This window comes from Piliocolobus tephrosceles, chromosome 1 (assembly GCF_002776525.5).
Source record: "Piliocolobus tephrosceles isolate RC106 chromosome 1, ASM277652v3, whole genome shotgun sequence".
NCBI classification, from domain to species: domain Eukaryota; kingdom Metazoa; phylum Chordata; class Mammalia; order Primates; family Cercopithecidae; genus Piliocolobus; species Piliocolobus tephrosceles.
Window position 1 is genome coordinate 176583942 of NC_045434.1, and position 142071 is coordinate 176726012.

The 142071-nt window shown below is 43.7% G+C and overlaps 5 protein-coding genes and 1 pseudogene across 10 annotated transcripts in view; 3 read left to right on the forward strand and 3 right to left on the reverse strand.

The window, feature by feature from the left end:
• Positions 1-2483: 2483 nt before the first annotated feature.
• TMEM69 (transmembrane protein 69) lies at positions 2484-9947 on the reverse strand. 3 transcript variants are annotated; one of them, XM_023221480.3, is made up of 3 exons: positions 9671-9947; positions 5852-5989; positions 2484-3476 (listed from the first exon to the last, which is right to left on the reverse strand). In XM_023221480.3, exons 2-3 carry the CDS (start codon positions 5891-5893, stop codon positions 2778-2780), a joined length of 741 nt encoding a protein of 246 aa, XP_023077248.1. In that variant the 5' UTR covers positions 5894-5989; positions 9671-9947; the 3' UTR covers positions 2484-2777. The 3 variants fall into 3 exon arrangements, with proteins under 3 accessions (XP_023077248.1, XP_023077247.1, XP_023077246.1); XM_023221479.3 differs by lacking the exon at positions 9671-9947 and adding an exon at positions 8955-9181; XM_023221478.3 differs by lacking the exon at positions 9671-9947 and adding an exon at positions 8841-9178.
• A 125-nt stretch (positions 9948-10072) lies between these two features.
• GPBP1L1 (GC-rich promoter binding protein 1 like 1) lies at positions 10073-74682 on the forward strand. 2 transcript variants are annotated; one of them, XM_023221474.1, is made up of 12 exons: positions 10073-10232; positions 35894-36939; positions 37975-38089; positions 42734-42863; positions 43224-43510; positions 57269-57341; positions 59331-59524; positions 67417-67557; positions 68003-68161; positions 71057-71181; positions 71993-72095; positions 73578-74682. In XM_023221474.1, the coding sequence occupies exons 3-12, from the start codon at positions 38030-38032 to the stop codon at positions 73728-73730; spliced, it is 1425 nt and encodes a 474-aa protein (XP_023077242.1). In that variant the 5' UTR covers positions 10073-10232; positions 35894-36939; positions 37975-38029; the 3' UTR covers positions 73731-74682. The 2 variants fall into 2 exon arrangements, with proteins under 2 accessions (XP_023077242.1, XP_023077241.1); XM_023221473.1 differs by lacking the exon at positions 10073-10232 and adding an exon at positions 10602-10814.
• LOC111548768 lies at positions 44679-47019 on the forward strand (annotated as a pseudogene).
• Positions 74683-76299: 1617 nt separating the features above from the next.
• On the forward strand, positions 76300-80997 carry CCDC17 (coiled-coil domain containing 17). The gene is made up of 13 exons (XM_023221472.1): positions 76300-77374; positions 77457-77531; positions 77649-77871; positions 77971-78133; positions 78258-78341; positions 78426-78544; positions 78745-78852; positions 79075-79193; positions 79334-79431; positions 79585-79788; positions 79956-80166; positions 80236-80344; positions 80610-80997. Exons 1-13 carry the CDS (start codon positions 77201-77203, stop codon positions 80759-80761), a joined length of 1839 nt encoding a protein of 612 aa, XP_023077240.1. The 5' UTR covers positions 76300-77200; the 3' UTR covers positions 80762-80997.
• A 1148-nt stretch (positions 80998-82145) lies between these two features.
• NASP (nuclear autoantigenic sperm protein) lies at positions 82146-120682 on the reverse strand. 3 transcript variants are annotated; one of them, XM_026455741.1, is made up of 16 exons: positions 120465-120681; positions 112262-112309; positions 101894-101966; positions 100302-100412; positions 97327-97407; positions 95733-95842; positions 93996-95009; positions 88835-88914; positions 87315-87400; positions 87130-87203; positions 86306-86494; positions 86038-86204; positions 85128-85184; positions 84804-84881; positions 83443-83571; positions 82146-82976 (listed from the first exon to the last, which is right to left on the reverse strand). In XM_026455741.1, the coding sequence occupies exons 2-16, from the start codon at positions 112299-112301 to the stop codon at positions 82896-82898; spliced, it is 2370 nt and encodes a 789-aa protein (XP_026311526.1). In that variant the 5' UTR covers positions 112302-112309; positions 120465-120681; the 3' UTR covers positions 82146-82895. The 3 variants fall into 3 exon arrangements, with proteins under 3 accessions (XP_026311526.1, XP_026311524.1, XP_026311525.1); XM_026455739.1 differs by lacking the exon at positions 93996-95009; XM_026455740.1 differs by lacking the exons at positions 93996-95009; positions 101894-101966 and having other exon boundaries at positions 120465-120682.
• Positions 120683-134359: 13677 nt separating this feature from the next.
• The window catches only part of AKR1A1 (aldo-keto reductase family 1 member A1), an 18838-nt gene continuing 11126 nt past the window's right edge, over positions 134360-142071 (reverse strand). Inside the window, exons 4-10 of the mRNA XM_023221469.2 lie at positions 138007-138126; positions 137682-137833; positions 136219-136414; positions 135711-135910; positions 135395-135467; positions 135165-135251; positions 134360-134518 (exon numbers count right to left, since the gene is read on the reverse strand). Of these exons, the coding sequence (XP_023077237.1) occupies positions 134453-134518; positions 135165-135251; positions 135395-135467; positions 135711-135910; positions 136219-136414; positions 137682-137833; positions 138007-138126 (894 nt within the window). The 3' untranslated portion in view covers positions 134360-134452. The remainder of the gene's footprint in view (positions 134519-135164; positions 135252-135394; positions 135468-135710; positions 135911-136218; positions 136415-137681; positions 137834-138006; positions 138127-142071) is intronic.

The window sequence follows — 142071 nt, forward strand, 5'->3', positions numbered from 1 at the left end:
GGGGGTGCTTTGCACAGCTTGGCAGAAATGTAATGTCAAAGCAGTCAGTGTTTAACAGGTCCTGAAGATCCCTGAAAATAGGTAACTGTGGTAACTGTAAATATGCTTATTATTCCTAGGTAATGACAAGATTGGTTTTGTTTTGTTTTGTTTTTTTGCGATGGAGTTTTGCTCTTTTTGCCCAGACTGGAGTGCAATAGCCCGATTTTGGCTCACTGCAACCTTTGCCTCCGATTCTCCCGCCTCACTCTCCTGCGTAGCTGGGATTGCAGGCATGCACCACCACGCCCGGCTAATTTTGTATTTTTTGTAGAGACAGGTTTTCTCCATGTTGGTCAGGCTGGTCTCGAACTCCCAACCTCAGGTGATCTGCCTGCCTTGGCCTCCCAAAGTGCTGGGATTATAGGCGTGAGCCACCACACCAGGCCAACCAGATTGTTTTTAAAAGAAAGTACTAAGAAAGTATCTAGTTTTTTTGTTTCTTTGTATTACTTTATCAGTGGCATTCTGGGTTACCAAACTGTAGTAGGATTGCACAAGTTTTTTAGTGGGTTTTGTTTTTACTTTAAGGACTTGCATATTTAGTTTTACATTTAATTCTGCTTTTTGAGAAATGATTAAAGTGATCTACCTCCAAAATGTTTAACAATCCGACATGCTTCTAAGTATCCTGCCAATGTACTTAATCAAATGTACTTAAAAATCAGTTTTCTTAAAGAAGCATACACTGTAATTCACCTGGAAACTAGCATTTTTTAAGTAAAATTAGGCAATTAGCCTAAAAATATGATTTGCCTCTATTCTGGAAAATAATTCATTTAATTCAGATTATGGAAAAGTCTTAAGTTTGTATAGCATTCATGCAATTTAGTAACAAAGAAGTGAGTTTCCTTATCAAAACAATCTGAGTAGAATCAGATTGAGACTGAGTGGAAACATCATCTCTAAAAAATATACAGGCCGGGCATGGTGGCTTACATCTGTAATCCCAGCATTTTGGGAGGCCAAGGCGGGCGGATCACCTGAAGTTGGGAGTTTGAGACCAGCCTGACCAACATGGAGAAACCCTGTCTCTATAAAAATACAAAATTAGCTGGGCATGGTGGTGCATGCCTGTAATCCCAGGTATTTGGGAGGCTGAGGCAGGAGAATCACTTCAACCCAGGAGGCAGAGGTTGTGGTGAGCCAAGATAGCGTGATTGCACTCCAGCCTGGGCAACAAGAGTGAAACTCCCATCTAAAAAATAAAAAAATGAAAAATAAAAAAAAATTCCAGGTTATACTATATCCTGATCTATATTCTTATACCATTTTAAATGTTTTTCCTTTTTGGTGAGACTAGGAATTTCAGAAAACTAGGTTTTCTTTTTTGTTCTTTTTTTCTCCACCTTAAGTAGGGTGATTAGAGATTAGGTTTTCAAGTGAAAATCTAAGGAGTTGCTTTTGCTGTTTTAAGGAAGCTTCTGCACTGGGTGCAATGGCTCACGCCTGTAATTCTAACACTTTGGGAGCCTAGGCAGGAAGATCATTTGAGCTCAGTTCAAGACAAGCCTGGGCAACATAGGAAGACCCTGTCTCTACAAAAAATTTAACAATTAGCTTGGCGTAGTGGTGCACAACTGTAGTCCCAGCTACTCAGGAGGCTGAGGTGGGAGAATTGCTTGAGCCCAGGAGGTCGAGGCTGCAGTAAGCCATGACCACACCACTATACTCCGGCCTGAGCAACAGCGTGAGACCCTGTGTTTAAACAAAACAAAACAAAAACAAAAACACACCAAAGTTAAAAGCTTCTCTCTGATTTAAAAGATGTAGAACTAGACCAGCCTGTCTAACATGGTGACACGCCACCTCTACTAAAAATACACACAAAAAAATTAGTTGGGCATGGTGGCACTTGCCTATAATCCCAGCTACTCTAGAGAGGCTGAGGCAGAAGAATTGCTTGAATCCGGGAGGCGGAGGTTGCGGTGAGCCAAGATCATTCCAACCTGGGCAACAGAATGAAACTCCGTCTCAAAAAAAAAAGATGTAGAACTAAATAGGCCTGCTCATTAGAATATCAAGATGGCTCCAGCTTGACTTTTCTTTCCTAACTTATATGTACTAGTGGCTTTATTTTAAATAGTTTCCTTTGAAAATAATCATTTTGACCAGCTATTATGTGTTTGGTGGTAAGGGATAAGTTGTATCAATACCATGCCAAATATCTTAATAAAAACTGGAAAACATGCCCGACTTACCTTTGAATGTGGCTTTCCCTCATGACACTGCTCCCTACTGACTTTAGAGCCATAGATCCTTTTGGCTTATATAATTGGGTTACACCATGTGAAATAAGCTTGGACATGCATTTCCCAGTGGTAACTCCTGTGAAAACTCCTCAATGGAACTACCTTTTCTTTCCAGACACTCACAGATAGGATGTTTTCTGCTTGAAGTGGGAGAATATGTGTATTCTTTTCAATGATCACAGGACTCTAACAAAGGGGATTTTTAATCTTTTAATTTTCAAGACAGTTAAAATATTGAAATGTTTAAGTGGATAACTATTATTCATAAAATGACTGAGTGAAAACTAATATACCATGAGATGAAAAGTACTTGTCAGGGATTTTCAAGCTTTTGCTCAAGTAATTACTATGAAATAACAACTTCTAGAAATGAAGAACAATCTGTGAAGAATAAATTACCATTGGTGTGGGAAAAAAGAGCCAAACAGAAGTAGAAGAAGGTGTAGCCGGCATACTAATGTTATCTACAGTGTATTTTTATATTTTTTATACTTGACCAGGTCTCTTATGTCCTTTTTCTAGAAAAATACTTTTAACTACAAAAGTGGTTATAAATGAAAAAGTAGCCAATAAAGTGACTACTACCCTCAGGGCTTTGAACCAGTTGGGATAATGTGGTAAGAGAAAAAATTCTTGGTGTAATGCTATCCCCATACCCATTATTACTGTGACTATGGCTTCACTAAGTCTTTCAGAAATAAGGAAGGCAAACCATGAAAAGAAAAGAGGAGCTATACTGCTGGCTAAATTAAGGTAGTCTGGTTTGGCTGGACTACCTTCTGGTAGAGCAAAACCCCATCTGATCCCACCCAAGAAAGATAGGAAACTGGCTCCATAAGCCATCTGAGTAAAAGCTAATATGGGAATATAAGTTTTTGTCATCAGCATGACCAGTGGTGGAGCAACGAAGGGGATTAGTCCTGCCAGAGTTATATATAATGCTGGCTTTGGGCTGTCAGTTATGTATCTGATGGTGCTTGGTGACCTGGCTGGAAGTGCTTGCTTCTCCTTTTTAAAGCTGCAGGGGGATGTATGATAGCACTGTGTCTTGCTCATATACACCGGAAATGATAAGGAAAGCCAAGGCCTTGGAAATGGGGGAAAGTTCTGCTGGAGAGACACCTTGAGAGAAAGTATATCTGTTCTGCTGGCTCTTAGTCCCACTGGGAAAGAGTACTTCAGCATCTACAAAGAAAACAGAACCAAAAGACAAAATTAAAAATCTATATGTATCATCAGATTTTAGTCAATCCCAGTATGAAACAATTGGAATTGTTTGAAAGGAGCAAACAAAAAAGATCTGCTTTCCATTACCACATCAAACTATACAGCAAGGATGAACTAACTCTGAAGTGATGTTATTGCTGGTAAAAGTATTAAATGACTATAAAATGTACAAAAGAAACCACTGAACATGAATCAGTGATATATTTCAACCTACCACTTAATCTTATTCCATAAGAAAAATATCTGAAAAAGGATCAGGTAAAGACTAGACCTTCAGAATTTGGCCTTCTAAACTGCCTCTTCTATTTAGAAATAGCAAAAGAAGCGGCACTAATTACTGTGGGAATGCTGTTTTTATATGGAGAAAATAAATCTACCTTCCAACTTAGCTTTATAAACACCACATACTTTTCACGGTTCCATGCTTTTGCGTAGGCTCTGCCTAGAATTCTAGCTCTTACTACTTTTCTATCTAGGACTTACCTCAACATTCAAGTTAAAGTTTTCCTTTGCCCTTCTACGGTCTGATTTAATGCTCCTATAGTAAGTATCCTGTGCACACTTCCATCATAATTTTTCTCACAGGAATTAAAATTGTGTGTTTACTTGTCTTTGTCTCAGTAGACTTGAGAGCCAGGGCCGTATTTTTTTCCTTGCCTTAAAATCCCCAGTGCCTTTCATTGTACACGGGCAAAGTAATAACCTTTCCTGCTGTTTCTGTGTTTTAGTTACCAGACTTCAACTAAAAAGTGTTGCATTAAAGAAAAAATTGAAGTTTTTTTTTTTTTTTTGAGACAAGAGTCTCTCTGTTGCTCAGGCTGGAGTGCAGTGGCTTGATCTCAGCTCACTGCAAGCTCCGCCTCCCAGGTTCACTCTATTCTCCGCCTCAGCCTCCAGAGTAGCTGGGATTACAGGTGCCTGCCACCATGCCTGGCAGCTAATTTTTTGTATTTTTAGTAGAGACGGAGTTTAACCATGTTAGCCAGGATGGTCTTGATCTCTGACCTTGTGATCCGCCCACCTCAGCCTCCCAAAGTGCTGGGATTACAGGCGTGAGCCACCGTGCCCAGCAAACATTGAAGTTATTGAAGAATCTCAGTGATCACTCAAACATGCTAGGAATGGTTCCATCTTGGAACCATTTCCCATTTCCATATTTACTGCTCTTCCCTCAGTTACTTATTTCTGATCTCCTGCCATTTATAAGTGCAATCCTACATCTTGACACTACCTATTCCCCTTCCCTGCTTTATAGTTCTCCCCAGCACTTACCATTTGATGTATTAATTTTTATTTTTTTGAGACTGAGTCTTGCTCTATCACCCAGGCTGGAGTGCAGTGGTGCAATCTCTGCTCACTGTAACCTCTGCCTCCCAAGTTCAAGCCATTCTCTGCCTCAGCCTCCTGAGTAGCTGGGATTACACGCATCCACCACCACGCCCAGCTAATTTTTATATTTTTAGTAGAAACAGGGTTTTACCATGTGTCCAGGCTGGTCTCAAACTCCTGACCTCAAGTGATCCGCCCGCCTTGGCCTCCCAAAGTGTTGGGATTACAGGCATGAGTGACTGTGCCTGGCCTTATTTTTTTTAATTTTTATTTTTTGAGATGAAGTCTTCCTCTGTCACCCAGGCCAGAGTGCAATGGCGTGATCTCGGCTCACTGCAACCTTGGCTTCCTGGGTTCAAGTGATTCTTACGCCTCAGCCTCCCAAGCAGCTGGGACTACAGGCGCCCACCACGCTGAGCTAATTTTTGTATTTTTCAGTAGAGACAAGGGTTTTACCATGTTGGCCAGGCAGGTATTGAACTCTTGACCTCAAGTGACCCACCTGCCTCAACCTCCCAAAGTGCTGGGATTTCAGCCATGAGCCATGGCACCTGGCCAATTTTTTTTTTTTTTTTTGCAAACATCGTCTTGCTGTGTCACCCAGGCTGGAGTGCAGTGGCATGATCTCAGCTCACTGCAGCCTCAACCTCCTGGGCTCAAGTGATCCTCCTTCCTCAGCCTCCCAGGTAGCTGGGACTATAGGCGTGTGACTCCATGCCCAGCTAAATTTTTGTATAGATAGGGTTTTGCCATGTGCCCAGACTGGTCTTGAACTCCTTGAGTTCAAGTGATCCACCCACTTTGGCCTGCCAAATTGCTGGGACTACAGGCGTGAGCCACTGCACCCAGCCTGATATAATAAAGATTTTACTTGTATTTTACTTAACTCTTCCCTCTATCACCTGAATACACAAGGGTAAGAATTTTTGTCTTTTTCACTGCTACTGCCTTAGCCCAAGCAATATTTGACAAATAGTGCTCAAATATTTGCTGAACAAACCAACCTTTGAAGATGCTTGAGAAAACTTCTGGATGAAGCGAAGCATCCTGGCCCCTATTGAAATTCTTGTTCAGGAAGATGCCAGGCAGTTCTGATTAACGTGTTGTTGCAGCTAAGTGGAGGCACTGAATCAGGGACATTTCTGTGTATAACACAAGATGTCACTTCATTTTCCTCATTTTATACATTAATTTTTAAATAGTAGTAATTCATGAATGTATCAGTTTCCCTTGAAAAGAATCATTAATGTTTTCAAGCTATTGGTACACAGTAACGAAACAGATCCTTTTAATACCTGAACTGTTCTTTTAGCTTTGGCTGTCTGGTGTAATAGAAAGAGTAATGCACATAGAGATTTTATAGATACTTTCACCATTTCCTATCTGTGTGACACTGGGCAAATTGCTTGAGTAACAGTTTTCTCATCTTTAAAATGAAGGGTCTTCTAAATGGCATTTTTGTGGGAAAAAAAAAAAAACTGGAAGGTCATAGCTTCTCTGTTTCCTTTTTTTCTCCTTAGTTATTTACTTTGGGGCTTAAGAGTTCACAACTCAAAATAACGATAGTACCAAACCAATATAATTTAGGTTTTTTTGTTTGTTTTGAGACAGAGTCTTGCTGTGTCACCCAGGCTGGAGTACAGTGGCATGATCTTGGCTCACTGCATTATCCGCCTCCTGGGTTCAAGCGATTCTTGTGCCTCAGCCTCCTAAGTAGCTGGGGTTACAGGCTCCCGCCACCATACCCGGCCAATTTTTGTATTTTTAGTAGAGATGGGGTTTTGCCATGTTGGCTAAGCTGGTCCTAAACTCCTGACCTCAGGTGATCCACCTGCCAAGGCCTCCCAAAGTGTTGAGATTACAGGCGTGAGCCACCGCACCCGGCTAGCATTAACTCATTTAATGCTCAAAATAACCTCATTAACTTAGTACTGAGAGAGAGAATAGCCTGTTGGAGTACAGACTTTGGTGTCAAACTTGGTTGGAATCCTGGCTCCACTACTTATTAGCTGTGTGTCTTTGAACAAATTATTTAACCTTGTTATGGTGTAGTTCATTCACCTTTGAAATAAGGGTACTCGGCTGGGCGCGGTGGCTCAAGCCTGTAATCCCAGCACTTTGGGAGGCCGAGACAGGCGGATCACGAAGTCAGGAGATCGAGACCATCCTGGCTAACCCGGTGAAACCCCGTCTCTACTAAAACATACAAAAAAACTAGCTGGGCGAGGTGGTGGGCGCCTGTAGTCCCAGCTACTCAGGAGGCTGAGGCAGGAGAATGGCGTAAACCCGGAAGGCGGAGCTTGCAGTGAGCTGAGATCCGACCACTGCACTCCAGCCTGGGCGACAGAGCAAGACTCCGTCTCAAAAAAAAAAAGAAAGAAATAAGGGTACTAACTAATTCATAGGGTTGATGTAACTTTTTTTTTGGGGATACAGGGTCTCGCTCTGTCACACAATCTGGAGTACAGTGGTGTGATCTCCGCTTTCTGCAGCCTTGACCTTCCAGGGTCAAGGGATCTTACCACCTCAGCCCTTTAAGGAGCTGGGACTACAGGCCACACCACCATGCCCAGCTAATTTTTTTTTTTTTTTTTTTGAGACAGAGTCTTGCTCTGTCGCCCAGGGTGGAGAGCAGTGGTGCCATCTCAGCTCACTGCAAGCTTCACCTCCCAGGTTCACGCCATTCTCCTGCCTCAGTCTCCTGAGGAGCTGGACTACAGGCCCCCATCCACCATGCCCAGTTCATTTTTTTGTATTTTTAGTAGAGATGGAGTTTCACCGTGTTAGGATGGTCTCGATCTCCTGACCTCGTGATCCACCTGCCTCCCAAAGTGCTGGGATTATAGGCGTGAGGCATCGTGTCTGGCCCCAATTTTTGTATTTTTTGTATAGAAGGGGTTTTGCCATATTGCTCAGGCTGGTCTCGAACTCCTGAGCTCAAGCGATCCACCTGCCTTGGCCTCCCAAAGTGCTGGGATTACAGGTGTGTGCCACTTAGCCTGATGTAACACTTAATAAGTTACTACATGTAAATAGCTGAGAACTGTCCCTGACACAAAGCACTTTACACAGGAGGGACTGATTGAAAACTCTAATGTAAGCAGCCAGTAAAAATAGGTGAATGATAATACGGATCTAGATCTGACAACTTCATTCTTAACCAGGAGAATGGGATGTCTAAAAAAACCTACAGTTGCTGCTTAATTTAAAAAAATCAATTGGGCAGGGCGCAGTGGCTCGCTCCTGTAGGCCCGGCAGTTTGGGAGGCCGAAGCGAGTGGATCACTAGGTCAGGAGTTCGAGACCAGCCTGCCCAACACAGTGAAACCCCGTCTGTACTAAAAATACAAAAAAATTAGCTGGGCGTGGTGGCGGACGGCTGTAATCCCAGCTACTCCAGAGGCTGAGGCAGGAGAATTGCTTGAACCTGGGAGGCGAAGGTTGCAGTGAGCCAAGATCGTGCCATTGCACTCCAGCCCACGCGACAGTGCGAGACTCCGTATCAAAAAAAAAAAAAAAAAAAAACCAAAACCGATTGAACTAATTTATTGATCACAGATCTTAGGGCTGGGTCAAGAAATCCTGTATACCAGTTAATGTCTTCATGCTATACTTAAGGAAGTAAGGAGGTAAGTTATCCTGGGCCTCCGAGTAGAAGGCCCACACACCCACACCCACCCACCTGAGCCCCAGACCAAAATGTCCGCAGAGCGTACCCATCACTTTTGTGCAAAATCACTTTCTTCGTAAGGACTTTCCAGATCACTCCGTTTAAAATCTCAACCATCCCCCCCACCTTTGGACACTCCCTTTCCTCTGTGGCACGTGCTTTCCAACTAGTGGATATTAAAAAGTGATAACCTAAAGTCCAGGGACGGCAGGTGATACGGGATTAAGGACTGAGACTCAAAGCTTAATCCTCTTAATATATGAAAAAGCTCAATATTCCCATTGCCCTAGTGGGAAGACTGAAAACCGCAAACTTCAAACTGACCTCTGAGAAAGGAAGGCGGGGTTTAGACGCCAGTGTCTTCGGGAAACCCTGCCCGATAGTGCCCGCGTCTCCAATTTACTACCAATCCTTGGTGCCTCCCATCCCAACCTGCACCTGTGGCGACTTTGAGACTTGCCAGCGTTGCACGGAGAGGCGGCGAACAACCGCAACAATAGCCCAGGTCTAGTGGAAAGGCACTTCCGGCAAGTGGATTCAGAGAGCCCCCTACTTCCTGAGGACTGAAAAAAAATGAGTCCGGGTAGGACTTGACCTGCGCTAACTGGTTCCTATGCCCGGCTTTCTGTTTGGGGGCCATTCTTAATTTCTAGTTGAATCCAGATGTCGAACGGTCCTTGACTTTTTATTCCAGGGCTCCCAGGCAGCAGTATCTGCCCACAGAGCTCGGGAAGGTAGAGTGCAAGTACTGAAACAATCTCAGAATGATGGTGGTGAAGGAAGGAAGGTAAGAGACTTGGGATTTTAGGCCCAGTGTGACCTGGAATTGCTTGCCATCTGTGGAACTTACGTTTTACTTTGTAAAACAGGGTTTGTAACACCTATGGGGACACATCTCACTCTGCATTACGGCCCTTTACTATCATTTAAAGGAGGAATAAAGCCCAGTTCTTACATTCATTTTCTTTGCTAGGACCTAGAAACTTCATTAAGGATTAAAGAGCAAAAGAGCAGGATTTTCACTTCCACGAAAGGTGTGGTGATAAGGGCCCTAGGCTTGGGGGTGGTTTGGAAAGTCAGATCATTTCTCCTGCTGCCCTCGGCTTTCTCGGCTATGTGACCTTGGGCAAGTCCCTTCTCTTATCTGGACTTACTTCACAGGAAATGGCACCAGGCAATCTTAGTGTCCTTCCGTGTCTATGGATAAAGCTGAAGACATGTAATAGGAGATCTCAGGGGCCCACGCCTGCCAGTCCCTCCAGTCCTCCGGATTCTAGGTAGTCTAGCTTCCTGGTTGCCAGCCATTACAAAGTTTAGCTTTCCGTGCTAGATGGAGCGACAGCGAAGTCCGTTAAAGCGCTTTTGGTCGAGCTAGGCCTTCAGTTTCATTGCCGCCTCTGTCATGGCAGCGCCGCCCCTTCCAGTAGCGCGATACCCAATGAGACTTCAGGTAGGAGAAACGGCACTGTTACAAGCGCAGGCTCTCGCCGGAATCCCGCCCTTCGCTGGGGCGGGGCAGTGACGCCTGCGCTCCCGGGGAACTACTACTCCCAGCAGGTAGCGCGGCCGACGCAGCCGCGCAGTCTCCGGGACCCGGCCGTGTGGCCCGCTGGGGGCTGGAGTCTCAACGACGCGCACACGTGAAGTAAGGAGCAGAAGGTGGGAAAGGGACGGAAAACACGTTCCTCCGAAACCGGTTTGCAAGTCCTTGTAGAGGTAGTTTCGGGACGCGCACTGGCCCAGGGGCGGGCTGTGGGAGGGTGAAGAAAAAAGGGATACACATATGCATACCCACCCACTCATTCATACGGGCCCAGGCCCTGGAAGTGGGCAGGGGGGTTAGAAGGGGCGTACTAAACTAGGCTTGTCCCTGCCTCAGGCGGCACGAGGAAAGGCAGAGGATTCAATTCTGTAGGAGGTAGAGGCGACCACGCGCCGCCTCAAGCGGCGAGGAAGGGAGCCGAGGGCGGGTCAGGGCATAACTGCCGTTCTGGAGGCCAAACGTTGGCAGCGTGGTGTACTGGCGTCCCGCTGGGCCGCCGGAGCCGGTCCCGTGCGCATGCGCTCTTTCAGGTGGGCGTGTGTAAGGCGGGGTCGGACGGGGGAGGGGAGGGCCGTGCTGCTCGTCGCTCCTCCTCCTCCACCCGCTCTGCCCCTCCTGGACCTTGTGGGCCGGGCAGCCATTTTGGGAAGAGCTTTGTTATGGTTGTAGACTAAACGCCTCTGCCGGGTCGACAAGCTGGGGACGCGTCCTCAGACGCCGCATCTAGTCCCTGGCCGTGGCTCCGCCGCTGCCCGGTGAGTGGGAGTTTGGGACAACGGGGCAGTAGGAGATCTTGGAGTCGTTGCGGCGCGAGGCTCCGCCCGGTGCCTAACCAACCGGCTGTTAAAACTAGTTGAAAGAAGCTCTCACACAGGTGGTTGGGTGTAGGTCCGACCCAAGAGGGGCGAGCGGAGCCCACGGGTCAAGTGGTTCGGACGCAGCACCCCTGCGACCCCCGTGTATGGAGCTTTGCACGCGAGCGTCGCCGGGGCTCGGCGAAAGCGCTCCTACTTTAACTTTGGTCTTGGAGTCGGAACGCTCACCTGCGGCTCTTTGGCTCCTCTCCAGGCGATCCGGCTTGGTGCTGGTTGAGTGACTTGGCTTAAGGGTTTTTATCTTTCCTTCTTGAAATGAAAGCTAAGGGCTTTTGTTTTCCTTCAAAGAAAAACCTGAGGACGAAAAAGTATAAGTCAAATGTTGGATATCTGAGGGGAAAAAAGTTTTAACCCCCAGCTTTCCGGTTCTCTGTGGTAGCGAGGTGTTTTCGTTTCGATTGAGTCTATCCAATGTCTACCAACCTCCTTTCCTTGGAAGGGCGGGGAAAGCTGGTCGATCCTGAAATGTTTTAAGTGTTTTTTTTTTTTTTTCTGTTGTTTTAAATTTAGTTCTCCCCAACCCGTGAAATTCGAAAGAAACTCTGAATCTAAAATGGCTGTAGCTTGGGGAAGTGCCCTGCCCTTCGATTACTTAAATACATTAACGTTTAAAGGTTTTAGTCGTTTCCCCTGTGGGGACATTAACTGAATCTTTTGATCTTTTAGTTTTTTGCAATTGGTGTCTCACCTTTAACTCTCCTTATGCTAGGTGAAAACAAAGGTGAGGCTCACAAAGTTGAGTACTCCAAAAGTTTACATAAGAATGGGTGTGGTGCGGTGTGGTGTGCGTGTTTAATAGTCGCTTATAGTTTTGAAATTGTGCTGTGGTGTCAATTTTATCTGCCAACTTTGTGCTCTGAAGTTGGCTTGTCATATTTGTTGAAATATTTTTGACATTGATAATTATTGCTTACCAGAAAAATACGAAGTTAATAATAGTGGTTCATGTTTTAGTTTAGTAGTAAGTCATGTTCTTGTGTAAACCTTATCCAAAAGTAAAGTGATTGGTAGTCACTCCTCAGTAGAATTATATTTGTACTTTGGTAGACTGCTGATCTTTTCTAAGGTCTTTTATATTCAATATTTGAAAGGAAATTAGGGTGCTATTAAGTTTGAGATATTTACTAGAATAGTGTTAAGACATTTTAACAAGTGAAAGCATAAGTATGGAGTGCCTGATTGTCGTGCCCTTTTAAACAAGAGGCTTTTATTTCCTGTTTTTTTTTTTTTTTTTTTAAACCGATAGATCCAGAAGTTTAAACAAAAAGTCATAGATTGGAAACTAAAACCAGTGAATTTCAGTATTTGGAAAGGTGCTGGAGCCTGTATCTATTTAAAAGATAAAAGAGTGAAATGATAATTGTGAATGAAAACTTTGAAATTAATAGTAAAATAAACTGTCATCTTTCCCAGGGACTCAGTTTTCAATGTACTTTTGACGTTTCTTCACATACAAAAGTTGATTTTTGTTAACTCCCCTAGGATTTTTGTTGTTGTTAAATTATTTTGGTGGTTTTACAGGAAAAACATTTAAAGTTTTTAATAGAAATTACAAGTTGCTTTGTGTTTTGTCACTGTTAACTACTAAACTGGAGTAAGATCTTACTCTTTTTTTTAGGGTACTCAATGGTTTGTACATGTTAATATAAACATTTAATTGATTCTGGTTGGTGTCTTATCAGAGCTCTTAATTTGTGGCGTGGGGGGAACTCTTGGGAAGCCTCTTTATTTTGAGCGAATTCAATTTACTAGATTGCTCATCAGTGGCTGTTAACATGCTTAGTTGAGGAGGACACATTCAACCATTTAAATTTAGAATGATAAGAAATCTGGTGCACATTTCTGCTTATAATTCATTTTTAATGCTGAGTTAAAGATAAGACACAATCGTGACTCATACTTCAGAAGATTGCATATCTTTTTTTTTTTTTTTTTTTTTGAGACGGAGTCTCGCTCTGTCGCCCAGGCTGGACTGCAGTGGCCGGATGTCGGCTCACTGCAAGCTCCGCCCCCCGGGTTTACGCCATTCTCCTGCCTCAGCCTCCCGAGTAGCTGGGACTACAGGCGCCTGCCACCTCGCCTGGCTAGTTTTTTTGTATTTTTTTTTTTTTTTTAGTAGAGACGGGATTTCACTGTGTTAGCCACGATGGTCTCGATCTCCTGACCTCGTGATCCGCCCGTCTCGGCCTCCCAAAGTGCTGGGATTACAGGCTTGAGCCACCGCGCCCGGCCATAAGATTGCATATCTTTATTTTATGGTTATAACTCTGATGTGCCAGGGACTGACTGCTGTTTAAAGTGCTTTATATTTGTTATTTATTTTCTTTTTCTTTCTTTCTTTTTTTTTTTTTTTTTTTGAGGTGGAGTTTCACTCTTGTTGCCCTGGCTGGAGTGTAGTGGCTCGATTTCGGTTCACCTCCACCTCCTGGGTTCAAGCGATTCATCTGTCTCAGCCTCCCGAGTAGCTGGGATTACAGGGGCTGGCCACCATGCCCGGCTAATTTTTTGTATTTTTTAGTAGAGGTGGGTTTTCACCATGTTGACCAGGCTAGTCTTGAACTCCTGACCTCAGGTGAACTACCTGCTTTGGCCTCCCAAAGTGCTGGGATTACAGTCGTGAGCCACTGCACTCGGCTTGTTGTTTAGTTTTGTAAGTATACTGGTTCATTTGTTTTGTTTTGTTTTTGATACGGGGTCTCACTGTGTCACCCAAATTGGAGTGCAGTGGCGCGATTTCTGCTCACTGCAGCCTCCGCCTCCCAGGCTCAAGCGATCCTCCCACCTCAACCTCCCTAGTAACTGGGACGGCAGGTGCGTGCCACCGCGCCGGGCTAATTTTTTGTTTGTATTTTGTTAGGAGGGGGAGGGTTTATCATGTTCCCCAAGCTGGTCTCAAACTCAGGGGCTCAATCAGTCTGCCCACTTTGGCCTCCCAAAGTGTTGGGATTACAGGCATGAGCCACAGCGCCAGGTCTAAGTAGATGCTGTTTTATACCCATTTTATAGTTGAGGAAGAGAAGTCCAGAGACTCATCCAGCTAGTAGGTAACAGCCTATATTCAAATTTAGGCGATCTAAGTCGTTGTGTTTAACTTAACGGTTATGGTCACTGCCTTTAAACATGAAAGTAAGACTGTTGGTCTAAAAGATGAAAGGCACACAAAATTTTAAAGGATTCCAACTAAAAAAAACTAATGGGAAAGGCAAATTTTGGTGTATTTATGGTGGTTCAGGTAGATGAGTGGAAAAATCTAGGTGACGGAGAAATAACATACCACCTCATAATTGACTGTTGTCTGGAATTTAATATGTGGTTGTGCTGTTAGAGACCTGATTGCCAAAGTTACTTCTAAATCAGACTCAGTGTTTCTTATTTCCCACTGAAATCTGCCTCAAACAGCTTATAATCAAACTTGAAAAGTAGTTCAGTAAGAGGAACTGAACTTTTGTCCACAGGTGTAACTTAACTGAGGTGGATATATTTCTGATGTTACGTAAATTGAATTTTTATAGGTGATTTCAAACATGCTAGGCAAACGTTTAAAAGAGCCTATTGTTTTTCTTTACTAAGGCAAATAATTAGCCTTTAATTGATCTATTAGCTGAATCATTTTTCAGCTAAAACAACTCAGTAAAAGAAACTAGGGACTGGTAATATCTAGATGACCATAAAACAAAGAACTGTATGGTTTAACAGATAATACTTAATAGTTGGAGGATAACATAAAAAACAATTATTCTTAAAGGAGGTGATTTTAACAAACTCTTTAAGTTCACCTTCCTTTTCTAAGATAAAAACCACTTTGCCTTTAAAGCCACTTTGCCTTTTGTTAACCATACGTCAGGCTAGAGAATCACCAGAATGAACAAAGTTTTAGTACCCTTTTCTGAGCAGTAGGTCTATTTGTGTGGAGTAAGTTTTTTCCCCCAGAAAAATCTCATTTGGTTAACTTTAGCTATACTTTAAATTGAGCTTGCAGACTCTCTTTCTGCTCAAGTTTAAAAGTTTGGCATATAAAAAAGTTCTTGTCTGAATCATTGCTATCCTTAAAGTATATAAGTATATAGAAAAGTTGGTTTTGGGACTGTTTAATTAATTTGAAAGAACTTTTCCGGTTTTTGTGCTGTTTGTAAATTTTTCTACTTTTTAATTCATCTTACCATGTATGGCAGAAAGAGCAATAGGAACCATTTATTGTGGGCTTCATAAACTTAGATGCTGTAATGAAGTCAATTATGTAATCTTATTATTCCTTACTATTTAAAGAAGTAGATGTTAACTCTTCTACGAGAGAGTATACAGAGGTTCCAAGAAGTTAAGTAATTTGGGTAACATAGAGATGGAGATTTGGGCAGCTTTCTGTGATTCCAAAGCATAGTTTCCACCATAGCACACAGAGAAATGGCATAGTATGGTAATCAGTGGTTGGCTTTGTAGCCAGACCATTTGGGTTCGAATCTCAGCTTTGCTGCTTACAGCTTGGTGACTTTGAGTGAATTACTTAAATGAGACTCTTTGTTTCTTCATCTGTTAATTGGGGATAATAATAGTACCTTCTCCTAGGGTTGTTGTAGTAAATAAATGATATTTGTAGAATTCTTAAAATAATGTCTGACTGTAAGAGCTTCATGATTATTAGAGAAGTTGTCTTTAATGAACATCCTTTTACACACCAGTCCAGTGAAATTCAGTGAAATCTGCATATATGAGTTGCATATGCAGTGGTGTTTTTCTTTATTAGATACTACTTTTCTGTTGACTTTTGTAATTTATTTGAATCAGGATCTAGGTCCCACAAACTGCAATTGGCTGCCATTTTAAATGCCTTTATTTGCATATTTCTCCTCAGTTTTTTTCCTTGTACTTTGTTAAAGAAACCAGGTCATTTGTCCTGCAGTTTCCCACATTCTAGATTTTCTTGATTCCTTGTAAATTGGTAGTTGGCTATAGAGGCTTAGATTGAGATTTGATTTGGAAATAGAGAAGACTGAGAAGACTAAATTTGTTAGGTGATTCTGTGTATTTGGGAATTTTTATTTTCTGGTTTGTTCAGTGATTCTCATTGTATCATTTTCTTGCAATTTCTCTGTTGGGCAACACAGGGTTACTTTATGGGTTATTTACTCTCGTTTGAGATGCTATGTAAAGTGGAGTGTTTGGTTTGTTTTGGTGCCCAATTCAGTGTTAACTTTTCCAGGTGGTTTCTTTCCTCCCTTTTTTTCCCTTACTTGTATATTTATTTTGTTATAAAATTGAAAAGTGTTTTTATTTCCTGGTTTGGTTACTAATGAATAGTTGTCTCAGCATATTCAATCTGAAAATTTCTCAAAACTGAATTTTTTTTCCTATTATCTACCCTCCAACTATTAGGCATTTTATTGTTTGCACTTATGGTATACTCACTATAGGCTAGGCACTATTCTTTTTTCTTTTTGCAGGGAACAACATCCAGGCATTACTCTTAACATTTTATATACATTCACTCATTTAATCAACAACAATTCAAGAGTCTCCAAATTAGGTAGGTATTTGAGACACAAAGAGGTGAAATGCCTTGTTCAAGGTCACACAGCTAGTGTGTGACAGAGCCATCTAGGTCCCAAATTTGCTATTCTACCTTAAAAATTAATATTTGCTTTGGAAGTGAAGCTTATCTTGAGAAGAGATTTTTAGAGATGCTTGTAAAGTGATTCTTTTTAGAAAAAAAAAGAAAAAGTATGTCTTGGCCGGTCATGGTGGCACACACCTGTAATCCCAGCACTTTGGTAGGCCGAGGCAGGCGGATCACATGAGGCCAGGAGTTTAAGACCAGGCTGGTCAACATGGCGAAACCCCGTCTCTACTAAAAATACAAAAATTAGCTGGGCATGGTGGTGAATGTCCGTAATCCCAGCCACTCTGGAGGCTGAGGCACTAGAATCACTTGAACCCGGGAGGTGGTGGTTACAGTGAGCCAAGATTGTGCCATTGAACTCCAGCCTAGGTGACAGAGCGAGACTCTTTCTCCAAAAAAAAAAAGCGTGTCTCAATCTGTTTGTCACTACTATTAAATCACTCAATTATTTAAAAAAATACATAGTTTTGAAAATGTTACAAATAGCCTGTTGTAATCATAGGGAATTAGAGCCTTTTGGTGCTGCTGAAACTGATAAAAGTTTATTTATTTTGCAGAGACAGTCTTGTTCTGTTGCTCAGATTGGAGTGCAGTAGCATGATCATAGCTCACTGCAGCTTTGACCTCCTAGGCTCAAGTGATCCTCCCACCTCAGCTCCATCCTGGGCCCCCACCCCCAGCCCTGCTGGGAAATACAAGTGTGTGCCGTCATGCCTGGCTAATTTTTTTTTTTTTTTTTTTTTTTTTTTTTTGTATAGCTAGAGTCTCACTATGTTGTCCAGGCTAGTGTTGAACTCCTGGACTCAAGCAATTCCTCCCACCTTTGCCTCCCCATATGATGAGATTACAGGCATGAGCCACTGTGCCTGGCCTGAAATTACTTTTTAGGAAATGTTTTTGGAACAGTGAAGCAAAAGAAGGCACAGTAATTCAAGTTGATTCCTAATGGCAAGGCTGGCAGGATTCCTGTGTTGGACATTCTACTAATTGGGGTTTAAAATGATCCTTTGTTGTTTTTTTTGTCTGTTTACCATTTTAACCCCTTTCCAGTATTGCTTTTTTGTGAATCTTAGTGGGAGAGGATGCTGGAAAGGTTGGGTGCACACACACACATACCATATAGATAAACTTTCTGTGCTGGACCCCTGGCAGCTAGAGCTGGGTCATGTTACCCAAACTGTGCCGGTCAGATGCCCTTCACTTTGGGGACTTGCACCGGAGTGAGAGATGCGAAGATGCAAGGACGGTTTGGAATTCATTCCAGTGGCTGTTGGTGGTGGCATTGCTAGCTGGAGCAGTTTCCTCAGCAGGCTCTTCCTGTGGCATGACCTTGGCAGGGGTTTTGACTGCTTAGCTTCCTTTGGTTTTTGGTGTTTGCCAAGTCGAGAGAGCCTCTCCTTCGTTCTCTGAATTCCCAGGGTTCTTCTGATAAATTTCTTTTTAAGCTTTGTCAGACAGTTTTCCCTTTTATCTGCCCCAATTCTCAAAAGTGATAGTTCTCAACCTTTTAAAATTTATCTGGAGTAAGGTCTGGACATCAGTGGTTTATTAAAGCTCTCCATGTGATTCTTTCTTTTAGTAATCTTTTTATTATTACAGAAGCAGTATAAGGATAATGTAGAATATTAGACTATATAGATACGCAAAAATAAAGCCTTGGCATTCTTATCACACAGGAGTTACTACTGTTAACAACTCGGTGCATTTTTTTCCAGATTGTCGTCTAAGCGCGTATATTTAGGTTTCTATTTTTATTTTACTAAATGAGATCAACTTGCTTTTTTTAGTTCGTGATACCCACTTTCCATGTGAGTAAATGTTCATTTCTTCTAATACCCAGGTGCTATTCAAATTTCTCCAGCTGATCCAAAAAAAAAAAAAAATGTTTATTACAGCTAGCTATCCAAGCCATTATCTGATTTAGGACCTTGTTGCAGATGTTTAATTTATCTATATCTTTTTAGTGTAGTATAGTCTTTATTTCAGTGACACTGATTTTGAGACTGTGTCACTTGCCCTAGAATTAAGTTTAGTATGATCACATACTTATGGTATTATTTAGCTTGTTCTTTTTTTAATTCCTATATTTTTCTCTAAAGTTTATAGCTGACAGATTGATGGATTCAGCTTTAAACATTATTGACTAAAATACAGCATAGCAATTTCTCATTTTGCATTGTATCACAAAAGACATTGTAATGCTGAGATAGGTAGTCCTATCTATATATTAAACAATCTTTCCACTTAGAACAAGAAACTAATTTGCATGGTGTTATGTTGGTGGCGAAGGATTTCCCAGTCCCTTATCAATCGTTGGTCTTAATTTTTGGGGGGAACAGTTTCATTGAGCTCTAATTTATATAACAAAATACACTTATTTAAAGTATACAATTTAGTGGTTTTTAGTATATTCAGAGTTGTACAACCATTGTAGAACTACGTGATCTTTTGTGTCTGGCTTCTTTCATGTAGCATAATGGATGAAGGTTCATCCATGTTATAGGATGTTATCAGTATTTCTTGTGGTTATGCGTGATTAGGATTAATGGATCATAGAGGTTTTACAACTTGTTGTTTGCCAGTTTCCAAAGTGGTTGTGTGCCAGTTTACACTCTAATCAGCAGTGTATGAGAATTCTTTGTTTGTGCCTCATCTTCGTTAACACTTTATAGTGTCAGAATTTTTTTTTTTTTTTTTTTTTGCCAGTTTCATAGGTGTAAAATAGTCTCATGATTTGATTCAGGTTTTAAGAGTATGAATTAGTGAGTAATGCAAGATAATGTTCTATACTGTGCCTTATATTATGTCATAGCACTTCACATGATTTCTCTCATGCACCTCCTATGGGTACAGAAATCCCATTGTTGTCATTGAATTTGTGATAGAAATACAATTTTGTTCATTTATATTTTTTTCTTTTCCTAGCCACTACAGGGATTTTGTTTATTAGACTCCATAATAGACTTACATATCCATGTTAATCACCATAGTATTAGGTACTTTCTCTTTGTTTTTGCTTTTGTGAAACAGGGTCTCACACTGTAGCACAGGCTGGAGTGTAGTGGCATGATCATCACGGCTCACTGTAGCCTTGACTTCCCAGGGTCAAGCAATCCTCCCAGCCTTCCAAGTAGTTGGGACTACACCACCACTATTTCTGGCTAAAAATTTTTTTTTTCCTCAGAGGAGTCTTCCTCTGTCACCCAGGCTGGAGTGCAGTGGCGCAATCTCAGCTCACCGCAACTTCCGCCTCCTAGGTTCAAGCAATTCTTCTGCCTCAGCCTCCCAAGTAGCTGAGACTAAAGGCATGCGCCACCATTCCTGGCTAATTTTAGTATTTTTAGTAGAGATGGGGTTTCACCACATTGACCAAGCTGATCTCGAACTCCTGATCTCAAGTGATCCGCCTGCCGCAGCCTCCCAAAGTGCTGGGATTATAGGCATGAGCCACCGCACCTGGGCCTTTTTTTTTTTTTTGGTAGAGATCTTGCCATGTGGCCCAGGTTGATGGCAAACTCTTGGACGCAAGTGATCTTCCCCTTTTGACCTCCCAAAGTATTGGGATTACAGGCATGAGCCACCATTCCTGGCCAAGTACTTTGTTGTTGTTGTTGCTGTTTTAAGACAGGGTCTTGCTCTGTCACCCAGGCTGGAGTGCAGTGGCACAATCATGGCTCACTGCAGCTTAGACCTCCCAGATTCAAGTGATCCTCCCACTTCAGCCTTCCAAGTAGCTGGGAGTACAGGCATGTGCCACCATGCCTGACTTTTTTTTTTTGAGTCAGAGTTTCTCTCTTGTCACCCAGGCTGGAGTGCAGTGGTGCAGTCTCAGCTCACTGCAGCCTCTGCCACCCAGATTCAAGTGATTCTCCTGCGTCAGCCTCTCGAGTAGCTGGGATTACAGGCACCTGCTGCCACGCCTGGCTAATTTTTTGTATTTTTAGTAGAGGCGGGGTTTCGCCCTATTGGGCAGGCTGGTCTCAAACTCCGGACCTCAGGTGATCCTTCCACCTCGGCCTCCCAAAACAGGCTAATTTTTTTGTGTTTTTTTGTAGAGATGGGGTTTTGCCCTGTTTCCCAAGTTTGTCTTAAACTCCTGGGCTCAAGTAGTCTGCTCACCCTGGCCTTCCAAAGTACTGGAATTACAGGCATGAGCCACTGCGCTCGGCCCCAAGTCTTTTCTTAATAGACAGAAATGCTGTACGGGAAAAAAATCTTGTGTCCCCTTTTGGTTCATTGAAAGACTTGCTCAAATTTCATATTCTTCAGAAAATCTTAAATAGGAATTTCTCTCTTCTGGAGTTAAAATAAGCAGTGCTAAAGTAGAAAATGGCTTTAGGCTCTTTTCTGTTGAGAATTAGAAATAAAAGAAGCAAGGCAGTAATAACCCTTGAGTTCTGCTTATTGAGGAATTGGGAGGGAAACTATGTACAGATAGAAAATGAGTATATAGACTACTGTAAGGTTATACAGTCCTTTGAAGGAAGTCCTTTAAACCTGTGTGGTTTTCAAATCATGAGATTTTGAAAAGAAATATTAGGGTTAGTGAATATTTAAAGATAAACGTACCATCGTCTTAGGATCTGCAGTTTAAGGAATAAGGAATGCTCAAGGAGAGCTCTTATGAACAGTTAAGAAGTCTGGGTACAGTGGCTCATGCCTGTAATCCTAGCACTTTGGAAGGCCGAGGCTGGTGGATTGCTTGATTTCAGGAACTTGATACCAGCCTGGACAACATGGCCAAGACCCTGTCTCTACAAAAAATACAAAATTTAGCCGGGTGTGGTGATAGGTGCCTGTAGTCCCTGCTACTTGGGAAGCTGAGCTGGGAAGATCGCTCAAGCCTGGGAGGTCAGCTGTAATGAGCCGTGATCGTGCCACTGCACTCCAGCCTAGGCAACAGAGTGAGACCCTATCTCAAAAAAGAACAGTTAAGATGAAGGGGATACTAATTGATAGAATTGTCAACACCTTTAAAAAAATTACCATTTATTGGGCACCCACTAAATAGACCCTGTCTATAAAAAGATAGAGATAATCACCTTTGCTATTAATCCTTACCAAGTGGGTCCCATTTGTTTTTTCTTTTCTTTTTTCTTTTTTTTTTTGAGACAGAGTCTCGCTCTGTTGCCCAGGCTGGAGTGCAGTGGCGCAGTCTCGGCTCACTGCAAGCTCTGCCTCCAGGTTCACGCCATTCTCCTGCCTCAGCCTCCCGAGTATCTGGGACTACAGGTGTCCACCACCACGCCCGGCTAATTGTTTTGTATTTTTAGTAGAGACGGCATTTCACCGTGTTAGCCAGGCTGGTCTTGATTTCTTGACCTTGTGATACGCCCACCTCAGCCTCCCAAAGTGATGAAGCAAGAATTTAAGTCACTCACTTGGAGACCTGAAGTCTTGAAAATTGATGAGATAATGAAGAGCACAGAAAAACAAGGAAAGGACTACATGGAAGCATTTAAAGAACCATTACATTGACAAGAGAAAGGAAGAGTCCGAAAAAAGTACAGATGCTCCTTGACTTGCATTTGGATAAACCCATTGTAATTTGAAAATAACATTAAGTTGAAAATGTACTTAATACGCCTAACCTGCCAAGCATCATAGCTTAGCCTAGCCTACCTTATGCGTTTTCAGAACACTTACACGAGCTTGCTGTTGGGTAAAATCATCTGGCAACACATACGCTTGTACAGTATCAGTTGTTTACTTTTGTGTGACCCTTGTGACTGACTGGGAGCTATGGCTTGCTGGCACTGCCCAGCATCACACGAAAGTATTGTACTGCATATTGCTAGCCTGGGCAAAGATCACGATTCAAAGTATGGTTTCTGTTGAGTTTCTTTCTCACCTCACACCATTGTAAAGTTGAACAATCTTAAATTGAACTATTGTAAGTTAGGGACCATCTGTAATCACACGGTAGGGAGAAGATCAGCATATATTAATGCAGTGGTTGTCACTCAGTGCTGCTCTCTGACAAAGACTTCAGCCCTTTGTGAATATTATCAATGTAAGATTGTTAACTTTTTTTTAAGGTGAGTTGTTCCTTTTTCCAAGAATTGTCTTTTATGACCTACTGCCTTTAATGAAATTGTGATATTAACATTTTTAATCTTCTACTTATCCAAATAAAACAGGCAATCCTATGTCAGTCCTTAAAACATCTTTTGAATTTTTTTTTTTTTTTTGAGACGGAGTCTCGCTCTGTCACCCAGGCTGGAGTGCAGTGGCGCGATCTCGGCTCACTGCAAGCTCCACCTCCCGGGTTCATGCTATTCTCCTGCCTCAGCCTCCCGAGTAGCTGGGACTACAGGCGCCCGCCACCGCGCCCGGCTAATTTTTTTTTTTTTTTTTGTATTTTTAGTAGAGACGGGGTTTCGCCGTGTTAGCCAGGATGGTCTCGATCTCCTGACCTCGTGATCTGCCCACCTCGGCCTCCCAAAGTGCTGGGATTACAGGCGTAGGCCACCGCGCCTGGCCATCTTTTGAATTTTTTTAGCTTGATGTAATCCGGGTTTGAGAACTGCTGGTCTTCTAATGATGTGATGTCATGGAAATCAGGGGATTTAAGATGGGTTTTGCTAAAGAACATGTAAACAGGTAAGCCATTGAAGTTGGTGACTCACAAGTCATTGACTTTTTCTTTTTTTGACAATTTCGCTCTGTCACGCAGGCTGTAGTGCAGTGGCACAATCTCGGCTCACTGCAACCTCCCTGTCCCATGTTTAAGAGATTTTCGTGATTTAGCTTCTCAAGTAGCTGGGATGACAAGCTTGGGCCACCATGCCCAGCTTTCATTGACTTTTGAGAGTGTATTGATTAGGGTTCTTTGTAGTAGGAAACAATTTTTTTTTTTTTTTTTGGAGACAGAGTCTTGCTCTGTTGCCCGGGCTGGTTCTTTGCTCACTGCAACCTCCGTCTCCTGGATTACAGGCATGTGCCACTACTCCCAGCTAATTTTTTTGTATTTTTAGTAGAGATGGCATTTCACCATATTGGGCAAGCTGGTCTTGAACTCCTGACCTTGTGATCCACCCGCTTCGGCCTCCCAAAGTGCTGGGATTACAGGCGTGAGCCACCGCGCCCAGCCGAAAACAAATATTTAAAAGCATGGTTGTGTCTCTTTCAACCACAGTCAGCTTCATGGGTGACAAGCAAAGTAAGCAAGAACTGGGATCTTAACTTAGATTGGCGTTTGGAAATTGGATATGGATCAGTGAGAAGAACAAGAGAATTCAGGGAGTCAAAGTCATGGTAGCTTACAGATGTGGGCTCTTGCTCTGCTGGGAAGCTCTACTGTATCTCTGTAGTTCATTCTTCAGTTTCACGCTTTAATTGTTCTCACACCCCTCAACTCCTCTGCACCTACTCATACTTTTAGCTGAAGGTCTTGCTTTCTACTTAGTTATGAAGATAGAAGCAATCAGGATAGACCTTCCGAACTCTCATTGCATTAGTACCCACACGTTCTGCTTTCCCACCTGTTCCTTTAAGTGAAGTATTCATGAGCCTGTTGAAGGCCAGTCTTTACTGATACATCACATCTCACGCCTCTGAATTGCTGAAGGATATTTCAGCAGTTTTCTGTATCAGCTGCATCAAGTTTTCTTTCTCTGCTGGGTTATTCCTATCAGTGCAGTAAAAAACTTCTTTTGGCCACACCATCCCCTTCTAGCCTACATGCTCCTTTTCTCTGTTCTGCAGCAACACTTCTCAAAACAGTTGTCTTTCCTTTTAGTCTCCAATTCCTTCCCTCTTGAACTCACTGAAATCAGGCTTTCACCACCTCCCCTGTCCAACATCATCACTGACACTTCCAAGTGAATCCAGTGGTGAGTTATCAGCTTTTTATCCTATTTAATAACATTTGAAAAGGGTCCCTCTACCTTCTTGAAACATGTTTCTGCTTAGCTTCTGGGTCCCCACACTTTGATGGTTTTTTTCCTCAGTCTTCCCAATCTTTAAAGTTATATATCAAGGTTCCATCTCTTTTTACATTCACTTTGTTGATGATCTCATCTAGGTCCATGGATTTAAATAAAATTTGTCTATAGTCTGTATTTGTCATGAACTGCAGACTGTTATCCAACTATCTACTTAACATCCCCACCTTGATGTCTGATAAACACCTAAAAGTTAACATGTGTATAAAAAGAGTTCTTCTATCTCTCATTATTTGTGGAATCTATAGACAAATTATTAAAATTAATGAGAGTTTAGCAAGGTTGCTGGATATAATTTATGCCAGCAGTAAACAGCCATTTAAAGGAAATAATGCATTAGCATCAAAAATACATTTATAAGGTATCTAAGAATAATTTTTTTTTTTTTTTTTGAGACAGAGTCTCGCACTGTCGCCTGGGCTGGAGTGCTGTGGCACAATGTCGACTCACTGCAACCTCCACCTCCCCGGTTCAAGCGATTCTCCTGCCTCAGCCTCCTGAGTAGTTGGGACTACAAGTGCCTGCACCATGCCCACCTAATTTTTTGTATTTTTAGTAGAGACAGGGTTCATAGTGTTGGCCAGACTGGTCTCGAACTCCTGGCCTCGTGATTTGCCTGCCTTAGCCTCCCAGGCAGGAGCCACCGCACCCGGCCTGAATAAATCTTTTTAAAAAGATATACAGCATCTTTATGGAAAAAAGTTTAGAACTTTACTTGATGATGTTAAAGAAGACTTAAGTAAGAAATTGACCATGCTCATGATTTGGAAGATTTATTATGAAGATGTCAGTTCTCCCATTTTAATCTAGATTTATTGCCATTCCAAGCAATGTCATAACAAGATTTTCCCCCTTAAATTTGATGTAGTTGTTTTAAAAATTATTTATTTATTTATTAATTTATTATGAGAGACAGGGTCTTGCTCTGTCACCTAGGCCTGGAGTGCAGTGACACCATCTCTGCTCAGTGCGGCCTCAGCTTCCCAGGTTCAAGCAATCTTCCCACCTCAACCTCTTGAGTAGTTGGGACTACAGGTGTGAGCCACCACACACAGCTGATTTTTGTATTTTCTTTGTTGTGGAGATGGGGTTTCACCATGATGCTGAGGTTGGTTTTGAACTCCTGAGCTCAAGCGATTCTCCCGCCTCAGCCTCCCAAAGTTCTGGAATTACAGGCATGTACCACCGTTCCTGGCCTGTTTTAAAATTAATATTAAAGAGCCAGAGAGGCTGGGCATGGTGGCATATGCCTGTAATCCCAGCATTTTGGGAGGGTCAGGCAGGTGGATCAGTTGAGGCCAGGAGTTCAAGACCAGCCTGGCCAACATGGTGTAACCCCGTGTCTACTAAAAAAAAATGGGCATGGTGGCACACGCCTGTAATCCCAGCTACTTTGAGAAGTTGAGGCACGAGAATCGCTTGAACCTGGGAGGCAGAGGTTGCAATGAGCTGAGATCACACCACTGTACTCCAGCCTAGGTGATGGAGTGAGACTCTGTGTCTCAAAAAAAAAAAAAAAGGCCCGAGAGCCAAGAATAGCCAAGGCATTCTATAGGTATATTATGGGGGGAGATGGCCTTGCTCCCATACATATCAGAATATTATTGTAAAGGTATAATAGTTAAGACATATGGTGGTAGTGTCAAAATATGTAAATAAGCCAGTGGAACAGAAATTTGGAAGCAGATCCATACATACATAGAAACAATTTATGATAGAGCTGGCTGTATAAATCAGTGAAAAAAGAATACTTCTGGAACAATTTTTTTTTTCATATGGAAAAGAGTGAAATTGGACCTGGGTCTCATACCATATACAAATCATTTCCAACTGATTGAAGTCCTAAATGTGAAAGACAAAACTTAAAACTAAGAAGTCAATATAGGTAAATTGTTTGGACCTTGGAGAAAAACTGTTATAAATAAGACACAGAAATGTGAATCATAGAGGAAATGACCAGCAGCTTTGATTGCATCTAAATTAAGAACGTGTGCTCATCAAAAGACATGGGAAAGAAAATCAAAAGATAACCTTTGAAGTGGAAAAAGGTATTTGCAACTCATAATCAAAGGATTTGTATCTGATTTATTCTCTTGCATTAAATAAATAAGATCAACAACCAAAAGAAGAATGGTAAAAAGAATAGGTATCTTATGAAATGAGAAATACAAAGACCTGATAAATAGATTAAAATACTACAGTAGGTGATCATGTTATACCCACCAGTAAAGAATAACCTCCAGTCTGGCCATATGTCGTTTGATTGAAGATGTAAAGCAAATGGAATGCTTAAAATGCTGCTGATGATGGTGAAAACTGGTTACATCTTGTTCAAAAGTATTATGACATTACCTTGTGAAGTTGAAGATGTACCGCCCTACTAGTCACCAAAGCATTTATTCAGGAAATATTTGTCTACTATGTTCCAGATAGTGTTCTATGTGCTTGGGATCAGTGGGAGACAAATAAAGATAGGTTGATGACCAGTGGTATGGGGAAATACTAAAAAGGAGTTCAGATTTGGGCCAACTTATGTTTTTCACTTTTATGGACATAAGATCTAAGAATGTTACATACTGTTTGTTATAAATCAGTGCCACTCCGTTCTTTGAATCCTTTTATTTACTAAAAATCACTTCACAATCCATCAAAAATATTTTTAATGATCCCTTAGCTGAGAACTACATTATGTTCTTTTTCTATTTTGTGCAATACACAGATTATAAACTATCCAGTTAATTTATGAAGTCATGTTACTTAGTCATTTTATCAATTTTGGCAGAGGGTGGGGGGATCATACCCAAAAGCCTTTACCCTGAAGAAGACTTTCAAATGACTAAACTACGTCTGTTATTGTTTTACTTAAAGTTACTTTATGGAGCCAAAATTAAACAAGGCTGGTCAAAAGTACAGATGCTGCATACTTTTTAGATTTTCGCGTAGAGCTATTAAATCCCTGGGCTGGCCTCAGTGGCTCACACCTGTAATCCTAACACTTTGGGAAGCTGAGGCAGAAGGGTCCCTTGAGGCCAGGAGTTTGACACCAACCTGAGCAACATAGTGAGACCTCCGTCTCTACCACTACTGTTGCTGGTATGCACCTGTTGTCTCAGCTACTTGGGAGGCTAAAGCAGGAAGATTGCTTAAACTCAGGAGCTTGAAGCTATGGTGAACTATGATTGTGCCAGTGCACTCTAGGGCAGCAGAGTGAGACCCTGTCTCCAAAAAAAGAAAGAATAATCTCTGTATTTGAGCCAAACTTAAATGGTGTTACAGAGAAGACAGTGCTTTTTAATTATTTTATGTAGTATAGATAGAATGGAAACTATTTCATGGTTGAAGATGTGCTCAAAATTATGCCTTTGACAGAATTAAAATGCTATATCAATGACATGGAGAATGTATTGAAATTAAGTGAAGTTTTTAATTTTTATTTTTTAAGACAGGGTCTCACTGTCACCCAGACTGGAGTGCAGTGGTACAGTCATAGCCTACTGCAACCTTGAATTCCTGGGCTCAAGTGATTCTCTCACCTCACCCTCCCAAGTAGCTGAAACTATAGGCACCTACCACCATGCCTGGCTAAGTTTTAAATTTTTTGAAGATACAGGGTCTCCCTATTTTGCCTAGGCTGGTGAAGTTTTTCAAGTTAAGGGCATTAAATCGGCCATTAACTTCCTCAAGAACATTTGTTCAGCCTAATATATACATGCAGGTGTTCTGTTTTGTTTTGTTTTTGTTTTTGAGACAGTCTTACTCTGTTGCCCAGGCTGGAGTGCAGTGGTGTGATATTGGCTTACTGCAACCTCTGCCACTCCCCAGGTTCAAGCAATTCTTGTGCCTCAACTGCCCAAGTAGCCAGGATTACAGGTGTGTGCCGTCATGCCTGGCTAATTCTTGTATTTTTAGTAGAGATGAGATTTCACCATGTTGGCCAGGATGGCCTTGAACCCCTGAATTCAAGTTATCCACCTGCCTCAGCCTCCCAGAGTGCTGAGATTACAGGCTTGAGCCACTGTGCCTGGCTAGGTGTTCTGTTTCTAAGTGTGCAATTTAATTTGTTAGGTACTTAAAAATTCATAAATATTCCTACAGTATTTTAAATACTATAAATATATTCATTCTTATTTCAGTGCAAATCTTTTGTTCACTGTCATTCATCAGCTATTTCTCTGCAAACTTATTTATGCCTATCATATACTAGTTAGATTAACTTAATGGGAATATTTTGAAAATAGAAGGGCACCAGTCAGAGCTGTGGGGAAAGGTAATTTTCTGTGGGTTGAGGAATAAATGGGGGAGTGAGGAAATAAAGACAATAAGGGTACACTGTTATGTATAGATTTTTGTTAAGACTAGAGGGCAGGCGGGGTGGCGTGGCTCACACCTGTAAGCCCAGCACTCTTGGAGGCTGAGGCAGGTGGATCACTTGAGGCCAGGAGTTGGAGACCAGCCTGGCCAACATGGTGAAACTCCGTCTCTACTAAAAATACAAAAATACAGGTTACACATGCCTATAATCTCAGCTATTCGGGAGGCTGAGGCACAACAGTTATTTGAACCCAGGAGGCGAAGGTTGCGGTGAGCCAAGTGGCGCCATTGTACTCCAGCCTGGGCAACAGAATGAGACTCTGTCAAAAAAAAAAAAAAAATCCAAAAAAAACAAAAGACTGGAGGGTAAAGCACATCAAGGATATACCTAGAGCAAGATACAGGCTCTAATAAGGGGGTTTGTTTTAATTTGGAGAATTGAGTACAGTTTTTTGTAAATTGAGTGGACCCAGTATAAACAGAAGTTGAAGTTACAAGAAGGAATAATTGGTGATGCTTCTGGACTCTGGAGAAAATGAGTGGTTGAAGCCAACAGCACTGGTAGTGTTGTATCTAGGTAAAAGGAGTCTGAAGTAGAGGTAATTGAGATAAGGCCCTTGGCCAGGGAGATGCTCCCCTAGCAGTATAAACTTAATTATAAAATATAAAATTAGGTCATGTTGTGAAGTACTGAATAATGCGCCTGACATATGAGGTGCCTGATAAGTTGGAGGTTTTGTTTTGAAGAGGTAAAATATTTGACAAATGTTTATGAATGAATGGTTGTATCAAGTATTCAGATACAGGGAGTTTGTAGAGAGGGAGCAAAAGTACTTTCGTAATCTGAAAAGGAATGGGTGATATAGGGCAATGTTTGTATTTAATATTAACATTGACTACTTTATTATAATTTTTTTAATTATGGGAAAATACAAAATTTACCATCAGAACCAGTTGAAAAAGTGTGCAATTGCCATGGCATGAAGTACATTCTCAGTGTTGTGCAACCGTCACCGCTATGTAGTTCCAGAACCTTTTCTTACCCCAAACTAAATTTTCATCTATATTAAGCAGTCACACCCCATTCCCTCCTCTTCACAAGCCTTGGTAATCACTGTCTGTTTTCTAGCTCTGTGGGACTGGATGTTTCATATAAGTGAAATAATACAATTTACAGTTTTTGTGTGTGCCTTCTTTCATTTAACATAATATTTTCATGGTTCATCTGTGTTGTAGCTTATATCAGTACTCATTTCCTTTTTTATAGCTGAATAATAGCCTGTTGTGTGAATATACAGTATATTTTCCTTCATCTATTGATAGACAATTCGGTTGTTTCTGCTTTGTAGCTATTGTGAATAAGGCTACCATGAACGTTCAGTTACAAGTATTTGTGTAGACATGTTTTTATTTCTCTTGGATATATACCTAGAAGTAGAATTATTAGGTCATATGGTATACCTCAGTGTTTAACCAGTTATTCACAGTAGCTGCACCATTTTACATTTCTACCAGCGATACATGAGGTTTCTAATTTCTCTGCATCCTTGCTTTATTATACTTTGTAAAAATTTATTAAACTTTTGAATCCTTACCATATGCACGGTACCATGCTAGATACATGCTATATGTGTTTCAAAGAATAGCAAATCAGGATTCTTAGAAGTGACAAGCTTTTGGCCTACTTTTGGAGCTAAGATAAACATTTATAACTATCCTGGAAGAAGTGAGTGTTAGTGGCCTAGTAGGCACAATTAAAGTACTTTGAGGCCGGGCACGGTAGCTCACACCTATAATCCCAGCACTTTGGGAGGCCAAGGCGGGTGTATTACCTGAGGTCAGGAGTTCGAGATTAACCTAACCAATATGGTGAAACCCCGTCTCTACTAAAAATACAAAAATTAACCGGGCGTGGTGGTTGGCACCTGTAGTCCCACCTTGGGACTTCTTGGGAGGCTGAGACAGGAGAATTGCTTGAACCTAGGAGGCAGAGGTTACAGTGAGTGCCACTGCACCCCAGCCTGGGTGACAGAAGACTCTGTCTTTAAAAAAAAAAAAAAAAAGTACTTTGAAGACTTCATTTTCAGAGGCAGGAATTACTTCCAGATAGAGAATTAAAGGAGACTCTTTGGGCTGGTTTTTGAGGGCTGGGGGAAAGGCTTATTTCTTGCCTCTTAGACTGAGGAATATAAATCCTGTTGTATTGTTGGTGGGAAACCAGAAATTTTTGAGCAGACTAGTAATATAATTACAATCTAAGTCTAGGAACAGAGTGTGGCAACCAGTAGGAGAGGCTGAGGCAGATGGTAGAAAGAGACTAGTAGTGCCTAAAAAATTAGTTTTTTAAGTTGGAGAGTAATTAGACCTTGAAGAGTCACAAGTAACAGATGGAAAAGAAGTAATGAAATAAACAAGACTTGTAAACTTCTCTCTTTTTTTTTTTTTTTTTTGAGACAGAGTGTCACTCTGTTGCCCAGGCTGGAGTGCAGTGGTGGCGTGATCTCAGCTCACTGCAACCTCCGCCTCCCGATTTCAAGCGATTCTCCTGGCTCAGCCTTCTGAGTAGCTGGGATTACAGGTTGTGCACCACTACACCCGGCTAATTTTGTATTTTTAGTAGAGACGGGGTTTCACCATGTTGGTCAGGCTGGTCTCAAACTCATGATCTGCCCGCCTCAGCCTCTCAAGAGTGCTAGGATTACAGGCATGAGCCACCGCACTTGGCCAACTTTTTCATCTTTATACTCTCCTTAGATTTTACCTATTCCCCAACTTTAAATGTTGTCCACCAAATACTGACAATTACCAAAATTCTACCAGTAGAACACACCTCTCCTTTGAGCTCCAGAGCACATGCTTGACATCTCATATTAGAAAGAATCTTGATTTCCCCTCCAGTCTAGTCTTTCATGTTATGTTTTTCTTTGTGAGAGTCTCCCTCTGTCACCTAGGCTGAAGTGCAATGACGGGATCTCAGCTCACTTCAACCTCCCGAGTTCAAGTGATTCTCCTGCCTCAGCCTCCCAAGTAGCTGGTATTACAGGTGCCAGCCACCACGCCCAGTGAATTTTTGTATTTATAGTAGACACAGGGTTTCACCATATTGGCCAGGCTGGTCTCGAATGCCTGACCTCAGGTGATCCAATCGCCTCGGCCTCCCAAAGTGCTAGGATTATAGGTGTGAGCCACCACGCCCGGCCATCTTTCATGTTTTTTAAAAGTTCTATGAGGCCAGGTGCAGTGACTCACACCTGTAATCCCAGCACTTTGGGAGGCCCAGGCAGTGGATCACTTGAAGTCAGGAGTTCAAGACCAGCCTGGCTAACATGGCAAACCCTATCTCTGCCAAAAATACAAAAATTAACCAGGTGTGGTGGTGGGCACCTGTAATCCCAGCTACTCAAGAGGCTGAGGCTTGAAAATTGCTTTAAGCCGGGAGGAGGCGGAGGTTGCAGTGATCCGAGGTCAGGCCACTGCACTCCAGCCAGGGTCAGAAAGTAAGACTTCATCTCCAAAAAAAACAAAAATTCTGTGAGACGCTTGAGCTCAGGTATTTGAGACCAGCCCAGGCAACATAGTGAGACCCCATCTCTACAGAAGATTTTTTTTTTTTTTTTTTTTTGAGTCGGAGTCACGCTCTGTCGCCCAGGGGGAGTGCAGTGGCGTGATCTTGGTTCACTGCAAGCTGCATCTGCCGGGTTCCCACCCTTCTCCTGCCTTAGCCTCCCGAGTAGCTGGGATTACAGGCACCTGCCACCACGCCTGGCTAATTTTTTGTATTTTTGGTAGAGATGCAGTTTCACTGTGGTGTCGATTTCCTGACTTCGTGATCCACCCACCTCAGCCTCCCAAAGTGCTGAGATTACAGGTGTGAGCCACCACACCAGCCCAAGAATTTTTTTTTTAATTAGCTCAGCATGGTGACATTCACCTGCAGTCCCAGCTACTCAGAACCCTGCTCTATTTTCTCAGACCAAAAAAAAAAAATAGTTCTAAGAGAATTTTAAGTGATGTGTTTTTTCTTCTCAGAATTTTTTAGTAGTAAGCAGAAGTCTCCCAGTTAACCATTCTGTAAAACTACCCACAGCCCTAAAAGGCATCACTAAAGATCTTTAATTTAAAATTTGCAGAGCAAAGTAAGTTCATTACAAAAACTTCTGACTAATAGAGAAGATAAAACAAAATGCCTGTAATTCCACCATCCTAATAAAACCATTATTCACATTTTGGAATTTTTCCTTTTAGTCTGTTACTTCCAGAACAGAAATTTCTGTTATCTATCTTCTTCATTTTTTATTTGTTCTATTTGATCAAACGTCCCCACTTATAGTGCATCTCCTCTCAACCACATACTCTGCACATACATGTGTAGGTAACACTCTTTACACTTCAGGTATCCCAGCTTGTTAAGGGTGATGGGTAATTGTTACGGGATATACAACAGCCATAGGACCTGTATCAAAGTATTGCTAGTTAGTATGTCTTCTAGTCCTGCCTAAGTTGGGACTCTGGTACAGAAACTTTGGATTCGGTGTGTAAAACACTGAAAAGGTGATGGTATGTGTCAATTGGAAAACTGGAAAGTACCTAGTGGTTATTGAAAAGAGGGAATTGTTTATGTTGCAAATTGGGGTATTTTCCTTTGTGTCCAACAGTTTTATACCCTAATAGATGATTTATCTCTGTCTTGAACTTCAGGTTTTCTGTGGTTTAAACTAGAATTCTTTTTTTTTTTTTTTTTTTTTTTTTTTTTTTTGAGACGGAGTCTGGCTCTGTCACCCAGGCTGGAGTGCAGTGGCCGGATCTCAGCTCACTGCAAGCTCCTCCTCTCGGGTTTACGCCATTCTCCTGCCTCAGCCTCTGGAGTAGCTGGGACTACAGGCGCCCACCACCTCGCCCGGCTAGTTTTTTGTATTTTTTAGTAGAGACGGGGTTTCACTGTGTTAGCCAGGATGGTCTCAATCTCCTGACCTTGTGATCCGCCCGTCTCGGCCTCCCAAAGTGCTGGGATTACAGGCTTGAGCCACCGCGCCCGGCTAAACTAGAATTCTTAAGATAAAAAGTGTGCACCAGACAGTTAATTATATCTTTTCCATAAGGATGCTTGACTTGATTATTTCTCTAGAATAACTTCACTACAGGGACAGTTTCATGTATCTGTTACTGGGAGTTACAGGTATAGGCCTGTATAAAAACAATTCTGGGTTTTTTTGCTTTTTTTTTTTTTTTTTTTTTTTGAGACAGCGTCTGGCTCTGTCACCCAGGCTGGAGTGCAGTGGTGGGATCTCGGCTCACTGCAACCTCTGTCTCCTGGATTCAAGTGATTCTCTTGCCTCAGCCTCCTGAGTAGCTGGAACTACGGGCATGCACCACCACGCCTGGCTAATTTTTGTATTTTTAGTAGTGACGGGGTATCACCATGTTGGCCAGGCCAGTCTTGAACTCCTGACCTCCAGTAATCCACCTGTGTCGGCCTCCCAAAGTGCTAGGATTAGAGGCATGAGCCACCACACCCGGCCTAATACTCTTCAGTTTTACAAGTTTATAAAAAGAGCAATAAGTGAATAGTCATCTTGTACCCATCACTCAACTTGAGAAATAATGCATTACAGATACAGTTGAAATTCTTTGGGACCTCTTTTTTATTTCCCTTCCTTTTTCCCACAGAGATACTTACTATCCTGAATTTGGTATTTCTTATTCCCATGAACTTATTCCCGTGAACAATATAGTGCAAGGCTGCTGAATTGGATATATGAGAAGTATCTTCCAAACTGAAATTTACCAGTATAGACCAGAATTGCCCATAGATGCAAATTTTCTTTTCTATCAAATAAATCTTTCTGTAGCCAGGCACAGTGGTTCACACCTGTAATCTCAGCCCTGTGAGAGGCCAAAGCAGGAGGATTGCTTGAGCCTAGGAGTTCAAGACCAGCCTGGGCAACAAAGTGAGAGACCCTGTGTCTACAAAAAAAAAATTTTTTAATTAGATGGGCATGATGGTGCACATCTCTAGTCCCGTGGTTTTTTGCTACTCGGGAAGCTGAGGTCTCTGAGAAGATTGCTTAAACCTGGGAGTTAAGGATGCAGTGAGCTATGATCAAGTCACTGCACTCCAGCCTAGGCAATAGGGTGAGACCCTGTTTCTAATTTGAATCCCCTGAAAGAATGTTGAGAACTTACCAAAGAAATTTGTTTCACTCAGTGCCTAACAAGTTAGATTATAAAAGTTTTAAATCTCTGAATTGAGAGCCAGGTATCTAAATATATATATATATATATATAAATACATAAAAAATACTATGACAGATATCTTAAGGATCCTAGCTGTGGCTAGTACTAAACAAATAGGTAGTTGGTGACTTTGGTAATATACCAGCAAGCTGTGTGGTTCTTTGACCACTCATGGCAACCTGTTCTATTTATGAGAGAAAAATCTAGATCTGAAAGACCCATTATTTTGCATTTCTGAATACCTTAGACAGCTGTTTGGAAAATTTGGCCTCTCGAAGTGTTGAGATTACAGGTGCTTTTATATAAAAAAGCAAACTCCAGGCCAGGCACGGTGGCTCACTCATTTAATCCCAGCACTCTGGGAGGCCAGGGCGGGCAGGTCACAAAGTCAGGAGTTTCGAGACCAGCCTGGACAACATAGTGAAACCCTGTCTCTACTAAAGATACAAAAAATTAGCTGGGTGTGTTAGTGCACACCTGTAATCCCAGATACTTGGGAGGCTGAGGCAGGAGAATCAACTTGAACCCAGGAGGTGGAGGTTACAGTGAGCTGGGATAGCGCCATTGCACTCCAGCTTGGGCAACAAGAGCGAAACTCCATCTCCACAAAAAAAAAAACCAAAGCAAACTCTGTTTAGGTGACTTTTCTCAAATCCTTAAAAAAGATTTATATCCAAGTTATCTTGTTGGTATAGGTGGTGACATACATCCATAGTGTCTAAATTGGACTTAAGGGTTTTACTCTCAGGGCCTTGATTTGATTATTTAACTGTGTCTCATTTTAGCAGCTATATATATATATGAGATAGTGATTTTGCCTCCTGTGATTTTATGTTTTGTTTTTTCATTTACAGAGTGATAGATTCGTGTGGCCTTTCAAATGATTGTGAAATGGTGGAAATGGATCCAAAATAATAAGTGACTTCTCTACCAAAGCAGTAGAAGATTCTCCATATCTCCTTCCAGTGGCTCAATTCAGATTTTGGGAAGGAGCAGAACAAGTGAAACACAGAAAACCGAAGAAGAAATCCTCATTTTGGAACTATATCTCTCCTTGACTATTTCTTAATACCCATCCCACCCATCTTTCTAATGTTTTAACTTTGCTCTGAATTTATAAATAGTAAAGGCCAAAGACATAGAATATACATTTAGAAGCTTTATACCAAGAAATTTGCCTTGAAAGCTGCTGTTTGTGGAGGGAAAAGTGTATAGCAAATTCCTGTCTGATATATTTTTATTTTTATTTTTTTTAACAAAGACAAGATTTATGTCCCTAGATTTTGAAGGTTAAGGCAAATATAAATACATATCTGCACACTATTTTTTAGCAGTTGCGTGAGTAAGAATAATGAGATTTGTATTTTAAGGACTTTGTCATGTGGATGTTTTGGAGTTGACTGCTCAGATCTTTTATAGGGCCTTAGTATTTTTGATCTATCACCTTGATGACATTACTTGTCCACACTTGAGCCCATCTGTCTTTCTAGCTATGACCTTGTTATGAACAGTGTTTGCACTTGGTGCAAATATCCATGTCTTACCTAATTAAGCAACATCATAGTGCCATAACTCAAGGAAGTTGAATGAGGTGAACATAGATACAGCTCTTTCCCCTTTCCCCCTTTTTTAAATGTAACAAATACTTTTTATGTTCCCCTTCCCCCCTTCCCCTTTTCCCCTTTCCCCTTTTGGAAACGTGTCGGGAACCAAATAGTTTAAGATGAGCAGTTGAGGGGACTGAGAGAGTGATCCACACAGAACCTGGCTTCTTTGTGCTTCATCGTAAGTCGTGCTGCCGGCCAGGTTACTTAAGCACCCTTTTAACAGGAAAACCTCGTGGGAGATCCAGTTGGCCAACTCGAGTGCAGAAACAGGACCACAGAGGTTACACTCTGGGGTAAATATCCATGTGTCTAACTTGGAAAGAAGACTCTATGTATATGCATCATAAAAAATACCTACTGCTTTCTGATGTATTTAATTTTGGAGAATATCAGTGGGGTGATTTGAAGACACCAACAGATCTCAGGAAAACTGATGCTAGTTGGTATTTGAATAAATTAATGTGAACTAAATAGAAAAGCTCTTGAGAGGTTGTATCGTCCTTCTCTAGGAAGATCCCCCCACCCCCCTGCCCACCGCTTGAGGCAGGGTCTCACTCTGTCCCGAAGGTTGGAGTGCAGTGGTACAATCTCAGCTCACTGCAACCTCAACCTTCCCAGCTCAGGTGATTCTCCCTCCTTAGCCTCCAGAGTAGCTGGGACCACAAACGTGTGCCACCACACCTGGCTCCTTTATTATTTTTTTGTACAGATGGGGTTTTGCCATGTTGCCCAGACTGGTCTCAAACTCCTGGGCTCTAGCGATCCACCTCGGCCTCCCCAGGTACTGGGATTACAGGTGTGAGCCACCGTGCCCAGCCAAGAATATTTTCTACTGCTTTTGCTAGAATTTACCTGAGTACTTGAAGCAGATTAATCTCTTTTCATAAGTGTCTGTGGTTTTAAATAGATGTTTAATTCTTCAAGTTCTTTGATGTAACAATCAAGAATTCATTAGCTTCCTTCATAAAACCTTCCAGATTCACTGGGTGCAGTCACTTACACCTGTAATCCCAACACTTTGCGAGGCTGAAGCAGCAGGATCTCTTGAGGCCAGAAGTTCAAGATCAGCCTGGGCAACATAGCAAGACCTTCCTCTACAAAAAATAAAAGTCAATCTTCCAGGCACATGTTACTGTTTTTCTTTTGTTTTAACAAAAATTACTTTTATTTAGAACTTCTCTGAGTTATAAGGCTTGGTAAGTAATCTATAAAGAGGCTCAGAGGGCAGGTCTTTCTGTAAAGAGGAATCTTAGAATAATTACAGATTCCTTTACACATTGGTATCACATTCTTATAAACATTAGTGATTTGAGTTGTTTTGTTTTCAGATCCTGGCCATGAGGTTGGATGCCTCACCTTGCTGAAAGGAGACACTGGACCTAAATGGCGCAGCATGATTTTGTTCCTGCTTGGCTAAATTTCTCAACACCACAGTCAGCTAAGGTACTGTTCTCCATTCCTGTAGTAACTTCTCAAATACTAGAGGGTTTGGGGGTGGTTTTTGGTTGTTTTTTGGTTTGGTTCTGTTTTGAGACAGGGTCTCCCTCTGTCACCCAGGATGAAGTGTGGTAGTGTGATCACAGCTCACTGCAACTTCGGCTTCCTGGGCTCAGGCAATCCTCCTGACTCAGCTCCCAGGGTAGCTGGGCCTACAGGCTGCATACCACCACGCCCTGCTAATTTTTGTTTTTGTTGTTGTCGTTTTATAGAGATAGAATTTCACCATGTTGCCCAGGCTGGTTTTCAGCTCCTAAGCTCAAGTGATCTGCCTTCCTGGACTTCCCAAAGTGCTGGGATTACAGGCGTGAGCCACTGCACTCAGCCCAGTCCTGATGTTTTTTAATATATTCAATCTCGTCTGAGGATTTCAAAAACATTTTCATAGACAATAGCTTTCTGTTAGAAGGATGTAAGTAATTAGGCAGTCCACATGAGTGTGTACCTTAGTACCTTATTACTGCCAAGTATCTCACTTTTTTATGTTTCTTTTTTTCTTTTTTTAAGTATCTCACTTTTTTCATTACATCCTAAGGCTTTTCTCATTACATGACACAGTTAAGTCTTGTATTAGCTGCAGCACACTTTGGAGATTAAACATACTTGCTAACCTGTTGTCGAGGTCAAAGGGGCAGAAGTAAAAGGGGAATGGCACTTGGGTATACAGACCTTTGGAGTGAACACACATTTGTTTATGGCAATAGATGAAGAGGAGGGAAAGGTAGAGACAGTGATTGTTCAACTACTACATGGATCTCAGATTAAATTCTAAAAACTGTTTTAGAGGCATTAACCTACTTAATAGTTTCAGGGGAGGTGTGTGTTGTATTGGGGTAAACACAAATGGAATTACCAGTTTATATAGATTAAAGCAGACCTAGTCACAGTACACAAAAGAATCAGCCTGAGTTACTGATGAAACGTTTGGGAAGCTAGTAAACTTAAAAGCGCTTCCCATTTTGCCAACAAATAGAGGAAGAATGAAATTGGTAGGCATTCTCAAAAAAAAAAGCCTACCTTTCCTATTTTAAAATGTGGACTTCGGGAAGGTGCTTCTGGTCTCATCTAGACCCATGGTCTTTTCTCTAAACTTCATTTTGTTTCAACTTTATTTTACTTATTTTTGAAACAGGGTCTCTGTCATCCAGGCTGGAGTACAGTGGCGTGGTCATAGCTCATTGCAGCCTTGAACTCCTGGCTCAAGCAATCCTCTCGCCTTAGCCTCTAGAGTGGCTGGTATTACAGGCGAGCACCACCATGCCTGGCTAACTTTTTTGTTTTTTTTTGTGGAGATAGAGTCTCACCATGTTGCCCAAGGTGTTCTAGAACTGGCCTCAAACGATCCTGTCACCTCGACCTCTGGAAGTGCTGAGATTACAGGCATGAGCCACTGTACCAGCCTAAACTTCATTTTGGGATTTTTGTTTGTTTTTTTATACAGATAGGGTCTTACTCTGTTGCGCAGGCTGGAGTGCAGTGGTGCGATCATGGCTCACTGCAGCCTTGACTTCCCTGGCTCAAGCAATTCTCCTACCTCATCCTCCAAGGTAGCTGGGACTATAGGTGCACACTACCACTCCCAGCTAATTTTTTGCATTTTTTTGTAGAGACGGGGTTTTGCCTTGTTGCCCAGCTGGTCTTGAAATCCTGGGCTCAAGTGATGTACCTGCCTCAGTCTCCCAAAGTGCTGGTATTACAGCAGTGAACCACCACACCCAGTTCTAAACTTAATTTCAAATTGTCTTAATGAAATCTTCAGGATCTCATAATTGGCCTAATCTGACCCAAGGCTTGGAGCTAGTGGGCTACATGAAAAGTATACAGATCTATCAGAGAAGAATAATTGTTTTAGCACAGTGAACTAAGTAAAAAGAATTAGAAGACATTCTTTCATTTTCAAAACTATAGTAAGCAAAGTCCTGTGGTTTTGGCATAAGGATAGACATAAAAGGAATATAATAGAATAGTGAATTCAAAAATAGGCCTACAGAGGCTGGGCTCCGTGGCTCATGCCTGTAATCCCAGCACTTGGAGAGGCTGAGGCAGAAGGGTTGCTCGAAAGCCAGGAGTTTGAGACCAGCTTGGGCAGCAAAGTAAGACCTTGTCTGTACAAGAAAAATTTGCAAACTAGGCAGGTGTGGTGGCGAATACCTGTCATCCCAGCTACTTGGGAAGCTAAGGCAGGAGGATCACTTGAGCCAAGGAGTTTGAGGCTACAGTGAGCTATGATCGGGCTACTGTACTCCAGTCTGGATGACCAAATGAGACCTTGGCTTTTAAAAAAACAAAGAAAAGGCTTATGTATGTATTTTGTTGATTTTTGACTAAAGTACAAAGGTAATTCAATGAGGAAGTGATAGTGTTGTGTGATAGAAGAACTAGCATCTATCTGTATGGGGGCGGGGTAAAGAACCTCAGCCTTTGCTTCATACACAGAAAAATTAACTTGAAATGGAACATAAGTTAAAAACTTTAAACCATAAGACTTTTTTTTTTTTTTTTTTTTTTTTTTGAGATGGCGTCTCGCTCTGTTGCCTAGGCTGGACTGCAGTGGCTGGATCTTGGCTCACTGTAAGCTCCGCCTCCCGGGTTCACGCCATTCTATTGCCTCAGCCTCCCGAGTAGCTGGGACTACAGGCGCCCAACACCTCGCCCGGCTAGTTTTTTGTATTTTTTTTTTTTTTTTTTTTTAGTAGAGACGGAGTTTCACCGTGTTAGCCAGGATGGTCTCGATCTCCTGACCTCATGATCCACCCGTCTCGGCCTCCCAAAGTGCTGGGATTACAGGCTTGAGCCACTGTGCCCGGCCAAAACCGTAAGACTTTTAAGAGAAAACAGGAGAAAATCTTTTTACCCACTCGAATGGATAAAATATTGGCAAGGATATTGATAGTAAGAAAAATAAATGTAAACATGCCCTGACTTAGGTTTTCCTTGTCAAACATACCCATATTTTCATGGCTTTATGGACTTTGGTCTCTATAATTTAAGAATGTCATAGAATAGGCCAGGCACGGTGGCTCACGCCTATGGTCCCAGCACATTGGGAGGCCGAGGTGGGCAGATCACGAGGTCAGGAGATCAAGACCATCCTGGCTAACATGGTGAAACCCCGTCTCTACTAGAAATACAAAAAATTAGCTGGGTGTGGTGGTGGGTGCCTGTAGTCCCAGCTACTCAGGAGGCTGAGGCCGGAGAATGGCATGAACCCAAGAGGCAGAGCTGGCAATGAGCCGAGATAGCGCCACTGCACTCCAGCCAATGTGACAGAGCGAGACTCCGTCTCAAAAAAAACAAAAAACGAATGTCATAGAATAAAATTCTTTGAAATAGGAAGGAATATTAGAGTTAATCTATAAAGTTTCTCAGACTGCTTCCTTTCAGTTTTATTACCTCAGAGACTTATTTTTTTCTCTCTTGACCTCTTTCATTGTGTGTAAATGGGTAAAATGGGTATGATGCCAAAAGTTTAGTATTGTTACAAATTATATCTGGAAATAAATGTTTTATAAAACTATAAGAACTCTAGTAGCTTGGTGCTGTTTCTTACACCTGTAATCCCAGAACTTTGAGAGGCCAAGGCAGGAGGATTGCTTGAGGCCAGGAGTGAGAGATCAGCCTGGGCAAAATAGTGAGACCTCCATCTCTACAAAAAATTTAAAAGATTAGTCAGACTTAGTGGCATGGGTCAATAGTTCTAGCTGCTCCATAGGCCGAAGCAGGAGGATCCTTTAAGCTCAAGTTTAAGCAGCTGCAGTGAGCTTTGATTGTGCCACTGTACTCCAGCCTGGGCAACCATGAGACTTCATCACTTTAAAAAAAAAAAGTCTGTAATTACTACCGACCTCCTAGGGTGATATTTCAACCATTGCCTTCACCCTTATTCCAGAAATACTAAAACTTTAGGATTATTTTTGAGGCAATCATCTTGATTTTCCTCTCCTACAAGATAATTTTTTTTTTTTTTTTTTTTTGAGACTGAGTCTTGCTCTGCCGCCCAGGCTGGAGTACAGTGGCCGGATCTCAGCTCACTGCAAGCTCCACCTCCCGGGTTTCCGCCATTCTCCTGCCTCAGCCTCCGGAGTAGCTGGGACTACAGGCGCCCGCCATCTCGCCCGGCTAGTTTTTTTATATTTTTAGTAGAGACGGGGTTTCACCGTGTTAGCCAGGATGGTCTCGATCTCCTGACCTCGTGATCCGCCCGTCTCGGCCTCCCAAAGTGCTGGGATTACAGGCTTGAGCCACCGTGCCCCGCCAAGATAAATATTTTCAAGTGTAAAGTTTTGGAGCTTATACTTACAGATATTTGCAAGGTTTTTTTTCCCCTCCCCCTCCTTTCATGCAAACAATTGAAATGGCTAGCTTTTCTCCTCTCCTGGAATAAAGGAAGTGAATTAATGATTGAATATATAACCTAGGACTTCTCTAAATTAGGCACCTGGGGGTACCCTTAGGGTCTATATGTTTATAATATGGGTTTCTATCACCATTATTACTTGTTTTTTGAAGGCCTGATGCAAAACCTATTAAGATATTGAAAGGGACTAATAGCTGTTTATCCATTTGCCTCTCCATACTTCATCATCTTAGTCACCTACTGCCACCTTCGAAAAACACGGAGAGCACCTACCCAGAGGAGAAGGTAGATTTGGAGTAAGCCGCCGTCGACATAATTCCTCTGATGGTTTTTTTAACAATGGTCTCCTACGAACTGCAGGAGGTGAGCTGTGTCCAACTTTCATGACTATATTTAAGCTACTCATTTAGGACAAGCCCAGGCTGTGGGTACGTGTCTGTAATCTTGAAATAGGGTCTTTTCTGAACATAGTTTTCATTTAGATTCTCTGGTAGTCATTATGCAACTACATTTCTTTCTAGGTCTAACTATGATTATGATTCTCGTGAATCATCTATTCACTTGGACTGATTTCAGAAATTACCTCACAAAGAAAAGATACATTTTGTGATTTTTTGTGTGTGGACTTTTTATTAACAAGTTCCCCTGAAGGCCTTTTGCCAATACCTTAAACCAAATCAGGAAGCAAACAATCTAATTAGTTCCTTTTCTTTACTATTCTAGATTCTTGGCACCAGCCCTCCCTATTCCGCCATGATTCTGTGGACTCTGGTGTCTCTAAGGGAGCATATGCTGGAATCACAGGGAACCCATCTGGTTGGCATAGCTCCTCCCGAGGTCATGATGGCATGAGCCAGCGTAGCGGAGGTGGCACAGGGAACCATCGCCACTGGAATGGCAGCTTCCACGCCCGAAAAGGGTGTGCTTTTCCGGAAAAGCCACCTATGGAGATTAGGGAAGAAAAGAAAGAAGACAAGGTGGAAAAGTTGCAGTTTGAAGAGGAGGACTTTGTAAGTATGGATCTTTAGATATATGGTTAGAAGCCGACAAATAATGTCTGAAATATGAGACGCTGTTAGTAATGAGAAACATTTCAGAAATTACAGAAAAAGGAATTTGTAAGTTGAGGGTTTTATTGTATTTAGAGGAAAGGAGTTAAGTTGATAACATTTGAAAATGGTGACCAAAACTCCTATGTAACTTGTAGCAAATTTTTCATCTTTGTGTCTTTGGAATTTAGAAAAATCTTTAATTTCTCTTTAAGTCTTACAAAGTTTACTCAAATATAATTTATGTTAAAATGTACTCTTGCATGTTAAATTGTCTTTTTTCCAACTATGATAAAACATTTTTTCTCTTGATTTTGTTCTCTATCATATAAAATTACTGTGATACGAACATGTAATTGGGAGTATTTTCGCTGTTGCCAATATGTTCAGTAACACTTGGTGTTATTGTGTGTTAAATTACATGCCTTTTGGCCTCTTGAAGGTAGCATTTTTAGAGTATCTATAAAATTTTTAAAATATATTTTATTTAAGAAAAAATTATCAGGCTGGGCTCGGTGGCTCATGCCTGTAATCTGAGCCCTTTGGGAAGCCGAGGCGGTTGGATCACCTGAGGGCAGGAGTTCAAGATCAGCCTGACCAACGTGGTGAAACCCCATCTCTACTAAAAATACAAAAATTAGCTGGGCTTGGTGGTAAGCGCCTGTAATCCCAGCTACTTGGGGGGCTGAAGCAGGAGAATCACATGAACCCAGGAGGCAGAGGTTGCAGTGGGCTGAGACTGGGCCATTGCACTCCAACCTGGGCGAGATAGAGCGAGATTCTTTCTCAAAAAAAGAAAAAAGATTATCATTTTAACAAATCAATATCTACGTTGGCCAGGCATGGTGGCTCATGCCAGTAATCCCAGCACTTTCAGAGACCAAGCCAGGAGGATTGCTTGATGCCAGGTGTTTGAGACCAGCCTGGGCAGCACAGCAAGACCCTTGTCTCTATAAAAATTTTTTTAAAAATTAGCTGGGCATGATGGCACATGCCTGCAGTCCCAGCCACTAGGGAGACTGAGGCAGGAGGATTACTTGAATGCTGGAGTTTGAGGCTGCAGTGAGCTATGATTGCACCACTGCATTCATGCCACCATGCCCAGCTAATTTTTTTATTTCTTATAGGGACTAGGTATCACTATGTTGCCCAGGCCAGTCTCGAATGCCTGACCTCAAGTGATCTTCCCATCTTGGCCTCCAAAAGTGCTAGGATTACAGACACCAACCACCGCACCTAGCCTCTAGCTGTTTTTAAGTAGCACATCAGTCAGTCACTTCTATTATAGCCATTTCATCAGTTAATAGAGTCACCTAAAGAGGAGTGAAATTTAGGCATTAGCTCCTCTACCCTCAAGTCTAGGAAGTGACCTGGGGTCTTGATTTAAATTATATATTAATGTGAATTCCTATTCCCAGGTGACTGTTCTTCAAAACTTTATCCTCAGGAAGGTCTGTACTGCCCTTACACATTGAATATTTGTCCAGAATGTTCTAGATAACAAATAGTCCAAAAATTACTATAATTTCAAACGTAATTTTTATTATTTATACAACAAACTTATAAACAAATCCAAGAAAGATCAGTGGGAATGATTTGAAAATATAACCTATGTTGCTCATTACACTTAAGGAACTTAATGAAATTCTTATCAAACTAGCAACAAAAGCATTAGCAACAGAACTGGTGGTGTGCACCTATGGCCCCAGCTACTTGGGAGGTAGAAGCGAGACTCCGTCTCTTAAAAAAAAAAATGCAACAATTATAGTATATTCTTATTAAAAAACTACTTTCCTTTAATACTTTTATTCTATGATTAAATAAACCCATAATGATTTTAACATAATTTGTATCTGAAATGAAAGAGTATATGTAATATAACCATAACCAACTGTGCATATAGAAAAATTTATTTGAATCCCCAACAGTTTTGATTTCTTATGAACTTGAATAAGAAAAAGAGAAGACGGTGGCAAACAAGAAATAGTGTGGAGTAAAGTAGAAGTAAGAGTCCCTTTTAAACTGGGTAGTATGCTGCTGATTAGTATAGTTTGATTAGAAGCTTCGTTATCAGTCCTGTGACATTCCCAGTGGAAATGATACAAACATTGTATTTTATCAGTTTGTGCATTTTTACCTTCATATGAATAATTCATACTGTAATTCTCTTATCTATGTAAAATTGAAGTTTACATGTGTTGAATCATGGGGCTCTAGCTTAGCGGTTCTCAACTAGGGGCAAGTTTGCCCACTGGGGGATATTTGGCGTTACCTGGAGACATCTTTGTTGTCACAACTGGGGTTAGTGCTAATATCATCTAATATGTAGGGATCAGGGATGTTGCTAAACACCTGAAACACACTGGACAGCCCCATAACAGAATTCATCAGCCTAAAATGTTAGTAGTGTCATGTTTGACAAACCTTGCTCTAGATCTTTTTTACTACTGTATAGCAAATATTACATTGTGTGAATATACTTGATTTATCCATTTTTCTGTCAATGGAAATTCAGTTAGAGGCTAAACTTAAAGAATTGGAACTGAGGTATTGTAATTAGAGAAAGAAGAGTCAAAAATAAGATTTTTTTTCCTCCTGCCACCCAAAATGCCAAAAGGAAAGAAGGGCAAGAGGAAGAACTTGGCTCCGGCCCCTGCTGTTGTCAAGAAGCAGGAGGCCAAGAAAGTGGTGAATCCCCCTGTTTGAGAAAAGGCCTAAGAATTTTGGCATTGGACAGGACACCCAGCCCAAAAGAGACGTCACTCGCTTTATGAAATGGCCCCTCTGTATCAGGTTGCAGCAGCAGAGAGCCATCCTCTGTATGCAACTGAAAGTGCCTCCTGCGATTAACCAGTTCATCCAGTCCCTGCACCGCCAAACAGCTACTCAGCTACTTAAGCTGGCCCGTAAGTACAGACCAGAGACAAAGCAAAAGAAAGAAGAGAGGCTATTGGCCCACACTGAGAAGAAAGCTACCGGCAAAGGGGATGTCCCCAGTAAGAGACCACCTGTCTTTCAAGCAGGAGTCAACACTGTCACCACCTTAGTGGACAGCACGAAGACTCAGCTAGTGGTCATTGCATATGACATGGATCCCATCAAGCTGGTTGTCTTCCTACCTGCCCTGTGTCATAAAATGGAGGTCCCTTACTGCATTATCAAGGGGAAGGCAAGAGGGGGACATCTAGTCCACAAAAAGACCTGCACCACTGGTTCACTTCACACAGGTTAACTCGGAAGACAAAGGAGCTTTGGCTAAGCTGGTGGAAGCTATCAGGATCAATTACAATGACAGATACGATGAGATCTGCCATCACTGGGGAGGCAGTGTCCTGGGTCCCACGTCTGTGACTCGCATTGCCAAGCTCAAAAAGGCGGAGGCTAAAGAACTTGCCACCAGTTGGGTTAAATGTACACTGTTGAGCTTTCTGTACATAAAAAATAATTAAAATAATACAAATTTTCCTAAAGATTTCTATCCAAAGTGACTTGATGAAAAATAGGTAATTAACTTGAAGAGAGAGAGCAGAGGAGCAGAATTGGTTGGAGGAGAAAACAAATTCTTGATGCCAAAGAGATGGGTTAGGTCTAGAGATGTGCACATGAAAATAGAGATAATAGTTGAGGTTTGTGGATAGATAAAATCGCCCAGGGAGAGTAATACATTGGAAAGAAGGGAGGTGTAGAGCAGAACCTGTGGAGTAGCAGTAAGGGAGACTGAGAAGTGGTTAGCTGAAGAAGGAATGAGTATACCAAGGAAAAGTAGGTAGATGAAAGTCACTAATTGAAGATGTTTTGGGACCTGATTGCAGTAGGTTTGCTATATATTTTTTTTCTATATGATATGTTTGTATAATTAGAAAATTATTTTAAAATTGTATTGGTTTAGTGTAATTAGCAGTCCTATATTGTTACCTGGGGAAGTTAAATAGTCCTAATTGTCCCTGAGTTGTTAGAGAATGTATGTGAACCACTCAGCACAGACCTCGACAGATAGGTTTTTGTTTGTGTTTTGCTTTTTTGAAGTACATGATACAGAGAGAAACACAGATTTTTAAATGTAGCTGTTACTAAGTATGGGAGAGAGCTTTGACTCTGGCAGTTTGGGATGGCCTTACAAAATTGACAAGTGTGGTTGGAAGGGTTAGAGAGTAAGTTGGTGATGAATGATACGCTCCTCTTTGGACAGTAAAGAGCCAGGTGTGAGGGAAGAGTTTTCTAGGAGTAGGAGACTTGAATGTGTTTGAAACCTGAGGAGTAAGAAATTGGTGGAAAGAAGGGACTCTGAGAGGATGCCAGCAGTATTGGCTACACCTTTTTCATCTTCCCCAATTCTCCAGTAAAAGCAGAGCTCCCTTTAATATTGGGACAATATTAGGATGTTTACTCTCATCACTTGTATTTATCATTCTATTGGAGGTCCTAACAAGTACAATAAGGCAAGAAAAAGAAATGTATACAGTTTAAAAAGAGGAAATAAAACTTTGTGTCTGCAGGTAACATGAAAATCCTAAGGACTCTGTAGAAAACTATATATGAAATTCCAGGCCAGGCGCAGCAGCTCAAGTCTGTAATCCCAGTACTTTGGGAGGCCAAGATGGGTGGATCATGAGGTCAGGAGATCGAGACCATCCTGGCTAACACAGTGAAACCCCGTCTCTACTAAAAAAATACAAAAAAACTAGCCGGGCGTGTGGCAGGCGCCTGTAGTCCCAGCTACTCGGGAGGCTGAGGCAGGAGAATGGCGTAAACCCAGGAGGCAGAGTTTGCTGTGAGCTGAGATCCGGCCACTGCACTCCAGCCTGGGCGACAGAGTGAGACTCCATCTCAAAAAAAAAAAAAAGAAAGAAAGAAATTCCAGAACAGCCAAATCATCTATGATGGGAAAGAAAATGAAAATCAGAATGGTTTTATGATTGTTTGTGCACAGAGGGGATTAACTGGGAAAGGGTATGAAGGGAACTTTCCGGTTGATAGATGTGTTAATCTTCGTAGAAGTTGGACAGGTATTAGCATTTTTAAAACCATATAATTTAGTGTACTTTATATGTGTAGATTTTACTGTATGAAAATGTTAGTATTAAGAAAAAATATTAAAATTACCAGTAGTAAAACAAATAGATTTAAACCTCCTGATATGATGGCACTGAGAAATATGCACCATCATCTCTGTAACATTCCTTCCAGAAATGCATAGCCTGGATCTAATCATAGGAGACATCAGACAAGCCCAAATTGAGGATTCTACAGAAGAATTGCAAAATAACTGGCCTGTAGTCTTCAAAAATGTTAAGGACGTGGAAAAAAAAAGCTCCAGATTAAAGAACTAGAGATATGACAACTAAAAGCAACATGTAAACCTAGATTAAATACTGGGTGAGGCAAAAACCATTTTGGAAAATTTTTCTTTTGCTAAAACATCAGTGGGACAATTTGAATAAGTGTTGTAGATTAGATAATAGTATGCATAAGTATTAATAATTACTCTGATTATGTAAAAGATATCCTTTTAAGGAAATACATATTTAAGGGTAAGTGGGATCAAGTCCTTCAACTTGCAAATGGTTCAGGAGAAAGATACAGAGATAATGGGGAAGTAAGTGTGAAATATTAATATAGGTTGAGCATCTGCAGTCTACAACTTTTTGAGTGTGGATGTCATGCCACAAGTAGAAAATTCCATACCTGATCGCATGCAACAGATCACAGTGAAAACTTTGTTTCATGCACAAAATTATTTAAAATATTGTATAAAATTTCCTTTAGGTCATGTGTATATGAAACCAAAATGAATTTCATGTTTAGATTTGGTTTCTGTCCCCAGGGTGTCTCACATATGCAACTATAATACACAGATACTCCAAAATCCAAAATCTGAAACACAGTCCCAAACGTAAGGGATACTTAAACCTGTATGACTGTCTAGATGAAGGTTGTACAGGAATTCTTGGTACTATTTTTGCCACTCTTTTGTAAGTCTGAAATTATTTTATTTATTATTTTTTGAGACAGAGTTTCACTCTTGTCTCTCGGGCTGGAATGCAATGGTGTAATCTCGGCTCACTGCACTCTGCGCCTCTTGGGTTCAAGCCATTCTCCTGCCTCAGCCTCCCAAGTAGCTGGGATTACACACATGCACCCCTACGCCCAGCTAATTTTTGTATTTTTAGTAGAGGCGGGGTTTTGCCATGTTGGTCAGGCTGGTCTCGAACTCCTGACCTCAGGTGATCCACCTGCCTCAGCCTCCCAAATTCTGGGATTACAGGCGTGAGCCACTCACTGTGCCTGGCCCTGAAATTATTTTAAAATAAACTTAAAAATAAAGCAAGTAGAGTTGAGGAATCAACAAAATCTACCGATGCCATCTACATCAAAGCAAAATGAGATTTCCCCACAAACCCCTAAAGCCGATAGGGACAAACCACCAAAATCTATATAAGAGGCTTGGTTAATATTAGCATTTGTGCAATGGGAGCTGAAGGGAAGCAGCAGAGCACCTGACAGCATAAAGAATGCCAGCAGAGCCAACCGTTTTTCTGGAAAACTTGCAGGGCATATTTGAGAAGAGCAGCAGTTAATCGGGAGTGGTTTTCTGTAATGGAGTAACTGGTAAATATGGGGGCTGTGGGATAAGGTATGAAGGATCTGACTGGACCAGTCAAGAGTTCAAACCACACAGTAGTTTGAATAGAGAAAGTTAATATAAGGAATTATTAACTATAGCAAGATTGGAGTAATGAAGGATTGACTAGTACAAAGTAAAAAGATCTTTAAAGAAAATAGAAATAGCACATAAGCACAGTTCAGTGACTCACGCCTGTGATCGCAGCACTTTGGGAGGTCGAGGCAGAATGATCACTTGAGTCCAGGAGTTTGAGACCAGCCTGGGCAACATGGTGAAACCTTCGTCTGTACAAAAAATTTAAAAATTAGCTGGACATGGCCGGGCGCGGTGGCTCACTCCTGTAATCCCAGCACTTTGGGAGGCCGAGGCGGGCGGATCACGAGGTCAGGAGATCAAGACCATCCTGGCGAACACGGTGAAACCCTGTCTCTACTAAAAATACAAAAAAATTAGCCGGGCGTGGTGGCGGGTGCCTGTAGTCCCAGCTTCTAGGGAGGCTGAGGCAGGAAAATGGTGTGAACCTGGGAGGCGGCGGAGCTTGCAGTGAGCAGAGATCGCGCCACTGCACTCCAGCCTGGGTGACAGAGCGAGACTCCGTCTCAAAAAAAAAAAAAAAAAAAAAATTAGCTGGACGTGGTGCGTACCTGGTAGTCCTAGCTACTCAGGGGGCTGAGGTGGGAGGATTGCTTGAGTCTGGCAAGTCATAGCTACAGTGAGCCCACATGGCACCACTTCACTCCACCCTGGGTGACAGAGTGAGACCCTGTCTCAAAGAAGAAGAAAAAAAATACATGCATACATATATACAGGGAGCAGCCACTACCCTTAAAGCTAAGATAGTGTCCAAGAATGAGTCCCCCATTTCCCTACCACCACCCCAGGGCTGAGATTGATACCTGGTTAGAAAGGGCTCAGTTGTGGCCCACTGAATGGCAGAGTAATTGCTAATGTCCTTCTCTGGGGAATCGTGCTGAAAGGCTTTTTATGAGAGGTGTCACTCTGCTACAAAACTACTCATATGGGGTGCTGAGGGAAGCTGCTGGTCTCTGAGCTTGTACGTCAGAACCTGGCTTTGAGGAACTGGGCACTGTAGGAGCCCACTGAAAAAGCACACAGGAACAGGAAATAAGAATCTCTCCATTGTTCTCTGCTGGCAGAAGTTAACATGTCAGCTGTCAAAGGAAAAATTTTAAAGTGTCCAGGCACATTTTTGCACAACAGGCAGAAGGGATGACTTTGTACAAAGAAGCAGTAACCAGCACAGGGTTCTATCGTTGTTCATACTAACTGGTAAATATACCCTTCCAGAACATAGTCCCTCACTGAGGGCAAACTGTTGGAAATATAATCCAGATTGAGCTGCAGAGAGACAAGTCAGTTAGAAACAAAGGAAAGGAAAGTTTTTAAGATAAAAGCGGTAGGGAAAGGATAACCAGGACATTAAAGAAAGTAAACCTGGGAGGCAGAAGTTGCAGTGAGCCAAGATCGCACCATTGCACTCCAGCCTGGGCAACAAGAGTGTGAAACTCTGTCTCCAAAAAAAAAAAAAAAGAAAAAAGATTAATGATCCTAAGAAGTTGGTTTAAAAAAAAAAATCGTGGAAAAACTCAAAATAAGGGGCTAGAACTCCAGAAAAGAAATAATAAAAGATTTCAGAAAAAGACTAAAGAAAGAATAAATACTAATATTTTTCAAGAATTAGAAGACAGGAAAGGAAAATTTTTTAAATGAAGGAGAAATACATAGATGAGAAATTAAAACTGGGGAAAAAAGTTTGGCAGAAAAGATCTAATACAGATACATAATAGGATCTTCCCACCTCCACCCCCAGAAAGAAAACCAAAATAAAGGAATAGCTTAAATACTGAAAAGTGGCCAGGCGGGACTTTGGGAGGCCGAGGTGGGCGGATCACGAGGTCAGGGAATCAAGACCATCCTGGCTAACAAGGTGAAACCCTGTCTCTACTAAAAATTAAAAAATTAGCCATGCGTGGTGGTGGGCGTCTGTAGTCCCAGCTACTCGGGAGGCTGAGGCAGGAAAATGGCTTGAACCTGGGAGGTGGAGCTTGCAGTGAGCCGAGATCACGCCACTGCACTCCAGCCAAGGTGACAGAGCGAGACTCCATCTCAAAAAAAAAAGAATACTGAAAAGTATAGTTCAAGAACATTTTTCTGAAATACATTTAGATTTGAATCTACAAATTGAAAGGACAGTCAGGACGACTAAAATATACTTTTACAGAATACTAGAACAAAAAAAGATATCCTTTGGCCATTCAGGCATAAAGACTAAGTTGTTAAGAGAAAGAAAACCAGATAGACTGTGACAGCAAAGCGTTATAACAAGTAAATGGAATAACAATTACGATAAAATGTGAGCCAAAGATTTTGTGCTTTGTCAGTCTAATGTTCAGTTATAAAGATCACAGACAAACATCAATGTGTAAGTTCTTGGAATATTGCTCTTTCCGCCATTGTTTCGCACTGTCACAGTGGTGCGTGTGAACATCCTACCTCATGCTCTCAAGAATATCACCAATGCCGAAAAGAGCGGCAAACACCATTAGGCCATGCTCCAAAGTCATTGTCCAACTTCTAGCTGTGATGATGAAGCATCGTTACATTGGCAAATTTGAAATCATTGATGATTACAGAGCTCGGAAAATTGTGAACCTCACAGGCAGGCTAAACAAGTGTAGAGCCCCAGCTTTGATGTGCAACTCAAAGATCTAGAAAAACGGCAGAACAATCTGCTTCTATCCCACCAGTTTGACTTCATCATATTGACAACCTTAACTGGTATCACGGACCATGAAGAAGCAAGATGAAAACACAGGAGGGAAAATCCTTGGATTTTGTTTCTAGGGATGCAGTACATATTTACAAATAAAATGCCTCAAAAAAAAAAACTTTGGAATATTGTTCCCGAGACTTTTCCTGAGAACTACTAAAGAACAAGCTTCTGCCAGGCACGGTGGCTCACGCCTGTAATCCCAGCACTTTGGGAGGCCAAGGCGGGCGGATCACAAGGTCAGCAGATCGAGACCGCGGTGAAACCCTGTCTCTACTAAAAATACAAAAAATTAGCCGGCTGCGGTGGCGGGCACCTGTAGTCCCAGCTACTCAGGAGGCTGAGGCAGGAGAATGGCGTGAACCCGGGAGGCGGAGCTTGCAGTGAGCTGAGATCAGGCCACACTGCACTCCAGCCTGGAGGACAGAGCAAGACTCCGTCTCAAAAACAAACAAACAAAAAAAGAACAAGCTTCTGACAAACCAGAAAGATCATAACAAAAGGAATGGTGGTACGTATTAAATGTATGGTTAATTGTAGAGCTAAGATGAAATGAGGGTTAAAAGAGAGTTCGCATGTGATAGTTACATGATCTGACAATCTGGATATAGTATAACTTTTTTTAAGTGGAAAGATGGGAAGAACATGTCCAAAGAAAAACATTTTGGTAACTGGTGAAATACTGACATTGCTATTCTGAAACTTGTGCGTAATATGAGATAAAGCAATTAAATGTGATATTCTATCCTTTGTATGCCTGAAAAGTCAGGATTCTGTGTAGAAGAAAATAAAAACATAAAATAGATGTTCCATAAAATCCACAAGGGTACTCAGTTTGAATTGGGAATATCAGTAATAAGTTATGAGGTGTTTTAGCTTTGGAGTGAAAAAATACATTCTTCTAGGCAGTTCTGTCCACTGAAAAGACATGGGAACAATGAACAACCCCATAGCAATGAGTGACTCTACCGCTTGGATTCTGATCTTGAAATAGTTCAGACAGCATACTTAAAAGAAGAGTCTAGAATATTTTTTCAAACTAGATAGCAAAGAAGTAATTAAAGAACTACTACGGTTGTTAACAAAAGGATTTAGAAGCCAAATTGAAGAGGGTTCCACAGGCCAAACATGGGACAGTTTTATGCATCAGTTAATGATAATAATGGTGAGGGTTGAATCACATCAAATTGGATTTAAATCTGTGAATTCACAATGATGCCTGCCTCACCTTATGAATAAGCATGTATCATATTTTTTCTATATGAACTGTACCATTGAATCGCCATATAGATATGGGGAAGTTCCTATTAATGGAAGTATATTACTTTATAAAGAATTGTAATATTAGATCATTGTTTTTGCATCTTGTATTGACTTGACAGTTTTAGGCTATGAGCGTCAGTGTCTGCCAACATAACCAAAAGAAGCACAACCACGTGTTATGTGTGTGTCTCCTAATGGAATAATACAAAACCACTAAGGATTCTGTAACCTCTAGAAACAACTACCAATTTATAGAAAATGCCAAGGCGTAAGATTTTCTAAAAACTAGTAGATTAAAAGTTGAGATTATTTTTGGAGACAAAACTATAGTGTCAAGGGAGACACAGTTGGATAGTAAAAAAAAAAAAATTCTGTGATTACCATATGAGTATTTTTTGTTTTTGTTTTTTTTCTAATGAGATTTGTAATGTCTTTCTGGTTTGACAGGTAATGTTATGTTGCTTAAACCATGTAGTGTTTAAAAGAACTTTTACCCATTAACTTACTCATTTGTTTTATATTTTTTCTGTTTATATTTTACTATTTTTAAAAGTTTTAAAACTGTACATTTTTAAAACAGTGGAAAGAGATCAAAGATACTGTATAAATAGGAGCATTGTCTCTGAGAACCCTGGATACAATGTAACCAAGAACACGTACCTATTAAAATGAGACAAGGAAACAACCACAGCTTTTATGGCTGGGTGCTCCTTCTGCCTCTACTACTCCATCTAGAGGAATGTATTAACCTGTCCTTCAAAATCAGTCACTGATTTGTGCACTTAGAGAGTTGGTAGTTTCGTTTGCATTTGTGCTTGTTCTCCTATCGTAGTGGTTCTCACCTTGATTGGTTGGAAAATACCTACCTGCTAGAAGCCCTGCCCTTAGAGATTCTGATTCTGAAGTTCTGTAGTGGAGTCTGGGTGTCCTTTTATTGTTTGTATAATGTTCACAGGCAATTGTGCTGAAAAGCCATTTTCCGGCTGGGCATGGTGGCTCACGCCTGTAATCCCAGCACTTTGGGAGGCCAAGGTGAGTGGATCACTTGAGGTCAGTTCGAGACCAGCCTGGCCAACAGTTGGTGAAACCCCGTCTCTACTAAAAATACAAAAATTAGTTGGGCGTGGTGGTGCACACCTGAGGCAGGAGAATTGCTTGAACCTGGGAAATGGAGGTTCCAGTGAGCCAAGATCATGCCACCGCACTCCAGCCTGGGCAACAGAGTGAGACTGTCTCAACAAAAAAAAAAAGCCATTTTCCTACCCTGTTACCAGATTGTAAAGTTTGGGCTAGGACAGCAGTGTCATCTAGTCTGTTGCTCTTAACTGTTCCCTGCCCTTTTCCTTATCTTGTTCTCTACTTCTCTTGCCTTTATTACCCTCCCAGACTATGGAATTGATCTCCTAATGGTTTTTTTGTTTGTTTGTTTGTTTATTTGTTTTGTTTTTTTTTGAGACGGAGTCTCGCTGTGTCGCCCAGGCTGGAGTGCAGTGGCCGGATCTCAGCTCACTGCAAGCTCTGCCTCCCGGGTTCATGCCATTCTCCTGCCTCAGCCTCCCGAGTAGCTGGGACTACAGGCACCCGCCACCTTGCCCGGCTAGTTTTTTGTATTTTTTAGTAGAGACAGGGTTTCACCGGGTTAGCAAGGATGGTCTTGATCTCCTGACCTTGTGATCCGCACGTCTCAGCCTCCCAAAGTGCTGGGATTACAGGCTTGAGCCACCGCGCCCGGCCTCCTAATGGTCTTTTAGTTGATATTTAAATCCCTCAGATCCATCCTTCAGGCTGCTACTAGAGTGACGGTTGTAAATTGATAATTAGATCCTGTTAACTCTGCATGAAAGATGGATGGATCCTCATTACCTGTAGAATAAAACTTAACCTCCCCTAAGAAATCCTCCACAAACTGGCTCTTGGCCTACTTTGCCAGATACCTCTTTCCCCACAGAAGGGTCCCCTCCTTCCCTAGCACTACTCATGCTGAACTATTTGCAGACCTGAATATTCTTTTTAATGCTTTCTGTTCCTGGAATTACCCATTTTCCAGCTTTGGAATTTAACTTTAAGGATTCTTTTTTTTTTTTTTTTTTTTTTTTTTGAGACGAAGTCTCGCTCTGTCACCTGGGCTGGAGTGCAGTGGCCTGATCTCAGCTCACTGCAAGCTCCGCCTCCCGGGTTTACGCCATTCTCCTGCCTCAGCCTCCCAAGTAGCTGGGACTACAGGCACCAGCCACTTTGCCCGGCTAGCTTTTTGTATTTTTTAGTAGAGACGGGGTTTCACCGTGTTAGCCAGGATGGTCTCGAACTCCTGACCTCGTGATCCGCCCGTCTCAGCCTCCCTAAGTGCTGGGATTACAGGCTTGAGCCACCGCGCCCGGCTCTTTAAGGATTCTTAAATCGCCTGTAGTAAAACCTTTTCTGATAGCACTTCTCTTTCAAGTAGAATTGAAGTTTCTTCGTGAGTACTCCTTCTTCCCTGATATGAATTTTTTTCATCATCCTTGTAACCTTTTATTGTACTTGTCTACAAGTTTTTATAGCGAAACTGTGACCTGTGTGAAGACAGGTGCTCTTTATTGTATTTCTGGCACAGTCCTTGGCATATAGTCTGCCCCTGCCCTACACCCATCTTAGAAATGCAGTGAATACTATACATTTCACTGACCAGATTGTCCTCCTTTAATCTGAGGAAAATGATCCACATTCTTGTTCATCTAACTTTCAGTGCCTCCTTGTTTGGCATATATATCCTATAGGAAAGTGGGAATTTGCACATTTAGTCTATTTAAAATAAATGAAATGCCTTATATCAAAGGAAATGAAACTCAGGAGAAAGTAAGATTAACATAATACTTACTGATTTTGCATTTTGACATTTTCTGTTTGTTATAATTCTGAATACAGTGTCAAATTAGTAAGTGCTGCTAATATGTAATTATTTGATAGGTTATTTGATAGGTTCCATGGTAATGGCTACTTTGTGAAAAGTACCAAAATGATCAGCTTTCTGTATCAACCATTCATATCCCTTTTTTCCTAGCCCTCCTTGAATCCAGAAGCTGGCAAACAGAATCAGCCATGCAGACCTATTGGGACACCTTCTGGAGTATGGGGTAGGTAGATTTTGCCATTTTAAAGGCACAACTTAACATTTTTTTCTTAGCAGGGAGAGGAGCAGAGATTCCTTATCTCTTTTTATCTCTTGTTTCTCATCTCATGCATTTGCCCATGGTAACTAGCATTCTACTGTAGCAGGTTACTCTGCCCCCCAACCCCCAAACACCATTGAAATGTTACCATGGTAGTGGAGTCATAATACAACTGAGAGCTTATAGAACCCTGAATTTGGAAGCAGTTGTTTTGGTGGTGGTGTTTGGGTGTTTGTTTCTTTGTTCATTTGAGACAGTCTCATTCTGTTGCCCAGGCTGTAGTGCAGTGGCGTGATCTCAGCTCACTGCAGCCTCCACCTTCATAGCTGGGACTACACCATGCCTGGCTAATTTTTGTATTTTTAGTCCAGACAGGGTTTTACCATGTTGGTCAGGCTTGTCTCGAATTCCTGGCCTCAAGTGATTGACCCGCCTTGGCCTCCCAAAGTGCTAGGATTACAGCTGTGAGCCACCGTGACCAACAAGGAAGCAGATTTTAAGTAGAAAACATTCATAAAAAGTAACTTTTAATTAACATTGCTAATTCACTTTTTTATTTTTTTTATTTTTGAGATGGAGTCTTAGTCGCCAGGCTGGAATGCAATGGCGCAATCTCAGCTCACTGCAACCTCTGCCTCCCAGATTCAAGCGATTCTCCTGCCTCAGCCTCCTAAGTAGCTGGAATTAACAGGCACACGCCACCATGCCTGGCTAATTTTTGTATTTTTAGTAGAGACGGGATTTCACCATGTTGGCCAAGATGGTCTCAATATCTTGAACTCATGATTCACCTGCCTCAGCCTCCCGAAGTGCTGGGATTAAGGCATGAGCCACCGTGCCCAGCCCATAACAATATATTCTTAAACATTCCTTTATATGTATGTTTAAACATCCGTGTGTGTGTGTGTGTGTGTGTGTGTGTGTGTGTGTGTATGTTTGTGGTTTTTTGTTTTGTTTTGGAGACAGAATCTCACTCTGTCACCCAGGCTAGAGTGCAGTGGTGCGATAGGAATCTGTATTTCAAACCAAACCTAATCTGTAGCATTGGGATCTTTGGCATTTACAAATTGAACTCTCCTGGTTCCTTCATTAGACATGTTCATAGCCATGAACATGGGAAGTCTTTAACTTATCTAAATGATGGGTTTAGAATCCAGTATTGTAGGATTAAGGTTGATCACTGTACCTTCTCCTCTTTGCTAATGGTGTATACCTTTGCTCCAGTTTGCCTCATCAGAGAGTTTCATGGCAGACTCCAATCCCTGATTACCTCATCTCTCTCTATTCTCATGCTGACAGGAGCTGCTACTCTTAGGTGTTTTTCTGTTTGTTTTGTTTTGTTTTTGTTTTTTTGAGTTAGGGTCTCACTCTGTCATTCAGGCTGGAGTGCAGTAGCACAGCCATGGCTCGCTGCAGCCTCGACCTCCTGGGTTCTCCTGCCTCAGCCTCCTAAGTAGCTGGGACACAGGTGGTGTGCCACCATGCCTGGCTAATGTTTGTATTTTTTGTAAAGATGGGGTTTTGCCACAGGGTTTGCCAACCCACGCTGGTCTCGAACTCCTGGACTCAAGTGATCTGCCCACCTCACCACTTCCAAGTGTTGGGATTATAGGCGTGAGCCACAGTGCGTGGCCCTTGGATTTATTCTTGTTTGGTTCATGCTTGACTGATCACACAGTACATCAGACATATTGTGCCCCTGAAGGACTGCTAACATCTTTGGACTTTCTGGCTGATTTATAAATTTAGTATCAAGTTCCTCGTATGCTGCATTTTTTTGTACAGTTCTTGAGTAATCTCACTTTTGAGAGTATTAAGTGCATACCAGGGAATGTTTAATGCCTCTGTCTCAACTGTCAGTTGTTTTGTTGACTAAGGCCTTTGTATAAACTGTGCTTCATGTTACACAACAGGTTTTATATTCTTTTGTCTCTCCACTATTGTACTTCACAGAAAACCCACCTAGTGCCAAGCAACCCTCCAAGATGCTAGTTATCAAAAAAGTTTCCAAAGAGGATCCTGCTGCTGCCTTCTCTGCTGCATTCACCTCACCAGGATCTCACCATGCAAATGGGAACAAACTGTCATCCATGGTTCCAAGTGTCTATAAGAACCTGGTTCCTAAGCCTGTACCACCTCCTTCTAAGGTATGATTTAGAATCAAGGTGTAAGAACCTTGTACAAGAGAGGTTTGGGAATAAATTAGAAAAAAATTAATAAATTTGTTTTTTCTTGCCAAATCAGTCACCAGATATCCATTTAGTACCTATTATATGTATAGTATTGTACTCTGTATCCAGACTCTACTCCTGCCAGCTAGATTTTTAGTAGACCTCTCATACTCATTAGCGTCATCACCTCGTAATCTTTCTCCTGATTTGCAGCTTTCTTTTTTTCTTCCTTTTTTTTTTTTTTTGAGACAGGGTCTCACTCTGACACCCAGGCTGGAGTGCGGTGGCACAATCATGACTCAATGTGACCTCAGCCTCCCAAGTAGCTGGAACTACAGGGGCACACCATTATGCCTGGCTTTTTAATTTATTTTTTGTTTTGTTTTGTTTTGTTTTTTGAGATAGAGTCTCGCTCTGTCGCCCAGGCTGGAGTGCGGTGGCCTGATCTTGGCTCACTGCAGGCTCCACCTTCCGGGTTCACACCATTCTCCTGCCTCAGCCTCCCGAGTAGCTGGGACTACAGGCACCTGCCACCACGCCTGGCTCGTTTATTCTGTATTTTTAGTAGAGACGGGGTTTCACTGTGTTAGCCAGGATGGTCTTCATCTCCTGACTTCGTGATCCGCCCGCCTCGGCCTCCCAAAGTACTGGGATTACAGGCATGAGCCACCGTTCCTGGCCATGCCCAGCTATTTTTTTTTTTTTTTGAGACGGAGTCTTGCTCTGTTGCCCAGGCTGGAGTGCAGTGGCCGGATCTCAGCTCACTGCAAGCTCCGCCTCCCGGGTTTATGCCTCAGCCTCCAGAGTAACTGGGACTACAGGCGCCCGCCACCTCGCCCGGCTAGTTTTTTTGTATTTTTTTAGTAGAGATGGGTTTTCACCGCGTTAGCCAGGATGCTCTCGATCTCCTGACCTCGTGATCCACTTGTCTCGGCCTCCCAAAGTGCTGGGATTACAGGCTTGAGCCACCGTGCCCGGCCTTTTTTTTTTTTTTTTTTAATTATTTTTTGTAGAGACAGAATCTCATTTTGTTGCCCAGGCTGGTCTCTAACTCCTGGCCTCAAGCAATCCTCCTGCCTCAGCCTCCCAGAGCGTTGAGATTATAGGTGTGAGCCACCACTCCTGGCCCCTCTGGTTTTCTGTAATAGCAACAACATCCATCTGATCACTCAGCTTGACTACCTTGGCTGCTTCTCTTCTCTTCCTCCTTAGTCATTCTCCTCAGCCAAGGAATTACAAAGTCCCTGTTATTCTCTCTATGCTATCTTTGTTCAGGACTTTGTGTTCTCACATTTACTATTGTAGTATACCTTTCTATTTTCTCATGTCTCTATGTATGTCCTGCAGAACTGCCAGAGTGATCATCCCAAAACAATTGAATATATCACATTTGAATCCCTTCAGTGGCTCCAAACCATTTATGGCAGGGATTGATAATTTTTTTCTGTGAAGGGCCAGATAAATATTTTAGGCTTTGCTTAATATACATGGTTGTTGTTACACATTGCTTTTTTTTTTTTGCTTTTTTTTTTTTTTTTTTTTTTTTTGAGACGGAGTCTCACTCCGTCGCCCAGGCTGGAGTGCAGTGGCCAGATCTCAGCTCACTGCAAGCTCCACCTCCCGGTTTTACGCCATTCTCCTGCCTCAGCCTCCCGAGTAGCTGGGACTACAGGCGCCCGCCACCTCGCCCGGCTAGTTTTTTGTATTTTTTAGTAGAGACGGGGTTTCACCGTGTTAGCCAGGATGGTCTCGATCTTCTGACCTCGTGATCCGCCCATCTCGCATCTCGGCCTCCCAAAGTGTTGGGATTACAGGCTTGAGCCACCGCGCCCGTCCCACTTTTTTTTTTTTTCCAACTCTTTAAAAATGTAAAAATAAATATGAGCTCATGAATCATACAGAAATGCCTTGGGCAAGATTTGGCCCATGGGTCATAGTTTGCTAGTCCTATAGTCAGTGTGTAGACTAAGCAGAGGCCTGTGAAGTTGCTCATAGAAAAACTCTAATCCATCTTTTGCATCTTATTGCCTCTTTTTTCTCTTACCTGGGAAGAAATTATTCTGGTGTATGCCATCCTCTCTGAATAATTTTTTCTATCTATCTATCTATCTATCTATCTATCTATCTATCTATCTATCTATCTATAATAGTGATTGGGGTCTCACTATATTGCCCAGGCTGGTCTTGAACTTCTGGGCTCAAGCCATCCTCCCGCCTTGACCTCACAAAGTGCTAGGATTACAGGCGTGAGCCACTGTGCCCTGCCTCTGAGTAAATTCACTGGGAATTATTATTCTAGTGATAATGATTGGAGTTTTCAAGGTAGATTAGATATACAAGAGAAGACGATAGAAGAGAAGATGATAGAAGAAGAGGAATAAAGAATGGGATAGTACTGAGAAACTAGTTCAGAAATAAATGGTAAACTATCACAGAAATACAAGTGGGTGAGTTTGTAATAGCAACAGGGGTAACAAGTTGAGGGAAATAACTGGAAAAAAAGCCTTAGTGATTATTTTAGGAGACTTTTGAGTTGATGTTTTTAGGGAATAAAGTAGGGCTTTTGGAAATATGTGGAGGTAGTGGCACCTTTTAACCTTGACAGTAAAAGGAACTAGGTAGAATATAGGTGGTGGAAATGATAAGTGAATGGATGAGGAAGTCTGTCGGAAGAAGCCACTGGAAGCAACTTGAACTGTACTTGGAAGAGAAGAGATGATTAAAGGATCATGGGCCAAGAAGAAATATGTGGGAATAAAACTAATTGACAAGTACAGTTATCTTTGAAAAGGGTTTAGGATATGTAGGGTTTATTTTCCTCTGATATAGAAGGAAAAGAATGTGAGTTCAAGTGAAGAGAGCAACTATTACAAAGAAAGAAACAGCTGAGCACGGAGGTTAACTGCCAGGCTATGGAATAGACAGATTCCACCTTGCACCTTCTTCATCTTACCACCTTGCGCAAGTTTCTTCACTTCCCAGTCTCAGTTTCTTCTTCTATAAAATAGACATAGTAATACTCACCGTTTTTTTTGTGAGGAGTAAATGAGAAAATTTAATGAAATAACTAAAACTGGCTTATAATAAGTGCCAATAAATGGTAGCTATTGTTACCAACCTGCCAACACACCTTATGTTTGTCCCATTTCTTGAGAGTTTATAAAGACTTTCTTGAGTGTTACTTTAACATGTCTGCAAGCATTCTGCAGGACTACAGAAAATATAAAAATGAGTAAGAAAATGTCATTGTGTCCTCAAGGGTCTCATAAATCAAAAGGTTAAAAAAGTGAGAAGGATAAAAATTATGACACAAAACTTAAGATCACTTTAGCCCTGTGTGAGTCAGGAGTAGAATGAAGATTGGAAAACTAATATAAAGGCTGCTGCTCTTGAAGCTTGAAGAGGATGGTGACAGTTGGCAGAGAAGGGAGGTGGTAATGGCAGATAGTGGGAGGCAAATTAGGCAGCAAAAGAAAACAAGACATTCTTCACTGGGAAATTAGGGTAACGATGGAAGATCAGGTTTCAGGAAATGTGATTGTGGTTCTGGGTACCTAGGATATGAGATATTAGAGGGAGGAAGAGGTAAGATAACTAATAAGCAGATGTTGATTTATCCATTCATTTTATCTAAACATTAGCAATAATTACTGAGTGTATCTCAGTAGTAAACACTGTGTGTCACTAGAGGCACAAAATAATACTTGGCCTGTAATCCCAAAGAGTTTACTGTCTAGTGAAGAAACAGATACAAAAAAAAAAAAAATTGGGTGCAGTAGCTCACACCTGAAATCCCAGCAATTTGGGAGGCTGAGGCGGGCGGATCACAAGGTCAGGAGATAGAGACCATCCTGGCTAACATGGTGAAACCCCGTCTTTACTAAAAATACAAAAAATTAGCCAGGCGTGGTGGTGCCTCCTATAGTCCCAGCTACTCAGGAGGCTGAGGCAGGAGAATGGCGTGAACCTAGGAGGTGGAGCATGCAGTGAGCCGAGATGGTGCCATTGCACTCCAGCCTGGGCGACAGACCGAGATTCCGTCTCCAAAAAAAAAAAGTTGTTCTTCTCTGCCTGGGGAGGGTCATCAAAGTCGTCTTTTTGGATAACTGGGGTTCAAATACGTGATAAAGGAAAGAGAACTGCCATTTGTTGACATCTTACTATGTTGCTTGGTTAGGCTTTTTACACATGTTAAAGCATTTACTCCTTTAATCCTGGGATATAGAGAATGATATACTGTGGGGTCACATAGCTAATAAGTGATAGAGTCAGACTTTTAACACAGGTCTGACTTCAAAACCCGGGCTCTTTCTACTGTTCCAGAATGCCTCCTCTCGAAGGATGAAGAATAGAAGAGGAAGTTGAGAATTTAGTCTTTTGACTCAAACTTAACTAAGTTGAAATCTTTGTGACACTTTTTAGGATTGTGATCTTAAGCAAGTTATTAGATTTTGCTAAACTTTTCTCGACAATAAATTGGAGCAAGTAGTTGGAATATAATTTTTGAAACATCCTAATTACTCAGTAAGTGGACGTTTAAAAACAGTAGTACAGTAGTTTGTTAGAAAGCAAGTAGGTAGGGCATTCTCAGCAGAGGGAACCTGTTACCCAGAAACTGGATGCAGAATATGGTGTGTTTGGAGTAAAGGAACCATAGTGGTTCAGTATGGCTGGTATGTGGAAGTGGATGGGGAAGTAAGACTTCCTGGAAGCCTGTATAAAAAGAACAGGAGAGAAGTTAAAGTAGGTAGAGATGCAATTTTACTTATTATCTACACAATTTTAACATTTTTAACTGAAACAGTTATAAGTAATTGCTTTTTCTAATGAAGTTCACCTAGTTCAACAGATTACAGAAGAAGAGTACTGAGGCTAGAATGCTAGTAGTCTTTTTTTTTTTTTTTTTTTTTTTTGAGACAGAGTCTCGTTCTGTCGCCCAGGCTGGAGTGCATTGGCCGGATCTCGACTCACTGCAAGCTCCGCCTCCCGGGTTCACGCTATTCTCCTGCCTCAGCCTCCTAAGTAGCTGGGACTACAGGTGCCCACCACCTCGCCCAGCTAGTTTTTTGTATTTTTTAGTAGAGATGGGGTTTCACTGTGTTAGCTGGGATGGTCTCGATCTCCTGACCTCGTGATCCGCCCGTCTCGGCCTCCCAAAGTGCTGGGATTACAGGCTTGAGCCACCACGCCCGGCCAGAATGCTAGTATTCTTACATCCATTGAAAAGAAGGGAATTCAAGAGGTAAAGAGAGAACCGAGAGAGTGAAGCATCAGGAAATCAAGTAGGGAAAAAGGGACAGGTTCAGAAAATGTTCGTAATGAGCAGTATCACACTTCCCAAAGAGACAGGTTTTTTTAGAGCTGGCCTTTGTAATATAAGGATGAAAGTTTTGGTTATTTACGAAAGAGTTTTGCTAAAATTGGGGATGGAGGTGAGTATTGCAGGGAACTAAGCAGTAAGCAATTAATGAGCGAGTGAAAGATAGCATGTACTGACTTAGAAGTTTGGCAATAAGAAGGTGGTATATAAGATTGAAAATAAGAAGTCTGGCCTTTTTTTCCTAATTTCAGTAAGGTAGGTTAGCATAATTTGATAAACCCAAAAGGAAAGAGAACAAATAATGCCAGAAAGGGAGGAGGAAGTTCCTTTGAACTGGAGGGGCAAATGGCAGAGGAGTTGGGAGAAAGTTCGAGCCCAGTGATTTTAGGATTTTTAGTCCAGTAGAAGAAGATAAGCATTTGAAGTGGAGCAAGCTAGGGTTGGTTCGGAATTTAGAGGAAAAGGAGAGAACATTTTAAAAACAACAAGAAAACTGGGTATACAATTCACTTTAATGGACTTTTACATATATAATCATCTAATAAAAACTGGTGTGGGACATAATGATTTTTCCAGGGGGTAGTCTAACTATCCCATAGCGTTTAAGTTACTGAAAATTAAGTTGAAATAAAATTGGCAGAGATGTAGATATTCTGTTTTATGTAACAGAGTAAATCTTTTGTACTACTATGGCAGAAACCCAAGTGTTTCTGTGCTCTGAATTGACATTGTTTTAAAGACAGGATATCTGGTGACTCTACAACTCAGGGGAAGCCACAAATCATCTTTGAGAGTTAACCTGACACAAGCAACCATCTTTAGATTTGTATCAATGCAAGAAAAAAATTAATCTTCATTCTGATTGGATCATTGTTTCTCTTATCTGCTTGCTTGTTCTTTTTGGAGGCATTTTGGGATAGTGGAAAGGCAGTTTCATTTACCAGCTGAATAACCTTGAACATTTGTGTACCTTTCTTATCGTCAGTGTCATTCTCTATTAAAAGTCAGCATAACAATTATTATTCCTGATTGGTTTAAGAATTTTTTTTTTTTTTTTTGAGACGGAGTCTCCCTCTGTCGCCTGGGCTGGAGTACAGTGGCCTGTTCTCAGCTCACTGCAAGATGCGCCTCCCGGGTTTATGCCATTCTCCTGCCTCAGCCTCCGTGTAGCTGGGACTACAGGCGCCCGCCACCTCGCCCGGCTAGTTTTTTGTATTTTTTTAGTAGAGACGGGGTTTCACCGTGTTAGCCAGGATGTTCTCAATCTCCTGACCTCACGATCCGCCCGTCTCGGCCTCCCAAAGTGCTGGGATTACAGGCTTGAGCCACCGTGCCCGGCTATTTAAGAATTAAATAAAATGGTGTGACCATCACCTGGTACGTGGTAGATACTAAAGTTAATTCCATTCCTAAAGCTATTACTGTGTCTTCTTTTAATACCCATCAATCAAGAAAGCAACCAGGAAAGGAATCCATTTCACTCAGGCCCCCTCTTTGTCCTGGAGGTCCTCAGTTCTAAGTGTTTCATTCTGGAAGTAAGTTGGAAGGTTTTCATTTGCTTCAGTACCACTCCTTTGGCTTGCCACATCTTCCTTGGTCTCCTCAGACAGTGTGGTAACTCAGTATTCCAGCTATCCATCATAGTTGGGGTTATGGCCAGAATGACAGAATGGGCCCAGACCCTGCAGAGTTGAGTAGATGGGCCTCCAGACCAAATAAATCAGGATTGTTCAACCATTTACAATAGCCACCCTGGCCTGGAACTAGCGTATTGCCATCAGAGTTCCTGGAAAGCTACAGTTTTGTGACACTTTGTGGGCTATCAGGATTACATCCAAAGTTAACAAACACTACTAAAAAAAAGTTTTGGGATTCAATACATTTGGAAAAGGCTACATAACTGCCTCTCAATGTTTTTTTTTTTTGAAACGGAGTCTTGCTCTGTCGCCCAGGCTGGAGTAAAGTGGCACGATCTTGGCTCACTGCAAGCTCCGCGTCCTGGGTTCACGCCATTCTCCTGCCTCAGCCTCCCGAGTAGCTGGGACTACAGGCACCCGCCACCATGCCCAGCTAATTTTTTGTATTTTTAGTAGAGACAGGGTTTCACCGTGTGGGGTAGGATGGTCTTGATCTCCTGACCCTGTGGTCCGCCCTCCTTGACCTCCCAAAGTGCTAGGATTACAGGCATGAGTCACCGCGCCTGGCCAACTGCTTCTCACATTCTTATGTGCAGTTAAGTGCTTTGAGAAATTGCCAGTAAAAAGCTTGTTGAACTTTTTTCACCCTAGCACCTCCCAAACTCATTAAACTAGAGCCCTCTTTTTGGGAAGTCACTATTAATATTCCATGGTTCTTCTGTATCCCATCTACCATTTTCCTTGAAGTGCCTCACCTCTGAAAGAGGTTGCACACTTCCCAAACATGTTAAAACGGTTAAGCCCTGGAAACTTGTTCTCATGTAACATTTCACTCTTTGCTTTATGATTTTATAAGCTGAGATTCTGTTTGTGTGCTTGTTCTGACCGATTTGTTCTTTCATCCTATGTAGCCCAATGCATGGAAAGCTAACAGGATGGAGCACAAGTCAGGATCCCTTTCCTCTAGCCGGGAGTCTGCTTTTACCAGTCCAATCTCTGTTACCAAACCAGTGGTACTGGCTAGTGGTGCAGCTCTGAGTTCTCCCAAAGAGGTGAGTGAGGATAAAGCAGGACAGTCTTTTTCTGAAATTGGCATTTCCTGTTCACTTAGATAACAAGTGTAATATGTATAGCTGTGACACTTTGTTTTGTAGCTATATTTAGCTGAGAATACTTTCTTTATTGATGTTTTCTGTTAGCATCCAAAAGCGGGCAATGGCTAAATGGGGTAGATGCTCTGTGGTGGACCAAGGGCATCCTATGTTAGACTGGCATTCTGCTGGTGTCTGTAGAAAGATCAAAGAGGTGCCATGTAAGCCAGCTACTCTTAACTGTATAAATCCTGCAAAACTGAAGTCTGCTTAAATAAAAGAATTGTTTGGTTTAAGACAGAGTGATAAATAGGCTACCAGATTCTTGAAGTTAGTGCTAAGTAGAAGAGAACCCCAGTTCTTGCTCTTTGCTATCAGGAGAAACCTATTTGTGGTATTTGCCCAGAGTCCCTCCAGCACCACCCCTCCAATTGAGATCAGCTCCTCTCGTCTGACCAAGTTGACCCGCCGAACCACCGACAGGAAGAGTGAGTTCCTGAAAACTCTGAAGGATGACCGGAATGGAGACTTCTCAGAGAACAGAGACTGTGATAAGCTGGAAGATGTAAGAGCATCGGCTTTTTCTGGGGTAGCCTAGGAATTGTCCTTTGATACCTATGTGATTTCTTCTTAAAGGATAAAGATGTGGCAAGATTTTTAAATGTACAGAGATAATGTCTGTAGGTGTAACTGCCTCCTAGACCACATAGTACAGTGAGTTTAATCCTTTTTTCAGCAAAAATTTTAAATTCGGGTTTATTTTAGTAATCACTCACCTATTGAAGTACATCTTGGTTGCTTCCAAGTGTTGGCAACTATGAATAAAACTGCAGTAAACATCCATGTGCAGGTTTTTGTGTTGGCATAAGTTTAACTCCTTTGGGTAAATACCAAGGAGCGCAATTGCTGGATCATATGGTAAGAGCTTATTTAGTTTGTTAGGAAACCACCAAACTGTCTTCCAAAGCGGTTGTGCCATTTTGCATTCCCACCAGCAGTAAATGAGAATTCCTGTTGCTACACATCCTCACCAGTATTCGATACTATCAGTGTTCTGGATTTTGGCCCTCCTGATAGGTGTGTAGTTCTAATTTGCACTTCCATGATGACATACGATGTGGAGCATCCATCTGTATCTTCTTTGGTGGTGTGTTTGTTCAGGTCTCTCACCCATTTTTAAATGAGGTTGTCTGTTTTCTTATTGCTAAGTTTTAAGAGTTCTTAGAGTTCTTTTTATATCTTAGTTCATAGTCCTTTATTAGATGTGTCTTTGACTACAGTTTCTCCAAGTCTATGATCTGACTCTTCATTCTTTCTTACTTATTTATTTAGAGACAGAGTCTCGCTCTTATCACCCAGACTGGAGTGCAGTGGCACGATCTGGACTCATTGCAACCTCCACCTCCCAGGTTCAAGCGATTCTGCTGCCTCAAGCCTCCCAAGTAGCTGGGATTACAGGCATCCGCCACCACGCCCAGCTAATTTTTGTATTCTTAGTAGAGATGGTGTTTCATCATTTTGGCCAGGCTGGTCTTGAACTCCTGGCCTCAAGTGTTCTGCCTGTCTCAGCCTCCCAAAATGCTAGGATTAAAGGCATAAGCCACCACACGTGGCCATATGTATTTATTATTTATTTGTATTATTTTATTTTCTGAGATGGAATTTCACTCTTGCCCAGGCTGGAGTGCAGTGGAGCAATCTCGGCTTACTGCAACCACCGCCTTCCAGGTTCAAGCAGTTCTCCTACTTCAGCCTTCCAAGTAGCTGAGATTACAGGCATGCGCCACCACATGACACAAGTTATTTAACTTCTTAGCTGTGGCCAGAGGACCAGGAAACTACAGTGCAGAACAGGAAGCAGAGGAAGGCGAACCTGCTCCCTTAAAGACCAAGAGCTCAGACCATAACTCTGGAACACAGCCTTGTGGTTCTGATAAGGAGTTAGAGCTGTTAAGATGAAAGAGTATACTATTTTCTGGAATGTTTTTGGTTGTAGTAGAGACGAGATTTCACCATGTTGGTCAGGCTGGTCTCAGATTCCAGAGCTCAGGTGATCCACCCACCTCCACCTCCCAAAATGCTGGGATTACAGGCATGAGCTGCCATGCCCAGCTGGCCATATTTGTTTTTGAGACAGTGTCTCACTCTGTCACCCAGGCTGAATGCAGTGGCATTAATGATCACAGCTCACTGCAGCCTCGACCTCGCCGCCTCAAGCGATTCCCCAGCCTCAACCTCCCAAGTAACTGGGACTGTAGGCTTGCGCCACCATGCCTGGCTAATATTTTATTTATTACAGAGATAGCTTCTTGCTATGTTGCTCAGGCTGGTGTTAAACTCCTGGACTCAAGCAGTCCTCCCACCTTTGGCCTCCGAAAGTGCTAGGATTACAGGTGTGAGCAACTACACTGTCTTTTAATTATCTTGACAGCGTCTTTTGCAAAGCAGATTTTTTATTTTAATGAAATCCAGCCTAATTAATTGTAGGCCGGGCATGGTGGCTCAAACCTATAATCCCAACACGTTGGTTGGCTGAGGTGGGCGGATCACCTGAGGTCAGGAGTTCAAGACCAGCCTGGCCAACCTGCTGAAACCTCGTTCCTACTAAAAACACAAAAATGAGCCGGGCATGGTGGCATGCACCTATAGTCACAGCTACATGGGAGGCTGAGGCATGAGAATCACGTGAACACGGGAGGCAGAGGTTGCAGTGAGCCAAGATCGTGCCACTGCACTCCAGCCTGGGCAACAGAGTGAGACTTGATCTCCAAAAAATAAGTAAGTAAGTAAATAAATAAATAAATAAATGTGATACCCAAGGTCATCTGAGTTTTCACTTATGTTGTCCTTATAGGAGTTTTATAGTTTTCTGTTTTACATTTAGGTCTGTGACCCATTTTGAGTTTATTTTTGTGAAGGCTGTAAGGTCTTTGTTTAGATTGTTTTTTTTTTTTTTTTTTTAATGTGGGTGTCCAATTGTTCCCCTCACCATATGTTGAAAAGACTATCTTTCCTCCATTGTATTTCCTTTGTCAAAGATCAGTTGTCTGTTTGTGGGCTCTCTGTTCTGTCCCATTGGACTATTTGTGTCATCTTCTGCCAGTACCACACTTTCCCCCCCACACCTCTTACGAGCACTTTTACCATAGTGTTTTAATTACTCTAGCTTTTGTGGTAAGTCTTGATGTCAGGTAATATCAGTACTCTGGTTTTATTCTTCAGTATTGTGTTGGCTGTTCTGGATCTTTTGCCTTTTCATTAAAGCTTTAGAATCAATTTTTAAATTGATTTGTTGATACAGCAGGTCCTCATTTGTAAATGGGGGAAAAAATCTATGGGCTGAGGCTGTCTTTTGGAAAACACTTTCCTGGGTTGTGAATCCTTGATTTCATAGGTTGCTTATATTACCACAAAGGAACCTTAAACCAAGTGTGTCCTTCCTTCCTTTTCCTTATTGCAGTTGGAGGACAACAGCACACCTGAACCAAAGGAAAATGGGGAGGAAGGCTGTCATCAGAATGGTCTTGCCCTCCCTGTAGTGGAAGAAGGGGAGGTTCTCTCACACTCTCTAGAAGCAGAGCACAGGTAAGTGAGGAGTTCATCACAGGGCATGCAGTGTCTGACCCTTAAGGACCTTGAACATACTGGAGAGGATATCTCAGATAGAGTCCCACATACAGAGAGAAGTGGCCCAATCATAACTTGTTCTCTGTGTATGCCCCAGGTTGGCCTGTTGTCCATCAAACATTCTGTCACAAACCCAGCCATCTCTTCCACAATCTGCTCTCCAATACTTTAATATTTTTAACTTCAGGCCGGGCACAGTGGCTCATGCCTGTAATCCCAGCACTTTAGGAGGCCGAGGTGGGTGGATCACTTGAGGTCAAGAGTTCAAGACCAGCCTGGCCAACATGGCGAAACCCTGTCTCTACAAAAAATACAAAAATTAGCTGGGCATGGTAGTGTGTGCCTGTAATCCCAGCTACTAGGGAGGCTGGGACAGGAGAATGGCTCGAACCTGGAGGTGGAGGTTGCAATGAGCTGAGACTGCACCCTGCACTCCAGCCTGGGTGACAGAGTGAGGCTCCGTCCCCGTCCCCCCCCCCCCCCCCCCAAAAAAGCCAGATTTTGGAAGTGCTGTCTTTCTTCCTTACACTGCTTTGGTTTTGCTTGTACTGTCTCTTCTGTAGCTTTTCCTCTCTCAACTGTAAAGAGCCTCCATTTATTTACGGGCACCCAAGTAGCCACAATTAAAGCTTGTCCCACAGGGAGGAAAACAGAATTCCTTTAACATCCATTGTCCCTGGGCAGAAAAGTTTTCTGTGAAAAGAGATGGGCTGTTCACTGAGGCTTAATGATGTCATATTCTCTTTACCTGTCCTTCTGCATCCACCAGGTTATTGAAAGCAATGGGATGGCAAGAATATCCTGAAAACGATGAGAATTGCCTTCCCCTCACAGAGGATGAGCTCAAAGAGTTCCACATGAAGACAGAGCAGGTATGTTGTAAACCTTCTTCCTAGAGACCAGTTAGTAACTAGAATAAGGAGTCCAGACAGTCCTTGCCCTGAGGGAGCCCTAGTTTAATGTGAGAGAAATATCTGGGAGGGATGGGAAAATTACCTTAGTAGAAATGTAGCGGGGCTCCTAAATCTGCCTGGGAAATAAGGATCCCCAGTATTGGATACAAAAACCAAGTGTCAGTTATTAGCAGATTCCAGAAAATAGTATACTCTTTCATACTAACAGCTCTAACTCCTTATCAGAACCACAAGGCTGTGTTCCAGAGTTATGATCTGAGCTCTTGATCTTTAAGGAAGCAGGTTCACCTTTCTCTGCTTCCTGTTCTGCACTGTAGTTTCCTGGTCCTCTGGCCAGAGCTAAGAAGCTAAATGGCTTGTGTCAGTTTATCCAGCAGTTGCTTGGATTCTTTCTCTGAATAAAACACTGCTAGATCCTAGGGTGAACAAGACAAATGGGCTTTCTATAAATATCCTTGAACTTCTGGTGGCATATATTTACAGCATGAAGTACAATTGGCCAAGTCCTTAAAAGGGGCATGGCACAAGCTGACATGAGACCTTGCCACCCTGAACTCTGTTAGAAATAAGGACTTATGGCTGGGCGCAGTGGCTCTCGCCTGTAATCCCAGCACATTGGGAGGCTGAGGCAGGCGGATCACGAGGTCAGGAGCTCGAGACCAGCCTGGCCAATATGGTGAAACCTCATCTCTACTAAAAATACAAAAATTAACCAGCCTTGGTGGCGCACGCCTGTAATCCCAGCTACTTGGGAGGCTGAGGCAGAAGAATCGCTTGAACGCAGGAGGCAGAGGATGCAGTGAGCCAAGATCGTGCCATTGCACTCCAGCCCGGGCGACAGAGCGAGACTCCATCTCCAAAAAAAAGAAGAAAAGAAAAAGAAGGACTTTCAAGCCCCATCCCAGACATACTGAATCCGAATCTGCATTTTTGAAAGATGCATAGATGGCCGGGCGCGGTGGCTCAAGCCTGTAATCCCAGCACTTTGGGAGGCCGAGACGGGCAGATCACGAGGTCAGGAGATCGAGACCATCCTGGCTAACATGGTGAAACCCCGTCTCTACTAAAAAATACAAAAAACTAGCCGGGCGAGGTGGCGGCGCCTGTAGTCCCAGCTACTCGGGAGGCTGAGGCAGGAGAATGGCGTAAACCCGGGAGGCGGAGCTTGCAGTGAGCTGAGATCCGGCCACTGCACTCCAGCCTGGGCGACAGAGCGAGACTCCGTCTCAAAAAAAAAAAAAAAAGAAAGATGCATAGATGACTCGTACATTAAAATTTGAAAAACACTGCTATAAGAGATCTCAGAGGCTCTCTTAGAAGCACCCCCTATCCCACATTCTACCTAGAATTGAATTGAGGCCTAGCCTTTCCCAGGGCTTATGGGTCAGTACAGTCATTGACAGTTTTTTCTTTTTTCTTTCTCTCCCATGCTAACAATAGCTGAGAAGAAATGGCTTTGGAAAGAATGGCTTCTTGCAGAGCCGCAGTTCCAGCCTGTTCTCCCCTTGGAGAAGCACTTGCAGAGCAGAGTTTGAGGACTCAGACACCGAAACCAGTAGCAGTGAAACATCAGATGACGATGCCTGGAAGTAGGCATATAAATGCTCACAGTTAAATCTGACCCAGTAAACTCTGTCTGTTTAGGGAGTATACAAAAGAAATCGTTCTTCTCCTTTTCTTATGTTGTTGAATACTTCATTCACAAGGGAAATAATCGTATCCCAAAGAGAGAGCGATTGGCTTGTTTCGCTTTTGTTGTTGTTCTTCCCTGTTATCTGCTTAATAGAGAGAGGTTTGTGTGGTGGGACAGATTTTTTAAACACACACACACACACACACACACACACCCAGTATATATGGGTCGATGCACAAGTAGGAGCTGGCAGTGCAGGGAAGAGGAGACACCGGTCTGCAGCAACAGCTTCTACTACCAGCCCTTAGGGCACTCACCCCTGTGCTCAAGCAATCATTGTCAATGACAAAGTGACTATTGAAGTTATAATTGTATTAAATTAATGCTAATAATTTGGATATTTTATTTTATTTTTGGCTGCTCGGGTAACTTTAGCCCTTAACCAAGCATACGTGGTTTTTTTGGTTGTTTTTTTTTTGTTTTGTTTTGTTTTGTTTTTTTCTTTTTCCTTTTTGGGTACAGCTGTAAAATATTTGGATATAGGAAATGTTGTGTTATCTTGCAGCCTTGATATTCAGGGTGGATTGTAAAATATAAATTTTTGTGAGATTTCAAAGATTAAGATTATTTTGATAACATTATTTACAGATTTAAAAGATGTGGTTATCACAAGTCTCGAGGGGGAAACTACTGCATAAAATAACTAACTTGGAATAAATATTTTGCATCTGTTTGGATTGTCTTGCGTAAGAAGTATATTTTCTTTAAAATTAAATGAGTGGATTCTTTTTTAGGGGAAATATTTTTAGAAGTCGGGGGGAAATGTGAATTCAGACACAACTGTTCTCTTTTTTAGCAGATACTTTTTTGATGCAGAAAAACCTGTGCAATAAATTACCACTAATAAAGTCAGAAACCAAGTTTTTTTTTTTTTTTTTTCCTGAAACTGTTTTTTAGTGCCCATGTATTTACCAGTATACATATTTTAAGGGAAGTCTATTCTGTTTTCCTACTAAATAAGAAGTTGGAACGGGAGTTGGGGGAGAGTTGGACGATGCTAGCCGGATGGCTAGTGAAGGAAGCAGGTTTTTTCATTCAACAAATACTTTCTTTTTTATTTTTATTTTTGAGATGGAATCTCTCTCTGTCGCCCAGGCTGGAGTGCAGTGGTGCCATCTCGACTCACTGCAAGCTCCGCCTCCCGGGTTCCCGCCATTCCCCTGCCTCAGCCTCCCAAGCAGCTGGGACTACAGACGCCCGCCACCACGCCCAGCTAATTTTTTGTATTTTTAGTAGAGACGGGGTTTCACCTTGTTAGCCAGGATGGTCTCGATCTCCTGACCTCGTGATCTGCCCGCCTTGGCCTCCCAAAGTGCTGGGATTACAGGCGAGAGCCACTGTGCCGTCCCATTCAACAAATACTTTCTAAGCCCCTGTTGTATGTCCCCGGCATTGTGCAAGGCTCTGAGGATGCAAGGAGTGCCCAGCCCCATAGGGGAGAGAATAGACAGTGATCTAAGAAAAGGCCAGGAGTTCAAGACCAGCCTGGGCAACACAGTGACCTGTCTACAAAAACATTAAAATAGCCAGGTCCGGCCGGGCATGGTGGCTCATGCCTGTAATCCCATCACTTTGGGAGGCTGAAGTGGGTGGATCGCCTGAGGTCAGAAGTTCAAGACCAGCCTGGCCAGCATGGCGAAACCCCATATCTACTAAAAATACAAAAAAATTAGCCAGGCGTGGCGGCAGGCGCCTGTAATCCCAACTATTTAGGAGACTGAGGCAGGAGAATTGCTTAAACCCAGGAGGCAGAGGTTGCAGTGAGCCTGTACTGTACCATTGCACTCCAGCCTGGGCAACAGAGCAAGACTCTCTCAAAAACAGAAACAAAATAGACAGGTCCACCTGGTAGCACACTCTTGTAGACCTAGCTTCTTGGGAGGCTAAGGCAGGAGGATTGCTTGATTCCAAGAGAGGTCAGGGCTACAGTGAGCCATGATGGCACCACTGCAATCCAGCCTGGATGACAGAGTGAGACCCTGTCTCTTGAGGGGGAGTGGGGGGATTGGTGGTAGTATTTCTACCAAATGCCTATCACTGTTGCACCATTATAAAGTCAAACAGTCAAAAGTCTAACCACTGAAAATCGGGACAAACTTAGCTGTTGAAAAGTAGATTTCAATTTAGGCTTTGCCATTTACTTGTTTTCTGAGAACATATTTCTAAAACTGTGCTCTTGGTGTCAGTTGGAATGAAGCTGAATTGAGATGACATAACTTTGAACACTTTGTCACTTGCTGCTGGTGGGCCATACCTCGGCTTTAGGTACTGTGTTGGGAAATGTCTTAAGTCCCTGTCTTGTTAAGAAAAGGGGTTTCTTGGCCGGGCGTGGTGGATCACGAGGTCAGGAGATGGACACCATCCTGGCTAACATGGTGAAACCCCGTTTCTACTAAAAAATAGAAAATAATGAGCCAGGCTTGGTGGCAGGCGCCTGTAGACTCAGCTACTGGGGAGGCTGAAGCAGGAGAATGGTGTCAACCCAGGAGGCAGAGCTTGCAGTGAGCACTGCACTGCACTCCAGCCTGGGCGACAGAGTAAGACTCCGTCTCATAAATAAATAAATAAAATAAATAAATAAAGGGGGTTTCTTAAGAAATATGTGGTCACCTCAGAGCTCCTGTATATATGTTGGGAATGGGAGTGAAGAATTTCACCAACAGTTCAGGACCTTTCTGGCTTCTGGCCAGTCTTGGGAGAGAAGGGGTTTCTTTGTGGACTTGACTCCCTCATCTGATAGATTCATTGTGTTTGCCCACAGCTTCTTAGGCTGTGCTGATTATCTCCATCAACAGCTGAAAAACGAGGAATCAGGGAATGGGAGTTAGGGAAAGACTGCTATCTCTGGTGTGACGTGTTTTCCAGGCAGAATGCTGGAAAGGTCAGTGTGCCTCCTTTACCATGTAGTTCTCTGGATTGCAGAATGGTACAAACTGTTACTTACATCCACTTACGAGTACAGCAATGAAAAAGATGATGCTTGCCTTTTAGAGGCTATTAAATGACCAATGATGGAGTGATAAGGGCCCAGCTACTCTAGGAGGCAACTGTTGTTTCCTCTATTAATAGGGAAACCAAGCTACAGTTAAGAGACTTGCCCACGTTCAGACTTTGTAACACTTTTTCAAGCCAGTGACTTCTCCCAAATGGCCAAGGTGTCCCCACCCATTCTCCTGACCTGCCCAGGCCTGTGGTTGCTGTCCAGGGAGCTAAGGCTCTCACCAAACAAACTTGAAGATCTGGCAGACCTAACAGACCTGGCCTTTCCTCTGTGCCTCTGGCTGGCTGTCTCTTTCATCCTCCTCTGCCTTTCCCCTGCCCTTGATCCCTTCTGCAGGTCTTGACTTGTTTCAGGAAACAGGCCCCATCCATGGACTCCCATTCTGGGGAGCCAGCGCTCCTGCCCTGTGGGACCTGTGACATGGTTTTCCGCTCCTCAGCTCTGTTAGCCACCCACACACAGCGCTTCTGCATTGGCCACCCGACCCAAGAGAAGACATTTGGAGCACAGGTCTCAGTTGCCACTGAACCCCAGCGGGCCGCGGTAAGGGCCTCCATGGCCATGGGTGGGGATTCAAAGGAGCAGGACCTTTATAATTCCTCATCCTCCTACACCCTGTCCCCAGGTTGTGCCACAAGATCTCCAGGGCCTCCCAGACCAGCAGGCCAGTAAATCTGCTCTAAAGAGGTTAACAGAGGAGGTACAGCTGCCTACCTTTCCCCAGGGCTCAAAACGTTGAGCGTCTTCCCCAAACCTGTAGATCATACTTGGGACAGATTCTGCCCACACACAGATCGCGGATCGCTGTTACCTCCAGGTGCAGTGGCTGCGGCTATCCCTACAGGAAATGCGGCCCTGGATAACAGAGGTCCCCAGGGTGCTCGCGGGGTCCTGGACACGTTCCGAGGCGCGCCCTCAGAGTCCCATGTCCGAGGCGGTGGGAAGCCCCAGCGAGCGGCTGCGAGCGCTACTCAGGACTCGCGCGAGGCGCGTGGCGGAGACGGAAGCGCAGAGCCGGGCCCTGCAGCAACGCGGCCAGGGTGAAGGAGATGGGGGGCGGGGACCAAGGACCTCCTCTGCCCTTACCCTTTGGCTTAAGCTTGCTCGCGCCTGTTCTGACTCGGCCTGCATTCCCTCAGAACTGAGCCGGCGCCTCCAAGGTGTGGCCTGTACGCGGGGCGGGATGTCCTGCTTCTTCGGCCTGGAGCAGGAGATTCGAGAACTACGAACTGAGGCCGGGAGGACGCGGGGAGCTCTAGAGGTGTTGGGGGCTCGCATTCAGGAGCTGCAGGCGGAGCCAGGGTGAGACCCCGACGAAGCGGAACCCCGGAACATGCGGCTCCGGGGTGGGAGGGGCGGGCGGGCTGGCTGGAGCTCCGGGCCCCTGATGCGTTACCGTCTCCCTGCGCGTCGCCTGCCACCCCAGGAACCCGCTAAACTCCGGGCGAGAGGCAAAACTCTATTCTCCAGTGCTAAAGGCCAACCCGGGAACTCTGGCTGCCGAAATCGGGTGAGGGCCGGGGTCTGGAGATGGGCATGGGACGAAGCGCTGAGCAGTTCTGGAAAGATGGCCTTCCTGTTCCCCATTCCCTAGGGCCCTGCGGGAGGCCTACATTCGAGACGGAGGCCGGGACCCCGGTGTGCTGGGCCAGATATGGCAGTTGCAGGTGGAGGCGTCTGCACTGGAGCTGCAGCGGTCGCAGACCCGCAGAGGTGAACAGGAGGGCCTCTCCGCAGCGGTGGTCAGTCCTGGGAGGAGAAAAGAACTCGAGGGAGGGTCTGTGGCTGTGGATAGGATGTGAGCTGACAAGTCCAGCCTTATCCGAAGAACCTTAGGGCTGGAGAGCTGCTCGCAGCTGGACCCGGCCAGTCACCAGAGGTCAAAGGTGACAGGTCACACTTGTTCATCGCAGGAAGGGCAGGTGCCACCTCAGGGGAGCTTCCAGTAGTGGAGGCTGAGAACCGGCGCCTGGAGGCAGAAATCTTGGCCTTGCAAATGCAGCGGAGTCAGGCAGCCTTGGGTCAGTGAGCACCCCAACCCTATCCCATCCCACCTCTCTCCCCCCAGCAGGCCTGGCTCGGGCAGCCAGTGCATAGGGAACAAGACCCGTGTTTATGACTCCCCTAGTCTGCACGTGTGTGTCCCTGTATCCTCAGGGCTCTGCCAACCCATTTGTGGGTATCTCAGCTAATTACCTGCTTTGTCCAACTTAGGGGCATCCTAACTCTTCTTCTGCTCCTAGGGCCCCAGGATCTGCGACTCCTGTGGGGTGCCAGCCTACAACCGAACTGGGGGAGAGATCCCCCACTCCTCCCACCGCCAGTGGCACCACCACTGCCACCACTTCCAGGCTTCACAGAGGTTCGGTTCCTGGGTGGGGGAAAGGCTGTGAAGACACGAGGTGGGTGGGGGAATAGTTTGGGGGCAGCTCTGCTCTGAGCAGTTGGGGGAACTTGGGCAGCTAAAAGGCTTTCTGGAGGAGTCAACTATCTTCCCCACAGCCACAGCTTCCTGGAACAATGACCAGAAACCTGGGCCTGGACCCACACTTCCTCCTACCCACATCAGACGTGCTGGGCCCTGCACCCTACGATCCTGGGTGAGGCCCATGCCACCTTTCACATCCTCTGTGACTTGGCCAGCACTGCTGGTTAAGGGAGCCCCCTAGGGTCAGATAGGGTTAGGAACCTGCCTGAGAGGAGAGAGGTTGAAAGGAGTTGGGTGTTTCTGTGCTAAGACTTGTGTTCCCCAGGGCTGGCCTGGTCATTTTCTATGATTTCCTGCGGGGCCTTGAGGCTTCCTGGATTTGGGTGCAACTAAGGACTGGCTTGGCACGCGATGGACAGGATACAGGAGGGACCACCACATTGCCCCCAGCCATTTGCCTGCCCCCACCTCCAGCTCCCGGGCCCATGGGCAACTGTGCTATCCTTGCCAGCAGGCAGCCTGTGCCCAGGTCAGTAGGTGGGGATCATGACTCTGGTACTCTGCCACAATTAAGGCTTATCCATCATTCTGCTAAGTTTTCTCATCTGTATACAGAAGCCACTGGCTCTAAAGGGCTAAGTCCTAGGAAGGGACTGCAGCTCTGGCTTCCGACACCGCTTTTTGGTTATTCTACAGACTGCCACCCTCACCATCAGTATCTTTGGTCTGTGAGCTGCAGGTCTGGCAGGGGCTGGCATGGGCTAGGGCACCACAGCCAAAAGCTTGGGTCTCACTTGGGCTATTTGACCAAGATCAGCGGGTGCTAAGCGGCCGCTGGCGCCTCCCACTTCGGGCCCTTCCTCTGGACCCCAGCCTTAGCCTCAGGCAGCTGAATGGGGTTCCTCAGGTGAGTGTGGTGGGTGGGGCTTGGGCATACAGCAAGGTACAAGTGCAATACCATTTCATCTCTCCTCAGGCAGGTCAGGCTGAGCTCTTTCTGCGGCTGGTGAATGCAAGAGATGCAGCTGTCCAGACACTGGCAGAGATCAATCCAGCAAGTGCCCATGAGTACCAGTACCCACCTCTGGTGAGGGCCCAGCTGCAGCTAGGGACACCACAGCTACCCATACCAGTGTGGCTAATAGCCAGCCTTTATTGACCACTGTATGCCAGTGATTACCAGTGCTTTTTTGTTTGATCCTCACATCTCTGTGAAGTCCTACTATGTAACAGATAAGGAAATCAAAGCAGGACCAGGTTAACTTGCTTCACAGCTGAGACTCTAAGGAAGCCTAACTTCACAATCTGTGTGCTTAACCTTTACATTTTTGCTCAAAACCTGCCTTCTCACTGTTCCACAGGTGTCTTCACCGGAAGCCAACTTCCTCACCCCCACAGTTGGCTTTGCTGATCCCCCACCTTGTATAGAAGAGCCCCTCAGTGGAGTCAAGGATAGAGATGAGGGTTTGGGCCCTCACCACAGTTCTGATTGCCCCCAGTGAGTTTCTGAACCCAAGTGAATGTGGGGATGAGCATCTGAACATGCACAGGACTGGGGCCTATTTCCAGGCCTACAGCTTTTACTACTCCGTGTTCTGACATTGGGTCTAGAAGCAACTAGCAGTTGAGTACAGAATACAAGCTCCAACCAGTTTTACCACCTCCCATAAGTCCTTAACTTTTCTGTACCTACTCTGTTTTTGTAAACAGGCTAAGGATTAAATTAGTTTGTCAGGTATTTATATTATCTGGCACTTACGAAGTTCTCCGAAAGGTGACTAGGGGGCATTCTTTAATTCCAACTAAAGGAACTTTAAATTCCCACTAGTTCCCACTGGTTTGTAAAGTCAGTTTTATTGCCAAACTTAAATGTTTCCTCAGTATTTCTGCCAGGAAAACCTTTCAGGTTCTCAAGGTACCAATAAACAGGAAGCTCCTGAGGCCTTATGTACTTCGATTCTGGGATAGGTCCCCAGCCCAAGGTCGTTCCCCCAACCAGAGGTCACATGTGAGATCCTAGCTTAGATACTGTGCCTAGCCCTAGACCCCAGTGCCAACCAGAGGAGGTCAAGTGCCTGGGAGTAAACTATATCATGACTGTCCTGACCAAGAAAGGGGGGGAAAAAGTCTCAGGACCTGGAACATACACTGCAAGGGCATCATCAGGAAGAAACTCCACAGCCAGAATAAGCCAGAGATCCTGCAATCATGAGTTATTGTGACCAGCCCAGAAAAACTTAGTCTGAAAAATGGGCTTGAATTTAGGGGTCAGCCATAGCTCCCTCTGGCTCCAGTGCAACAAAGCAGCCCTATGGATGTCAGGACTAAATTTTAGTAGTGATGTAGGTCAGGCATTGTTTGGAATTCAGATCCTGATACTTAAACTAAGGGTCAGGTTAGAGGCAGCTCAGTCTCAAGTGAGCCCTGAACTCTAGATACCAGTGAGAGCCCAACGGGTATAACATTAATGCTAGTGCCCTCACCACCAGCATCCTTGGACTGGTGGGCTCGTTCCTGCCTTTGAAACCCTCTATCACACACAGAAATGCTCCAGGCAGTCAGGTGAGGTGGCTCACGCCTGTAATCCCAACACTTCAGGAGGCCGAAGTGGGCAGATCACTTTAGGTCAGGAGTTCGAGACCAGCCTGGCCAACATGGTGAAACCTTGTCTTCACCAAAAATACAAAGATTAGCCAGGTGTGATACCACATGCCTGTAGTGCTGGCTACTTGGGAGCCTCCTGAGGCAGGAGAATCTCTTGAACCCAGGAGGCAGAGGTTACAGTGAGCCGAGATCGCATCATTGCACTCCAGCCTGGGCAACAAGAGCGAGATTCCATCTCAAAAATACACAGCCTAAGATCTTTAAACATAATTCCAGACAAGGAGATTTTTAGCATCTTTATTTGAGAAGTCAATTCAGTCGATGGGTAACAATTCCAAGTGTTGATATATCTCAGCCTTTCTATACAGAAAATAACAAAATTCAGCCAGCCAGCCTCCCCACATATGCTTCCATCTGGAGTGTCCACCATCAGTCCCCTTGGCTACTTTCAAACCAGAGCTCAGATGCAGACCGTTTTCCTTAGGCGTCATTCCCCTGACCCAGGTTTTCTTCAGAGTTTTTTTTCCAGGACAGGATTATAGCCCCAGTTGAAGACTAGGTTGATATAGGACAAGCACCATCCTAGGCCTGGCTCACAGCCAAAGTCCTTAATCCATTTTCAGCACCGAAGAGCAAGATCTTCACCAAGTCTTGTTTTTGTAGCCCCATCCAGGGACAGCACCACTAAAGGTTTGCAAGACAGCTGGATTCAGTGAAGTATTTGAAAACAGAATATAGCACCATTGGAAAACAAAGGCCTACAGCCACACTTGATCACCTCCATGTTAGACAGATAGGAATTAGGATCAGGAACACAGATCAGTACAGAAGGCCAAAACAAAACTTTTGGCTACCATGTAAAACCAGGAGTGTTCCGAGGCAGATTCAGCCAATAATTAAGAAAAAAAACCATCAAAGCCTCAACCTTTGCTTACAATCTTTATTGAAGTTATACAAAAAGAATCCTCCAAAAGTGAAAAAATACATTATATACAAAAACACTTTCCCTTGGGAGGGGGGCTGTGCCCCCTCTTAACATGCAGTGCTTTCAACTGTAGCTCCAGCCTCCACTGTCCCCTCCACTGCCGCCCGGCTTTCAGCTCGATTCTCAGCCTGGAAGACAAACAGAGCCTGGGCATGAGTGAGCCTAGTTAAAGCCATTCTGTCTTACGTAACTGAGGCCTCAGTGAGAGGAAGCATATACAAGTCACCCAAACTCTGCTTTGCTCCCTATATTAAGAGGGCAGTGACCAGAAAGTATTTCTTGAATGCTCTGTGATAATGGGGCTGACAGAACCAATAATCATATTACATGGAAGGAAGTGACCTAATGGTTTTGCTAATCAAGTGCCTTCTCATGTTCATTGAGGAACCTATGATATACAGGTTCCTTTTGTGAGTCATCCTACACTCCCATAACCAAACTGTTTTCCTGCACAAGTACCATTTTCTGTGAGGACTACACTCAACAATTGTTAACAGGTTCAAGTTGGGGAGCATGCACTTGGGAGGACTGATTTCCCCCAGGTCCTGAGAACAAGGAATGAGGCAAGAGGCTAAGCCCTGCTTAACTGCCCACCTCCTCCTCCATGTTTTCCGAAACTTCATTTCCACTGGGGACAGCATCCCCACTGCCTCCGTTCACCTCCGGCTCTGGTTTGGCTTTCTTTGCATCGTCTTTCCGGGGACTCTCTTCCTCTGGTTTCCTCTAAAGATATAATTGTGAAGGCTTCACAAATGTGCTTAATGTTTTTAAAAAGACAACTGCAAAACATTTCCTTAACCCTTGTGGTGCAAAGATCCTGAACACCAGGATTCACAGCTCTGAGGGGCTCTCCCCCTAGCCATGGGCAGATGCCAAATTGTACTCTCAGAATAAATTAATCTGTCCCACCATACCACTTCAGGCCCCTCTACCGGAAGCACAGGGAGACAGGGTTGGGGTGAGGAGATGTGAATGGTAATCACTGTACGGGTTTGAATTCCTGTGTTTGCGTCAGGAAACACAACAGAAATTCAGAGTTCCGTGGCCGAGGGCTTGTAATCCCAGCACTCTGGGAGGCCAAGGCGGGCAGATCATGAGGTCAGCAGTTCAAGAGCAGCCTGGCCAATATGGTGAAACCCTGTCTCTACTAAAAATACAAAAATTAGCAGGTGTGGTGGCACACGCCTGTAATCCCAGCTACTTGAGAGGCTGAGACAGGACAATCGCTTGAACCCGGGAGGCAGAGGTTGCAGTGAGCCGAGACCACGCCACTGCACTCCAGCCTGGGTGACAGAGCGAGACTCTGTCTCAAAAAAAATGAGTTCCCCTATCCACCAAAATAAAAGAGCCACCAGTACTGTAGGCAAAAGGCAGACTCAGGAATTTAAGTAGCAATAGGCCTGCTGCTGAATGACTACTGTCAAAGAAAACCTGCCAGCTGCTAATCCAATCCTCCTCTGCAGCTTTCATGGTAATTCTATAGGCTTTAAAAGGCCAGGAGTGTTTGCAAAAAGAGGTGTGCAAATAAAAACTGTCTCCATGGCTGGGAGCATATTGGGAGGCCGAGGTGGGCAGATCACGAGGTCAGGAGTTTGAAAACAGCCTGACCAATATGGTGAAACTCCGTCTCTACTAAAAATACAAAATTACCCAGGCATGGTGGCCCGCGCCTGTAATCCCAGCTACTCTGGAGGCTGAGGCAGAAGAATCGCTTGAACGTGGGAGGCAGGGTTTGCAGTGAGCCGAAACGGTGCCACTGCACTCCAGCCTGGGTGACAGAGCAAGACTCCGTCTCAAAACAAACAACAACAAAAACTGTCCCCACTCACAAATCCTTACTCCCTTTGGAAAATGAGTGTTATATGCACCAACTATATAGGGAGAGGTTTATAGGAAAGGTATTAAAAATGGAATCTGAGGAAAAAGTAGGAAAGAAACACCACGTGTAGACTTACCTTCTTTCTGACAAGGTGGGAAATGTCAGTCACACAGTTTGATGAGGAAGCACTGTCTGTTGGCTTTCTACCGGCAATCTGGCAAAATAAGCCTTTATTAGCAATTGTGCAAGCTATCTGAGATCGATGCTGAGGCTTATATGATTTTTTAGTTTTTTTGAGAGAAGGTCTCACTGTGTTGCCCAGGCTAGTGTTGAATTCCAAGCCTCAAGCAATCCTCCTGCCTTAGCCTCCCAAAGTGCTGGGATTACAGGCATGAGCCACCACACCAAGCCAACACTGAGATTTAATATAAGTGACCAAAAAAACCACCTGAATACCCACCATGGAGACTGAAGAGCCTCCTCCACTAGGAGTGAAACCTGAAGTAGAGCTCTCCACCTGCAAGAAATGGCAAACCCAAACTGGTTTCAGGACAGAACCCAGGCCACCCACAGCCTTGTAACAGGTACCCATCACCATCCAAAATGACTAAGACCTGAAATGCCAGTGGCCTCCATATAGTATCAAGATCTTCCACCCCTGGCCCACCTATCCCTGTCTAGTGGCCACCCAGAGCATAGTCACTCACATAGAGTGTACCTGATAAACTTAATCTTCCATATCCTACCTGCAGGGTAAAAAGCTCTGGGACATTCTAACACAGCCAAAAACAGAACCAGGCAATTTGTGGTGAATGCCTCTCAATGCCTCACTAATTTATGCAAATGAGTTCTTAGAGATGGAAATAGCAACTTACATTTGTTAAGAAATGTCTATTTTTCCAGTAATGTCAGAAGTGTATTTTACACATATGTACTACAGGTTGGGCAGCCCATTCCTTAATCTGACTGACAAAGGAAATGCTCTCTGGAGCATTTCAGATTCTGGATTAAGGGTATCCAACTGTTGTTGAGTATGATGCAAATATTCCAAAATCCAAAAGCATCTGAAATGCAAAACACTTCTGGTCTCAAGCATTCAGGTAAGAATCTCAACCTGTATTATCCCCATCTTACAAATGGGTCAACTGAGGGAGAGAAATGCCCATGGCCACATATAAGTATGGAATTAAAACCCAGATAGTCTGGGGCTCCAGGGTATTTCCTCTTAACCACTGCATTATTTGATAGGAATAATTAGATGAGCCCACCAACTCCCTGGAAACCAAGTCATGATGAAAAGTTCCTGGCAAATGAAACATTAACATAAATGGTACCAAACATGCTATTATCAAAATGTTAACAGAACCAACCAGAGTAGCTTTCAGAGCCAGTTCAGCTACATTCCCACTATGCTGAGACTCCTTTGCATCTTCTATCTTCTCTCTAATTTCGGGTAGCAGTTCCTTTAGTTCCTCAATTTCTTTCTTGTATTCAGCAGACAATCCTTCAGCCTCCTTCACATGCTCATTTAGTACAGCTAAAAAGAATAAAGTGATTAGTAATGGCGCAAAAAAGAACTGTGATTTTCCCTTAATTACTGGATCCAACATCACCATGAAGCAGCTGGTCTTCACTCACCCATTCTCTTCTCAATAACTTCAATAGATTTGCTGAACTGTGCCACTGCCTCATCATACTGAGAGTTGTACCCATAAGCCAAGCCCAGCTGGTAGTGGGTCTCTGCAAGGAGACGGTCGTGGGCTTCTAGGTACTGTTCCTGCAGGTTTAGGCAGGACTGGAACTCCTCCACAGCTTGCACATAGTTTTCTAACGAAGAGAAAAAGAAGAGCAAGTAAATTGACTGCATTTAGCATAAAATACTTCCAGAATTCAGACCCATCCTACGGGAATGCGTCCATACTTAACATTTCATTTTTGTTTATAGTTATTTCCAGGACCCATGGCTATAAAGAATGTCAAAATGACTTTTAAAAACCTACTGAGGCTGGGCGAGTAATCCAGCACTTTGGGAGGTCGAGGCGGGCAGATCACAAGGTCAGGAGTTCAAGACCAGCCTGGCCAATATGGTGAAACCCCATCTCTACTAAAAATACAAAAAATTAGCCGGGCATGGTGGTGGCTGTCTGTAATCTCAGCTACTCGGGAGCCTGAGGCAGAATTGCTTGAACCCGGGAGGCGGAGGTTGCAGTGAGCCGAGATTATGCCACTGCACTCCAGCCTAGGCGACAAAACAAAACCCCATCTCAAAAAAAAAAAAAAAACCTACTGAAAGACTTTCTATCAGTGCCACTCAAAGAGACTGTTCATTGTTCCAGGGTCTACAGGGAACCCAGACCTGTCTTTTTAAAGATCAAGTTGGGTTCTAGAGAATCTATTAGAGGAAGAATGAGGGAGCTGAAGGCTGAAGAGGGTAGGAGAGTATAAAAAGGAAAATGCATTACCAGATTCAACACTAACTTCTCCGAGTTTAAGATGTGCCTGGGCAGCATAAAGCTGGGCTTCTTTTGTTTCTTGCCTAAAAGAAGGAAAGTTGATCAAACACCTTAACAGTATCTGTCTAACCCTAACTGGTTTCTATTTAACCACCAAGCTCCCAACCCAAGCCTAGAAGCACCAAGAGTTTTACCTTTTAAAAATGATCTTTGCTAAATCCAGCATATCCCAGGCAAGTTCTAGGTTCCCAATCTCCTCCTCTTCATTTTCTTGAAGAGACTAAAGTATAACCAAAAAAACAAAAAGATAGGCATCTTTTCAGAATACAAATCTAAATGTGTAACTTAGTGTAGCTTAAAAAAAGTTGATATACAATTCAAAATTTGGACTTTCTCCCTAAAATCTAGAGAATGGGTCCACATACTATCCTAAGTCATGGCCATGTCAATGGTATTTTAACAGTGAAATGTTGGCTCACATACTAACACACAGGACCCCTAGAATCAAATTTATCCACCCATCCTAGGCATGAATAAAGGGTCCCTAATCCATAACGAAGGGACAGTTATCTATAATAATCATGCAGAGGGCTCGGCATATTGGGTCATGCCTATAATCCCAACACTTTTGAAGGCTGAGGCAAGAGAATCACTTGAGGCCAGGTTTGAAACCAGCCTGGGCCGGGCGCGGTGGCTCAAGCCTGTAATCCCAGCACTTGGGGAGGCCGAGACGGGCGGATCACGAGGTCAGGAGTTCGAGACCATCCTGGCTAACACGGTGAAACCCCGTCTCTACTAAAAGATACAAAAAGCTAGCCGGGCGAGGTGGCAGGCGCCTGTAGTCCCAGCTACTCGGGAGGCTGAGGCAGGAGAATGGCGTAAACCTGGGAGGCGGAGCTTGCAGTGAGCTGAGATCGGGCCACTGCACTCCAGCCAGGGCGACAGAGCAAGACTCCGTCTCAAAAAAAAAAAAAGAAACCAGCCTGGGCAGCATAGCAAGACGGCCGTCTAAACAAAATAAGAGAACAAATCAGCCAGACATGGTGGCAAACATCTGGAGACCTAGTTATCTGAGATGAGGCCAGATTCCTTGAACCCAGGAGGCTGAAGACACTGTGAGCCCTGAACGTGCCAGCGCACTCCAGCCTGGGCAATAGAGACAGAGATTCTCTCTCTTAAAAAAATAACAGGCCAGGCACAGTGGCTCACGCACTTTGGGAGGCTGAGGTGGGCGGATCACAAGGTCAGGAGATCGAGACCATCCTGGCTGACATGGTGAAACCCAGTCTCTACTAAAAATACAAAAAATTAGCCAGGCGTGGTGGCGGGCGCCTGTAGTCCGAACCATTTGGGAGGCTGAGGCAGGAGAATGGAGTGAACCTGGGAGGTGGAGCTTGCAGTGAGCCGAGATTGCACCACTGCACTCCAGCCTGGGCGACAGAGTGAGACTCCATCTCAAAATAAAATAAAATAAAATAAAAATCATGCCTAAACTAGGTAAGCTACAGTCCTGCTAATTAGCTGGGTGTGTTGGCACAAGCCTGTAATCCCAGCCACTTGAGAGGCTGAGGTGATCACTTAAGCTCAGGTCTAGGCTGCAGTGAGCCATGATCATGATTACCCCACTGTAATCCAGCCTAGGCAACAAGAGTGAGCTCCTGTCTCCCAATAAAAGAGAAAGGCTGACAACAGTACTGAGTGGCTAACAACATACCTTGTTTTCAAGGACTGAATCGTTTGGCATTTCTTCAGTCTTATCATTTTCTTTATCATCCTCTTCTGATCCTTCAGTTTCTAGAAGTAAAAATTCCTCAGTATTGAGAATATAACTAAGAACATCTTCTGACTAGTCAGAGATTCTAAAACACGTGTCGACCTATATTCAGAGATAGGACAGGCCAGATGTTAATCCAAGTGAGTTAACACCTGAACTGAATATATCGTCAGTGGGTGCAGTCTAATTCAAGTGTAACCTAGACTAAGAATGTGTAATCTTAGTCTATGGGTCAGACCTTCAGCAAGTAAAAGGCTGTTTCTCTTTTAAAAGTCAACCCGGACCGTTCAGAATAAGATACATTGGCTAATGCCTCTTATTCACAGGCTAGAAGCTCCTATCCACTCAGCCAGAAGCAGGTGGAGACCTCAGTCAGTGTTTCTGAGAGCTTTTTTTTTTTTTTTAAGACGGAGTCTCGCTCTGTCGCCCAGGCTGGAGTACAGTGGTGCGATCTCGGCTCACTGCAAGCTCCGCCTCCCAGGTTCACGCCATTCTCCTGCCTCAGCCACCCGAGTAGCTGGGACTATAGGCGCCCGCCACCACGCCCGGCTAATTTTTTGTATTTTTAGTAGAGACAGGGTTTCACCAAGTTAGCCAGGATGGTCTCCATCTCCTGACCTTGTGATCCGCCAGCCTCGGCCTCCCAAAGTGCTGGGATTACAGGCGTGAGCCACTGCGCCCGGCCTCTGATATCTTTAAGCCATTCATTTGATAATACTAACAGCCTGGGAAAGCACCAAAGTTAAATTATTCCAGTCCATTCTGATCAAGAATGCTCAAGAGACTAGCTTTCGTGGAGCAAAAAGCATAGTCCTTACCGACTTACACCAATGAGCATGCCACAGACTCCAGCCAGCTGTAGCACATACAGAATTTGAGTAAGAAATACTATAACTCCTATTTTACTCCTATACCTTGTTAATGACACCTCTAAAATCTGTAGTATCAACACTGTATCTCACCATATTGAATACACTCACAAGTCAACCATCTAAAGGTCAGGCTCCTAATCAACAGCTCTACTGTCAGTGATTAGACAAATCAACGTTAAATGATTAAAATAAGCTTTTTAATACAAACAACTCATTAATTGGATATAATGTACCTCTCTCTGCCATCTTTCATTTATGCATTTTTAACACCAGGAAAAGAGCTCAAATACTAACACCCTACAATGGGAATATAAAAATGGCAATTAGGCCTTAGAGCAATAGTCAGGTTCAGGGAGTTTTACCAGCAGCAACCACAACAATATTCCATTTTCAAAGAAGCTTAGAAAATACTTTAACAAATTTATTTACTGAGGACATCAGGGCATTGCCATTGATACCTGGGCACGGGTTGGGAAAGGTTTTAAAGTAATGGCAACAGCTACCAGGCGCAGTGGCTCACACCTGTAATCCCAGCACTTTGGGAGGCCGAGGAGGGATCATGAGGTCAGGAGATTGAGAACATCCTGGCTAACACAATGAAACCCCATCTCTACTAAAAATACAAAAAATTAGCCAGGCGTGGTGGCATGCACCTGTAGTCTCAGCTTCTCAGGAGGCTGAGGCAGAAGAATCGCTTGAACCTGGGAGGTGGAGGTTGCAGTGAGCCTAGATCATGCCACTGCATTCCAGCCTGGGTGACAGAGCAAGACTCCGTCTCCAAAAAAAAAAAAAACTAATGGCAATGCCTTTCTCCTTAACCTAGCTCCCCACCATTCCTTGAAGATGGTACCGATTCCTCAGGAGGACCCAATAACATTCTTCTGAGGCAATTATAGGAATTTTAATTTAAAAATCTTATGTAAAACTTCCAAGTAATTAAGATATTTTGTTTCAAATTAGAGGTTGTCTTCTAGCATTCTGGTATGAATAGGAAGAGATACCAGATAAGAATAGAAGATAACAGTATCAATTTAATTTTTCCTACACATTGGGAAAATGAAGTATTTACTTTTCTGTCAATTATCCTAAATATGTAAATCTACTTCAGCTTTTCTGCATATTCTGCTAGAGGATGGGCGGAGTTAATAAAACCACCCATCTGGTCTAACTTTGGGGAACTAAGCCCAGACCCACTTGGAAATTTGGATATGAAAAGATAATGGTGTATGGTGGGCCAGGTGCTATGGTTTACACCTGTAATCCCAGCACTCTGGAAGGCTGAGTCTAGTGGATCACCTGAGGTCAGGAGTTCAAGACCAACCTGGCCAACATGGTGAAATTCCATCTCTACTAAAAATACAAAAAAATTAGTCAGGACTGGGGGACATGTGCCTGTGGTCCCAGCGACTCAGGAGGCTGAGGTAGGAGAAATGCTTGAACCTGGGAGGTGGAGGTTGCAGTCAGCCAAGATTGCACCACTGCACCCCAGCTGGGCATGGTGATGCACACCTCAGCTGCTTGCGAGGCTGAGGCAGGAGGATGGCTTCGGCATAGGAGTTTGAGGCTGTAGTGAGCCATGACTGTCATGCCACTGCACTCCAGCCTGGCAAAAGAGCAAGACTCGATTCAAAGAGAAATGGAACAGACCAATTATCTTTATTAGAAGGAAATGTACAGCCCAACAAATGGCAAAGAGTCAAGAGGTGACAGTAAGTAAGGTTTTAATTTTTTTTTTTTTTTTTTTGAGACGGAGTCTTGCTCTGTCGCCCGGGCTGGAGTACAGTGGCCGGATCTCAGCTCACTGCAAGCTCCGCCTCCCGGGTTTCCGCCATTCTCCTGCCTCAGCCTCCCGAGTAGCTGGGACTACAGGCGGCCGCCACCTCGTCCGGCTAGTTTTTTTTTTGTATTTTTTTACTAGAGACGGGGTTTCACCGGGTTAGCCAGGATGGTCTCGATCTCCTGACCTCATGATCCGCCCGCCTCGGCCTCCCAAAGTGCTGGGATTATAGGCTTGAGCCACCGCGCCTGGCCAGGTTTTAATTTTTAAGGGAAAAAACTGCTTGGAAGATTTCTGCAGAATGGTGCTACCACATAAAGGAAAATAAAGCACAGAAAGTGGTTGAGAACTCGAGCCAGAAGTTTGGGTACCCAGCCTTCTCCTTACTGTGTGACTAGGGCAAATTACTTAAACCCCTTTCTCCCATTTCTTCTTTTGTAAAGTATGGAAAACTGTATTGTCTTTACAAGCAGAATACCTGATACACAACACCAAAAGATGCAGCATATGAAAAGCCTGGGGCTTTTAAAATATAGTTAATTTTTAAAATAAATGACAAAATTTCTTTTTGTTTTTTTTTTTTTTTTTAGAGACAGAGACTTGCTGTGTTGCCCAGGCTGGAGTGCAGTGGCGTGATCTCGGCTCACTGCAACCTCTGCCTCCCAGGTTCAAGCCATTCTTCTCGTTCAGCCTCCTGAGTAGCTGGGACCACAGGCACATGCCACCATGTCCGGCTAACTTTTATATTTTTAATACTGGCCAGGCTGGTCTCAAACTCCTGACCAGGTGATCCACCCACCTCAGTCTCCCAAAGTGCTGGGATTACAGGCGTGAGCCACTGCACCCGGACCACAACAAAATTTCTAAATGAGTGTAGGAAAGCGATGAACACTGTCACCTGGCCCAAAACAAAATTTCTAAGTGAGTGTAGGAAAGGGATGAACACTGTCTTCTTCGATGTGTGGTAACTTGGGAAGAATAATATATTCAAGGCAGATCTCGGTTTGGATTCAGTACTATGACCCTAAACAAGTCATGTAACCTTTAAACTTCAACCTCATCACTATAACTTGGGCACTACTACCTACCACATAGTATTGTTTTAGGATCAGATGTAATGTATGTGAGAGAGCTCTAACAATGTTAATTATGATCCTACTATGACATCTCTATCGTAGCTTACCATTCAAGGTCTTAGGAGTCAGTCAGCAGAGCTTGCTCACAATCATTAAGATCAAGACATGGGAGTTTTGTTTTGGGGTTTTCTTTTGTTTTGTTTTGTTTTTTTTAGGAATTTAGTCCTGTCCTTTTTTCCATAAAGAACTCCTAAAGCTCCATAAGAAACCCAATGGTGCTACCATTTTAGCCAATCCATTTCCAGTTACTGAGCCTGTGCTGGCTGGAGTACAGGGACCTGCACATAGGTGGAAGGAAGTTTATAAGAATGAGCTCAAAGTATTGAAGACTCTGAAAATCTAAAACTGAAGAGAACTCTTGAAGTAGTCTGGCAATTACAAGAAGTAACAATTAGTTGGAATATACCTGTGGTTATTAATGCCAATGTTAGATGAACTTTATATACAGTAGAATCCTCAAATGATAGCAAAAGTCAGACTTGCCAGTTATATAGTAATTAGAGGCTTATACATCTTAATGAAATTTAATCACAATTAGACCAATAGCATTATAGAAAGCATCCACGCTTTATAATATTCTAAGTAACAAAAAATTCAGTTTAGCAGCCGAAGCAAGCATGAAATGAGGAAGGAAAGCAGCAAGACAGCTAATGGTTTTGTTTTTTGTTGCCTTGGGGAAGGTGGTGGGGGGGCCTGTTTCAACTAATGTGAATAAGCCTCTAAACACTTCCTGAAGACTTAAAGGTAGAGAGGAGCACCAGAATTCGTTAACTCTGGTGATACAACAGTCAAAGTTAACTATCTTCATTTAAATGGCATGCCTGCTTCAGTGTACCAATTCAGTGGATTCTACTGCTCTGTTCCTGCTTCCTAACACACAGAAAAGGAGTCATGTGAACAATAAATTTTAAAATCCAGAGGCATGCAAGTGAACATCCATTCAGCATTCTCTGCCAGCCTACTAGCCCACTATTTCCCTACCTACCCCACCCCTCATCTACCTTTTCCATCCCACTTTATTGGCTAGTATGATGCAACAAGTTACTGATAGCTAGCCAAGTCTCAGAAATCAGAGAAGGCCTATTTTGCAGTTAGTAAAAATGTTAGTTTATAAGCCAACAAAAGAACACTTGCTGCTTTTGATTTAACTTACTTGACTAGCACAACCTTGTTAAACTACCCCCCTTTGCATTTAGCCCTTTCCTAATCCAAAGGCAGACGGAAAATCCTGAATGGAAGGCTGACTTTTACCCATAATTAGTGAGTCAAATCCAGAATGTACTCCACCCACTGTAGCTCTTGCATATCCCGGTTACCTTCACCCTCTTTCATCTGTTCTTCTCTCTCTTGTGTCTCTTCATTAGCAGCTATCTGAACTTTGTCTTCAGTTGATTTCTCAGTAGCTCCCTGGGCTACCTTGGTATCAACCCCATCTCCAGCTGCCTCAGACTCTTCTACAGACAACTTAGTCTCCTCCTGACTAGGAACCAGCTTTGCCCTGACCTTCTCCTCTAGTCCTGAGTCATCTTTTGTTTCTATCAGTCTTTCTATAGAAGTCTGTGGTTCAATAGGAGTCTGATCTCCTACAGCTGACCGTCCATTGACTGCACCATCCTTAGAGAGAACTGTAGCCTCCTGCCCAGGCTTTTCAGAGACTTCTGATCCAGCCTCTACAGCTGAGACCTCTGCAGCCTCTGTTGTCACCTCTGGTGACTCTTCAGCAGGTGGCACTTCTTGACCTACCAGTTGTTCAAGAACCACATTTCCTGCCTCATTTTCAGAGGTAACTACCTTCTCCTCTGGCTCATCCCCACCCACATCCACTGGCTTGACTGTCGGGTCTAAAGACTCTGCTTCTAACTCCACTGCAGTGCCCTGCTTTTCTCGAGTCACCACAGGCTGCTCTTCTGAAACTTCTTTTGGCTTCTCCTCCATGCTCACAATTACCTCTCCCTGCTTCTCCTGACCTTTTCCTCTGCACTCTTCTTGGACATCAGTTCCAGAAACTGATTTTTCTTCCTCAGCATCTGGTGCTTCCTGTTCTGGCTTCCCAGAAGTAACCTCAGCTTCATTCGGTCCTTCTGGTGCTGTTCCTCCTTTTGCCTCTTCAGAGGTTTCAGTTAACCAATCTAGAGTCAAGTCAACTTTTTCCTGTGGCTCCTCTGCAGATTCACTTATATCCATATCTTCTCTTCCACCCTTCTTCACTTCACTGTCCTGTTCTTTATCAGTTTCAGGCTTTGCCAAAGACTTGTCTTCTGTTTTTTTGGCTTCTTCTTTTTCTCCCATGGCGTCATAAACCTGTTCTCTCAACTCTTCCCTTGCTTCCTCTACATGGTTAAAGAACATGAAGCATAAACATGTCTTCGAGTTTAATGATAAAGGCATAAATGGAAACTAAAAATACATTCCCTTTAAACCCTCAAAAAGCCTACCAAGTTTCAGCAGATGGCCTAAAAATTATCTGCCCCCTAGAGAAAAGGAAAGGGAGCGTTCCAGCTAGCAGAGCAACTTATTGCAAAAGAAACCCAAGCTTGTTAAACTATTGTTTTACTTGAGCATTCTGATTACCAGTTAGGTAAGAGATGCCAAGCTTTTCATTCTCCCCCAACTGATACGTAAAACTCTAGCAGCCAAATTCAGCTTAGAAATTATGTAATTTTCGCAGACATAAAAAATGTACAAGGGCTCTAAAAGTACCGCTATTAAAATAACTGAACTGCACAGGCTGTTTTTAAAAAATTTGCATCAGAAAAATATTTAAGGTTGTAATAGTATTTAAAACACCAATTTAATCTTGCTTTTATCTTTTTGGTTTAAAAAACCCCAACTGAAATAACCAAATTTACTTTAGAAATTAAGTTAGTCTCTTAGAAAAATCTGGTGTCAGTTTCAGTAAACAGCTACCCCCACTGCAATCTCTACCAGATGCAGGCATCACCCCAAGCATCTTAGGAGAGACCATCCAGGACAGGTAGAGCCATGTTTCCACCACTGTATACAAGAAATATATAACGTCGCATCTCTTGAATGTCACATGCAACTCCACATACCATCTATATTATCATTATTTTCTGCCAGAGATTCATCTTCTGTTTTTTCTCCTTCTTCCTCTTCCACATGCACACCTTCCAAGGCATTTCCCAACACACCATTCTCCATTCTAGGAGAACAAGAGAAAGCACCAAAGGTTTGATGGCTAGAACCTAGCAATTTTTTCCAAGACAGAAAATATAGTCCTGTATTATATAAAAGCAAGGGAAGAGTAAGCCAAGCGCAGGCAATATATAACTATATTATATTCAAGGAAGCAATGATCAAAACTTTAGTAATATAAATGAAGACTGCAAGAGCACTGAAAGGAAATAAGCATACTCTACTCCTCCATCCAGCCGCTGAAAAGCGTGATGTCTCTTGTCAAAAGAACAAGACCTATATGCATTCCATTTGTAACAGAACCATACTATTTCCCAAACTCTGTATCCACCCATTTCTCTAAATAGCCAAAAATGCTCTAGCAAGATTTTCATGGCAAATCATGAGAAAGTTCTGTATGATTATGAGATTAAAAACTTACCAGAGGCCAGGCACGGTAGCTCACGCCTATAATCCCAGCACTTTGGGAGGCAGAGGCAGGCAGATCACCTGAGGTCGGGAGTTCAAGACCAGCCTGACCAACATGGAGAAACCCCGTCTCTACTAAAAATACAAAATTAGCTGGACATGGTGGCGTAGGCTTGTAATCCCAGCTACTCAGGAAGCTGAGGCAAGAGAATCGCTTGAACCTGGGAGGCAGAGGTTGCAGTGAGCGGAGATCGCACCATTGCACTCCAGCCTGGGTGACAAGAGTGAAACTCCGTCTTAAAACAAAACAAACAAAGAAAACAACTTATCAGAACTGGGCCAGGCGCAGTGGCTCGCGCCTGTAATCCCAGCAGTTTGGGAGGCCGAGGTGGGTGAATCACCTGAGGTCAGGAGTTCAAGACCAGCCTGACCAACATGCTGAACCCTGTCTCTACTAAAAATAAAAAATTAACTGGGTGTGGTGACACACGCCTGTAGTCCCAGCTACTCAGGAGGCTGAAGGAGAAGAATCACTTGAACCCGGAAGATGGAGGATGCAGTGAACCAAGATCATGCCATTGCATTCCAGCCTGGGTGACAGAGTGAGACTCCATCTCAAAGAAAAAAACTTACCAGAACTGAGATTAAATAGATGACATCATTTGCTAGTTTGTATACCCTAAACAGAACTTATTCTGGTTAATAAATTCTGATAAAACATAGCCAAGAATTTTTCAATAGTAAGAGTCTTTTTTACTCGACAGTCTCACCTGCTAATTCTTTCCAGTTGTCCTCTATTCAGTCCTTGTTTTGAGCTAGCTCATAGTGCTTTTAAGGATTCTCTCCCTACACTGAACTTTGGATCATTTACTATTGGAAAGATCTTTGCTCCTAATGACTCCAGAAGTCAAAATTTAAATATAACTACTAATTGTATCAAATGCCATTCACAACTTCGATCACTACTTCAGGCTCCTTCAAAACTCTCTAGGTAAAAGCAATCTTGCTTAGTTCCTGTGAAATCTCAAAGCTAGTAAACAATCGTAACAAGGAAACTTCAGTTTTTAAATACAACATCCATACCTTGCCAACTCCAGAAGTGATTTCCCATAGAAAAAGAAGGCTTCTCCACACTCATTAGCTGTCTCTCCATACTTCTTACCTCTACAAAGAGAATAAAAATCTAAAATCTGAATTACCATCTAGTCTAAAACATTTAGTTCTAGTTCTTCAGTTATAAATTGGTATTTCTCCAGTAACATACTCCTGGGAAACCAATGCCCCTCTTGCTTTCAAGTCAAGGTCAAAGCAACGTTAAACAATGCATGAAAATCTTGTATGCTCTTTATCAATATATAACATATACACATCGTAAGTGAAATAACTGTGCTACAATTAGTAATATATAATGTAGGGCCAAACAACCCTAAGGTATTAATAGGTATTCCTCCTGCTAAAAGACGGATGTCAATATAGACCAGAATAGTTAAAGGACCTTTGGCTGGGATCTAGAGGATGATTAAGGCCCATGGAAAGGCATGATGTAAAGTGCAGAATATCTGGAGCTGTTTTACCTGGATTCAAATCCTACCTTTAACCCATAACTAGCTGTGAGACCTTAGACAAATTATTCTCACAGTGCCTTAGTTTTCTCATCTGTAAATGGGAATGTTAATAACTGTTCAAAGAGCTGTTGCAAGAACTAAATGAGTTAATGTATGTAAAAGCACTGAAAACAATGTTTAGACAACAAATAGCACTGTGTATAAGTCTTAGCTATTAAATTTAGAGAAGGAAGAAGGACAAAAATTACATAAGTATAATAAATGAAAGGAGAAGGCCGGGCGCGGTGGCTTAAGCCTGTAATCCAACATTTTGGGAGGCCAAGATGGGCGGATCACGAGGTCAGGAGATCAAGACCATCCTGGCTAACATGGTGAAACCCCGTCTCTACTCAAAAAATACAAAAAAACTAGCTGGGCGAGGTGGCAGGCGCCTGTAGTCCGCGCCTGTAGTCCCAGCTACTTGGGAGGCTGAGGCAGGAGAATGGCGTGAACCCAGGAGGCGGAGCTTGCAGTGAGCTGAGATTCGGCCACTGCCACTGCACTCCAGCCTGGGCGACTGGAGTGCAAGATTCCGTCTCAAAAAAAAAACAAAAAACAAAAAAAACAAAAACGAACAAATAAATGAAAGGAGAAAGTACTTTTCTATGAAAGGTAAGAAGACTGGCTTTCATGGAGTGAAATACTGACAGAATTCATGCAAAGCCAGGCCAACTAATGGCCTAAGAGTCTATTGAGAGTAAACAGAGAATCTAAGCAGTAAATTGTGATGGAGGTCATGTTTAAGGGTAGTCTCCTAGATTAGAATAGGACATCTCAAATTTTCTCCCTAAATATCCTTAATGGCAGGAAAACGTGGGAATACTGACCTCTCCAGTAATCTGGGAAAAATAACCTAAGAAAAAAGTGTTTATGTATGCTTAAAAACTTAGGTAACATTTTATGTTGTAAGACAACCATGCATTTTTAAATACAAATACGTAATTCAGCTGGGAACGGTGGCTCACGCCTGTAATCCCAGCACTTTGGGAGGCTAAGGCAGGTGAATCACCTGAGATCAGGCATTCGAGACCAGCCTAACTAACATGGAGTAACCCCATCTCTACCAAAAATACAAAATTAGGCAGGCATGGTGGTGCATGCCTGTAATCCCAGCTACTCGGGAGGAAGAGGCAGGAGAATCACTTGAACCCGGGAGGCAGGGGTTGCAGTGAGCTGACATCGTGCCATCACACTCCAGCCAGGGCAAGAGCGAAACTCCGTCTCAAAAAAAAAAAATCCCTAAATACTACCACTACCAGATAAAATTTGGTCTCTACCCTACCAGAGCTCCAATTCATTAAGCTCAAGCAGAGAGGAACAAAGAGGACAGGAATCAGACAAGAGATTATTGCAGATATCCAGGAGTAAGATTCTGTTCTGGATCTTGGGAGAGGCAGTAGGGGGTTAGGAAAAGAATGGAATGATATTAAGCGTCAAACCTGAAACCCACAAATGCTTTGTTATAACCATTTCTTTTATAAGGAACATTTAACTGTACGTAATGTAATCAACTGCATGTAATGTATGTAATGACTGACCTTCAATTCCAATTGCTAATATTTGATGAAACTAACTCAAACCTAGCCAAACACCAAAAGCCTCATGCTTGAAGATTTAACTTTTTTTTTCCTCTCAGATAATGGAGGTACATTAAAGTCTTTGGGGAAAATAAATTATCTTTAAGGCCCTAAAGCTAACCTTTTCCTCCAAGCTACCTGGTGATAGCTACCAACTTCTAAGCAATTCCAACAACAGTGCTAAGAATGTATGAAAAATGTGCTAAAAATGTATGAAAAAATGCTGTGCTAATAATAGCACTATCAACATGGCTTGCTTGGGCCTGAAGAGTTTCCATAGACACAAACTTCCAGTGTTAAAATTGGGAAAGTCAGGCTGGGCTAAGTGGCTCATGCCTGTAATCCCTTTACAAAGCACTTTGGGAGGCCAAGGTGGACTAATCGCTTAAGCCCAAGACTTCGAGACCAGCCTGAGCAATGTGGGGAAATCCCATGTCTACAAAAAAATACAAAAATTAGCTGGGCATGGTGGCACACACCTGTGGTCCCAGCTACTGGGGAGCCTGGGAGGTTGAGGCTGCAGTGAGCATGAGATTGTGCCACTGCACTCCAGCCTGGATGACAGAGACCCTGTCTCAACAACAAAAAAAGGCGGGGGAGGGTGGGGAGAGAGGTCCTAGACAAACCAGGACAAGGTATGGTCACCTAAATTAGCAGTGATTGGAATATAAATTACATTACTCGGGAAAATGAAAGGGTGGAATTGCTTGGTGATATTTAAGTTTTACACTTACAGTTACTGGTACAAACCACATGAAAAATAATCAAATGTTTTAAACCTCTTGCTCTTCATGTTTTTTCCCCATAAAATAACTTTTTATAACTCAAGGTTTATTGGAACATAATATTACATCATAGCAAAATATACAATACTTACAAAAGGCTAGCTGCTTCCTGGAATGCATTGACAGCTGCTGGAATATCCCCCATCACCAGATGTTTCTGTCCTAAACCCAATAGTTTCTTAGCTTCACTATCCACATCCAGACTGCAAGAAAAAGATTTTTTTCTAGTGTCAAGTACTGTTTAAATCAGTGTTATTTGAATACCTGCCACATTTGAACAATAGTTTAATTTTTTAAAACCTTTGGACTACTCTGGCAAGGCCTGGCTAACACACTTATTTACCACCACAAAAATCAAAAGAAATCTTAAAGGCAACATTCCCAGAAGCTTCACTAGAATATTTTCTCTTAACGGCTCATCTACTCACAAAGCCTGTATTGTATATTACTATCAATATTTGCTAATTAAGCAACAAAAAAGGTATCATAAAAGAACCATAAATTCATACAAATTGTACTAGCTAAAAGAATTATGAGGAAGCATTTAGGTCAATAGGGCAAGAGGCAGTGATTTTAAGATTAAGACAATGTAGTATTGGCATAAAGAAAAGCAAATAGATCAAATAGAATACAGAGTACAAAAACAGATCCACGCATATACAACTAATTGAAATTTTGACAAAGGTACCAAGGAAATGCAATGGGGAATGGATAATCTTTCTAACAGATGGTGCTGGAGTAATTATAAATCCACATGCAATAAAGTGAACCTCAACTGTTGATCTATACCTCATACAAAAATTAATCTGAAATGGATCACAGGCTATCTAAACATAAGATTTAAACCATAAAATTTCTACAAGGAAATATAGGATTAAAATCTTAGTGACTTTGGGTTTGGCAAAGAATTCCTGAATATGAAAGAAAAAGCACAAACTATTAACAAGAGGGAAAAAAATCAATAAAGTAGACATACCATTAAAATGAAAAACTTTTGATTTTGAAAGACACTGTTATAAAAACAAAAAAGGCAAGCCAAACTGGTAGAAAATATATGCAAAACTTCTGATAAAGGACTTGAAAATATATAAAGAACTCTTAGAATGCAATAATAAAAATCCAATAAAAAGGGTGCAAAAGATTTTAACTAACATGTCATCAAAGATACATGGATGGCAAATAAGCACATGAAAAGATGCCAACATTATGGGTCGCTCGAAAAAATACAAACTAAACCCATGATAAGATAGTTATACTCACTATAATGGCTAAAATTTTAAAAGACTGACCACACATCAAATGATGGTGAGGATGTAGGGCAACTAGAACTGTCAAACACTGCTGGTAATAATGTAATGACAGAATAACTTTAGCAAACAGTTTGGGCGTTTCTTAAAGTTAGATATATACCTACCATATGATCCAGCCATTCCACTCCTAGGTATGGACCCAAAAAATGGAAATGAATGTCCATACAAAGACTTGTACGCAAATATTCACAACAGCTTTATTTGTAAGCCAAAAACTGGAAACCCAAATGGATAAACAAATTGTGATATATCTACATCATGAAATGTCATTCACTAATAAAAAGAATGAACTATTAATACACGTGGTAACATGGATGAATCTCAAAATAATTATGCTGAATCAAAGAAACTATACAAAAAGAAACAGTACTTACTGTATCATTCTATTTAGATAATATTCTACAAAATGCAACCCATCTTCAGTGACAGAAAGCAGATTAATGGTTGCTGGGGAGGGAATGAAGTACAAAGGCACATGAGGAAACTTTGAGGTGATGAATATGCTCATTATCTTGATTGTGATCATGGTTTACAGGTGTATATACATATGTAGAAAGTCATAATTGTTACTTTAAAGTTATGTGCAGTTTCCTGTGTGTCAATTAGACCTTTATTTAATGTTTCTTATAGCTTTAAGAAAAACCTGGGTCAAAAGAGCAAGAGTCAGTGATATTCTAAGTTCCATTAATGAAAACCAAATTATTTGGAAGGATAATCCCTCTTCTTAATTCAATCAACAATACTTGGGCACCTAATATTGTTGGGCACAATTCAAGACACTGTGATTATAACAAGAATGAGCTAAGACCACATGGACAATGTCAAATTGAAGCAGAGAACTTAAGAAGGTAAGCCAAAAAAAAAAAAAAAAAACAAGGGAAAAGCACTCTAGGGCAGAGGTAACAGTAAGTTCAAAGCTCTAAAAGAAGCTTGCTTAAAATATTTGAAAAACAAAACTTTTCTGGCTAGACTAAGCTGGGGAAGAATATGGGAAATAAAAGGGAAGAGGGAGAGAGCAGCATCATGTTAGTATAGACTTTCTAAGACAGAACAAGAATAGAACTGGGGAGAAAACCAGTTGGAAAGAAAGTCTGGCCGGGCTGCGGTGGCTCATGCCTGTAATCCCAGCACTTTGGGAGGCTGAGATAGGCGGATCATAAGGTCAGGAGTTCAAGACCAGCCTGACCAAAATGGTGAAACCCCGTCTCTACTGAAAATACAAAAGTTAGCCGGGCGTGGTGGTGTGTGCCTGTAGTCCCAGCTACTCGGGAGGCTGAAGCAGGAGAATGGCATAAACCCGGGAGGCGGAGCTTGCAGTGAGCTGAGATCCGGCCACTGCACTCCAGCCTGGGCGAAGAGCAAGATTCCGTCTCAAAAAATAAAAATAAAAATAAAATAAAATAGGCCGGGCGCGGTGGCTCAAGCCTGTAATCCCAGCACTTTGGGAGGCCGAGACGGGCGGATCACGAGGTCAGCAGATCAAGACCATCCTGGCTAACATGGTGAAACCCCGTCTCTACTAAAAATACAAAAAACTAGCCGGGCGAGGTGGCAGGCGCCTATAGTCCCAGCTACTCCGGAGGCTGAGGCAGGAGAATGGTGTCAACCCGGGAGGCGGAGCTTGCAGTGAGCTGAGATCCCGCCACTGCACTCCAGCCTGGGTGACAGAGCCAGACTCCGTCTCAAAAATAAATAAATAAATAAAAATAAAATAAAATAAAATCTGCTAATGGACTAGGTATATAATTTATTGAATAAAAGAGTCAGAGATAAAGCAAACGTTTTTTGGCCTGGGCAACTGGTATTAAGTGCTAATAACGGACTATGTAGAAATTTTACCTACATTTAAACCCTAGGATCTACACCTCATAAAATTATTGAATCATTACCCCCACTTTACAGATGGAAAACTCAGTATTAATGGCAGCGATTCAAATCTACACAATCTAGATGAAAAATTCTAGAACAGCATTGCCACTGTCAATAAAAAGTCAACTGAAGGAAAAGTCAGTGAGAAACAAGCCAATCAATTACTGTACAGTATTTAGCTTTGGATATGTTAATTCTGAGATCCCTATTAGGCCTCCAAGATATTATAAGGGAGAAATTTGGGAGAGATATGGGGACTAGAGATACAAATGGGAGTCAGGCACTTAAAGCTACAGGACTTAACCGAGGAGAATACATAGGGAGTGGCTACTAATAAAGAGGTTGTAGGACTGGCTGAGCCCTGGAAGCCTTCCAACATTTAGATAGGGGAGATGAGGAAGAACAGGGGTTGGGGGGAACAGCCAGTGAAGGAAAAGAGACAAGAAAATAGTATGAAGTAAAGTAACGGGGCTGGGCACAGTGAATGGCCAACAGAGCAAAACCCTGTCTCTACTAAAAATACAAAAAGTAGCTGGGCATGGTGGTGCACGCCTGTAATCCCAGCTACTTGGGAGGCTGAGGCAGGAGAATTGCTTGAACCTGGGAGAAGGAAGCTGCAGTGAGCCAAGATCGTGCCACTGCACTCCAGCCTGGGTGACAGAGCGAGATTCCATCTCAAAAAATAAATAAATAAATAAAAATAAAAATAAAAAACGTAATGGGAAAAAGTAATGGGAGTAATGGATTGGGTCAAATGTTACAGACAAGATTAACTCAGAGAGCTGAGAAATGACTACTAGGAATATGGATGGTATTAAAGACTGTAAACAAGACTATTTTAGTAGAATGGCAGAGAAAAACTTGATTGAAGTAGCTTCAATGAAGAACAAAAGTAGTAGTAGAGAAACAGAGTGGACACCTCTTTCACATTTTCCTGTCAAAGAAACTGATGTGAGGTAACCGATGAAGGCAAGTATGAGGGGGTCAACAAACGGTTAAACCTGATGATACCTAGTGGGTTGATATAAGTAATCTCATAGGAAACAGTAGTATTGTTGCATAGAGAACTACAGGAGTTCTAATAGTAAGTAAATGACGAATGGGATCTTGTGAACAAATGGAGATGTTGGTGTTATGTAAGAGCAAAGACACTTTGATGTCAGGATCCTTTACACTGTTACATTACTGAAGCCCTCCAAAAGCCTCTGTGTATGCAAGTTACATCTATCAGTATTCGCCATACTGAAATTAAAATTAAAATAATTTTAAATATTTTAAAATGTTACGTTAATAACAACATGACTTTCTCTGAAAAATAACTCTTCCAAACAAAAATTTGGTGAGAATAGTGGCAATGTTACATTGTTACAAATCTCCTAAATGTCTGTTAGTAGAACAGGATTTCCCTATTCACTATTCTGCAATGTTTTTTTTTCATTAAAGTACAAGAATATCTGGCTTGACATAGATATGTAGTTGGAAAGGGAATATTTAGTATTTAAATAGTCCTTTCAGATAACTGGATATTCTTCTGTTACCACACCCAAACCCAACAGAGTGGTCATTTGTCTTTAAAAAAAAAAAAAAAAAAAGTCTTGCTCTGTCACCCAGGCTGGAGTGCAGTGGCACAATAGCTCACTGCAACCTCCACCTCCTGAGTTCAAGCCATTCTTGTGCCTCGGCCTCCCCAGTAACTGGGATTAAAAGCAGGCATCACCACACCCAGCTAATTTTTGTATTTTTAGTAGAGACTGTTTCACCATGTTGGCCAGGCTGGTCTCAAACTCCTGACCTCAAGTGATCCACCACCTTGGCTGCCCAAAGTGCTGGGATTACAGGCAGGAGCCACCATGCCCAGTCAACAAGTGGTAATTTTTTCTTTTTTTTTTTTTTTGAAACAGCCTCTCACTCTATTGCCCAGGCTGGAGTGGCACGATCTTGGCTCACCATAACCTCTGCCTCCTGGGTTCAAGCGATTCTCCTGCCTCAGCCACTTGAGTAGCAGGGATTACAGGAACATGCCACCATGCCCGGCAGATTTTTGTATTTTTACTAGAGACAGGGTTTCATCATGTTTGCCAAACTGATCTCGAACTCCTGACCTCAAGTGATCCTCCCGCCTCCGCCTCCCAAAGTACTGGGATGCAGGCGTGAGCCACCACACTTGACCAACAAGTGGTAATTTCTTACAGGTTAGTTGTACTGTACAATCTGAAAACACTGATAAACTTCTCATACTGGTACATTAAAAACCAGTCTATCTTGTATTCTACATCTTCTACTTATGAATGATTACATAAACCCAAGGTCACAGCAGCAATACTCACAATAAAAAGCAAGGAAATTCTGACACACCACAACATGGATGAACGTTAAGAACACTATGCTAAGTGAAATAAGCCAGTCACAAAAAGGTAAATATTCTATTATTCCATTTCTATGAGGTACCTAAAGTAGCCAAATTCATAGAGACAGAAAGCAGAATGGTGGTTGCTAGGGGAGACAGAAAGAGGGAGTTTTTACTGGGTAATAGTTTCAGATCTGCAAGATAAGATTGGGTATACAACAATGTGAATTTACTTAACACTACTGACTTACACACTTAAAAAGATGGAAAATTTTATATTATGTGTATTTTACAACTTAAAACTCAATTTCATCAGAACAGTCATAAAGTATTAGGATACTGTCAGTCTCACAACAGCAGTTGATATATAACTTATCCAAAATTTTTATTTTTCATGTGAAAGCTCACATTCTAGGCCGGGCACGGTGGCTCAAGCCTGTAATCCCAGCACTTTCGGAGGCCGAGACGGGCAGATCACGAGGTCAGGAGATCGAGACCATCCTGGCTAACACGGTGAAACCCCGTCTCTACCAAAAAATACAAAAAACTAGCCGGGCGAGGTGGCGGGCGCCTGTAGTCCCAGCTACTCCAGAGGCTGAGGCAGGAGAATGGTGTAAACCCGGGAGGCGGAGCTTGCAGTGAGCTGAGATCCAGCCACTGCACTCCAGCCTGGGCAATAGAGCCAGACTCCGTCTCAAAAAAAAAAAAAAAAAAAAAAGCTCACATTCTATTACTAGCACCAATACTGACAGTTATTTCCCTTAAAGTGACAGGCTCACTGTATTCATTTTGGAGAAAACATCTGCTAAGTATCAAGTCTAAATAAAAGTTTGTCTGTTGGTCATTCTTTCAAAAATAAAACTTTTGAATAAAACATTCTTTCCAATAAAAGCCAGTAAATAAAGTTACATGAAAAAAGCTCAATCAACTCTTAATTAAAATCACACAAGGGCTTTTCATAAAGAAAACCATTGTACCTACTTTTGATATGCTGAAGCACTCCATCCATAATTCCTATTTTGCCAGGTTACCTTAAAGCCACGTAGTCAAGGACTGAGAATTAATAAACTTAAGTTTGTAATGCTTCATCATGGACATTTTGTAAGTGAAGGTGATAGTGAAGAACACAAGAATTGCTAGTACTGTTTGTTGCCACTGCCTTGACTTATGTTAAGGGAACAGCAGGTTTATCCACCATTACTTTTGCACGACCAGTGCCAGTGATCAAAAAGGCAGTCTTGTTACTACAAAAACAGTTTTGATCTTACATTATCCCTGAAAGAGTACTTGAGACCCCAAGGGTATACAAGAAAAAAACTTTGAGAACTGCTGAATAAGAGCATGAACAGGCATTCAAAAGGAGAGAATATATGGCTACAGATTTATGGCACAATGTTAAGAAATTTCTCTTAGTATTGTTTATTCAGTGAACAAACAAAAATCCAGAACCAAACATAAAACAAAGGAAAATCATCAGGTAAAAGCAAGATGAGGGGTATGGTGTTGACTGTTTAAGAAAATATAAAGAAAAAGTTGATCAACTGGGTGCCGTGGCTCATGCCTGTAATTCCAACAACTCGGGAGGCTGAGGAGGGAGCATCATAGGGAGGCCAGGAGTCCAAGACCTGCCTGGGCAACATAATAAGACCCTGTCCCTAAAACACACACACACACACACAAAACTTAGTCTGAGAGGCTGAGGCAGGAGGATCTCTTGAGCCCAGGAGTTTGAGGCTGCACCAAGCCAAGATCAGGACCCACTGTCTGAGTGGCTGAACAATACCCTGCCTGAGTGGCTGAACAATACCCTGACTCAAGGAGGAAAAAAAAAGGAGGAAAGATTAAGCAGTTCAGCAGAATGGGAAAACAACTTGACCGGAGAAATGCGGTGTAAGTGCCAATCAAAACTAAAAACGCACTTTAGGTCAGAGGTTATAAATTTAAGGTGAGACTAATAATGTGTTTTCCAACCATTCTTCATGTTTCTCTCAGAATCAGAATATTCCGCTCCTCTAAAAATCAAATGCTTATGCCAAGCATGGTGGCTCATGCCTGTAATCCCAGCACTTCGGGTGGCTCAGGTGAGAAGATGGCTTGAGCCCCAGGAGTTTGAGGCCAGCCTGGGCAACATGACAAAACCTCATCTCTAAAAACAAAATACAGAAATTAGCCAGGCATGGCGGCACACATCTCTGGTCCTAGCTACTCAGGAGGCTAAGGCAGGAGGATCACCTGAGCCCAGGGAATGTCAAGGCTGCAGTGAGCCACAATTGCACCACTGTATTCCAACCTGGGCAACGGAGTTTAATATTGATGATTACATATCAAGCACTGTGTTTTGGGTAGCCTAGCTTCATTTAGTCAGTCCAGAAACTTAAATACCACGGTTTAAGTAACCCCCTTAAAAGTATTGTGTTTAGGATCAATCCTAAACAGTATTCAGTATTCATACCACCCAAATACCAGATTAACTCACAAGACATTTTGTTTTGTTTTGTTTGAGATGGGAGTTTCGCTCGTCACCCAGATTGGAGTACAGTAGTGTGATCTTGGCTGACTGCAACTTCTGCCTCCTGGGTTCAAGTGATTCCTCTGCTTCAGCCTCCCAAGTAGCTGGAATTACAGGCACTCACCACCACACCCTGCTAATTTTTGTATTTTTTTAGTAGAGATGGGGTTTCACCATGTTGGCCAGGCTGATCTTGAACTCCTGACCTCAGGTGATTCACCCACCTCAGCCTCCCAAAATGCTGAGATTACAGGCATGAGCTACTGCACCTAGCCCTATTTTTTTCTTTCCTTGTTTTTGGAGATAGGGTCTTACTCTGTCACCCAGACTAGAGTGCAGTGGCTGGATCACAGCTCACCACAACCTCGACTTCCTGGGCTTGCCACAATCCTCCTACCTCAACCTCCCCAGTATCTGGGACCACATGCAAGTGTCACAATGAACAATTAAAAAAAAATTTTTTTTTGGTAGAGATGGGGTCTTACTATGTTGCCCAGGCTGGTCTCAAACTCCTGGGGTCAGGTGATCCCCTCAGAGATGGAGGTCTTGCTTGGCCTCTCAAAGTGTTGGGATTACTGGTGCAAGCTACCACACCCAGCCAAACAGTATTTCATAAGATTTATTTTAACCCTTTTCCTGTTTAGGAAAAAAAAAAAAAGTACAGCTCACTGCCAGCTCTCATTTAATTTTACATAAACATGTTCTTTGAAGCTGAAGCAAATCTGACTTTCAGTGTGAAAATAAAAATATAAAACTGTTCTTGGAGTTATTTATTTATTTATTTATTTATTTTTGGAGACAGAGTCTCACTCTGTCACTTAGGCTGGAGTGCAGTGGCACAATCCTGGCTCACTGCAACCTCAACCTCCGAGGTTCAAGTGATTCTCCTGCCTCAGCCTCCGAGATAGCTGGGATTACAGGCGCCCTCAGCTTAATTTTTGTACTTTTAGTAGATACAAGGTTTCACCATGTTGGCCAGGCTGGTCTTGAACTCCTGACCTCAAGTATCAGCCCACTTCAGCCTCCCAAAGTGCTGGGATTACAGACATGAGCCACCGTGCCTGGCCGGAGTTATTTCTCAACACAACTAACATCAGAATCGTCTATTTCAGAAAAATTGGATTCATCAAATGAATCTTTGGCCAAAAACCATTTGAGAATAATGTTAACATCATACACAGGAATGCTACGTTTTCTAGGATTTGACATTTATAGTGATTGAGAATTGCCATATTTTGTAAATGGAAATACCATTACTAAAACAGAATGCTATAAATAGAATGATGTCTTTTTATCCAAAATCGATATATTAGAGTGATGTGAAAATAATAAAGGAGAGCCATTTCATGGCATTTATCACTGGGTAAATGCTGCAGCCCCAAGCAACACCGGCAAGTATTCTCGGGGCAAATGGGAAAAGGGTTAAATAACCAAGATGACAATGGGATTTCAAACATGAAAAACATAAAACCCTGTAGACACTTAAAAAATGTATTTGTGGGCCGGGCACGGTGGCTCAAGCCTGTAATCCCAGCACTTTGGGAGGCCGAGACGGGTGGATCACAAGGTCAGGAGATCGAGACCATCCTGGCTAACACAGTGAAACCCCGTCTCTACTAAAAAAATACAAAAAAAACTAGCCGGGCGAGGTGGCGGGCGCCTGTAGTCGCAGCTACTCCGGAGGCTGAGGCAGGAGAATGGCATAAACCTGGGAGGCGGAGCTTGCAGTGAGCTGAGATTTGGCTACTGCACTCCAGCCTGGGCGACAGAGCGAGACTCCGTCTCAAAAGAAAAAAAAAAAAAAAAAAATGTATTTGTGGCCGGGCGCAGTGGCTCATGCCTGTAATCCCAGCACTTTGGGAGGCCGAGACGGGCAGATCACCTGAGGTCAGGAGTTTGAGACCAGCCTACCAACATGGCGAAACTCTGCCTCTACTAAAAATACAGAAATTAGCTGGACGTGGTGGTGGCATCTGTAATCCCAACTACTTGGGAAGCTGAAGCTGAGGCAGGGGAATCGCTTGAACCCGGGAGGCAGAGGTTGCAGTGAACCAAGATCGTGCCGTTGCACTCCAGGCTGGGTGACAGAGTGAGATTCCGTCTCAAAAAACAACCAACTAAAAGAACGTATTTGTAAGATATTCTAACAGTAATAATTCTCAATCTTATCAGAAAGCTTTTCCATAATACATGAACCCAAATTTTACCTCAAGCTCAACAAATAAAATCAGCTGGGCATGGTAGATCAGGCTGGTAATCCCAACACTTACAGAAGCCAAGGCAGGGGGATTGCTTGAGCCCAGGTTGGAGACCAGCCTGGCCAACAAAGCAAGACTCCTTTTAGAAAAATAAAATTCGGCCAGGTGCAGCGGCTCACACCTGTAATCCCAACACTTTGGGAGGCCAAGGTGGACAGATCACCTGAGGTCAGGAGTTCAAGACCAACCTGGCCAACATGGTGTAACCCCATCTCTAATAAAAATACAAAAATTAGCCAGGCGTAGTGGAATCCGCCTGTAATCCCAGCTACTTGTGAGACTGAGGCAAGAGTACTGCTTGAACCCAGGAGGCAGATGTTGCAGTGAGCCAAGATTGTACCACTGCACTCCAGCCTGGGTGACAAGAGCGAAACTCCATCTCAAAAATAAACAAAATAAAATAATTAGCCAGATGTGGTGGTGCATGCCTATAGTCCCAGCTACTCAGGAGGCTAAGGCAGAAGAGTCCCGTTAGCCCTTGAGTTCAAGGTGGTGGTGAGCTATGATCACATCACTGTACTCCAGCTTGGGCAACAGAGCAAGACCCTGTCTCTAAAAAATAAAACAAGAAATCTCCAGAGATGTAACCTAGCATCTACCTTTTGGGTAAGCTTTTTAGTTAATTATTATGCCCACCTCTGATTAAGAAACATAGTCACTACAGGTGTAGATCTGAGATTAAGAAAAACAGCCGGGCGCGGTGGCTCAAGCCTGTAATCCCAGCACTTTGGGAGGCCGAGATGGGCGGATCACGAGGTCAGGAGATCGAGACCATCCTGGCTAACATGGTGAAACCCCGTCTCTACTAAAAATACAAAAACTAGCCGGGCGAGGTGGCGGGCGCCTGTAGTCCCAGCTACTCCGGAGGCTGAGGCAGGAGAATGGCGTAAACCCGGGAGGCGGAGCTTGCAGTGAGCTGAGATCCGGCCACTGCACTCCAGCCTGGGCGACAGAGCGAGACTCCGCCTCAAAAAAAAAAAAAAAAAAAAAAACAAACAAAGAAACATAAACATAGAAAGATAAAAAACAAGAGGGGGAAGAGGTGAGATGGGCCTGGTAGTTTACACCTATAATCCTACACTTTGAAAGGCTGAGGCAGGGAGGATTGCTTGAGGCTAGGAGTTTGAGACCAGCCTTGGCAACATAGCAAGACCCTATCTCTCCAAAAAACTTAAAAATGAACCAAGTGGGCCAGGCGCAGTGGCTCATGCCTATAATCCCAGCACTTTGGGAGGCCAAGATGGGTGGATCACGAGGTCAGGAGATCAAGACCATCCTGACTAACACGGTAAAACCCCGCCTCTACTAAAAATACAAAAAAAATTAGCCGGGCGTGGTGGCGAGTGCCTGTAGTCCCAGCTACTAGGGAGGCTGAGGCAGGAGAATGGCGTGAACCCAGGAGGCGGAGCTTGCAGTGAGCCTGAGATTGTGCTACTGCACTCCAGCCTGAACAAGAGTGTGAGACTCTGTCTCCAAAAAAAAAAAAAAAAAAAAAAAAAAGGAGCCAAGTGTAGTGGCATGTGCCTATAGTCCTAGCTACTCAGGAGGTTGAGGTGGGAGGACTGCTTGAGCCCAGGAGTTCAAAGTTATGGTAAGCCCTGATTGCACACTGCACTTTGGCCTGAGCAACAAAGTAACATCTTGCCTCTATCAAAAATAAATTAATTAAAAAACAAAAACAATGAAACTGTAAAGTTGTATTTCTCTTAGTTTATGTTCCAGTTATGAATCTAATTATATACCATGTAAATAATCTTACCTCTCCACTTTATCTGCAGATGTAGAAGGAGCAGGAACATCTTCAATTCTGTAATAAAAAAAATGAGAAAAAAGGTAAAACTGGAGACAATTATTAAGCCTGAAAATAAATTCAGAAAAATATAAAGGAATAAAAGAGCTAGCCGGGCGCGGTGGCTCAAGCCTGTAATCCCAGCACTTTGGGAGGCCGAGACGGGCGGATCACGAGGTCAGGAGATCGAGACCATCCTGGCTAACACGGTGAAACCCCGTCTCTACTAAAAATACAAAAAACTAGCCGGGCGAAGTGGCGGGCGCCTGTAGTCCCAGCTACTCCGGAGGCTGAGGCAGGAGAATGGCGTAAACCCGGGAGGCGGAGCTTGCAGTGAGCTGAGATCCGGCCACTGCACTCCAGTCCGGGCGACAGAGCAAGACTCCGTCTCAAAAAAAAAAAAAAAAAAAAAAGGAATAAAAGAGCTGTCATTTATTAAATACCCAAGTATTATTTACTTACATTATCAAATTTAATTCTTATTCAAATATCCACGGCTGAAAATAAGTAGCGACCTCACAGCTATAACCACAGGGATGAGGAACAACTTAAAGGGCGGTGCTTTCAGCTACAGGTAGTAAGCTATCTGGGCCATTTGCCTAGAATCTTGAAATGGTCTTGGATCCTTATCTACAAACTCTGTCGCAGCCATTTATATCAAATAGTTTTTTTTTTTTTTTTTGAGACAGAGTCTCGCTCTGTCGCCCAGGCTGGAGTGCAGTGGCGCAATCTCGGCTCACTGCAAGCTCCGCCTCCCAGGTTCACGCCATTCTCCTGTCTCAGCCTCCCGGAGTAGCTGGGACTACAGACGCCCACCACCTTGCCCGTCTAGTTTTTTCGTATTTTTTTAGTAGAGACGGGGTTTCACCGTGTTAGCCAGGATGGTCTCGATCTCCTGACCTCGTGATCCGCCCGTCTCGGCCTCCCCAAGTGCTGGGATTACAGGCTTGAGCCACCGCGCCTGGCCTCAAATAGTTTTATTAAGGGGTCATTCTGACCAAATGGTCTAGTGCAGAACCTTTCAAACTACCTGTGGTTAAAGGACTAGGTCTTTTATTGTCATTCTGTAACACATAAGTTTTTTAAATACAATGTCAGGGAGATGTCACAGCGAGACTCCATCTCAAAAAAAAAAAAAAAAAATACACTATAACTAAAATATAAGACTCTGAATTGAATACCTTTACAAGCAAAGAACCAGTAAAAAACACTATTAAATAACATTGTAAAGCACTTATCAGTGATAAATTTTCTTTTCTTTTTTTTTTTTGAGATGGAGTCTCGCTCTATTGCCCAGGTTGGAATGCAGAGGCGCAGATCTCGGCACATTGTAAGCTCCACCTCCCAGGTTCACACCATTCTCCTGCCTCAGCCTCCTGAGTAGCTGGGACTACAGGTGCCCACCACCACGCCTGGCTAATTTTTTTGCATTTTTAGTAGAGACGGGGTTTCACCGTGTTAGCCAGGATGGTTTTGATTTTCTGAACTTGTGATCCGCCTGCCTCGGCCTCCCAAAGTGCTGGGATTACAGGTGTAAGCCACCGTGCCCAGCTGATAAATTTATTTCTATTCTTGCTTAGCACAAGCCTAGACAAATAGAAAAGAGGCTGAACTAAAGCAGTACTTGTACAGTTGGAAAAAAAAGAATTAAAGCAGTGTTTCTCAAATTGTAGTCTGTATGCAAACCATTTGGAGGAACTGTTAAAACAGTTTGAGCTCCACCCCCTACAGTTTCTGAGTCAAAAGATTTGAGGTAAGGTTCGAGAATCTGCATTTCTAACAACTGAATAGGTGACACACTGCTGGTTTCTAGAACCATGCTCTGAGGACTACTGGACTGAGCAAAATTTATAAACCAATGATGAACAAATTTATACAATACTGATGAACAAAAATTATAAACGGATGTTGATGTCCTATCTGGGTAATAGATATGTCTGATCCAGTTTTGTTTTTGAGACAGTCTTTCTCTGTCGCCCAGGCTGGAGTGCAGTGGTAATCATCTCGGCTCCCTGCAACTTCCGCCTGCCAGGTTCAAGCGATTCTCCTGCCTCAGCCTCCCAAGTAGCTGGGATTACAGGTGCCCGCCATCACGCCCGGCTAATTTTTCTATTTTTACCAGACATGGGGTTTCACCATATTGGCCAGGCTGGTCTCAAACTCCTGACCTCAAGTGATCCTCCCGCTTCAGCCTCCCAAAGTGCTGAGATTCCAGGTGTTAGCCACCGCACCCGGCCTGATTCAGTTATTTTTTAAAATGTTAACTCTAATAGCCACTACATTTACAACTATGAAGCTATGACTTCATAGTTTTATGAAGTTCCTTATGAATTTTTAGAATGAGTATGAAGCTAGAGGAAATGACAGTGAAATTACTTAGTAATTTGTTTGGAGAAGGTCATTTTAAATCCAGAAATCAGACAGGGTGCAGTGGCTCTCTACTATAATCCCAACAGTTTGTGAGGCCGAGGTGGGAGGACTGTTTGAGCTCAGGCGTTCAAAACCAACCTGGGCATCACAGCGACACCTGTCTCTACCAAAAATAAAATTAGCTGGGCATGGTGGTGTATGCCTGTAGTTCCAGCTACTCCAGAGACTGATGTGGGAAGACTGCTTGAGCCCAGGAGATAGAGGCTGCAGTGAGCTATGATCATACCACTATACTCCAGCCTGGGTGACAGAGCAAGACCCTGTTTCAAATAAATAAATAAGTAAACAAACAAACCAGAAACCACAGAATATTGATAGATTCTACTCCATCTAATTCATTTCACAAAAGGTTAACTTAACAAATATACATAGAATCTTACAGTCAACAGGATAAAAAAGCCCAATGGGAATAGATTAATGGATTTAACATAAACAAACACTCACAAAAAACACACAAACACTTGACCACCTGCTACTGCTCATTTTTTTTTTTTGGAGACAGAATCTCGCACTGTCGCCCAGGCTGGAATACAGTGGCATGATCTCCGCTCACTGCAAGCTCCGCCTTCCAGGTTCACGCCATTCTCCTGCCTCAGCATCCCAAGTAGCTGGGACTACAGGCGCCCCCCTCACCATGCCCGGCTTTTTGTATTTTTGTGGAGATGGGGTTTCACCATGTTAGCCAGGATGGTCTCGATCTCACCTCGTGATCCGCCCGCCTCAGCCTCCCAAAGTGCTGGATTACAGGTGTTAGCCACCGTGCTTGGCCACTCATTCTTAAGAGAAACAAAAAAACTATACTTAGAAAGTATGTTTTACCCAGGCCGGGCACGGTGGCTCACGCCTGTAATCCCAGCACTTTGGGAGGCCAAGGCAGGCGGATTACAAGGTCAGGAGATCCAGACCACGGTGAAACCCCGTCTCTACTAAAAATACAAAAAATTAGCCAGGCGCGGTGGCGGGCGCCTGTAGTCCCAGCTACTCAGGAGGCTGAGGCAGGAGAATGGCGTGAACCTGGGAGGCGGAGCTTGCAGTGAGCTGAGATTGCGCCACTGCACTCCAGCCTGGGGAACAGAGCGACGACTCTGTCTCAAAAAAAAAAAAAAAAAAGTTTTACCTATCAAATAGTCAAAGATAGGGTTAAGGAGAAAGTGGTGCTCCCATACATTGCTAACAGAAATTCAAGGCGCCGGGCGCGGTGGCTCGAGGCTGTAATCCCAGCACTTTGGGAGGCTGAGATGGGCGGATCACGAGGTCAGGAGATGGAGACCATCCTGGCTAACACGGTGAAACCCCGTCTCTACGAAAATTACAAAAAAATGAGCAGGGCGAGGTGGCGGGCGCCTGTAGTCTCAGCTACTTGGGAGGCTGAGGCAGGAGAATGGCGTAAACCCGGGAGGCGGAGCTTGCAGTGAGCTGAGATCCCGCCACCGCACTCCAGCCTCGGCGACAGAGCGAGACTCCGTCTCAAAAAAAAAAAAAAAGAAAGAAAGAAATTCAAGGCTAGGCAGGGTAGCTCATGGCTATAATCCCTGCACTCTGGAAGGCAAAAGGACTGTTTGAGGCTAGGAGTTCAAGACCAGGCTAAGCAACAAAATGAGACTCTATTTCAAAATATTAATTTAAAATAAAAGAAGTGTAGGCTGGGCATGGTGGCTCATGCCTATAATCCCAGAACTTTGGGAGGCCGAGGTGGGTGGATCACCTGAGGTCAGGAGTTGGAGACCAGCCTGGCCAACATGGTGAAACCTCATCTCTACTAAAAATACAAAAATTAGCTGGGTATGGTGGCAGACGCCTGTAATCCCAGCTACTGGGGAGGCTGAGGCAGGAGAATCACTTGAACCCTGGAAGTGGAGGCTGCAGTGAGCCAAGATCGCGCCAGTGCACTCCAACCTGGGCAACAGAGTGAGGCTCTGTATGATTACAGTCATGCGCAAGCACGCCTGGCTTATTTTTGTATTTTTTAGTAGAGACGGCGTTTTGCCATGTCAGTCAGGCCGGTCTTGAACTCCTGGCTTCAAGTGATTCACCTGCATTGGCTTCCCACAGTGTTGGGATTACCAGCGTTTTAGCCACAGCACTTGGCCTTTTTTTTTTTTTTTTTTTTTTGAGATGGAGTCTTGCTCTGAGGCTAGAGTGCCGTGGCACAATCTCGACTCACTACAACCTCTGCCTCCCGGTTTCAAGCCATTACAGGCGCCCACCACCATGATCAGCTAATTTTTGTAAACTGTCGTCTCAGCTACTTGGGAGGTGGTAGAATCGCTTGCGCATGGGAGGCAGAAGTTGCAGTAAGCCAAGATCGGGCCACTACACTCCAGCTTGGGCAACAGAACAAGACTCTCCAAAAAAATAAATAAATAAATAAAAAATAAATAAATAATATATAGATACATAAAAAAGAAAAACCTCATAGCCTAGAAATGTTGAATAATTAACAAAATGTATGTAATCAATGCATAAAATATATGTAGGTACTAGTCTATCTTATTTACTACCATAAAATGCACACAAATTATAAAATGTTAAAATTCTCAAAACACACAGACCATACATGGCCCCATCCACAGATGAGATATGTAAATGAACAAAGATGCAGTATTAAATTATAACTGCGGCCAGGCACAGTGGCTCACACCGAGATGGGCGGATCACCTGAGGTCAATAGTTCGAGATCACCCTGGCCAACATGGCAAAACCCCAAAAAATTAGCCAGGTGTGGTGGTGCACACCTGCAGTCCCAGCTACTTGGGAGGCTGAGGCAGGAGAATTGCTTGAACCTGGGAGGCGGAGGTTGCAGTGAGCGGAGATTGTGCCACTGCACTCCACCCTAGGTGACAAAACTCCCTCTCAAAAAAAAAAAACAAAAAACGAGAACTAGTTAGAAAGCTAAGAATGACAGGATTAATTTAGCATTTAGATATACATCACCTTAAACAATACTGTTTTAATGGCATGAGGGGACAAAAGCCAACCTAAGACTTTTTGCAGATGACAAAACTGGTCCGAGATCACTACTGAAGCAATGAAGTAGTGCCAACTGTAAGCCAGGTGAGGTGATACATGCCTGTAGTCCCAGCTACCCAGAAGGCTGAGGTGGAAGGATTGCTTGAGACTAGGAGTTGGGAATCCAGCCTGGGCAACACAGTAAGATCCCCATTTCCTAAATTTAAAAAACCTGAACTGAGGTTTATTTCTCATTCCATTTTTTTTCCTTTCTACTGGTTCGGAAGTTATATTTATTCTTTCAATGGTTATCCTCGAAGTATAATGTACATTCTTATCTAAAGTCTAAATTCAAGTCATTTTCTTTAACCTACCCTTAAACATGAGGACCTTATACACTTTACTTCTAAATGTCCCCACTAACTTACTTAACTGAGGCACATGCTTTCGTTGTTCTCTCACACTAATTAGATGGGGAAACGAGGGAATGAAAATGAAAATACCAGCCAGGCTTGGTGGCTCATGCCGGTAATCTCAGCACTTTGAGAGGCCCAGGCGGGTGGATCCCTTGAGCCTAGGAGTTGGGAGACCAGCTTGGGCAACATGGTGAAACCCGTCTCTACAAAATAAATACTAGAATCAGCTGGGTCTTGTGGTGTGCGCCTGTAATCCCAGCTACTCAGGAGGCTGAGGCGGGAGAATCACTTGAGCCCAGGAGGTGGTAGAGGTTGCAGTGCGCCATGATGGCATCACTGCACTCCAGCCTGGGTGACAGAGACCCTGCCCCCTACCACACACACACACACCCAGCACATATAATTGCTCAGTTTTAGCTTTCAATTTATGGTGTGAGGAACTACTTAAATGGTTTGCTTTCTTGTAGCCACATATAAACTTTTTGTACGTATAACCTGCCAGGAAGCTGAGACTAAGTTCACTAATGACCTAACTCTGGCAAGACACAGGGGACCTGCAAGAGATATTTGTTGCATACTTTTATCTCAAAAAAATACAAATAAAAATAAAAAAACACATACACACACCTGGTCCTGCGCAGTGGCTCACACCTGTAACCCCAACACCTTGGGAGACCAAGGCGGGAGGATTACTAGAACCCAAGGGTCTGAGACCAGCCTGGGCAACATCAAGACCCTGTATCTACAAAAAGCCAGGCACGGCGACTGTGGTCCCAAGTTACTAGGGAGGATCACTTGAGCCCAGGAGTTCGAGGTTGCAGTGAGCTATGACCACAACACTGCACTCTAGCCTGGGTATGACAGCCAGACCCTGTCTGCAAAAACAAAACAAAAACACACATCTGTCAGTGAAATACTGACTGCCAGAGCTATCCAGGAAACATTATAAAAAGGAGCTCTTTTTATAACAGCTATAGCACGACTCCCAGGTCCAATCTATACTGCTCATATCGAATCAATGGGGAAAGAGGCAGGTAATGGGAGTTTGAAATTAAAATTATATTTCCCATGAGTTCCCAGATGATTGTCAGGGTGACTTGAGAACCACTGCTCTACAAGAATGCAGAGAAAACAAAAGGTGGTTAGCAGAGATGTAAGTAAATCTCTAACTATAAGCAAACTAAGACATAATCACGACAGAGTGTAAGCCTATAGAATATCAATTTAAAAAACTTTACAGCAACCATTCCTTTCACAGGGAAGGCAGCTAACCTCTAAAGAGCACAAGATTAGAAAAAGAAAAAAAAAAAAGAAAAAGAAAAAAAACAGAACCAGATCAATAAAAAAATAAGGCAAGATTGGGAAATCAGACCTACTGTATGGGAAAGAGCACTTGTTTCCTTGAACTGTTTCCCTCCACTGTTCAAAAAATAGATTACGCCTGAGTGGCACTGTGCTGCTTTCAAAGCAATCCTATCTTGTTTCCCTCCAGCCCTTCTCCACTTCGTACACACTACTGCCGATTCACCTAGCAACCAAACAGTGCTGGTGAGAGCTCCAGACAGCGCTTCCTGAAGACGCTTTGCGTCCGGATAATGTTCCCCCGAACAAGGCAACACCTCCGATGTCTAAAGAACTACAATCCTCCCCACCACAGGCAGGGGCTCACGGAGTTGAGGGGAGCGATAACTATCTCCCAGCACAAGGCGTGAGCGAGGCGTGGGGGGCGGAACTAGCCTCACCGGTCCCACAGAGATAGTCCAAAGGCTCCGGCTGGAGCCGCAGCGGCCCCAAACAATAGAGTTTTCCCGCCTCCTCAAGGCCCCGCCCCCTGCTCCAGAGCCGGCAAGGGAAGCGAACGCACGCGCGCAAAACCCCGCCCTCAGCAAGGCCCCGCCCCCCCCCCCCCCCCCGGGCCCACCCCCCTCCCCCGGGGAGGGTTTTTTTTTTTTTTTTTTGGCGCCAAATCTCCGTTGGTTATATTCCCGGGTTATCCAGGGACTCCACCCGAGGCACACGCTGGGGACAGAAGGGGAGTGAAGGCCAACTCGTGCGCCAGGGCCCCGCCTCCCGGCCAACCGCCCCGGGCCGGGGGAGGAAGGAGAGGGGCAGGCGATGGATACAGCCGCCGCTGCCCCCGGCAAGATGGCGGCCGCAAAAAGCGGGGCAGGGGGCGCCAGCCGACCGCCGTTACCGCTGGTGCGCGAGGCTCTCAGCAAGAGGAGGACTGCTCCAGTGACCTGGCCTTCCCGAACAGCGACAGCTGCTCCCGGGAAGGCAAGTACGCCCGCCCACCGGTCTGTCCCTTCTCCGGAGCCCCCGTCCATTTGCCCTCCCCGCGGACTGGCCAGTGCCTCAAGCTTTCCAGTCCTGCTTACTTGTCGGCAGAAACCAGCTCCGCGGCGACGGCGGCAGTAGCTGTGGACTCAGTGGCCATCGTTCTCCTGGGGTGGCGAACCAGCGAACGGAATAGAGCCTGTGAGAAAAACAGGCAATTTGGGACGCCAGAGACTCACTCAGGGACAGAAAATGGCAGATTAGAGACCCCGCGCGGCTGGTGCCCTCTTATATACGAGGGCCCTTCGCCCCGCCCATCCACTTCCGGGTCCTCCCCCTCGGGTTTAAAGGGCCAGGACTCAACACCGCCCCACCGTCCCCCGCAGGCCTACCATTATCTAAGGACACCTCCTGCCCTCTCCATATGGCTCCGCGGGGTTGTTTCCCTCCCTAGCCCGCCTTGTCCGATAAACAGCAACTTCCTGCTTCTCCACCAAGTCGCATAAGAACTGGAATCTTGCCACTGCAACTCCTGACAGGACGCCCCTGCGGTATCCAGAGACAGGGAAGCCAGTGCTGCTCTGCATGTTTAGGGCGAGTAGCCGGGAGTCTCCTTCCGGCCTAGATACTGAGGAAGATGACTTAGACTTTCTCTCCGTCCTCGGAGTCGTAACGGACGGACACGCAAGAGCCGAGGACGGGTACTAGCAGCAGTGACTAGAACTGATCTGGGTGAGATCTGGGCCTCAGCAACAATGACGCAAGAAGATTTTGTTCTAGGATTGGCTACAGCTGAAACTACCGCGCTTGATTCAAAGCTCGGGTCTGCAGCGGGAGGTGGCTGGCTCCTCCCTCTGAACCCGCCCCCTTTGGCTGGCCCAATCCGCTGATGCCATCCTCTTAGGCCCTGCCCAGACTCCAAATCTGGCTGGTTTAATACTCCCAGCGCTTTTCGTCCACTCCTGGCTATGATTTGCTGAGTGACTACTACATGTGGGGGTACTGTGATTAGACCCTTTAAAGCTATTAGCCATCTTGTTTAATCTTAACAATGCTACTAGTGAGATCGGTGTTAGTCTATTTCTTAGAAAAATAAGCCAAGGGGCTAGGCGCGGTGGCTCACACCTGTAATTCCAGCACTTTGGGAGGCCTAGGCTGGTGGATCACGAGGTCAAGAGTTCAAGACCAGCCTGGCCAAGATGGTGAAACCCCGTCTCTACTAAAAAATACAAAAAGTAGCCGGGCGTGGTGGCGGGCGCCTATAATCCCAGCTACTCGGTGAGGCAAGAGAATATTTGAACCCGGGAGGCAGAGGTTGCAGTGAGCTGAGAGCTGGCCACTGGACTCCAACCTGGGCAACAGAGCAAGACTCTGTCTCAAAAATAAATAAATAAATAAATAGGCCAACGTTGCAGCCTGGCCAACATGGTGAAACCCCTTCTCTACTAAAAATACGAAAATTAGCCAGGCGTGGTGGCAGGCGCCTGTAATCCCAGCTACTCAGGAGGCTAAGGCAGGAGAATCACTTGAACCTGGGAGGAAGAGGTTGCAGGGAGCCGAGATCTCACCACTGCACTCCAGCCTGGGCAACAGAGTGAGACTCCGTCTCAAAAAAAAAAAAAAAACAGGTCAGGGAGGTGTGACTTGTTCAGAAAGTTGCAAGACAAGTCAGTTATGGAAAGCAGTGTGCCTCATTTCCTGCAACTGACTGACTGAAAAATAACTGGCAGTTATGGAAAGCAGTGTGCCTCATTTCCTGCAACTGACTGACTGAAAAATAACTGGCAGGCTAAAAAGCTGCACTTCCTCATACCTGGAACATCATCCATTCCTTTTCACCATGGCCCAGTCTACGCTGATCAGAGTAGGGGTTTTTATTTCCTTTTAGGTTCCAGCATATTGGGAAGGATTCCTGGAGAGGATTCTTATTCCAATCTGTTACGGCTCTAAGGGGTTGAAATCTTTGGGGCTAGAGAGCTGGACATGAAAATGCCAATTCCTATGGCAAACATATGTGGGCTCTTCCGTTATTAGCTAGGTGACGTGAGCCAGGTCTCGTAACCAGGATTGTAATCGAGTAGCTGGGATTAAGGTTAAGTGTGAAATGAGGACATATTAGTAGCCACCTCTTAAGGACATTTTGAGAATTACAGGTAATTAGCACTGTGTCGGATTCATGCTAAGCACTCATTGAATGGCTTACCACAGTCTGATGACATCGTAAATGGAGGGTGTGGGGAGGGGAGATCTCTACAAACTCCTTGCAGCCAAGGTTAGGGCCTGAGAAAAACTTTACAATTGCTAGTGTGACCGATTCATCCATTAAATTAACATTCACTGAGTAACTATGAGATACAAGACTTTGTACTAGGTTCTGGGGACAAAAGACATGGACTCTACCTTTGAGGAACTCAGATAAATATATTTTAGGCTGGGCGTGGTGGCAGTCGCCTGTAATCCCAGCACTTTGGAAGGCCGAGGCAGGCGGATCACTTAAGGTCAGGAGTTCAAGACCAGCTTAGCCAACACAGTGAAACCCCATCTCTAGTAAAAATACAAAAATTAGCCGGGAGTGGTGGCAGAAGCCTGTAATCCCAGCTACTGGGGAGGCTGAGGCAAGAGAACCCCTTGAACCCAGGAGTTGGAGGTTGCAGTGAGCTGAGATTGTACTACTACACTTCAGCCTGGGTGACAGTGAGACTCCATCTCAAACAAAAAAATAAATAGCTGGGTGCAATGGCTCACGCCTGTAATCCCAACACTTTGGGAGGCCAAGGCGGGTGGATCACAAGGTCAGGAGATGAGACCATCCAAGCCAACATGGTAAAAACCCATCTGTACTAAAAATTCAAAAATTAGCTGGATGTGGTGGCAGGGGCCTGTAGTCCCAGCTACTCAGGAGGCTGCGGCAGGAGAATCACTTGAACCCAGGAGGTGGAGATTGCAGTGAGCTGAGATCGCACCTCTGCACTCCAGCCTGGGTGACAGAGTGAGACTCTGTCTCAAAAATAAATAATAAATAAAAATAAGGCCAGGCCCAGTGGCTCACACCTGTAATCCCAGCAGTTTGGGAGGCTGAGGCAGGCGTGAATCACCTGAGGTCAGGAGTTCGAGACCAAAATCAAACTTCAGTTTCACAATTGTCTTTCCTGACACCTGGCTTTTCAAATACTTCAGAAGGGCCCCTGCAGTGTCCAGAAAAGAGAGGTAAACAGGATTATTTGAAACATTTAGGTACATGGGACTATGTTCAATCTTCTTTAGGTTATATTTTGGTGAATAATACATATTCCGAAATTGTAGGGAATTTCTAAAATTCTAATGTCTGACTATATGCTCTCAATCATAATTAAGGTTAAGTTTTTGTAAACCACAGAGATAATCAAACTTCTTTGTCAATTGTGCTTCTAAGTGTAACTACCCTGAACATTTTGTTATTCACAGACAATTGTTGTTTTGTTTTAATCCTTTTCAAAACATGGTTTATAATAAGCTATAGAACTTTGACAGGTGCTCTCAAATACAGGTTTCTGATAACTTTGGAGATTGTGACATTGGAATAAAGGAAAAACATACAAGATTCATGAAGAGCTAAAATGTTCATAAATATTAAGTAAAACAAGAGTTCAATGAAGGTACTCAAGAAACTGAAGCAAACTTTTTAACTTTTGCTTGGAATATTGCTAATCCTTGTTTTGTTTTTCAGAGTCAAGGAAACTTATTTTGAACTATTTATGGCCTTTCATAAATTGAATAAGATATACTCTTGTGACCAAAATCTAGAGCATGTTTTTTGTTTCTCTCTGCCTTGTTCCTCTAGAATTTGGAAAATATATGTGAATATTCTTTGTTTGTTTGTTTTTTGAGATGAAGTCTCATTCTTGTCCTCCAGGCACAAGTGCAGTGTAATAATCTCGGCTCACTGTAACCTCTGCCTCCCAGGTTCAAGCGATTCTCCTGCCTCAGCCTCCCGAGTAGCTGGGATTACAGGCACCTGCCACCATGCCTGGCTAATTTTTATATTTTTAGTAGAGACAGGGTTTCACCATGTTGGCCAGGCTGGTCTCGAACTCTTGACCTCAGGTGATCCGCCCACCTCGGCCTCCCAAAGTGCTGGAATTACAGGCGTGAGCCACCGCACCCAGCCTCTGTGAGTATTTTTAACTTGTGGTAATGTTTGCATCAGTGCAGTAAGAATCCATTTTCTTTTGCAACAGGATGCAATTGGAGACACTGGTTGTTTTACCAAGGCTTTGACTGCAAGAGTATGCTTCCCTTTAAGCAGTCAAGCTCAAGTTGCAGAGCCAAAAAATTCCCCCTGGGGAAAAAAACTGGCTTCATACCCTTGCCTACACAGTCCCTGAACAGGATTCCTGACCTGTGGTCAGTAAAGAATGTCACTTTTTTTTTTTTTTGAGATGGAGTCTCGCTCTGTTACCCAGACTGGAGTGCAGTGACATGATCTTGGCTCACTGCAACCTCCATCTCCCAGGTTCAAGCTATTCTCCTGCCTCAGCCTCCTGAGTAGCTGGGACTACAGGCATGTGGCACCACACCCGGCTAATTTTTTTTGTATTTTTGGTAGAGACGGGGTTTCACCATGTCAGCCAGGGATGGTCTCAATCTCCTGACCTTGTGATCCGCCCGCCTCGGCCTCCCAAAGTGCTGGGATTACAGGTGTGAGCCACTGCACCCGGCCAAGAATGTCACTTTCTAACTGGCCCAGGAGTTCCAAGTTTATCTTGGGACCTTAAGAGAAGAGGATCTCCCAACTCACAGGTATTTGAGGATAAAAACCCTTGGCTGGGCTGGGCTTTAAAAGATCTTCTCTAAGAAAAGTTGTGAAACAGAGTTGCATCAAAGCCAATCTAAAAGGCCTATGTAGAAATAGTTATTCTTGCTGCACTTTATGCAACTAATTAGGCCAAGTATAAGACTAAAGTCTATTTTGCAAACAACTCAGTCCTATCATGATTTTCAACAAAAATGAGAACTGGTAACAAAAGAAAATTTGAAAAAAAAAAAAAATGAGGACTGCTAAGAAAGAAATTATGTTTCAAAACGTATACATATGTCATTAAATTATTTTTATTTGTTTGTTTTTTGAGACTTGAGATGGAGTCTCACTCTGTTGCCAGGCTAGAGTGCAGTGGCGCGATCTCGGCTCACTGCAACCTCTGCCTCCAGGGTTCAAGCAATCCTCCTGCCTCAGCCTCCTGAGTAGCTGGGACTACAGGTGTGCACCACCACAGCGAATTTTTGTATTTTTAGTAGGGACAGGGTTTCACCATGTTGGCCAGGATGGTCTGGATAACTTGACCTCATGATCCACCCACCTTGGCCTCCTAAAGTGCTGGGATTACAGGTGTGAGCCACCGTGCTCAGCTTCATTTGTCATTAAATTCTAAACTCATTAGTTGTTTTTAAGTCTTTGCCTACATTTTAGACTAACCCTGCTTGTTCCTGTGAACCAACCAGCAATCTCCAGCTACAACTCAGAAAGAACAAAAGGGATGAGTAATGTAGAAATCTGGATCAATATTCTAGTTCTGAGCAATTATACATCAAATCCCGCCAGGCAATGAGAGTAAATAGGGCGCCTATCACTCGGAGGTGTCCTTTTTGGAAAGCAAGACCAAGGGAGCTAACCAAAGACAAGCACCATGCACCCAAATCCTAGCAGGCATAACTATAGCCACCAGTTATCTGGGTGTGTCACAAGACATCCTTTTCTCTCCCTTGTTTCAGGAGGACTCAATTCCACAGCTTTACTTTAGCATTTGGCTCACGATAAAGAGTCCGTAGGCCAGGCGCGGTGGCTCAAGCCTGTAATCCCAGCACTTTGGGAGGCCGAGACGGGTGGATCACGAGGTCAGGAGATCAAGACCATGCTGGCTAACATGGTGAAACCCCGTCTCCGCTAAAAAATACAAAAAACTAGCCGGGTGAGTTGGCGGCGCCTGTAGTCCCAGCTTCTCGGGAGCCTGAGGCAGGAGAATGGCGTAAACCCGGGAGGCAGAGGTTGCAGTGAGCTGAGATCCGGCCACTGCACTCCAGCCTGGGCGACAGAGCGAGGACTCCGTCTCAAAAAAAAAAAAAAAAAAAAAAAGGAGTCCGTGCAACTCCCTCCAAGACACATTTTTGTCTCAAACTCAATTCCAAGCTTCAGGTCAAAGCCCTAGGAAAGAAGACTGGATCTGAGGGATCCAGAGGAAGATGACAATGGAAGTTAAAAGTCACGGCACAGATGAGTGTAGCTGACTCCTGCTGATTAAGCCAAGCTTCCTGTTTCATGAATAAAAGTCATGCTAGTATCCATGGCATAAAGGAAGTCTAGTGAATTCAAGGCTACTGACAGCAGGGGAGATAAAGCATATGTTGGTAGAGTGAATAATTCCCACCCCCAGTCCCCCTAGTTAACATGGGTGAAAGACTCTTTAACACCCATAGGTGGCATGCTGTTGCAGTCACCAGAACTCAGGGACACAAGGATGGTGGAAAGAAAAAGGAATGCCTCACTTTCCCTCCCTCACATACCCCAGGTATTTGCTAGGAAGAGAAAGGAACCAGGGGTGCCTGCTTCCCTCTTTCTAGATGAGTAGCCATTCACCTTTAGTTTGTACTTCTTTTGAGTGCATCTTGGACTCCTGGGACTCCTTTGAAAAAACACTTTTTTTTCTTTTTCCTCCCCTGTTCTCTCTTTACAAATAGGCAATTGTGTCTCCATACTACGGGATACTCCCCTCAGATACATCCTCCAAATTGAGAAAGAGTTAATTTCCCGAACTTTAAAGTGGCTGACTTAGGATTGGGCCCAGGGGAAGGGAACCCAGAAGCCTGACATGCCAGCAAAAGGGTAAAAGTGTTTTTAGCAATTGGGCTTTTGGCCTCCCTCCCCCATGCAAACTGGTAAAAGGTCTCAGGATTTTTCACCTGTCCTTACCCTTGTTTTGTTTTGACACATGTTTTCTAATAACCCAGTTTGTCTCTTCTCAGCTTCAGGTCATTGAACTCCAAACAGACATGCAACCAGAGCCTTGGATGATGGCCCCTTCTGCAGGGGACCCTAAGATAGGCCTCTGAGGGAGATCTGACTGCCATCTTCCCAAAACAGCACCCCCTGCCAGCAGGAAGCAGTTAAGATCAGTCTTTGTCCTTAGCCTCACTCTAAGGGCAGTTAGATGTACTTCTTTAGATGGGGAAATGAGACAGCCAAGTATAAAGGAGTTCCTAGAGAACCTCTGACTGGCCTGTGCACTGAGAATGGGCTGGAGCCGTGGAAGTTCATGCTGTTTGCTGTGGGGAGGAACCTGGGATTCAATCTGTGAGATGAGGGCCTGTTAACAGGAATCCCTCTCTTGCTTTGCTGTGTTGTTTTTCCTTTTTCCCCAATAAATTCCATCCTCCTCGCCCCTCAAAGTTTCTACGAGCCTAATCTTTCCTGTTCATGTGAAAAGAACCTGGATTTTCCTACAACCACAGTGATTAGACAAAGATGTCTGTTGCTAATTTTTCAGGTAAGTTGTTAACAACAACAAAATAGACATTTGCTATACAGAATGTTAATGTTAGGCAGGGTGAGATGTTTGAGTCAAGACTAATTTCTGAACAGTCTGGAAAAGAAATAAAGTAATCCCATTTACAACAGCTACAAATAAAATCAAATACCTAGGAATTAGCTTAACCAAAGAAAAAAATATCTATATTGAAAACCATAAAACACAAAATAAATTGAAGACGACAGAAAAAAATGGAAAGATATTCCATGTTCATGAATTGGAAGAATCAATATTGTTAAAATGTCCATACTACTGAAAGCAATCTATAGATTCAATGTAATCACTATCAAAATATCAGTGACATTCTTTACAGAAATGGAAAAAACAATCATAAAATTTATATGGACCACAAAAGACCCAGAATAGCCAAAGCTATACTAAGCAAAAAGAACAAAACTGAAGGAATCACATTATCTTACTTCAAATTTTGTTACAGAGCTATAGTAACCAAAACAGCATGGTACTGGCATAAAAACAGACATATAGACCAATGGAACAGAATAGAGGACTCAGAAACAAATCCAAACACCTATAGTGAACTCACTGTCAACAAAGGTGCCAAGAACACATACTGGGGAAAAGCCAGTTTCTTCAATAAATGGTGCTGGGAAAACAGGATATCCATATGTAGAAGAACAAAACTAGACCCCTATCTCTCACCATATACAAAAATTAAATCAAAATGAATTAAAGACTTAAATCTAAGACCTTGAGATATGAAACAACTACAAGAAAACACCGGAGAAACTCTCCAGGACATTGATCTGGGTAAAATTTCTTGAGTAATACCCCACAAGCACAGGCAACCAAAGTAAAAATGGACAAATGGGATCACATCTATTTAAAAAGGCTCTGTACAGCAAAGGAAACAATAAAGTGAAGAGATAATCCACAGAACGGGAAAAAAATATTTGCAAACTACCTCTCTTACAAGGGATTAATAACTAGAATATATAAGGAGGTCAAGGCTGGGGGCGGTGGCTCAAGCCTGTAATCCCAGCACTTTGGGAGGCCGAGACGGGCGGATCACGAGGTCAGGAGATCGAGACCATCCTGGCTAACATGGTGAAACCCCGTCTCTACTAAAAATAATACAAAAAACTAGCCAGGCGAGGTGGCGGGCGCCTGTAGTCCCAGCTACACGGGAGGCTGAGGCAGAGAATGGAGTAAACCAGGCAGGCGGAGCTTGCAGTGAGCTGAGATGCGGCCACTGCACTCCAGCCCGGGTGACAGAGCGAGACTCCATCTCAAAAAAAAAAAAAAAAAAAAAAAAGGAGGTCAAACAACTCTATGGGAAAAAAATATAATCCAGTGAAAATAGGCAAAACATTTGAATAGACATTTCACAAAAGAAGACATACAAATGGAAAACAGGCATATGAAAAGGTGCTCAACATCACAAATCATCAAAGAAATGCAAATGAAAGCTACAATGAGATATCATCTCACGCCAGTTAAAATGGCTTATATCCAAAAGATTGGCAATAACAAATGCTGGTGAGGATGTGGAGAAAAGGGAACCCTCAAACACTGTTGGTGGGAATGTAAATTAGTGCAACCACTATGGAGAACATTTTAGAGGTTTCTTAAAAAACTAAAAATAGAGCTACGATATGATCCAGCAATCTCACTGCTGTGTATATACCCAAAAGAAGGGAAATCAGTGTATCAGAGAGATCTGCACTTCTGTGTTTGTTGCAGCACTGTTCACAAAGATTTGGAAGCGGCTGGGTACAGCGGCTCACGCCTGTAATCTAACACTTTGGCAGGCCAAGAACCTAGGAGTCTTGAACCTAGGAGTTCAAAACCAGTTTGGGAGGGCCAGGTGTGATGACTTACGCCTGTAATCCCAGCACTTTGGCAGGCCAAGGCGGGCGGATCACTGGAGGTCAAGAGTTCAAGACCCACCTGGCCAACATGGGGAAACCCCATCCCTACCAAAAATACAAAAAATGAGCCAGGTGTCTTGGCGGGCACTTGTAATCCCAGCTACTCGGGAGGCTGAGGCAGGAGAATCACTTGAACCTGGGAGGTGGAGGTTGCAATGAGCTGAGATGGCGCCACTGCACTCCAGCCTGGGTGACAGGGTGAGACTTCATCACAAAACAAACAAACAAACAAACAAACAAACAAAAAACAGCCTGGGCAACATAAGGAGACTTCATTTCTACAAAAATTTAAAAAAAATAAATTATCCACATGAGATGGCGCATACCTGTGGTCCCAGCTACTCAGGAGGCTGAGGCAGGAGGATTGCTTGAACCTAGGAGGAAGATTTGGAAGCAACCTAAGTGTCCTTTAACGGATGAATGGATACAGAAAACGTGGTATTTATACACAAAGGAGCCATAAAAACGAATGAATCCTGTTATTTGCAACAACATGGATGAAACTGGAGGTCATTATGCTAAGTGAAATAAGCAAGGTACAGAAATACAAACATCACATGTTCTCACTTATTTGTGGGATCTAAAAATTTTTTTTTAAATGAATTCATGGAGACAGAGGGTAGAAAGATGGTTATCAAAGGCTGGGAAAGGTCGTTGGGGGCTGTGGGAGGTGTGGATGGTTAATGGTTACAAAAAATAGTTAGAAAGAATGAATAAGCCCTAGTATTTGATAGCACAACAAGGTGACTATAATCAAATATAATTTAATTGTACATTTAAAAATAACTAAGGGTATAATTAGATTGTAACACAAAGGGTAAATACTTGAGGGGATGGATACCCCATTTACTCTGACGTGTTATTATGCATTGCTTGAGACTGGGTGTGGTGGCTTATGCCTGTAATCCCAGCACTGCTAGAGGCTGAGGCAGGAGAGTTCCTTCAGCTCAGGAGTTCAAGACCAGCCTGGTCAACATGCCGAAATCCAGTCTTTTCTAAAAATACAAAAATTAGCCAGGCTTGGTGGCAGGTGCCTGTATTCACAGCTACTCGGGAGGCTGAGGCAGGAGAATCACTTGAACCGGGGAGGCGGAGGTTACAGTGAGCCAAGATTGCACCACTGCATTCCAGCCTGGGTGACAGAGCAAGACTCCATCTCAGAAAATAATAATAATAGGCCGGGCGCGGTGGCTCAAGCCTGTAATCCCAGCACTTTGGGAGGCCGAGACGGGCGGATCACGAGGTCAGGAGATAGAGACCATCCTGGCTAACACGGTGAAACCCCGTCTCTACTAAAAATACAAAAAACTAGCCCGGGGAAGTGGCTGGCGCCTGTAGTCCCAGCTACTCGGGAGGCTGAGGCAGGAGAATGGCATAAACCCGGGAGGCGGAGCTTGCAGTGAGCTGAGATCTGGCCACTGCGCTCCAGCCTGGGCGACAGAGCAAGACTCCGTCTCAAAAAAAAAAAAAAAGAAAATAATAATAATAATAATAATATTAAACCGGGTGCGGTGGCTCATGCCTGTAATCCCAACACTTCGGGAGGCCCAGGCAGGCGGATCACAAGGACAGTAGATCCAGACCATCCTGGCTAACACGGTGAAACCCCATCTCTAGCAAAAATACAAAAAATTAGCCAGGCATGGTAGCGGGCGCCTGTAGTCCCGGTTACTTGAAGTCCTAGCTACTCGGGAGGCTGAGGCAGAAGAATGGCGTGAACTTGGGAGGTAGAGCTTGCAGTGAGCTGAGATGGCGCCACTGCACTCCAGCCTGGGTGACAGAGCCAGACTCTGTCTCAAAAATAAATAAATAAATAAATAACAACAATTTCTGGCTGGGTGCAGCAGCTCATGCCTATAATCCTAGCACTTTGGGAGGCTGAGGTGGGTGGATCACGAGGTCAGGAGTGCAAGACCAGCCTGGCCAACACAGTGAAACCCCATCTCTACTAAATATACAAAAAATTAGCTGGGCGTGGTGGTGGGCGCCTGTAATCCCAGCTACTCCAGAGGCTCAGGCAGGAGAATCACATGAACCTGGGAGGCGGAGGTAGCAGTGAGCAGAGATCACGCCACTGCACTCCAGCCCGGGTGACAGTGCAATTTTTTTTTTCTTTGAAATGGAGTCTTGCTCTGTTGCCAGGCTGGAGTGCAGTGGTGTGATCTTGGTTTACTGCAACCTCCACCTCCCGGGTTCAAGCGATCCTCCCGTCTCAGCCTCTTGAGTAACTGGGACTACAGGCGCCCGCCACCACGCCCAACTAATTTTTTTCTATTTTTAGTAGAGACAGGGTTTCACCGTGTTAGCCAGGATGGCCTTGATCTGGCCTCGTGATCCTCTTGCCTCGGCCTCCCAAAGTCCTGGGATTACAGGCGTGAACCACCGTGCCGGACTGGCTCTGTCATTTAAAAAAAGAAAAAGAAAAAAGACTAACTTCCAACATGCTTTCTTCCACCTCCTTTTGATCCATTTGATCCAGCCCTCTAATCCATTCTTTCTACTGAACTGGAGTGGTTTTTGTGTTTTTTTTTGTTTTTTGTTTTTGTTTTTTGAGACACGGTCTGTCACCCAGGCTAGGGTACAGTGGTACAATAATGGCTCACTGCAGCGTCAGTCTCCCCAGGCTCAGGTGATCCTCCCACCTCAGCCTCCCAACTAGCTGGGACTATAGGCGCATGCCACCATGCCCAGCTAATTTCTGTATTTTTTTAGAGACAGGATTTTACCATGAAGCCCAGGCTGGTCCCAAACTCCTGGGCTCAAGCAATCAGCCTTCTTCAGCCTCCCAAAGTAGTAGGATTACAGGCATGAGCCACCATGCCATTGTAAGGCACAAATTATGACATGTTACTCCTGCTGAAAACTCTTCCATCGTTTCCCATTGCATTAAGGGAAAAAAAGAAAAAAAACTGGAGCTGGGTGCAGTGACTCACACCTATAATCCTAGCACTTTGGGAGACCAAGACAGAAGGATCCCTTGAGCCCAGGAGTTCAAGATCAGACTAGGCAACATCACAAGACACTATCTCAAAAAAAAATTTTATTTATATATATATATATTTTTTTAGACATGGAGTTTTGCTCTTGTTGCCCAGGCTGGAGTACAATGGCACGATCTCAATTCACCACAACCTCCGCCTCCTGGTTCAAGCGATTCTCCTGCTTCAGCCTCCCAAGTAGCTGGGATTACAGGCATGTGCCACCATGCCCAGCTAATTTTGTATTTTTAGTAGAAATGGGGTTTCTCCATGTTGGTCAGGCTGGTCTCAAACTCCCGACCTCAGGTGATCCACCCACCTTGGCCTCCCAAAGTGCTGGGATTACAGGCGTGAGCCGCCATACCCAGCCAAAAATATTTTAAAAATCAGGATTGAGCCCAGGAGTTCAAGGCCGCAGTGGGCCATAATTGTGCCACTACACTAGAGCTTCGGTGACAGAGACCTCAATTCAAAAAATAAATAATAGAAATCTCAGCAGTCTTCTAGGCCTTTCAATCATCAGTTCCTACCAATTCCAGCATTGTTTTATGCTATCGCCTCTACCGCCAGGTCCCCCTTACTTTTAGTTGCTGTCAATACAAATCTTCTTTAGGTTTTTCCAGCAGCATCTTCCAGTTTCAAGACTTTTCCCTAAGCTGTCCAATTTGTATGGAATGCTGTTCCCACTCTTACCTCCTTTAACTAATTAATCCCTATTCATCTTTCAATCTTAGCTGATTAAATAAGTAGGCTACTCACCCTGCACTTCTCATAACACTTCTTCCAACTGTAATTAAACTAATTATGCAATTACTTAGTCTGTCTCCTCAAGTAGGCTGTAGGGACTTCTATGTCTTGGTTATAGCTATATCCCCAGGGCCTAGCATCATGCCTAACCCATAAGTACCCAATAAATACTTCTTGAAAGAAGAGCAATAGTTTGGGAAAGTAAAATGAGTTTCGTGTGACTGGAGTTTAGACAGATTTGCCAAAAACCTTCCTAAAACCTGTTTATCAGTGGCCTCTGGTGGCCACCAATAAAAAGTGCATAAGATTGGGCCTTAGGGGCCAAGTGACAAGGTCTGGGCTGGACTCTGCCTCCTGCAGGTCACCTATGCACACTGACCATAAGTGTCTGATGGAAAAAGCCCCTGTCCCCATCTTTTGTGATTTTGCAAGCTGTGATTCCCTAACTTCTGAATGTAAGTCGTTTGGATTCTTCATATTGCTAAACCTAGGCACTGATCAGGACAGGGGGATGGAAACTCAGGACCCAGGTCCAGCACTGCCTTGAAACCAATGGACAATCATTGCCCTGATTGCTCACTCCTGAGGCATTCTTGAAGACTCTAGGGAAGCATTGCAGTGCTTAAGATTTGCCAGTAGATGGCGCTACCTCCCAACGTGCCTAATGCAAGGATAAGGAATTACTCAGCCTCCTCACAGGTTCCTCCAGAACGAATATTTGGGCTTCAAGGGCAGGTCACATCCAGCAGCCCTAGGCCTGTCATCCCTGAAGGAAACGCCTCCATCTCAGGCCTGACCAGGCAAATAAGACAAGCAAGCAATATGGGTGCTCCAATGGCTTTATTAACTCCCTCTTTCCACTGTGGCAGGACTTCATTAGCTGGAGAGCTGGAAGGGAGGCTAAGAAGCTGTAATCTCAGTACGGGTCATTAAAGGGGTACAGAGGATGCCCTGCATCCCTTGGGACTCTCTTCCCATCCACCTGGAAAGAGACACAGATAGATTACTCCATCAGCAGGAGTTGCCATTCCAAAGACTCCAGGCATCTTCCCCAAATCTTCCTAAACAAACTAATCTGTGTACAACATTATGTCAGATGGCAGTGGCCAGGATCCCCATCTCAGAGAACATCACAGTATCAACAGCATTCTAGCACCAAACCCATAGCCTGATATGTAGCTGCCCCTGCCCCTAAGAGTGTGCAGTCTTAACTGAGATCAAGAGGCCAGGAACCATTTATTTCCCTAAGTACAGCAGACTTCCCTCCCAACCCAAACCCTCGAGTGAGGTCAACAATGCCTTCTGGGCTCTCCTCATATCATTTGCTGAGAATCTACTACATGTCAGGAACTAGGCTCATTTTACATATAGGAAGCTGAGGCTTGGAGAACTTTAATAACTTGCTCTAGGTCACAAGATATCAAGAAGCAGCACTGAGAGTCACAGGTTATATGCCTTATCCCTGAGCCATACTACTTCCCTGAGCTCAATAAAGAGAAATGAGAGCACTATGTCCAGCATAGCAATCCCACCTACAACATGGTGTCCCTCTCACAACCAGTAAGCCTGAGGTCAACCTGGGCCAGAATCCCACATTCCCCGAGTCTAGGGGGCTGATACATCCTCACCGTAAGCATAGGCACAATATATCGCCAATTTTTGTTCAGGGCATTTAGCTGCTTCATCTCTTCTGGGCTAAAGGTGAAGTCAAACACCTGAGGATAGAGAGTGGGGTTCAGGAACAACAGCTTTGTAAGCAGAAGCTGGGGTTCCACAACACTGCCTTTTTACCCAGGTAGAGTCAGGGCCAAGAAAATGTCCCAAAGAGCTAAAGAAGATAGAACCCGTTACCCAGTACCTTGATGTTCTGAAGGATTCGAGAAGGAGTGATACTTTTGGGGATGCAGATCACTTTCCGCTGGACCTGCCACCTAAGTTGGGGGATTAGATAGATGAGGAAAAGGAGTCAGTATTCATAAGTATTATTTTGTCCTCCATGCAGCCTTCCCTAAGCTCCTAGAGCACCTGAGCCCGGCTGAGATGGGGAATATGCCTAGAGTGGCCTCCCTCCAGATCACAGGGCAAGATCCTCAGCCTCACTCAGACACTGAAACAAGAAATCCCTTAACCCTTGCCTCCCAACCCAGGGCCCTCTCCCTAAGACTGCCCCATACCTGAGCAAGATCTGAGCTGGAGATCGGCCATACTTTTCAGCCAATGCCAGGACTACTGGTTCCTCCAGCAGGACAGGCTCATCAGGATCACGCCATGCACGATCAGAGGAGCCCAAAGGGCTATAAGCAGTTACCTCCAGGCCACGTGCTTGACAGTGGGCAATTAGCTCGTTCTGAGCCAAGTATGGGTGGCATTCCACCTGAGCCAAAGAATAACCCATCACCATGAAGTGGTCACACCCAGCTTGCTTGGCCCATCCCAGACATGCATGTCTGGACCAACCCCCTACTGCTGACTCCCCCACTCCCCTTCAGCCTGTTTTTCTCACCATTTCCCATCGGCAATTTCATTCTCTCCCACTGCTTCAATGCCAACCTTTAGGCAGAGGACTTCTGCACCAACACTCTGACAACTTGCTAGCCATCTCCCTTAAGCAGATCCATTGTTTGCTCACTCATGCTCTTGAGCACACAACCCCTAAACCACTCATCTGCTTGCTGTCCTTACCTGCAAGACAGCTGGACGCACGGAGGCCACACTGAGTATGTCATCGATCTGCCGACTGTTGAAGTTGGACAGGCCCAGCGCCCGCACCAGTCCCTTAGCCACCAGTGCCTCCAGAGCCTTCCAAGTCTCCTTATAGTGGGTGGAGTCGTAGCATATGGTCCCATCAGCATTCTTTGGGAAGGGGTTGTCTCCCCGCCTGAGTAAGAGACAGCCCCACCAAGTGTGGGCACAAATGCCAGGCTTCTGCCCTACCTGACCATCCAGCCACTCTGTGTCCCAGACTCCAATCCCAGAGAGGACAAAGGGCCAAGAATTTTTAAAAAGCCATGCTTTTTCTTTTTTCTTTTTTTTTTTTGAGACGGAGTCTCGCTCTGTGGCCCAGGCTGGAGTGCAGTGGCCGGATCTCAGCTCACTGCAACCTCCGCCTCCCGGGTTTATGCCATTCTCCTGCCTCAGCCTCCTGAGTAGCTCGGACTACAGGCGCCCGCCACCTCGCCCAGCTAGTTTTTTGTATTTTTTAGTAGAGACAGGGTTTCACCGTGTTAGCCAGGATGGTCTCGATCTCCTGACCTCGTGATCCGCCTGCCTCGGCCTCCCAAAGTGCTGGGATTACAGGCTTGAGCCACCGCGCCTGGCCCCCTTTTTTTCTTTTTTTTTGAGAGGGAGTCTCACTTTGTCGCCCAGGCTGGAGGGCAGCAGCACGATCTCGGCTCACTGCAAGCTCCGCTTCCTGGGTTCACGCCATTCTCCTGCCTCATCCTCCTGAGTAGCTGGGACTACAAGTGCCTGCCACCACACCTGGCTAATTTTTTTGTATTTTTAGTAGAGACGGGGTTTCACCGTGTTAGCCAGGATAGTCTCGATCTCCTGATCTCATGATCTGCCCGCCTCGGCCTCCCAAAGTGCTGGGATTACAGGTGTGAGCCACTGTGCCCAGCCAAAAAAGTCATGCTTTTTCATCCTTCCAGATCGTAACTTAGGTGTTAAGTTTACATGGAATGCTTATGCCCCCTCCTCTTCCTAGACCTAGATATCTCCTCTCCCCTAGGAAGTCTTTCTTAACTCATCCTCAGGGAGTTATCCACCCTTCTTCCAGCACAGGGCATGGCACTAATGGTGGGCTCTTCTCACATCTTTTGCTGAGACATACTTATTACTCTAACCCCAGAGGCTCAACAGAAAAGTCAGCACCTTTTCTGAATGAATAAAGGGAGCAGGAGGATTACAGGTGCACACCCTAGGGTACATACCATGTGAGATTGCCTTCCTTTTTCTAGAGTTAAACTCCTGTAGCTACAGCTAAGCTGCTATAGCAGAAGAGGCTAAGATCCCAGGTCAAGCTCCTCAGCTTGCCATGCAAATGAGTGTTTGTATCCTGCTCTGCTGCTGTGACTTACAATAAGTTACTAACATCATCCTGCTAAACCCCCTGATTCCCCAGATGAGGCTCTGGCAAGGCTCACTCAAAGGCATAAGGCCAGTGCATCAGGTACAGGTCCAGATACTCCAGCTGGAGGTCAGCCAGAGTCTTCCGGAGGGCAGGCTCCACATCCTCGGGGTGGTGCTTGGTGTTCCACAGTTTGGATGTCACAAACAGCTCCTCCCGAGGCACCGCCTAGAGCAGGGGGAAGGGCCTACAGTGAGAAGAGCCACAAGCACCTGGTCTCACCCACGCTCAACTCTGGGAGAGGAATGGAAGGAAGCTGATGCCAGATTCCCTCCAGCTGGGCCCCAGCCCCAGCTTCTAAGTTCTCTCACCCCACCTCTCTTTACAACCCCAGTCCTTACCTTGCCTGGTCCCACGTCCTCCTTCAGGGCCTCCCCAATCTCAGGCTCATTGCCGTAGATAGCAGCACAATCAATGTGGCGGTAGCCTACACTAAGGGCATACTTAACAGCTGCTTTTACCTGCCAGGTGAGAGAAGCAGAGGTTTTAGCTCTATTGATTTCAGCCTTCTACTGTCGCCACCCCAAGGTTAATGCTGGGGGAGGGGCGGTCAGAAATATAGCAGGCACATCTATGCAGTGGAGGTGAAAAGATGGAAGATGAACTGGGCGCGGTGGCTCACGCCTATAACCCAGCACTTTGGGAGGCTGAGGTGGGCAGATCACCTGAGGTCAGGAGTTCAAGACCAGCCTGGCCAGCTGGAGGTCAGCCTGGCCAACAAGGTGAAAACCCCATCTCTACTAAAAATACAAAATTAGCCGGGTGTGGTGGCAGGTGCCTGTAATCCTAGCTACTCAGGAGGCTGAGGCAGGAGAATCACTTGAACCCAGGAGGCAGAGGTTGCAGTGAGCTGAGATTGTGCCACTGCACTTCAGCCTTGGCAGCAAGAGCGAAACTCTGTCGCAAAAAAAAAAAAAGATGGACGATAGTTTCAGTCTAAGGGACCAGAAGCCTCTTCAGAGGCTCCAAACCCTTTGCTCTGCTCCCACCCCAACCAGTATCTAAGATGCCTTCCTACCCAAGCCATCTCAGCAAGATCTAGCAAAAACTAACAATATTTTCCCAGCATCTACCATAAAGAGGGCTTTAGTAAATATTTTTTCAGGCTGAGCATGGTGGCTCATGCCTGTAATCCTAGGACTTTGGGAGGCAGACATGGGAGGATTGCTTGAGGGCAGGAGTTTGAGACCAGCCCCGTCAACATAGCGAGAACCCCACCTCTTAAAAAAAAAAAAAAAAAAAAAAAAAAATTAAGGCCAGGCGTGGTGGCTCAGTTTGGGAAGCCGAAGCAGATGGATCACCTGAGGTCAGGGGTTCGAGACCAGCCTGGCCAACATGGTGAAACTCCGTTTCTACTAAAAATACAAAAATTAGCTGTGCATGATGGCACATGCCTGTAGTCCCAGCTACTCAAGAGGCTGAGATAGGAGAATCGCTTGAACCCAGGAGGAGGAGGCTGCAGTGGGCTGAGATCTTGCCACTGCACTCCATCCTGGGTGAGACAGAGACTCCATCTCAAAAAAACACACACACAAAAAAAAACAAAAAATTAAAAACAATTTTTTTTTTTTTTTTAATAAAGGCCAGGCACAGTGGCTCACACCTGTCATCTCAGCACTTTGGGAGGCTGAGGCGGGCGGATCACCTGAGGTCGGGAGTTTGAGATCAGCCTAACCAACATGGAGAAACCCCGTCTCTACTAAAAATACAAGATTAGCAGGGCATGGTGGTACGTGCCTATAATCCCAGGTACTTGGGAGACTGAGGCAGGAGAATCGCTTGAACCGGGGAAGTGGAGGTTGCAGTGAGCCAAGATCATGCCATTGTACTCCAGCCTGGGCAACAAGAGTGAAACTCCGTCTCAAAAAAAAAAAAAAATTGGCTGGGCGCAGTGGCTCACGCCTGTAATCCCATCACTTTGGGAGGCCGAGGCGGGCAGATCATAGGGTCAGGAGATCGAGATCATCCTGGCTAACATGGTGAAACCCTGTCTCTACCAAAAATACAAAAAATTAGCCGGGCATTGTGGCGGGCACCTGTAGTCCCAGCTACTCAGGAGGCTGAGGCAAGAGAAGGGCGTGAACCAGGAGGCAGAGCTTGCAGTGAGGCAAGATCGCACCACTGCACTCCAGCCTGGGCGACAGAGCAAGACTCCATCTCAAAAATAAATTAAATAAATAAATAACATTTAAAAAATTTAAAAAACAAATAATAAAAATTTTTTTTTCAATCAGAAGACAGATGGATAAATAGACAGGAAAAAAAAGTATAGACCATAGAAACAAGTTCCAGGTTCTAAGGAGCTAGTTAGAGAAACATAAGAAAAAATTCCTAGGCCAACAACATACAGGAAGTTATGCAGACAGACTCTGGGAGCTCTGAGCGCACAGGCCAGCAAAAGAAGTTAGAAGGGGGAAAAGATTAAGGAAAGCAGATAAGTGGGCTGAAAGCTGGACCCAGAACCCCCTAATGAGAGAGGAGAAAACAGGCATCAGGTAGAAGGATGGGTTAGTAAATTTTGCTAAAATCCAGACTGGAAACATGGCATCAGCAGCAGAACCAAGGGTACCCAGCCCTAGACACAAAGCACCCAAAGCTCTTGTTGTGGGTGCCTGGCATAGTATTCAAGATCCCCACCTGGGTGCAGACGTACTTCCCTTAACATCTGACCCCTGCTGTTCCAGGCCCCGACTTGGCCTTGGCTGTGGCCCCCACCCCCTGCCTTGACCTAGCTCATGGACTTGTCCGAGGCTGTGACAACTGCCTGACTGAAGTACAGGGACCCTGGCTCCAGGCTCCTAAGCAGCTATAGGAAAGAAAGCAAAAGGGAAAAAAGACAAAGCTCATCCAAGCACACACCACAAATACCAGTTTAAGTTCCAGATAGAAGAATCTGTTCTCTCTGCTGGGACTTCTCTCAAACGTAATCCCCAAACTTGTCTTCACTCTGACTCCAGATTCCCAAGGAAGAAGGAAGAAGCACTGGGGAAATGCCCCATTCCAGGCAGGAGCCAAATCGCATAGCTACGTCCACCCTAAGAGAGCAGGTCTACATTCCCAGACTCCCCTCAGCTGGGAGGGTCCACACCAGGGGTCAATTATCAACTTTAATAGTCCTTGAGTTAAGAACTATATTTACATTTTTAAGTGGTTATGTATTTATTTTATTATTATTTTTCTTGGGACGGAGTTTTGCTCTTGTTACCCAGGCTGGAGTGCAATGGCACGATCTCGGCTCACTGCAACCTCCGCCTCCCGGATCCAAGTGATTCTCTTGCCTCAGACTCCTGAGTAGCTGGGATTACAGGCATGCACCACCACGCCTGGCTAATTTTGTATTTTTAGTAGATGGGGTTTCTCTGTGTTGGTCAGGCTGGTCTCAAACTCCTGACCTCAGGTGATCTGCCCGCGTCAGCCTTCCAAAGTGCTGGGATTACAGGCGTGAGCCACTGCACCCAGCTTAAGTGGTTACTTATTAAAAGGTCACATGAGTATATAATCACCTCCATCTGTAACTTGTCCAATATAATCGAATTTTTTTAAATTTTCTTTTCCTTAATTTTTGTTCCCCTAGACGGAGTCTTGCTCTGTTGCCTAGGCTGGAGTGCAGTGGCATAATTGTGGCTCACTGCAACCTCTGCCTCCCAGGTTCAAGCAATTCTCCTGCCTCAGCTTCCCAAGTAGCTGGGATTACAGGTGTGTGCCACCATGCCTGGCTAATTTTTGTATTTTTAGTAGAGACGGGGTTTCACCATATTTGCCAAGCTGGCCTCGAACTCCTGACCTTGTGATCTACCTGCCTTGGCCTCGCAAAGTGCTGGGATTACAGGCGTGAGCCACAGTGTCCAGCCTACTTTTTTTTTTTAAGATGGCCTCGCTCTGTCCATGCTGGAGTGCAGTGGTGTGGTCATAGGTCACTGCAGCCTCGGCTTCCAGGGCTCCAGCAATCCCCCTAACTCAGCCTCTCGAGTAGTTGGGACCACAGGGACATTCTAATTTTTTAAATTTTTTGTAGAAATGGGGTCTCACTGTATTGCCCAGTCTGGTCTCAAATTCCTGGGCTCAAGCACTCTTCCTGCCTCGGCCTCCCCAAGTGCTGGGATTATAGGTATGAGTCACCACACTTGGCCCCATCTTGTTCTTTAAAAAAAAGTTTGTGACTGGGCGAGGTGGCTCACACCTGTAATCCCAGCACTTTGGGAGGCCAAGGCAGGTGGATCACCTGAGGTCAGGAGTTCAAGAGCAGCCTTGCCAATATGGTAAAACCCTGTCTCTACTAAAAATAAAAAAATTAACCAGGTGTGGTGGCTCATGCCTATAGTCCCAGTTACTTAGGAGGTTGAGGCACGAGAATGACTTGAACCCATGAGGCGGAGGTTGCAGTGAGCCAAGATCACGCCACTGTA

Coding starts and splice junctions, on each gene's coding strand:
- GPBP1L1 (XM_023221474.1), top strand. CDS start 38,030: ATGGCGCAGCATGATTTTGTTCCTGCTTGGCTAAATTTCTCAACACCA. Junction 42,864..43,223: donor TCTCCTACGAACTGCAGGAG/GTGAGCTGTGTC, acceptor TTACTATTCTAG/ATTCTTGGCACCAGCCCTCC. Junction 57,342..59,330: donor GACACCTTCTGGAGTATGGG/GTAGGTAGATTT, acceptor TGTACTTCACAG/AAAACCCACCTAGTGCCAAG.
- TMEM69 (XM_023221480.3), bottom strand. CDS start 5,893: ATGCTTCGCTTCATCCAGAAGTTTTCTCAAGCATCTTCAAAG. Junction 3,477..5,851: donor TTTCTCAAGCATCTTCAAAG/GTTGGTTTGTTC, acceptor TTTTCTTTGTAG/ATGCTGAAGTACTCTTTCCC.
- CCDC17 (XM_023221472.1), top strand. CDS start 77,201: ATGGACTCCCATTCTGGGGAGCCAGCGCTCCTGCCCTGTGGGACCTGT. Junction 78,342..78,425: donor ACTCTGGCTGCCGAAATCGG/GTGAGGGCCGGG, acceptor CCCATTCCCTAG/GGCCCTGCGGGAGGCCTACA. Junction 78,545..78,744: donor GCGGTCGCAGACCCGCAGAG/GTGAACAGGAGG, acceptor TGTTCATCGCAG/GAAGGGCAGGTGCCACCTCA.
- NASP (XM_026455741.1), bottom strand. CDS start 112,301: ATGTTCCTGCTCCTTCTACATCTGCAGATAAAGTGGAGAG. Junction 95,010..95,732: donor AAATAATGATAATATAGATG/GTATGTGGAGTT, acceptor TTAACCATGTAG/AGGAAGCAAGGGAAGAGTTG. Junction 86,495..87,129: donor AGAAGTTAGTGTTGAATCTG/GTAATGCATTTT, acceptor TCTCTTCGTTAG/AAAACTATGTGCAAGCTGTG.